Raw genomic sequence first — 144179 nt, forward strand, 5'->3', positions numbered from 1 at the left:
TGCCAGTGGGAAGAAGGAGCCCGGCCCCTGGGATGAGACTGTATGAACAGGAGGCCGATGGCCCGCCCAGGCCTGTCCAGCCACTTAGCTAGCGCCTGCGGGCTGAGTGATGGGTTTTATGCAGAAGGGCTTTATGCAGAAGGCACCGAGGTAGCTAAGGGAGAGCAAAGTAGAGCTCTTTTTCACTGGAACCAGTGCTATTGAGAAAACAATTTCACAAAAGGGCATTTATTTTACATCATGGCTGTGGGGTTCAAGGGCTTTTGCCATCAGACAGGCCTCAGCATAAAGGTAAAGTAGACAACCCCCCTGAGATTACCTTAGCTACACGACAACAGGCCAGATACTAAAGTCTTCCTTAAGCCACCTCTAGCTCAGCACTGGCCAGAAGGTGGCATCGCTGTCTCTTGATGTCCTTGGTGTCAGTGAGGCACAATTCTGAGGAAGCTGACAGCAATCTGACCAGCAAGTTAGAAGGTTCTGGAAACCGACACATCTTGCAAGCATCCCTTGCTAATTAACTTGCTGAAGAACAAAGGGGGCTTCCTGAGGCCATGGTTTTTTTTTTTTTTTTTTCCATCTTGGTGCCATTTCCCCAGTGTTCCAGCCTCCCTATCAGATCCACAGACCTAGTCTGCCTGGGACCAAAGGCCAGTCAAAAGGGGCATCTCATAGCCCACAGGTACACACAGAGAACGAGTGTTCAGGCTGCTTGGAGACATGACACCACCAGCCCTCCACCATGAATAGTCTTTAAAGAACAAACACATTCACGGCATGCATTAGACAGCACAAGGTTTCAGTGGTTTCTTAAGGTGGGTGTTCCTTATCCCAGCTCAGCGGATGTAAAGGAGCCAATTCACAGTCTGTGGAATATATGGGGCCATCATGTCGTCCAGAGGAACTGTGAGTTTTGTAAGTAGGATCTTGCTTTCCCAGTGACACACACTGTTTTCTGAAGTGCTTTTTGACAGGACAAACTATTAGTTCACATTAAATTAGCTTAGCTTTCAATTGCAGGGTTCACTGCAGAGCTCACAGAAGCCAAGAGCCAAAAGTCAAAGGAACAATCCAGGAAGTAGCCAGCTCTGGCCCCAACTAGGTGGTAGCAGGCATCTCTGGGCCTGGTGAAGCCCTAGTTCTTGGTTTCCTGTTATTTATCACAGTGAACATGGCCAGAGCCCTCTTCACTATAGCAATGAGGACAAGCTACAGGACTACAAAGGCAGCAGTGACATTCCACTCGGCTAAACCAGCTTCCCTCCCCCCCTCCCCCGTCCCCATTTGCTCCTAGTAAAGCAGCAACCATGCTCCTGGTTTCCATGTTCATTCTCAGGCTCTGTAACTCTTGCTACCGAAATAAGATAATGTACAAGGCAGGGGTGAGCACCTACCCCAACCTGGTAGAAAACGCGTTTCCAATGCAGAAGTTACCAGGCCAGCCAGAGACCCTTATGGAATCAAATGGGAATCAAGCCGGCAAGTCACAGCTCCCACGTTCTCCAGATTCCTAAACTCAGGGTGAGGTGACTGTGAGATGCATGCTTGCACTAAAATAACTAAAGAGCTCGTGCCCCACCTGGACAAGCTCTCTGGAAGCTGAGCAATAGGAACCCGAAGTTGTGGAGAGAACAACAAAATGTTTTTAAACGCCTAGGTGTGTGTGTGTGTGTGTGTGTGTGTGTGTGTGTGTGTGTGTGTGTGTGTGTGTGTGTGTGCACTTGGTGCTGGCCGATCTGCTTCTTGCAGAGGCTCCACTTGTACCAGACGCTAGCTGAGCAACCTGCTCACAGCTTTTAGTGGCCAGTGTCCCAGCAAGGCCTCCGGCATTCTAGATGAAGAGTCTCATAGGACCTAGGGATTGCTTACGCAGAAATGTTCTCCTTCAGCACTGTCTCCACCATCCTCTGGGACACCCTCACCTTGGTCTCCCTCCTTCTTCCCATGCTAAGGCTGGAACAGGCTGTCTCTTTGACCCAGCAACTTGTAATGCTCGTGATCTGCTCAAGGCAGGTCTTAGGTCTCAGCACCAAGTCTCTTCGGAGTCACCATACTCTGCAGGACAGGGCACAGAAACGACACTCACAAACACCTAAGGTTTGTTTGTACAGAAAATTCAGTACAATAAGAAGCCAGTGGCATGAGAAGAAACTTGAGGAAAAGGTCAGCAAATGAAATCTGGAGCTGGGTCCCAAGCGGTGGCACCCTTCCTGTGCACCTGCCACTGAACAGGGCCTCAGATCCGGGGTGCCTCAGGTGGTGGAGGCTCTGCAGACTGTGTTTCTTGTTTGGAGTATGTCACTGGGAAGAGAAGACATGTGTTAGGGGAGTTTGCGACCTCTGCTCTACCCAAGTCCCGTTAGCAGTTGAATTCTGTGCTGCATGGGCAGGTCAGCACCGCCGAGGCCTGCTCACCGAGCCCTGTAGGGACTGCCATGAGTCCTGGATGCAAAGTTCAGGTTGGGTCAAGGGGAGTAAAGGCAGATGCCTGTCAGGCTGCACAAAGAGCCCTGCCTCCATTTCCTCATCTAGAAAATGGGCACGCTTCTGGATTAGTGGCTCTAAAGCATTCATCACAGCCCTTGGGTGTTCATCAGGGTTGGTGGAAGAATTACAGCTGCGACAGAATCCACACCTCTGCACTGCACCCAGGCCATTTCCATATCTGTGGTGCTGCACTACCAAAAAACTTGCAGAAGCAGTGGCCTGGGGACCTCACTCTCCATTACAGACCAGGTAGAGCCTCATCCCTCCTCAGCACCAGCCTCCATAGCTGCCATCCTGTAGCTCTGCTCTTTTTGTCTCCTTGTCAGTGCCAGCACAGGCTCAGCTTTGGGAGAGCAGGCTACCTCACTGCCTCATGAAACCATGCCTCCCCAGGAGCAATCTCGGGCCACAGGAATGGTCCTCTCCCTCTCCTTTGGCCTTACCATATGTAGCCTCTAATTACTGGTAGCCACTGAACCCCAAAAGTGCTCAATAACCCCACAGAGGATAACAGAACTGGCTTTGAACTATGTGTCTCCTTGTCATTAGCCATTTTCTAACTGAAAGCTCTAGAGACCATTACAGGTGAACATACACCTGCAATCCCAGCACTCAGGAGGTAGAAGCAGAGAATCAGAAATTCAAGGCTACTCCTAGCTACAAAGTGAATTTGAGGCTATCTTGCCTACCTGAGATTCTGTCACAAGAATCAGAAATTCAAGGCTACTCCTAGCTACAAAGTGAATTTGAGGCTATCTTGCCTACCTGAGATTCTGTCACAAACATACAAAAGTTGAAAACAGAGTAGAGGTCTAGATGCAAACCTTTCCCATGGATAAGCATGCCCAGGCCATATGTGTGTGTTGGCAAAGAGGTAAGGTGTCCTGGGCTCACATTCAGATGATTCCACAGTTTGGGCTGAGCAGCAAAAGTACCTAGAAGTCATCACCATGGTGCCAGTGTCCCAATTCTTAAGAAACAGGGAGGCCAGCTGACCAGTCACAGGATACAGGCAGACCTGGGCCCCTGAAGGTTTTGTAATGAGCAGACATTCCAGAAGCAGATTCTTATGGGCCTCCCTAACCCAGGTGTCTTCAGTGTTGGAGCCACTGAATTTGGAAAGCCTTCAGAGGGGGGCACTGATGGAGAAGTCCTCACCTTGGGGTTCCTCACACACAACGGCTTCCAGGTTTTCCCCCTTCACGTAGTCTGCATTGAGGCCCTCTGCAAAGAGCAAGAGCAAAGTCAAGGAGGGAACAAAGGAGCCCTCATGACTGAGAACTCCTGACTGTGTCTGCTATGACAGTAACCCTGCCAGAATCAGCCCCGTCCCTGAATCCCAGCACATCATCTTTGAATCAAAGACTGGCCACCAAGGAGCACATTGCCCAGGACCATCACCATCCTCGCAAACAGCATCATGCATCAAATACCCAACAATCCCCCTGCCCCTTTCCATAAAGGACCACTGCCACCATGTCAAGGCAAAGAAGGTACCAGATGACCGGGCTCCAGACCATCCATAAAACCATATGAGGCCCAGAGTCCAGGGAGGTAAAGAGGGAGCCAAGAGTTAAAGGGAATGATTGATGGATGCAGGGTAAGGAGGGGCAGATATAGATGCACAGAAGCTCTCTCTGGAAACGCCAGCATGTGACCTTCCCAGCGACTGCATGCACAAGGAAGCCACCAGGAATGACTATTGTCCTTCCTCATACTTGGAGGACCCAGGGTGTACGAGCAGCTGTTCCAGTCTAGTTGGTAATCAGTGTCTCCCCCCCCACACACACATTATCCTCAAGGACAATGAAGCAACTCAACAAAGCATCCTCTTCACTCGGTCAAAGGTCACCCATCACTCAAGGACTTGGAGCAGCGCTATACCCCTATTTGTATAAGTGCCAGAGTCTTCTGTGTCTTCTCTCTTAACTGAGGGCCTGCAGGGAAAATGGGTTCTGATTCTAACTGACCAACTCACTGGACACAAGTCATTTTCCTGGATTTTACTGGACATAATAGCTGTTGGGTTCAAAGGGAAAGTCAGATGGGCCTGTGAAAAATGTAGGTAGTATTCTCCAGCAGGGGTGGTTAACTATCATGCAAAGCCAGGCAGGCGATGGCCCCAGTGCCAATGAGCAGGAGCTGGAAGACGTGCCCTGGGCTTCCAGTCCACTGCCCGTACTCCCATTTGGCAAGCAGGAGATAGCCTTTTTCCTCCAGTGGCTTCTGGGGTATGTTCACCCATGGGTATGAGTGCCCCCCACCCCATGGACATGCCTGACTCCAGTTATCTTGGGCCTGGGAATAGATGAGGTGGCAGATGGCAGCCTTACAACATGTCAGGAAAGGCTACAGATGGTATGGTCACAGGCAAATTAGTGAATGCCGGGGAGAGAGGCTAGGTAGAGAGCAGGGAGAAGGGAATAGTGAGGCTTCCAGGGCCAAAGCACAAGAAACATGAGAAGTCAAAACGCATGGTTACCTTGCCCTTCTGCTGCATCCAAAGGCAAGACACGAAGCTTAGAACTCTGGAGTAAGAACTCAGCTCCGGGCAACAAACCCTTCAGGTATTTACATGAGATTCAACTGATACTTGGCCCTGAGGGTGGGCAGGGGAACTGAGTGTTCCCAAAATGGGAACCGCTTTGGTAGCAACAGAGGTTGGAGGCCAAAGAGGTAGGGGCAGGTCCTCCTGACATCCATCTCCCTGGGGCTTTCCAATCACTGGAGGCCACGCTTGACTCTAATCAGCAATCCAGTCAGACAGTGGAGATCAGAAGCACACACCTGTTTCTTACAAAGCTAACCCCCCACACAAGCACCCTTGGAATACTTCCTGATTGTGCACTATCACAGCGGCAGTGACATTGCCTCACACAGCTCCAGAATGGACAGTCAAGAGAGGTGCAAGCTGAGTCTAGTCAGACATGGAAATTGCAGCCTAATCCAGGCTCGAACAAGGTCAGCAGGGGGCGCTGTGGCAGCACAATGCAGCATGGCTGCTGCAGTCCCAGACTGGCCAGAGAGAAGGCTCCTTGGGAGAGGCCACCCCATGCCACAGTAAGAGCAGAAAGGAGGGATGCAGAGGGGAAACGACAAAGGCTGGGAGAGGACACCCCAGGCTGGAACAGTAAGGCTGTATCCTGGAGAAGGCGAAGCACATAGAAAGGGGAAATGGCTATGGAGAAGGAAGACTTCCTGGGGACAAGGAGAAGCCAAATAGCCAGGACTTTAAATGTCAGGTTCAGTTCAGGGTCTGGGCTGTGACTTGTAATCAATCATCAGGGAACGTGGGGAAGTCCAGTATATTTCAACGGTTCTCCCTGAAGAAGGCGAGGTGCAAGGCAGACAGTCAAAGAGGAACGGACGGGCAACCAGAAAAGGGAAACATGTGGGGCTTGTCAAGAGTAGGCACCGCAGGACGGCAGACTTCCAGCTTGGGAGGACAGACGCAGGAGCGGGAGAGACAATGAAGTCTAAGGTCCCAGCCCCATGTAAGCAAGTCAGCCTGCCTAGCCTGCTTGTTTAGCTTGGGAGCGCTCCTAACCGCCATCTCCTTAACAGAGCAAGTGGGACAGATGAGGGCTGGACCCAGACCCTCGCAGTCTCCCTCCCTTTGTGCCTCTCTGGCCTCACTGAAACCTGTCCACCTCATGAAGCTATGCTAGGCCTCTCCCATCAGTCCCTGTGACCCCACTGTTAAGCCTGTAAATGTTACCTTATCTGGGATAGGGATCTTGCCAACACAAGTAAGGATCTCAGAATGCCTGCATTCAGGATTTAAGTTGGAGACAGCATTAAAGTAATGTAGTCACAAGCCAAGGAGCACCTGGATCGCCTGGAAAGCTAAAAGATGTGGTGCAGCATCTTCTCCAAGGTCTCTGCAAGGAGTGTGGTCCTATGGGTACCTGATTTGAGACAATGCCTTACACTATAGACCAGGCTAGACTGAAACTCACTTTGTCGCACAGATTGCTATAGAATCCCAATCCCCCTGCCTCAGTCTTACTAATGCTGGGTTTATGGGCATGGCCATCACATACAGTTGTTTGCAATCACAACAGTTCTCGGTCCTAGAAACCACAAGAAGCTAAGAATGCTGAGTAAGGAAGAATTGCTCACTAGTGAACTGCTCTGGTATGCCCTGATGGCTCCCACATCGGGGCAGGGAAAGAGGCTTTGGGTTTGAAGGACTTGCAACCTCTTCATTGCTAAAGCTGAATCCTGGACTGGCTTCCCTAACCACATAGGAGGAGAAATGATGAGAAAACCATGGCACAAATGGACCTGCTACAGTGCCTCCAACAGAATTAGATGTTCGGCAGTTGTGAAGACAGATCCAGGCCTCCAGCTGGTCCCAGGCCTACCCATCACTGTCTAAGAGCATCACTGAGCAGGAGACTGGCTAGAAATTAATAAAAAACTATTTGCTAAATGATATTAATGACTTTGATCAGTCACACAGAATAGCATGTTTCCCTCAGTTAATTCCTAACTTTGCCACAGCTCAGGTTCAAAGCGTTATCTTTTTACCTCTTCACAAGGCCATCTTGAGAATGCTTAGGTAGGAAAAATCTAGTCTTCATCCCCAAATATTTCCGTGTTCCTACCCACCCTAGCACCAAGCATGTAGCATCCCAGACAAAAATGCTCTATGAGAGCTAAAGGAATAGGCAATATTGTGGTCAGATGATAAAACAGTCATCAGGCCCACACACAAAGAATCCCAGAAGCCAGGTTAATTTCCTGAGAATCTCTGGTCCAGGGACCACCAAAAGCAGAAGCCCATGCCAAGGACATTTAGAGACCAAAGGAAATGGCCCTAAGCTTCCCAGAAATTAAAAAAAAATCTGAGAAAGACAAGGAAAGGGAGAAAGTATGGCCGAGTCATGCACCCTCCCCTGAAGTAAACCTTGCCAGCCCGAAACTGGAGACATTCTACTTGACATAGTGATGCTGTGGTACTAAAACCAACAAATCTGGTCCTTCTGTTCTCCCTCAACAGCATCCTCAGAGGCTCCACGCCATGGTGTAAAAATAGCCTAAGAGCCTCCGTAACTATGTGATTCAGCCACAGGTGCCATACTTGTGGCTACAGCCTACAACAAAAGCAATCTGGCCTCCACAATTCCAACTCATAGAAAGTCAAAATCACTCGATGAGAGATCTTCCATTACTACTCCTCAAACAACTTAGGAGTTCATAAATTTTTAAATGATCTGACTTGAAGAGGAGCAGAGGGCATCCGAGTGGTGACATATCAAGAAATCAAGAGCAGAAAGGGTACCTCCAGAATCACAAAAGGCCTGGAGATGTCCACTGACATGTCAAAGAGACTCGAGGACACTATACTATTCTGATTGTCAGTACAGGGGCTATGACCCTGGGCCTCTAAAGGCCACACATGCCCTAGGAGAGATCTGAGGTCATAAGGATCTCTCATTTCTGGCTCCATGCACTCTTCCAGACAAGGATAACCTTCAGCTTGGCCTGATTTTGCCTCTAAGAATGTACAAGATGTGCCTGCTAGGAAGCCTGCTGCTATTGAGCAGGTGGGGGAAAGGGTGAGAACCTGCCTGACCCCTTTTCCCTGCTTGGATCCATACTTACGCTGAATGCTAAAGCAAAACTTCTTCTGCTGGTAGGAGATATAGCTGGATACAGCTCCAATCAGGGCCATGGCCAGGGCACTGGCCACACCCGCAATGCTGCCAGTTTCTGTCGACATGCCTGGACATGGAAGAAGGGAGAGAACTGAGTAGACAAGACCCCAACTCCAAGTGCCAAAAGTTCATTCAGGATTCTGCTGCTCTGAGAGTCCCTAGTTATGCTGACTCAGATGTCCATAATTTCCAAGTGCAGGCAGAAGAGCTATGCCACAGATACCCATGGCATAGCAATGACATGGTGCCCCTTGGATTTGCCAAGTGCTTCTGGTCTTCCATAAAGACTTTCATCTTGAGAAACACGAGAGGCAGATTGCAGTCCTCTCTTACAGAGACATACCCAATTATCTCTGTTTCATTAGGTTTCCACTGGGCCACCTATGCCAGGGCTTAGCTCTTCATGTTACGTCCACTGAGTGGGTGCTCTTCTCTGCTATTTGCCTCCTGATTCTATTGATAACTGGTGATTGAGATGTGAACTATCCCTCCACAGGATCATGAGGTGAAGGCTTCCTTTATGCAGAATGAGGAACAATACTAGCTTTGAAAAGTAACTGGATCATGAGGTTCCACCCTCAATAAGGGATGGAGTTGCAGTGGAATGGATTTCAGAGCTTTGTTATAACAGCCAGCTATGTATTGCTAAGAACCCATGAGGTGGGCTGAGTACCTTCTCCACCATGGGTATTAGCCATGATAGTTCACTTGCCCACAGGTCCAAAGGCATCCGGGTCAAGAGACCATGCACTAGCACCTCGAAAGCCACGAGCAGCATATGCTTTATCTTCTTTAATTTCTCATGGTGATGGAAAGCTGACTAACGGAAACATTTGGGGAAGGCCAGGAAAGAGAATCTCTAAGACCAGAGTGGGCCAGTCTTATTTTTCCTTGTGGTTCCAAGAGAAACTTTGGGCCATAGATACCCACCAGATCCAGGGTCATCAGTGCTGCCATAACCGCCACCACCTGGGGAAAGGACAAAGGCATTTAGCATCTGCTTTAACCCCTAAGGCCCCAAGATGAGTAGGTTCAGGCCTCCAGAAGGCCTAGTGAAATGATTATTTCTATACACTGAGCTCTTGTTACATACAATACTCCCTAGGCTCTGGCTTCAAGCTTAGTTCTTCATTATCCAATAGGGACAGTTCACTTAGCATCCCCATCTTACAAGGGACAGAGCAAAGGCTTGCAGGCAGATGAAGGATGACCAAAAAGCAATTAGACCTGACTGCAAATTACAACACCAAGTAGTATCTGCTGCACATCTAGACCAAAATAGTTGAAGCATAAACACATACAAAGACATAAGGCCACATATAATATTTTCATATCCAAAAAGTTCTCAAATATTATAGAGATGCAGAACAGATTAGCACTGATGCTAATTTAGGTTAGGGAGAATGACGGAAGGACATAGGAGAGAGTTCCTTGTGATAGAATGATTTCTCTGATTATGGTGATATATTATCATCACATGATAAAACTGTTAGGCTAACACATGCACACTTCCCCAGAGAGAGACCCCCCATTCCTGCTGAACAACTCCTTGACAAGCAACAGGTTGCCATGTCAACTTGTCTTGAGTTCATCCTAGGGCCTCATGCTCACTGACAGAAGATGATGTTCTCAGGAAATTGGTGGAAATTGGGGGAGGACTATTTTAGGAGAGACTCTTTTAGGACATGGAGACAACAAGCTCTTCTATGACGGTGGAAGTGACAAGCACTGACATTTCCCTCACCAGTCAAAGGGTCTCGGTTTCTAAGTGTTAAAACACTCCGCTGGAGTAAAGGAAGGTTATGGGGTGAGCAGGTGGGATGCGGGAACTCTGTACCTTCCACTTGGTTTGCTATGAGCTTAAAACTACTGTAAAAACAAGTCTTGGGAGGGAAAATGAAGTTTGTTATGTTACTACGTGGAGCTGAATCTTCTAGTTAAAGGCATTTTATAAACATCTCTGATTGCCTACTTACTAAAAGAGGGGTTTAAGAGAACCAGATGCTCTTGGAGAGAACCTGAGTCAATTTTCAGCACCCACAAGGTGGCTTACAACCATGGATAACTCGGGTTCCAGGGGATCTAGCACTCTCTTCTGGCCTCCTTAGGCATCAGGCATGCAACGGTACATAGACACAAAGGCAGACAAAATACCCAAACACATAAAACATTAAATAGTTAAATAAAATATGAAAACAGCACCAGCATTGTTGTTCTGTTCTGTTTTTGAGGCAGGGTATATAGCCCAGGCCAACCCGAAACTCCAGATCTTCCTGCCTTACCCTGGAACCTTCCTAATGCTGCGACCCTTTATTACAGTTCCTCATGTTGTGGGGACCCCAACAATAACATTATTTTTGTTGCTGCTTCATGACTGTAATTTTTCTACTGTCATGAATTTTAGTGTAAATATCCAATATGCAAGATATATGATATGCAACCCCAGGGGGTCATGAGCCAAAAGCTGAAAGCCAGTGCTCTAGACAGACTTGCAGGCACGCATCATCACCCCACACGCAGCTAAGCACCGACATGACAGCATCACTGGTGCAGGAGAAAGCAGAGAGGCTAGAGGACAGACCCACGAGCACTGAGATTCCAGCAGCCAGTGCTCAGAGGCCAAGGGTGCTGGCCTGTCAGTCCCCTCTGCTGTCCTACAAGTGCTCACTGCCAAGGGTAAAAGTTAAGCATCCACACAGGCGCCCTTTGTGAATGTGTTCACGTCACTAGCTTCCTGGAGTTTGGACTTAGTGATTCGACTTTTTCTTCCTTTCATCTCAAGACAGAGTATGGAGAGCAAGCCTAGCCAAATCGCTGAACTTCTGGCTCAGTGAAGAGACCCTGTTTCAAAAACTAGGGTAGAAAGTAATTAAGAAAGACATTCAACATTGACATCTAGCTTCCATGTTATGTGCAAAATATGCACACAGACACACACATGCACACATACATTGAGTGGCTTAATGCCAGGTGAATCTGTCACTTGCCCTAATACTATCTTTTACACACTGCATTTTGTAGAGCAGCTTGGGTCAGCCTATGCTTGGAGAAAATGGGTGGAGCTCAGAGACCAAAGAGGGAGGGAGGGTGTGTGTGTGTGTCTCAGTTTAAATCTTTCTGTCATATGAACATGAACCAAAGTGAGCCACCTTGGCCTATCACTGGAATTGCTCAGGCCAAAGTCATGGTCTTCATCCCTCTTTGGTCTCTGAGGTAAACTCATTTTCTTGGAGCATAGGCTGACCCAAGCTGCTCTCTACAAAATGCAGTGTATAAAGATAATATAAGGGCAAGTGACAAATCCAACTGGCATTAAACAACTCAATATAGTCCATGAAAATAAATTTCTAACAGAAATAAAGTGGATAAAATTATAAGACCACAAAACATTTTAGGACAGCATTTATACCACCTTAGGAACAAAGGGTAGCATTTAAACATGATCATAAAGTCCGAAATACAAAATAGAAAAGATTCTATGAAAAGTAAGAGCTTCAGTAGTCATCGTATAAGCAAAATTGAGCAAGTGAATGTGAGCAGACGAGAAAGTCAGAGAAAGATAGGCAGAGACACTTGTGCCTCAAAAGCATTATAAATAAGAGCAATAAATTGCTTGTGGTAGCACACACTTAAAGCCCTGCACAAGGAGTCTAATACAGAAGGATTATGTACTCAAGGGCAGCTTGGGCTATAGGATGCCACAGTCTCAGAGACCAAACAAAAGAGTGAGGTGGGGAGAAAAGGGAGAGAGAAACCTGGGGTACCTATGAAGGGAAATCACATGCCTGTAATTTCTACATTTAGCAGACTGAAGTAGAGGAACTGGGAGCAGAGGCCCTTCTCAAAACAAATTAACAAATATTCAAACAAAAAAGTCAAATGATAACTCCCCCAGTACTGACAAATGCGTATCAGAGAAGGAAACTTAATTAGCAGAAAAATGCAAATGAATCTCAGCATGCCATAACATCCCCACACTTTAGGAGGGGAGGAAATGAAAAGGAGGATGTGGAGAAACTCGAAGCCTCATACATTGCCAGTAAGGGTAAGAAATTGCCCAGCTTCCGTGGAAACACTTAGCAGCTCCTGGAAACATGGAAGAAAGTTATGGCATGCACTAACAATATCACTTCCACGGTTTGAATATGTTCCTAGAATTCCTGATGCCAAAAGCTTGATCTTTAGGGTCATATGTTAATGGTATTTGAAAGGAAAGCCTTTGGGAAACAATTACGATTAAACGAGGTCATGAGGGTGGAGCTCTCAGGTTGACCTCTGGGGCTTTATCAAAAAAGGATGAGAGACACAAGGCAGCATGTTTGCTCTGTCTTCCAGGCGACCCTTCACATCATGTCTGCACCCAGCACAGAGGCTCCAGCAGATGCTGAGCACATGCCCATGCCCAGGCATCCTCGAGACAGTTGAAAATTGTGCCCATGTCAAAACTTCTATGTACTTGTATACAGATGTTCACAGCAACATACTTCGTTCATTATGACCTTTGGTACAGTGGTTCATCAACTGTCAAGTAACTAAATAAAATGTTTGGTAATATATGAAAAAGGGCTCTATAATATAAAATAAATTGTTACAAAACAATGAGAAAAAATGGGCCAAGGACATGAAGAGGAGATCACAAAATATATTGAGTTTCTAATAACACACAGACTCAAGGAAATGAAAAATATGACTAGGACAAATGCTTTGTTCTGATTGAATTCACAAAGATTACAAAACCATAATGCTTGGTGGATTGAGGTTAGTATTGGAGAAAATGGATACCTGCTTACTTCCTAGCAGGGCAATTGGAGGTTGGTGCCACCTTAATGGGAAATCATTTGGTAATGTCATTTAGAGTAACATTTTTTTAAATGTATGCATCTTATGACCCAGCAATGTTAGTGTCAGGAATTGGTCTGACAGAAACAACTGCGGCCTTTCAGTTGGCCCCACAGCATTCAACACTGTGGAGAGCTGAAAAGCCGAGGAGCCGGTACACAAGCTAGGCTACAGCATAAATAAATGATGGTGGAATACAGTACTGAGTAGTCACTGACAGGATTTCAAAGTCATCTCCAGAACAGAGAAAAACACACTGAGTTTATTGAATAGACACTGGTTTTAAAAGGAGCATGCGCTGGGTATAGGAACACATACCTGTAATCCCAGCACACAGTCAAACTTCCTGGGAGGCTGGGGCAAAAGGACTGCCCTGAGTGTGAGGACAGCCCAAGATCCCCTTCTACGGTATACATTCTACTAAAATTTGTTTTCAGGATACATATCTATTCACACAGATAGTTGGAGAGAATAGCTATCTCCAGGGACCCTAAATGTAACTACAGTGACTAGCATTGCTGCCGAGATCACCGCTGCAATGGTAACCACTGCTACAGCAGGTCCCATAGAGATAGGAACCACATAGGTAGAGCAAGCACCATCACTTGGATGGACCCTGCAGAATAAGAGGCATTACGTCAGCAAGGAAGTTGTGTGCAGTGGTTTGAATAAATCTTGTTCCCATGGAAACCGTGGGGAAAGCTGATTGCCACTGCAGCAGTGTACGGCTTTTGTCCTCGGGCTGGGTTAGTTACCACAAGATTGGGTTTTTACAAAGAGAGCCTGCCCTTGTGTTTTGTCTCATGGGTCTGCACTCATTCGCCCTTTTGCTTCCCTGCCATGTTAGGGTACGACATGAGATTAAGCAGATAGCCACCACTCTTGGCCTTCCAGCTCCCAGAACTGTGAGGTAAATAAACTTCTTTCCTTTATTAATTACTCTGCTTCGGGCATTCTATTAGAGCAAAAGAGAATGGAGTAAGATGCTGCGAAAAAAGCTCTGCTGTGCACAGAGAAGTCTCAGATACAAATACAACAATGCACAGATGGATGTCAGCCTTGAATCCTACAGAGCCACTTACCAGGAGAGACAGGGACACAAGACATGTGCTTGCCCCTCTCTGACGGCAGCCCAGCTCATGGCTCACACGGAGTGCCTGATGCATCCGGTTGTCAAGGACACACAGAACCGTGGAACAGTAGAGTGATAATGTCTACAACTGTTGGGGAGGTATTCAAGTGTTTAAGGACATTGTGAGTGTCCCAGACTTCCAATAAGACACAGCTAGAGCTTTTAGATATTTTTTAATGTGCTTTTATTGTCTCAAAAAGAGAAGTATAATGTTTTAAATTAATGAATAATGCTGTGAATGGTGGTGCCTCCCTTGAACCTAGCATCTAGAAGGCTAACGCAGGAAATTCATGATGTCCAGGCAAGCTGGGGCTACAAAATAAGACCCTGCCAGGAAAAAAAAAAGAATAAACAAAAAAGGGGAAAGACATTGCTGCAAAGACTTTCAGTTAACAAATAAAATCGAATGAAAAAACCATGTCAAAACATACTGACTGGCTGGGCTAACCACCAGGAAAGGTACCCTCACTGCCGCAGAAACTCCCCCAGTCATCCATTCCCTGGCGTTCTCTTGCCCCGATCTGATAGGGGACAGTAAAACACCCAGTTCACATATTGAGGGGAGTTCCTCAGAATTCCCCTCCGTTCATGCCACACTCCCCGCATGTGGTGGGCCCGGCAGTGTCTGCCCCATCTCTACACTGTAGAGCAGCAGACGCTCTAGCCTATTTCCTCAGGCTACAGCTGGAAAGATTGCGGAAACAAGTCCAAAGAGACCTTTCTGGAACCTCTTCCATCCATGCTAGAAAAAGGAGGAGGCTGTTGGCAAACAAGGACAACAATCTGAGTTCAGGAAGGGCAAGAAAGAAGTGGGGGGTTTACAAGCGACTCACTTTAATAGATGCAAGAGGACCCCGCAACAAACACATTTTGAGCCAGACACAGTCTGCCATAATGCTATCTTGAGGAAACCACACAAGAGATAATATATTACTTCAGAGATCCACTCAAGAACAACAACTGAAGCTATGTCTTGAAGACTCAAGTCTGGGAAGTGCACTAATTGAGTTTATAATTTATGTAAATGTGATGCTTTCCCTTCACCCCCCTTCGAGATCTTGTTTTGGTGTAAGGAACGGTGTCTGTGAATCTCATCCATGTCCCTGACACCTATGATGACAGAGGCAATAACTGAAGCCAACAATTGATTATTCTTTACAAGACAAGCTCCAATAGGAGCCTAATTAAAGAATTTCCTAACACTTCTTCCTTGCTAAAAGAAGTACTTTTAATGAAGAAAAGCCCCTGGCATGTCACTCAGACTTTCAATCCTGTGCAAGCTAACACGCAACCACTGCTCTCGTCTCCCCATCTGGAAATAGCAATTGTCACCCAGGAGTAATTGGCTCATTTGCTGGGTTTGCCCTTTAAATGCTCCATGTTCTCCTGACACCTGGAAGTTTCATTTAGAGGTTTTGAGGGCTTTTTCCTAGAGATGACACCATCTGGAAAGGCGTTGCTGGGGACAAATGTGACTACCGTACACTTTAAGCAAAAGAGAACACTGTTCCCCTAAGAAAGGCACAGTGCTTGCAAGAAAGAAGCAAATGTTACTACTTCAGCCAGGACTTGCGGAGGGACCCTTAAAGTGTTCGATCCAGATACACTCACAACTTGCAGCCTTCAGACACTGCCACGATTTCCCATCACAGCAGGGACTAATAAGGAAAGGGTTTCAAACACCACACCTTATCATTCTAACATCTTATCACAGCCGACGGTAGTCAAGAGGTCGCAGCTGTCGCGTTCCACACCTACAGGTTCCAACATCAACACACCACAAGTCTGCTCACACCTCACACCCCATGCTTAAGACACAATTTGACTTATGCAATGATGAAAGCTCTCAATTATTACTACCTGGAGGAACTGCAAACATGTGACTCTGGAAAGAACGTGGCTATTCGGGGGCAGCATGAAGAAGAGGACTTATTATGTCTCCCCAGCTGTGGCGATGGCTACTGAAATCTACATGTGTGATTAAATTTTACACACACACACACACACACACACACATACACACACATGCCAGTGCATGTAAGATGAGATCTGACAAAAATCCCCAGAAGGTAAGTGGGTGACTTTATTGTACAGATGTCAGCTGCCTATTTTAAATAATCTACGACTGTGGACCTGCAGTCAAAGATCCTTGGGAGAAACTGGGTAAGGAGAATGCAGGAGCCTTTTGGAACCATTTGAAAACTTTTACCAGTGCTAAACGAGTTTTAATGCAAAGGTACTACTAAACAGTATGATTTGCTAGGTGCTTCTTTAAAATAATTCTCATGTGACGCTTGCACCCTCCCACTGCACAGAAAACTGGATCTCCAAGTAGGGCAGGCTGTCTTGTTAATGCCATGAAGCCTCTGACTGTCCTACCACAGGCTTTTGGTGCTGTCCCATAAATATGCTTCTGTCATGGTGGGGACACTACCTCAGGCAGTGCCTTGGCTTAAAAATCCAGAAGGAAAAAGGCAGCTTCTCCAGGATGGCTTACAAATGGGCCCCCAACCCCAAGAGTGACAAGCCACCCCAAGTAACAAGTGGAAATGTCTAAGGCTTATTTTCCAGAGGCTGAGTAAGAATGGCAGGCTTTACTTGGTCAGTATTTGAATGGGAATTAGGTGTGTAAGGTTGGATGAAGAAATCTTCCTACCTTTATTCTTATCAGGTTTGTATCCTCCACCTCCCAGTATGTCCTCAAGATCCCTGTCTGAAAAACCTAGAAAAAAAAAGACATTTCAGTGACCAAACTATTTCAGAATCAAGAAATCGGATTAATAAATGTTGCCAATGACACTTGGATGTTCTTTGTGGTACTGGAAGTATGGCTCTGTGATACAGCACCTAAGGCCCTGAGAACCATGCCTGGTGCCAAAACTCAAGAGAGATGGGGGAGAAGAAGGAAGAAAAGGAAGATGAGAGAGAAGAAAGAGAATGGATATGATAGGCTAAGTTCCAGGAGGCCCTAAGATTGCCACTGCCGATGCAAGTACTCTATAGAACCTCCAGTCACCTCGAGTATTTGTGTGACCACAAGGAAAATGAACATAATCCTAGTGATTAAGTTGCATCATATGCCAAAGATGAGATTTTTGTCAAATTAATTAAGAGCCTGACTTAACAAAGGGATCTCTTTCCAAGCTTGTTTTGGGCTTCCCTGAGCTCAGAAACGGGAAGCTGAAATCTGTCCTCTTTCTCCTACTGATCTTAAAGGGGCCACTATCTCTATGGCTGAAGGGAAATACACTCCATCAACAAACTACATGACCTTGTTATGAAGAAAACCTTAGCCCAGATGAGATCCCATCCCAGTAGCTGGACTGCAGCTATCTGAGACTCTACATAGGAAACTCAGCTTCTTAACCAAACAAAGGAAATCATAACTAATTTCTTTTTTTAAAAAAAGTCTAACTTTCTTATAATTTGTGACACAATCATAGCTATCTAACACAAGAAGCAGAATTGTTATTTATAGTCAACTATTAAGTGCACATCTTCCTGAATGTCCTATCGCTGAAATGCAAAGTGTGCTTAAAGCCTTTCTGCTGTATTCTAAAGTACTAGAGGTGATTCACAAAAGTCACTTGTCTGATTGTTTCAGTTCTAATTGTTTTTATCTGCTTTGTGTCATAAGAGACCACTCTTGTTGCAGAATGAATGCTGTACCAACTTGATTATTTGGGAAGCATTTCTTAAAACTGAATGAAATGGGTTTATCAGTTCAGGCCAGACACTGATGGTACTTGTCAATGAGGTTCTAAGTGAGGCCCTTATCAGCTACTGCGAGTCTAATAGCATCCCACGACATGAAGACTCTCCAGTGACACTGGTGGTATTAGTAGTAGATGTGGCTTTTGGGTTTTCATAATAAAGTGTGGCATTACACTGAAGTTTGAGAAACCTCAAGACAACAAGATTTTCCAAACTAACCTGCAATGTTTCAAAACAACAAATGGGCACAAGTCCATTGAATGGGTGCTGCAGTTCAAATGGGAAATGACCATATAGGCTCATGTGTTGGGACACTTGACCCTCAGCTTTTGGAAATATTTCACTGGGAAGTGACCTTTGAGTTTCACTAGCCCACTTCCTGTCTCTTTCTCTTTGCATGTTGAGTGTGGATCCAACGTGACCAGTTGAGTTTTGTTAGGACCCAATCAATTCTGAAACCTTAAGCCAGCCGAATGAATGAATGAATGAACTCCTCTGTTTGCTGTCAGGTATTTGGTCAGGGCAGCTAGAAAATTAACTAAAGGGTGACTGGGTGAGGAAGAGTTACTAAAACACTTTTATTTGTTGTTCTTTTACATATTTGTTTTAAAATCCCTTTAAATTTAGTTGCATTTATTATTTGTGTGTCTATATATGTATGCATGCACACCTAAACGTGCATGCACAAGCATGCATGTACCACAGGACACATGTGCAGATCAGAAGACAGCTTTCAAAGTGCATATCTGAATATAAGAATCCAGGTATCTCCTAGAAAGATGAGCATTCTAGAAATTTCTAAGAAATGTAAACTAATGCCACTCTTCTCACTAAACTGCTTTTTATCATGCCATGCATAGTAATTTCTCATAAACTGTGCTATTTATGTTAATATGTGTGGCTTTAGTATTAATCATTTTAGACCGATAATACTGTTCTTCTAAGTTTTAAATATATGGATGATAAACACTGAGGGATATGACCTATATAGACAAAGTTATTGAGAGTCCCCATAATTTGGGAAATCCTTAAATCAAAAAGTTTCAGCATGACTACTGTAGGGTTCTGCAATTTGCAGTGGCCTGATCTACAGTTCTCTAGATGGCATGAATTCTATTACAGACAACAAAGCAGACCCTCCCAGGAACTGTGGCATTGGTCCGTAAATTCGAGCAGCTAGGTCTTACCTCCTCCTTCTCCTACACTTGGTTTTTTGCGGTCATCAAGATCATTTTGATCATCCAAGGCATCCTCCAAGTTAAAACCATCTGGTTCTGGGGACCACAAAACAAAACAAGCAAATAAAACAATCACTCACTGTCCTGGTGGGTTTTTCTGTCAGCTGGATACAAGCTAGAGTCATCTGAGAGGAGAAACCCCTTTTAGGAAATTGTCTCCATAAGATCAAGGTGTAGGCAAGCCTGTAGGGCATTTTCTTAATTAGTGAGTGGTGAGGGAGGGCCCAGCCCATTGTGGGCGGTGCCATCCCTGGGCTGGTGGTCCTCGGTTCTCTAGGAAAGCAGGCTGAGCAAGCCATGGGGAGAAAGCCAGTAAGCAGCTCCTCTCCATGGCATCTGCATCAGCTTCTGCCTTCAGGATTGAGTTCCTGCCCTGACTTCCTTCAGTGATGAACAATGATGTGGAAGTGTAAGCAAAATAAACCCTTTCCTCCCCAACTTGGTTTTGGTCATAGTGTTCCATCACAGCAATAGAAACCCTGACTAAAACACTCACTTAAACAAGCAGATGATGAGAAAATCCTTCCTTACTTCTCTCCTCAGAGAGCTTGTCTTACCCATGGGATTTGATGGTGCTCTAGTTGTTCCTGGCCTTCTAGTTGTGGTAGTGGTGACATGGTCCCATCTCTCTGAAAACGGGAGGGAAGACAGCAAGAGTCATACATTTAATAACAAAATGTATACTCACATCGTAGTTTTAAGAAGTCACACCATGAAAATAGCGTATTCTTGTCTCAGGGCTTGAAGCCCTGTATGACCTCATAACCACTTGGGAAAAGCTGCAAAACAGATAGAAAAGGTTTTAAATGAGATTCTGACCACTCTTCTTCATAGGATGGGGACTGAGAGAAGAATGCAACTCCACATCTCACCCCTTGACTAGCAGAGCTAGAACATGATCCCAGATATTCTGAGCACATGGGCTAGGGAGTTCTAGAGCATAAGCATGAACCCCAAGAGTTTCAACCATGGTTTCCTCCACTATTAATCCAGAAACTGAACTACAGAAAATGCCTGGAGATGAGTGAACTGGCACTTTCTATGATGTATAGAGAATACTCTTACAAACTCAAAGAGGTTAAGATACAGACACAGACACACCTAGCAGATTGTTTTAGAAATATGGCTTCCTTTCACAGCAGTTACATGGCACTCATGAAGATTTCAATAGTTTCTTGAAGCGCAATTAATCAAAACTCCGAGAGAGAAATTGGGGTTCAACCTGAAGGTTAGAAAAGCAAAAGAGGCTGAGCGGTGGTGGTGCATGCCTTTAATCCCAGAACTTGGGAGGCAGAGGCAGGCGGATCTCTGTGAGTTCGAGGCCAGCCTGCTCTACAAGAGCTAGTTCCAGGACATGCTCCAAAGCTACACAGAGAAACCCTGTCTTGAAAAACCAAGAAAAAAAAAGAAAAGAAAAGAAAAATAGCCAGTCACGGGCTCTTACCTCTACCTCAGTCCAAAAATGGTGATCCTGCCTCCAGGAATCTCAGAATGAGACTGTGGCTGAGAGCTATTTCCTCCTGCCTTATATTCCTCTCTAGGGCTGGGATTAAAGTTGTGCACCACTGGGATTAAAGGCATGCACTGCCCGGTTTCTATGACAAACTAGTGTGACTACTGGGATTAAATGTGTGTGTTACCACTGCCTGGTCTGTAAGGTTGACCAGTGGGGCTGTTTTACTCTCTGATCTTCAGGCAAGCTTTATTTATTAAAATACAATTGAAATGCCACTACAGTTTCTTCTATTAAACTTTAGAATTGTCCATGATTATTTCTCTAACTGAAGACATTCAAAGGGAAAGGTAATGACAATGCTACAGCCAATACACAGAAATAAACAGCATAACCATAGAAGCAAAGGAGCAAAGCTGCCCGTCATGTTATACCATATATAAAAATCAGCCACAAATAGATCAGAGATCTAAAGATAAAGGCTATTTTCAAACAGTTTGGTAAACATTTGTGACACTATATTTGATGATATTTCGTGGAGAGGAAAGCATAAGTGTCAAAAGAAATAATGGACATGAGCTCGAGAGATGGCTCCATGGTTAAGAGCACTGGAGACTTTGGTCCAGGTTCAATTCCCAGCACCCAAATGTCTGCTCACAGTTGTCTGTAACTCCAGTCCATGGAATCTGACACCTTCTTCTGTCCTCCTTAGGCACAAGACATTCACAAGATGCACAGAAGAAAACAAACAAATAAAAAAGAGGAGGTAAGAGGTAAGAGAGAGGTGGGAAATCAAAACAAAGTATAGTGAGATATATATATATATATATATATATATATATATATATATATATATATATATATATGATGTCACAATGAATGACAGGCAAGACAGACAGCTTGGGGTTTCAATAACTGTTTAGACCATGGAAATGTGAGACTTCAGCTATATAAGACCTGAAAATAAATCAATGCACCACCTAGAGAGGAAACATCATATAGGCATATCACTGACATGAAAACATCTAGGACATTTTATGAAAAAGGCCTTCTGCACCAATTTAGAAATAAAGGAGAAGTCCCTGGGTTTTTCAGACTAACTTCTCTTCCTGTAAGATCAGGAGCAAAGCAAGCTCACTGTCACACAGCGCTACAAGTTCTACAACTAAAAGCAGAGAAAACATGCAGATTGTAAAAGAAGGAATCACTCTGTCCATATTTGCAGATGACTGGATCATCTTCACAGAAAACCACAAAGAATGTAAACAGGGGAACTAGTGAGAGAACTCAGCAGCATTGGGAATGGAATCACTGACAGCAACATGTAATAGCGATGAACATATGGAATCCAAAACCCATCATTCATAAAGTAAAAGAAAACAAAATAATGAAATATATACCTTTAAAACAGTGTGAAAACTACTATACTCAGATAAAGTAAACCTGTAGGTAGAAAGTTATAAATAAAGAGAATCTAAACAGAGATACATACTGATTTCATGGAATGGAGAACTCAACAGAGAGAAATGTCAGCTCCCACATTGATCTCTCTCTCTCTCTCTCTCTCTCTCTCTCTCTCTCTCTCTCTCTCTCTCTCTCTCTCTTTCTCTCTCTCTCTCTCACACACACACACACACACATTCAGCGAAAGCCTATAAAAGTCCTACTGATTTCTTTTTCTAGAAATAGTCAAATTTGATTTAAAATTTTTCTGGAAAGGCAGAAACCTTAGGTTAGCTTTTCAAAACCTTGAAAAGGATAAAGTGGGATGAATCACTCTACCTAGTATTAAGGCTCATTTTATAGTTACAGTTGTCAAGATGTGGCAGATAGATAGATAGATAGATACACAGGGCAACAGAGTAGAATGAAGAGCTCAAAAGACCTCAGATCTGCTTTGGCATTTGTATACATATGCAAAGCAACTCAACAGAGGAACGAATCTTTTCAGCAAAAGGTGTTGGAATAATTAGACTTCCAAAATAAAAAGCAATGGGTTTCACTTTATATAAAATTAAATGCTAATGGATGGATTACATTTGCTTAAATATAAAATCATAAAAAATTCAGAGGGAAGCATTTCAGAACTGAATGCTTGGTAAAGAGTTCACACGTTTGACAACAGAACCATGACCCATAAGAGAAAAAAACTGTTAAAAAGCTGGAAAGCCCAGGTAAAATGGTACATGCCCAGCACTCAGGAAGCTTGCATTAGAGACCGGCCAGGATTACTTACTAAGAGAGTAAGACCCAGTCTCTAAAGAGGGAAGACGAGGAAGAAGAGGCACAGAAGGAGCAGGAGAATATGGAGAAAGCAAGAAGGACAAAGGATTATAGAAAAGAAAAGCCATAGAAAGCTTTAATGGAGTTCAAGTTCGGTGAGCTGGAGTTGCAGTTCAGAGGTAAGCATACATTTATTTACAATGATGTCTTAGATTTGTTCCACAAAACAAAAGGAGACAAAGAAATGGGTAGAAGAAGGGAAGGAAAGCTGGAGTTGGCTTTTTAAAAAAAGTAAAAAAAAATTTAAAAATCTTTATTTTCACTATAATCATTCAAAATTATAAATAAGAGAGGAGATGTTGCAACTAATACTAAATAAATACAATGGACAATATATTCCAACAAATTGGACAGAGTTCTGGAAGCACACAAACACTTAAGACTTGATTATGAAAACTAAAAATATAAACAGATGAATAATCATTTAAAATTTGAATAATCAAAGACCTCCCAACAAAGAAATATCTGGGAAACAGATGGCTATAAATATGAATTCTTTGAAGAACTCAAAGAAAAATTAAAGCTAATCCTTCTCAAATTCTTGCAGATTTGAAGAGGAGGGAATAATTCCAAATTTACTTCATGAAACCAACATGACCCTCATGCCAAAGCCAGACAAGAATGCCACAAACAAGCAAAACTGCATGAACAGAGACAAAAACCATCAGGAAAGCATTAGCAGAATTAACTGTATTGAATTAACTGAATTCAACAGCACACTTAGAAGATTACACACCATGATCAAAACTGGATTTATGCCTGGGATACAAGGATTGTTCAGCAGAACTTACATCAATAAACATTAAAAGTATGAAGAATAGAAATCATGTAATCATCTCAGTAGGCAAAGAAGAGACTTTGATAAAACTGAACAGCTTTTTGATGAAAATTCTCAACATATTAGCTATAGAAGTTATGGTGTGGTTAATCTCAGTTGTTAACTTGAGAAGTTCTAGAACCATCTTGGAGGCAGGCCTCTACCTATGTGGTAAGGGATTGTCTTGACTAGGCTAATTGTCTTGAAAAGATCCACCCACAGTGGATGGCACCTTCTGGACTGTACAAAAAGCATGAAGTGAGCTCAGCACAAGCTGTCATATCTCTCTCTCTCTCTCTCTCTCTCTCTCTCTCTCTCTCTCTCTCTCTCTCTCTCTCTGCTTCTTGACTATGGATGCAATGTGACCAACTCATGCTGCTGATGCTGTGTCTTCTCCACCATGATGGGCTGTACACTCTCAAACTGAACAAAAACAACCCTCCCTTAAGCTGCTTTTCTCAGAGTATTTCCTCACAACACCTAGAAAAGTAACTTTGGCAAAGTAGTGCCATTGAATCAAATGAAGGCCACATAGGATAAGGGAACAGGTATCATCACAGTGAAGGGTCAAACACTGAAAGCTTTTCTTCTAACATGAGGAACAAGACAAAGATGCCCACTCTACCAGTTCTATTCAATAGAGTACCAGCTGTACCAGCAAGAACAAGAAAAGACATCCAAATGTGAAGGATGCTCAACTGTGTGTGGAAGTAACAGGACTGTAAGCAAAGAAGATCCTAAAAAGCCAGTGTGGTGGGGCACACCTACAATCCCAACACTTGAGAGGCAGACTCAGGAGCATCCAGGAGTTCACGGGCAGCCTGAACTATATAAGGAGTTTTAAAACTAGCCTGGGCTACAAACAAATACACAAAAACAGACAAACTGGAAAAAAAGAAAACTCTAACATGTTCATGTTTTTAAAGATGGAAGAAGTAGCCATAAGCCAAAGAATGTAGGTGACAAAAAGTGAAGAAACAAATTTCCCCATACAGTCTCCAAAAGGAATGCAGCCCTGCTAGGATGCTTACTGAAGCCTATCATATTCCTTCTGCATTTCCCCTCAGTGGTTATAAGATGCATGCCTGTTGTTTAAGCAACAAGGTATGTGGTCATTCATCCCTACAAGGGCAGCAAAAGGAAGCTCACAGAACCTCAGATTTCAAATGATACCCTGGCACCAAGTGACATCTGGATTGCTGCTTTGTAGGAGACACTGAGATCAGAATGTGGCTAAATAGGACCTATGATGCTTTATCCTGATGGTCAACTTCAGGGGATCAGGAAATACCTAGGAAATTAGTAAATCATACTTATAGCATTACTTTTATGCCAAAACCTGACAAAAATACAGACTTATATCTATTATAAATATGTATGCAAAGCCGGGTGATGGTGGCACACGCCTTTAATCCCAGCACTCGGGAGGCAGAGGCAGGCAGATCTCTGTGAGTTCGAGACCAGCCTGGTCTACAGAGCTAGTTCCAGGACAGGCTCCAAAGCCACAGAGAAACCCTGTCTCGAAAAAACCAAAAAAAAAAAAAAAATATGTATGCAAGATCCTCAATAAAACACAAAAGGTCTAGAAGGTTTATAATCCCAGCCCTGGAGATGCTGAAACAGTAGATCCACAGTAGATTCCTGTGATTCTGAGGCCAAACTGGGTACCAGGCCAGACAGAGCTACACAGCAAGACCCTGTGTCAAAACACACTAAACAAACAAAAATTGATTTTTTTTTCAGAGTTTCTAAAGCAACTCAATAGAAAGGTAGCCTTATGCACAAAGGAGCAATTTTGAGCAAGTTGATGTTTACAGTAAATAAAAAGACTTTTAAGGAAAAAAGATAGGAAAATCTATGGGGCCCAGGAATACAGAGTTTCTAGCTCTCAGACCTTGCAGAAGAAGCATAATCAATCAAACTTAAAACTGTTCACTCCAGAGAAGACTTTGTTAAAGTCTCTTTAACAAAGAACAAAAATGTAAGATATAGAATAGACATATCTAAGAGTTAATGTCTAGAATATGTAAAGACTTCTTAAAACTCAACAGTAAGAAAGTCTAAAGTATGTATGATAATATGCATTTTGGGGACAGGGTCCCACTATGTAACCCATCTGTTCTGGAACTCACTATGTACACCAGGCTGGTCTCAAACTCAGAGATCCACCTGCCTCTGTTTCCCAAGTGCTGGGATTAAAGGTGTGTGCACCACCACAGCCAGCATGTGCACGTCTTTAATGCTAAGTTTCAATTGATTAGTGAAGTCTTTTCCATTTTAAGTTCTTACATAATAAACATCAATAGATAAAATACACACAAAATCTTTTGAGATCCTCAATAACTAGGGAAATATGAAGATCAAAATGCTTAAATGCCTCTGTCTGAGGGTTCTCCTGTGGTACACAGGGCTGTTAAAGTCAATAAGACAGATTCAGGGCTGGAGAGGTGATTCCATGGTTAAGGAGTATTGATTTCTCTTCCAGGGGCCTGGATTTGATTCCCAGCAGCCACATGATGGCTCAAAACCATCTGTAACTGCTATTCCAGAAGATTCAATGACTTCTTCTGGCCTCTACATGCACTGCATGCATGTAGTGCACAGACATGCATGCAGGCAAAAATATCTATGTACATGAAAAATAAATACCCCCAAATATAACCAGACCAATAAAATAAAAGTGAACAGAGCCAGCAGAGAGTGCTAGGGCTAGCCTGTAGTTCAGCCAGTAATGACTCACCTCTTCCTCCTGTACCTGGTTTTCGGCGCCCATCATCTCCATCAGCTAATGCATCAGTCAAGTCAAAATTACTTCCTTCAGAGGGCCCCAAAACACAAAGGAAACAGCAATCTGATTAATAACTGGGCAGAAGATGAAAGGACAAGCCAGACATAATTTATTTTTGAAATAGGCTCTTACTGCATCCTGAAACTCACTCAGTAGACCAGACTATCCTCCAAATCACAGAGATCCACCTTCCTCTGCCTCACCAGTGCTGGGATTAAAGGTAGTGTCAGCAGTCCCAGGTCAAAAACAAGTTGGAACAACAATCATGTTTCATTTTTTTTTCATTTTAGATGATGAGTTAAGGTGAATTAAAAACTGGAATATGCATAAACAAACATTCCACTTACAAGAAATACACTGGACAAATAAGCATGTGGATCACAGGTTAAAGCTCCGATACAATGGTTAGGATGTCAAATAGCGAAAACTCCCAAGGGGTTGAGGAGGCTGCTTGTTCGTTTCCCAGCCACCCAGACTCCCAAAATAATCACACAGAAATCTGTATTAATTGCAATACTGCTTAGCCAATAGTTTAAGCGTATTTCTGGCTAACTCTTATATCTTAAATCAACCCATTTCTATTAATCTGTGTATCACCACGTGGCTGTGGCTTACTGGCAAGGTCCTGGTGCATCTGTCTCCTGCGGGCAGCTACATGGCTGCTCTCTGATTTCGCCTACTCTCTCTATATATACCTCTTCCAGACTGGCTATATTCTGTTAAGCCATTTGTCGAAAGCAGCCTCTTTATTAACCAGTAGCAATAAAACATATTCACAGCAATACATAACCTTCTACACAAAGGTGGCTAAATTGTAGAAAAACTGGATCCCTCACAGAATGCTAGAGGGAATGAAGACTAATATAACCTTCCTTGAAGAATCAACCACTTCTTGTTTTTTTTTTTTTTTTAAAGTATGAGAATACCACCTGGTCTAGCCATCACACTCTTGGGCATTATTCCTGGAGAAAGGAAAGCTTACATTTACAAATGCAGCCACACAAGAAATTCCACAGCAACTTTACTCATAGAAGTAGTCCCAAACTAGACACAACTCAGAACTCCTTCCACACAGAAAGCACTATGCCAACTTTGGTACCTCCATACTATGAAAACTCTTCCCCAATAAAAATAAACTATTGATACACGCAACAAGTTGGATGCACCCCAACTGAATTAAGCTACACAAAAAAAGCCAACTCCTAAAGGTTGTCTACTTTTGCATCACATTTACATAACCTTCTTGAAATGACATTTTATAAATGGAAAACAGATTAGTGGCAGCTGGGAATTAGGGGAGAGGGGAAAGGAGGATGGAAGCGAAGGACAGGTGTGATTGTCCAGGGAGTCACAGGGTGCTTCAGTGACAGAACTATCCACATCTGACTAGAACGGCAGATACGCAAACCAAGCCTGGATGAAGAAAACATGGGGCTTACTCTAAGATGACGTACAAATAAAAAAAAAAATAAACAGTAGCCTTGGCTACATTGTCAGACTATAAAAAAGGAAATAAGTAAATTTTTCTCCAATCCAAAGCCAAATCAAAATAAAATTTCAAACACTTTTAAAAACACTTAGTAAAGACAAATGTGAGAGTCATCACAGGTAAACTTAGAAAAAAATTAAATGTTTTAAACTGCTAAGTTTATTTAAGGGTCCTGTGTTTAACTTGCCGAGGGCTTTTTTCAGTGAGGTGGGTGGCAATGCTAATCAGTGGGACTTTGAAATACAACAGAGTGAAATATGGGCACATGCATTCGTCAGCGCACCAGTGTTTCCAAGTGACCAGTGCATGGTGTTAGTAAACAATGAATGGGCAGAAGACCAGTTCCAAGAACAGGAGAGTCCAATGGGGCTCAATGGAGCTGAGTTACACGTCACACATTTAATCTGGGATAAAACAAAACGAAATAAAACAAAAACAAAAAAAAAACACTGTTTGGGCTTTGGTGTTCTATCTGAGGAGGATGTCTCAACTAGTCTCAAAGTCACCTTAAGTTCTCTTTCCTTTTTCTGCCGGATATAAGAATCCAGGAGGAGCCTGGTGAGGTGGCGCACATCTCTGGTCCCCATTCTTCTATCTGCTGCTATCCTGAGCTGCTGAAAGCTCCTGAGGTCCAGTGTAATACAGGAAGAAAACCCAGGCTTGTGTCTGGGGATGGGGTGTGGGATCAGAGGCAAGCAGATAGATCTCTGTGAGTTTGAGGCCAGCCTGGTCTACCTAGTGAGTTCTGATCTATCTAGTGAGTCCCAGGCCATCCTGGGCTACATAGTAAGATCCTGTCTCAAAGCACCACACACACACACACAAACACACATGCGTGCGCTCGTGTGCACACACACACAGACTCCAGGTGTATCCTATCAAGCCAGAAATTACTCTGTACTCTAAATTGTGTTTTCATCTTATAAGCAATGTTATTTCTCATAGAAATCTGCCACATATGTCGATGCATATGTTAATTTATTTTCTTTAGATTAATAACAGTTTTTCATTTTTAAGTTCTCAGATGAGAAATATTTATAGATGTGGCCCACATAAACAAATTCTCTTGAGATCGTCAAAAATTTAGAGAATTTAGAGAAAATGTTTGAGCATCTCCATTCAAGAGTTCTGTGGTTTGAGGCTGTCCCCCTCTGCCAGACCAAGAATAGCTCATATTTATACTGTAGTTAGTAAGAACGGACCCTACCAGGAAACTAAATGGCTAGCCTGTGGCTTCAGTCAGATGTGATTCTCCTCCTTTCGTACCTGGTTTCTGGCAGCCTACATCTCAATCACCCAAAGCATCAATGAAGTAAATTTACTATCTTAACATAAGGCATAATAATCAAGCAGACAGTATTCTGCTGAAATAAGTCTAATATTCAGATGGATGCCTTTGATGGCTTTCATATATGTGTAAAACCTCTGTACAGCTCATTCGGATACTGCCCAAGATGCCTCACTTCCCTTCTCAGCAGAACCTTGACTTGCTCAAGTCCCATTTAGGCAAGTCTTGCTGCCTGCTAGAGAGATGGTTCAGCAGTTAAGAGCACTGCCTGCACCTCCAAAGGTCTTCCCAGCAACCACATGGTGGCTCACAACCATCTGTAAAGAGATCCGGTGTCCTCTTGAGGAAGAGACCTGGTTAGTCGTCTTCATCAACTTAGACCATGAAACCTAATATGGACAAGTTCAACAGAACGGCCAGATATGGGCTGCCCATGCATGCTTCAGCATTGCCAGGGCATAAAGTTCATTCATTTTCACTTCATTATTACCTGCTGGATTTGCTGGGGCTCTGGTCGTTCCCGGCCTTCTAGTTGTGATGCTGAAGTGGTCCCATCTCTCTGAAGGGAGGAGGGAGAACAAGAAGAGGAGCAAATTAAGTAATATATGTATTGTATATATATGTGTGTGCATGCGCATGTGTGTGCATGCACATGTGTGCGTACCCGTGCATGTGTGTGTGTGCCACTTCATGGCTTGCAGAAATCATATCAGGAGGAGACTAGCCTTGGTATCATTTCCTGAGGTCACTGTACACAGGTGAGGGCCTCCAAGGAATCCCACTAAGAGGAATGATAAAATGGCATGGCTTCTGGAGCTGGAAGTACCGCTCAGTGCTTAAGAGTCACTGTTGCTGCTGCAGGGGACCCAAGTTTGCTTCCCAGAATCCCTGTCAGGCAGCTCCCAAGCACCTGTAACTCCAGCTGCACAGTATCTGGGCTCTTATCACACCTCCCTCATGTACACGTAAGCACTTAAAATGAAATAAAAATAAACAAGAAAATAACTTTTCAGATGATGTAGGTTCAAGCTGTTGTGGTGCATGCCTTTAAACCCAGCACTTAGGAGACAGAGGCAGGTGGATCTCTGTGAGTTCAAAGATGACTTGGTCTGCACAGTAAATTTCAGGACAGCCAGAGAGAGATCCTGTTTCAAACAAAAAAAAAGTGAGAACACTGAAACAGGTCAAAGTTCTCTTTTTGTAGAGCATGGAAAAAGCTAAGATGGGCATACACATCCTCTCATGCACGCAATATACATTAAATAATAAAGTATGGTGACATATGTATGTCTCTATGACAAAAGCCCTGAACGTGTAATAGAAAACAGATGGAAAAGATGTAGCTAATTTTCTTGAATGTGCCTGCTTCCCTAAAGGGAAAATGGTGAGTGCAGTCCTCGGTGATCACTGGTAGCTGCTTTTCATGATTGTTTGCTTGACTCACGCTTTACTGAGGAAGTTTCTTTCAGTGCATCCTCCAGATTAAAATCATCCAAGTCTCCATATCCTACAAATAAAAAATAATAATTTTAAATTTAGGTGGTTTTTAAAGTAAAACAGTAATACTGAATTTTGGGGGAGGGGAGTTCAAGACAGGGTTTCTTTGTAGCTTTGGAGCCTGTCCTGGAACTAGCTCTTGTAGACCAGGCTGGCCTCAAACTCACAGAGATCCACCTGCCTCTGCCTCCCAAGTGCTGGGATTAAAGGCATGCACCATCCCTTACTGTCTCTTTAAAGACTTCTTTTCACCACTGCCTGGCCTGAAATATTTTCTTTGTTCTTACTATTATTATTTGTGTCTCTCAGAACTGAATCCAGAACCTAGAATGTACTGAGCATGCATTCTACCATTGAGGTGCACTCTGAAATATACTCTTAATATGATCTATGCCATTTAAAAAATAAGGGATGGAAATGCAAAGGAAAACAAAGGAAAACTAGAGTATCTATACTTACATCAGAAAAAAATAAAACGGAAGTCAAGCACTCCAACATGGTCCAAAGAAACAGATCATTAAATAATGCAAAGTGGCTAATTCATCAAGAAGTCAAAATGCTGGCCACTAAATCTAAACAGTGAGAGAAAGCTAGAGGATCTCACAAACATGTACAAATTAGACATCACTCTTCTTGATAATCAGTAAGTCAAAGAAAAAAAAATCAGGAGGGAAAGCAAACAGTAACTGGAGACAAAGGGAAATGGAGGCATGATACACTCCAACCGAAAGTAGTCCTGATAGGAAATCTCCATCCAAACGGGGAAAGTCTCACATGCTCACATCGTACTCCTCAGACAGCTAGAAAGTAAGACAAAGGAAAAGCCAAACACAGCAAAGGGGAAAAGAAAATAAGTTCCGAATGGAAAGAAAGAAAACAGAATGCAGAAAATCAGGCTGGCTGGGAAGACAGCTCAGTGGACGAAGTGCCTGCTGTGTAGCTCCAGCCTTGGGGACATGGGTAAGACCAGCTGACCCGATAGGTTCCACAGTCTCAAGGAGTCCAGACTGGCCTCCAATTTCCTGTAGCTGAGGCTGGACTTCAACTCCTTATTCACCTGGGCTTTTTTTGTTTTGTTTTGTTTTCATTGTCATTTTATCTTTACATAAGTTTTCAGCTACAATAACAAATAAAAATGAGAGAAGACCCAAACACACTCAGAAATAAAAGAGAAGGCATCGCAACTGGTATCGCAGAAACACAAATGATCTTAAAGGCCTGCTATGAACAGCTAATCATTAGCAAGGTGGGTAATCTAGAAGAAATGACTGACATTTGTTTGCATGTATGTCTGTGCACTGTGTGCATGCAGTGCCTGCGGAGGCCAGCAAAGGGTGTCAGATCCCCTGGAACTGGACTTATGAATGAATGTGATCTGCCATGTGGGTACTGGGATTCAAACCCATATCCTCTAGAGACGTAGTGTTCTTAACTGCTGCACCGTCTCTCCAGCCCCACAGAAGAAATACCTGAATTCACAAACACATGTAACCTTCCAAGACCAACTGAGGGAGAAATAAATATGAATAGATCAAAAAAATAACTAAAGAGAGTAAGTCAGCAATAAAAAGTCTCCCAGACTACACTATTAGGGAATTCTATCCACAACTGAAAAGATAACAAATCTTTCCACAGACCCCACCCCCGGGTAGGGGGAACTGTTTCTAAACTCATTTTTTCTTGTTTCAAAGAGAGACAAGAACACTACAGGAAAACCACAGGACAATATTAATACAAAGACAGAATTCCTCCTCAACCAAATACTATCAAATAAGATCAAGTGACACATTAAAAACACCTTTCACCACTGTCAAATAGGATTCATTGCAGAGATAAAAGAATCATCCTAAACTGGGCAGTGGTGGCGCATGCCTTTAATCCCAGCACTTGGGAGGCAGAGGCAGATGGATCTCTGTGAGTTTGAGGCCAGTCTGGCCTACAAGAGCTAGTTCCAGGACAGGCCCCAAAGCTATAGAGAAATGCAGTCTCGAAACAACAACAACAACAAAAATCATCCTAAATCAATATGTGGAATACATACGATATGTAGAATACTAACAAAAAATCCATGATTATCATAATAGATGCACTAATGCATTTGACAAAATTCAATATCTGTTCATGCTCATATCACAGTGAAGAGGCCGCAGCTAACATCACAGATGATGTGCTTTTACAGCGCGAGTGAATACAGCCAGTTTTAGAATCAACCTGGATATCCATCAGTGGATAAATGGATTTTTCAAATGTGGTACATGTACACAACTGAATACTATTCAGTTACATGAAGAATGAAGTCATATAGTTTGCAAGAAAATAGACGAAACTCAAGACTATAACATTAAATGTAAAAAGCTTACTTCAGAAAGACGAATGTCACATACTTTGTCTCAAATGGAGATTCTAGATTTTACTTTTCATTTGTTCTTAATTCTTAAAAATTAAGATGGGCGGTGGTGGCACACACCTTTAATCCCAGCACTTAGGAGGCAGAGGCAGATGGATCTCTGAATTCAAGGCCAGTCTGGGCTACAGAGTGAGTCCCAGGACAGGACAGTCAGGACTGTTACACAGGGAAACGCTATCTCAAAAAAAAAAAAATGTATGCATGTATGCTCTTGGGGGTCAGAAGTTGGTGTCAGATCCCCTGGAGATAGATGGGTTACAGCTGGCTGCTAGCTGCCCACCATGGATGCGGGGAACCAATTCTTAATGACTGAGCCATTTCCCCATGTGTGAGTCTCGATTTAAACAAACACCTGAAGAACAGAAAACAATCACAAGTCACAGATCCCAGGACACAGTTGAAAGTAAGAGAAAGGCATGTGAGGGAGGCCAGTATGAAAAGTGAGAGGGCCAGACATTGACAACATAAAAGCATCAGGCCCCTGACCTCAAACCACAGTTGGGTAAGTCTAATATAAAATCAGAAATCCAAAATGATCTAAAAGCTGTGTAAGGTATACTCAATCTGTATGCTACAAAGCTGTCAGAAAGAAAAGTAGAACATAGTAGCATAAAATAGACAACCTAGATATAAGCCCAGGTGTAACCCTAACAGACAGTTGCTTTTTGAGAATGTACATGGCATTAAAGGTAATGTCTTCAGGAACTGCTGGTGGGAAAACACAGAAGACCAGAATTAGAACTCTATTCCCAGCACCACAAAAACCAATGCAAGAGAGTAAACTAGTTAAAACTGGATAAGGGACATTCCCCCAAAGAAATCATATTTTCGGTCAACAGATGAATAAAAAGATAATGTACAGCACTCTAGTCTTTGGGGAAACACAAGTTAAAGGAGCAACAAAGCCAGGCATGGTGGTATACAACATGAAGATCACACTCTTGAGGTTGCCCATGCTACCTAGCAAGACTGCCCACAAAAAGGAAAGGAAGGGCTTGTGTATGGCAAACATGGCTCTACTACTAAGTTACTCCCCCAGGTAAACTTTATTCTAATTGACAACAGTTGGCAGAGAGATGACTGACAGCATATATTGGAGAGGGTATGGAGAAAAGGGAATCTGGGCATATGGTTGGGAGGAATCTAAGCAACTACAGCCTGAAACTGAAGCCAGCATGTCAGAGGCATCTGCATGCTCACATTCCTAAGAGAAGCTGTCCTCCGACATGGACCACACATCCATCTCTGTGTCCTGATGAGTCTGATAGTTACTTAGGCCTAGTACTAATTGTGGATAATTATGGATACTTATACAGAACTTCCTGCCTATGCTTCCTAAGTGCTGGGCCTAAAACGGTGTGTGCCACCATACCTGCTATGGTGAGACCATCTTTAAAAGCAACTAAACCATCAGAAATAAAACAGTGCTTTACTTCTAATGGTCTTCTCACACTCACATATCCTCATATTCTCGGTATAAATATAAGAAAACAACAGACAGCCGGGCGGTGATGGCGCACGCCTTTAATCCCAGCACCCGGGAGGCAGAGACAGGCGGATCTCTGTGAGTTCGAGGCCAGCCTGGTCTACAGAGCTATTTCCGGGACAGGCACCAAAGCTACAGAGAAACCCTGTCTCGAAAAACCAAAAAAAAAAAAAAAAAAAAAAAGAAAAAGAAAAAGAAAGAAAACAACAGACAAACCCCAATTCAGGGATATTGTGCAAAACATCCAACTGGGCCCCCTTCTCAACTGTTAAGAATCCTGGCGATCAGGGAGAGGCTGAGAAAGCAGCCCTGCCTGTGGAGCCTATGTGGACAATGACTTCAGATAAACAGTATGAGCTCTGGGCTCCTAGACAGAAACTAGAAAAAGCTGATGCCATATGGATATTGGCTAATAACAGAGGATTAGCACGGGTTCTAATGTAAATGGTAATGACAGAGGAATATAGGAATTCTCTGCTGCTTTTTAATTTTTTTCAAATCTAATTTTCCAAAAATAAATTTTATCTAAAAGATCATTTTCCTACAGCAAAAATTGAGTAATTATTGAATAAAAATACATAACCTCAAAATAGTTAAAGAAAAATTAAAAACAGCATAAACAATGAAACTCAATCAAACTCATAAAAGATACCAGAGGGGAAAGAAAGGGCAGTGAACATGTTAAGAAAATTGTGAACTTTAGGGATGCAATCAGTGAAAAGCATCCATAAAAATAGATAAAATCCCCAAAACAAGTGCTCTTGGCGCTAAACAAGTAGTCGGAGATTTACATCCTGAGGTTAGAGAAATGATAATGCTAAATCCAATACTCCTTGATTGGATCCTAACCTGCAAAGGGCATTATTGGATCAATCAGAGAAAGTGAATGAGGTCTGTGGACCAGATGGGAATGCTGGTTCTCATCCAACTGCCTGATCTTAATGGAAATCCTCTTGTTATCAGAAAGAGGATGTCCTTGTTTATAGCAGATACATGTTGATGTATGAAGAGATCATAGGTACAATATCTGAAACTGATCCAGAAATAGGCCAGGAAACATATCTGGAGAAACACATATGTATGAGAGTAAAACACACAGAAATTGTTATAGAACTTAGGATGAATGATATATGCTAACGTTTACACTAGACATTATTTGAGTAGCTACAGAAACTTGAATGGGGGTCTATTAGACAGTAGTAATGTGACCACGCTTGGGCTGGTTTCCTTACCTAGATGCCAGCTAATGCATCGGGCAACCAATGTACACTGAAGAGATTTGAGTTGGGGGACCAAACTCTACATATCATACTTGCGAATTTTCTGAACGTCTGTAGTTATTTCAACATCTAAGTATTTTTTATATGTGCATTTTCCAATTTAATAATGCCACTTCTAAGTGTGTATTAGGGAAAAATACTTGTAACATGGACATAAATAAGGGTGTTCAAAAAGACACCCATTGTTGCTCTGCTTACAACAGCAAAAAGAAATGCAAACAAAATAGTGGTCAGCAGAGATGAACAGCTGTGCGAAGGCAGCTCTTCCACACAATGAGTTACCGCATTGCTGTGTTAGGAAAGCATGGGGAATGCCTGTATACTAACATGAGATACATTCCGAAATACATCAAGAGACAGAGAAATCTTCTTCCATTTGTGTGTTCATATCTAAATCCACAACCATAAAAATGTTCTCTAAGTTCATACAGGGAATCTGCTAATACAGGTTATGTCTAAGGAACTGAGAACAGAGGTCAAGGAGAAGGAAGAATTTCCTATCTACTTTCTGCCTCCTTGCTTTAAAAAAAACAATTAAAATATGTATATGTATTTTTCTTATACTAATTCAAGGTCTCCTGAACCATAAGATTATTATTCCACTGGGTCTTCTTTCAATACTCTTCCCCTCCTTCCCCACATTACAACAAAAGGACACACTCTACAATAGCATAATGAGCTACTAACATGCAGACCGGGCCATTCCCCTGTTTGTTCCTGACATATCTGGTCATGTGTCATTAGGTAAGGGGTTAAGAGCAATATGACGGTATTGCAGTATTTACTAATTAATCCCCTATTGACTTTGGACTCAACAGACCCAACCAATCTATGGACAAAACACTCACCCTCAAGCTCAATCCTAAGCTATTAAGACTTCTTCAAAACCTACACAACTAGGGTCAGAGTGTAGTCCAATAGTAAGGCCCTTGAGGAATACACATGAAGTACTACAAGGCAACATCTACAATCCAGCACAACTAAAAACCAAACAGGCACAGATATCCTCACAATAGACCACCCATTGCAAAGGGAGTCATACAGGTGCTGCTCTGCCATGTTCTAACTTAAGTCTGTTTGGGATGCTGGCAGGTATCCCAAAGGTTCTTCCTCTGGCACCAGCACACTTTAGAAAGCAGCTGATTCATCTTAGGCCCAGTTCACAACTCCTAAGCCCTGGAATCTGACTAGCCAGTGTTCCAGCATTCAATCCTAATCTGCAGTAGAAGGCCACTAAGAATTTTAATGGGGAAACGATGCTGTGAGCTGATGACACATGTCGGCAGTGTCTTCTTTGATACAGAAGAATTTTGGAAATGTTCTCTATGAATTTGTGTTTGTCCTTGAGAGGATCTACAGAATACAGTGTTGGCTCTATCCAAATACATCTGGATAGCAGGGTCTGTCCTCTCCCATGGTTTCCTTTGGGGATGGGACACAAACTTGACCTGCATTGCAACCTGACTTACCAGTGGTATGGGAAGCCAAGGCTGCATCTTAATGAAGGTTGTAAAACAAAGCAAAGTAGGACCTTGTTAGTCAGTGATGTCATGCGCTGGCTGGATACCAGCACCTGCCAAAGACGTGATGGAAATATGTGATCCCAGAGAGACTGCTGATGGGCCCTTAAGGAGCCTTACATATGGGTTTGATTAATTAATCACTCCTGCTTCAGTTGTTTCTGCCCACTTCACTTTGTTCATCCTGAGCACCCTCTTCCAGGTAAGGGCTTAAGAGCATCTTCTACAGGCAGGTCCTATTCAACATGGCAGCCACCCACTACATAAAATAAGGTGAAAATTAAACCAATGTTTCAGGTGAGTGTTTTCTCCAATTTCAGTCTGCCCTCTCCCCAATTACCAGTACACAGTGATTTGGTGACAGTCCATTTGAGGTTTAGACCAAAGGCAAATTCACCTCCAGGTTGTGTCTCCTACCTGCTGGTTGGTTAAGAACTTCAGAGGCTCCTGGACTGCCTCCAAGCCAAAGATTTCAGAGGTAATGTTGAGACTTAATCAGAGATGAGCTTCTCTCTAGTGGCCAGTGACAGCCGACCCCTTGCTCTCTAAGGATGACTTCTCTTCTACCTCTTTGTTTTGTACATGTATGCAGTGTCTAGGTTTTCTAAAAGGCAGACAGTAGAAAGCCTAGCTGAATAAATATCCGAACTGCTTCTGTTTCAACACTTTGAAATCATGACCATTTTCTGTAAATGTGAAGGAGAAAGAACACAGAGACATCTCAGTCTGGTAAAGCAACTTTTCCATTTGTCTGCCTTAATGGAGGTTCCATAAAACCTACTCTGGACTTATCTGTGTCCGTGAAGGCCATGATGACACTCACTTGCCTCTCATCTGGGCTAGAATCTGTGTCTACATGACTCCAAGAGCACTGTGCTATGTATCAAAACAAACAGACTTGATCAATCTTTATACAATCAAGTGCAAGGAAAGCTCACTATCAGAATCAGACCTCAGTGACCAAATCATATGCCAGCCGTTTTGCCTATGGTTAGTTTCTTGATCACTTAGGCTCAAGAAATAAGAACAGATTTGGAGAGCCAGGAAACTGGCTCAGTCAACAAAGTGTTCGCTATGCAAGCATGAAAAGCTGAGCTTAACTTTCCAGATCGCACAGTGAAAATAATTCACTGCCCTTAGTGCAAACAAGTAAGTCTCCTATCCAGACCCCATGCTTCAGAAGGCCAGAACAAACCAAAAATACTAGTATCCAGTCTACCTGAAATGTCTGCAGCATTTTAACTCAAGTTACTCAATCCAGACTTGAACACGTTGTCTTGATAAATGTATGTTTCTCCACCTCAGAGCAAGCTGAGCAATTAATATCCTCTGGGTTAGTTAGGCACAGCAGCGTTGCAAAGGAATGGGAAAATAGCTTGCCTCTTATTCTGATTACTAAATGCATTTCACCATTGCCACCTGAGCTCCAACTAGTTTCATGAATAAATTTAAGCCTCTGTCAGAGAGGACAATAATGACAAGAAGGCAGTGCTTCACTAGAAGACAGGAGTCAGCACCCGAAAGCCCAAGCACAGTGGCCACTGAGGACTGGAGCTGCCAGCTGATTTCAAGCACCCTTCAATTGCAGGCTCCAGGGCCTGCCAGGGAAGGGGAACACTTGATAAACATGGCATCCTTCAATTGCAGGCTCCAGGGCTCAAAGTCTTTTTGTATATTGCCAGGAAGCATCTAAGTATCCTATATAGCAAGCTGTTTGACTTCCAGTGTCAGGGTAGGATTTGTACAAATTGTAAAAGTCACTACACTGATGGGTGTGTAATTAAAAGGAGAGTCTTTCTTCTTTCTACACAAAAAACAATGTCTATGGTGGATGTTCACCAAGGAAACCACAAATGTGCACTGAATGTCCCCAGAGAGAACCTCCTGTGCAGAAGTAGAGCTGAGAGTGAATGGGTGCCTGGGGCTGGAGGCGAAGGGACTAGACTGCTAATGGGCATGGGGTTCCACTTTAGGGTGGCAGAAATTTTCTGGCACCAGATGGATGCATGCACAGCATAGTGAGTCTACTGAAAAAGCTGAAGTAGAGATATTGAAATGGTGGGTTTTATGTTTTGTAATTTACATCTCAACAAAGACTGGATGGGTAGCTGGCTCCAGATACTGTCCCAGGGTCTCAGAGACCATACTCCCTGAGAGCCCACTGGCCACAGTGGTTAGTGATTAGGCAGCATGGGAACTGGAGAGAAGATTCAGCAGCTAAAAGCTGCTCTTGCAGACAACCTAGGTTCGGTTCTCAGCACCCACATGATAGCTCACTGCAATCTGTAACTCCAGTTCCTAGGTCCTCATCTGGCCTCCACGGGCACCAGCCATAAATGTGGTATACTTATATAAGTCAAAATACTGTTACACATAAAATAAATAAATTTAAAAAATAATAATTATATAGCAGAAGTAGAAATGGCTCCTGAGTTCATGAGGTTTTCTAGCTCATTGCCTAGGTGTCCACAAGAAACCACTTGATCCCACATAGGTGACCTGTTCCCTGCATATCAAACGATGGTGTCCCTGCCAGTGCCCACCAGAAGTTTTCCGGTCCTCATGGTGATGCACAGATTACTGGAAATTGATTCACCTTACTAGACATGGATGGAGGGGGGTGGTCCTTGGACTTCCCACAAGGCAGGGAACCCTGATTGCTCTTCGGGCTGATGAGGGAAGGGGACTTGATTGGGAGAGGGGGAGGAAAATGGGAGGCGGTGGCGGGGAGGAGGCAGAAATCATAAATAAATAAATAAATAAATAAATAAAAAGATATAAGAGCTAGCTAGAAATACACTTAAGCTTTTGGCTAAACACTATTGCAAATAATATAGTTTCTGTGTGGTCTGAACGAATGAGCAGCCTCTGGCAACAAGGCTCCGCCATGAGATGTCAGGACACTTAAGGTGTTGCCACAGTCCTATGGTGTGAGGTATGCTGCTCTTGGGGCTGGAGTGCGAACTCCAGGTGCCTTGCTGAAGGTGAAGCCACTGCTGAGACAGGGAGACAAGGCTGTTCTGGGGCAATACCTGAACTTACTGGTACTGATGACCTGCTTCAGAGCCAAATGGTCCAGATGCAGATCTAGCTCTCCTCCACCACCATGGAGAGTTGTGGATCATGAGGACCTGAGTTCAGCATCCAGAAAAAGCCACACATGGCAGCAAGCACCTGGAATCCCAGAGATGGGGAGCTGAAGAAAGAAAGATCCCTGGGGTTTGCTGGCCATCCAGACTAGCCAATCAGCAAACTCCCTTCAGTGAGAGACTCTAGAGAACTAGTGAGCAAGACACCAACACCAACCTCTGATCTACACACTCACACACACATGCTCACACATACATGCACATATACACAAACACACATATGCACCCACAAAAAATACTAATAAAAGATCTAAGGGCTCAAGGCCTCATCTTTCTCATCTTTAAAATGGATCTGACAACAGAGAACCTACTTTTGGTAGGGGATATGAGGACTAACTGGTCAGTGTACATAAAGAATTTGTTAAAACACACTTTCTGACACACAGGAATCCCGGATATGAACTACCTTTATTATCATATCTGGTATTAAGTAGAGTCAACTAAACTGACGAATAAATGGTAGCCCATGGACATAGGTGAGTAACTAACTTACAGGAGGGTCGTGCTCAACTGTTCAAAAGCCTAGTGCAGCCGGGCGGTGGTGGCGCACGCCTTTAATCCCAGCACTTGGGAGGCAGAGGCAGGCGGATCTCTGTGAGTTCGAGACCAGCCTGGTCTACAAGAGATAGTTCCAGGACAGGCTCCAAAGCCACAGAGAAACCCTGTCTCAAAAAAAAAAAAAAAAAAAAAAAAAAAAAAAAAAAAAAGCCTAGTGCAGTCTAACAAAGCTATGTTCTCATCTAAACTCCTTCCTGCCCGATGAACATTTAGAGCCTGCTGTTCTAACATAAGCCAGCATTTCAGACAAGGCCATCTTCAAGCTCTCCTAAACCACAGCCTTTAAACTACTAACAACGCGCGTGGCATTTCCTTCGCCTGCAGCTGGCATAAACAGCAGTGGGAAGTTGTGTCTCGTCTGTGCTTCTTAAATGAACACTGACAGAGCAAACAGAAACCTTGGAGATCACTAAGTCCAGGCTGCAGCTGGGAAGATGGCTCAGTCAGTAGCAAGAACAAGGGGATGGGGACATTTCTGGGGCTCAGTGTCCAACCTGTCTACCATGTGGATGAACTTCAGGCCAGCTAGAGACCATGGCTGAAAAGAGCAGTGTGGACAATTCCTGAAAGATGAAAGTCAAGGTTGACCACTGGCCTTCACATACATGGGCATTTCACATGCATGTGCATTGTCCCCTACACATACAAACATTGTCCCACATACTAAATAAATGAATACATAAATAAGGTGGGTTTTCTTCATTGTGCCTCACACTAGTAGCAGGAGACTCTCACTGTAAGACAGCTCATTAAGCTCACACGAAGTCTGGGTTACATTCTGGCCACCATGAGACAGCCTGAACAGAACTCAATGCAGTCCACACAGACAGAGAGCCCACTGGAACCCACACAGCCTCAGAGGCAAGAAAACACAAAGTAATCACTTCACGAAGTCCAGTGTGAGCCACAGGCATCCCTTCTGTGTTCATAAGCAGGCCTGCATGGAGAATCCCAGTCTGCATTCGTCACACACCATCAACATGTCCATCTGGCCAAACCCTGCTGAGAAAGAAAGGCAATGACAGAGTCCCAGCCTATCCGTGGCCCACCCCTTTGTCCAGAATCCTAAACCTGCACATTCTACTCCTACCCAAGGGGATTCTGTCCTCATTACTGTTATAGTAAGTTTTGAAACTGGGAACTTGGAACCCACTAACTTGTCTCTTGTTTAGCAAGTCTGCATGGCTATTTTGGGTTTCTTGAGTTTCCATGTGAATTTTAAGAGCATCCTGCCCATTTCCACAAAATAAGGCTGCTGAGATTTTAATAGGATTGAGTGGAATCTGCAGATCGATTTGGGAAGTATCACATCTATTTTAACATCTTCCACTTTTAAACTAGAAATCCCTCTTTTGACTTCAGTTCTCCACCTCAGCCCTGCTGCTATGGCTCCCTCCTCCTCATGACCAAACTCATCAAATGGGTGTCTCAGCTCTGCTCCCTCCTCTTCGAGTCACTCCCCAAGTCTCATAGCCAAATTCCAGACCTGGAGTCCACATCAGTTTCATTGACTGGCAGCTGCCCACACTATCCATTATTCAGATCCAAATCCTCCAAACCACTTTGGATCTCTCTCTCTCTCTCTCTCTCTCTCTCTCTCTCTCTCTCTCTCTCTCTCTCTCTCTCTCTCTCTCTCATGTTCTAAGTCACACCATCACCAAGAACTGTAAAGTCATTTCTAAACCATGCCTAAGAACCACCTGCTCCTCTGAACCTAGCTCAGGCACACAACATCTTCCCCACTACACATGGCATTTCCTGGGACTTTGTAGTAGAAAGTAGACTCCCAGACATTCTCCAGACCACGGGAATGTAGACACTCTTCTTCCTCTCTAAATAGATTCTGGAGCATCACCTTCCCCACTCAGAATATCAGAGATGTTTTCATTACACTGACTAAAAATCCCACAAGTCTAAATATGGCCTTCAAAGACATCTGGCCTGATGTGGCCCTATCTTAAAGGCCTCTCAATGTTTCATCTACATTTTAAGACTATTTTCAAGTTGTGCATGCTAGCTGTGTAAGTTTTAGAAAATATAAGAAAAGATTAAAAATAAAATGACAGCAAGAAGGTTGAAGGTTTAAGACAGTGCTGTGTATTAGTAGCCATGAGATCCATGTTTCAAACTCTAGCTATGAATCAGTCAATCAACAAATGGTTATACATGGATGAGCCTTTAAAAAGTATGCTAAATGAATTAAGCCTGTCATAAAAATACATACATACTTTATGAGAGCACTTACTCAAGGTCCCTGGAGTAGCAACATTTTTAAAGACAGAAAACAGAATAGGACTTACTTGTCAGGGACTAAGGGCAAAAATATAGGAGGCTGCTTAATAGGAAAAAGTTTTTAATTCTACAACATGTTAAAAGTGATCTAGAAACTAATTGTGTAAAAATGTAGATATAAGAATTAGGGAAGGCTGGGGAGATGGCACAGTGGTTAAGAGCACTCACTGCTCTTCCGGTAGACTTCGCAGCACTAACGTCAAACAGTTCATGACTGTCTCTAACTCCAGATCCAAGGGATCTGACAGCAGACACCCATATGCTTACGACATACACACACAGACACACATGCTTCCATATAAATAAAACTAACATCTAAAAGCAAAAAGAATTGGGGAGACGGGTAACTGGATGAAGTGTTAACACAAGCACAAAGACCTCAGTTCACACCTTCAGAACTCATGCAAAGCCATACATGGTAGTGTGAGTCTGTAAATCCCAGTGTTCCTCAGTGAGATGAGAGGCAGAGGCAGAAGAATCCCTGGGAGCTCAAGGGCTAGTCTCGTATACATAAAGGTGAACAAAAGAAAATCCTACCTCAAACAAGATGGAAGGCAACACTTGAGGTTGTCCTGTGATTTCCACACACAAGCCATTTCATATATGCACTTAAACAAAACATATATATTCATGCACATAAACACACATATCACACAAAAAGATAAAAACACAGGCAGCTGCATCACCCAAAGCACAAAAGAATCATCTTCCTGAGCCTTGTGTACTTTGTGAGTTTAAGCTTGCTATGTCTTCTAAGTTTTAAGACCTTCCTGAGCCTTGTAAATTTCATGACCTTCCTGAGCCTTTTAACTTTTCTTAGCCTCCTGAGAGGCCATGTTTGTTTCAACTAGAAAAGAGTGGCTAAGCACCACTCCCTTAGGACAAGAGAAAATTCTTGGAGAAACTTGGTGATTTTGGTCAGGTGACGTTTTCTCTGGACCTAACTGCTGATCAAAGAATGAGGTTCATGTAGGAAAAGGAAAGGAGTAGATGTTCATCCGGATCAGACTTCTGCTGTCATCCAAGCATGATCTGTGGTGCTCAGAGTGTAGGCTGTTTGGGCAAGGACTGGGTACACAAAAGGAATCCATTTACTTAGCTACACCCCTATTGAGGAGCAAGTTCTCCCAGAAATCATTGTTACTGGTGGCAAAGTAGTAGACACCCAAGTCAATTTCTCACATTGTTCAGGTATTTTGATGTTTAACTTGTCCAGCAAACAGTATTCATCAAGACCCCATGAAAGCCATAATGAAATTCCACCTTTAAGCGCAGATGGCTTCACACAGCTCACCATATCAGTGCCAAGAGAGCACAAAATTCTGGCATGAATGCATTTAAAAGCACTAACTATACAGTTAACATGGCCAAAGAGTCAGACATGGTGAATGGCATCTCTAATGTCAGCACTTGGGACGCTAATGCCTGAGGATGGCCATGAATTTGAGGCCAATCAGAGTACTGAAAGTTGCAGGGCAGCGTGGGTAACAGAGTGAGTTCTTAACTCAAGAAAAAAAGTCAAAAAGGAAGACAAAGTGGCGGGGGGAGAGACAAAGTAGGGGGGGATGAAATGATTAAAGACAGTAAAATTGGCCAGGTATGGCAGCTCCTGCCTTGTTGACATCAGGCTGTGCCCATTCTAAGTTACTCCACACTAGGTTTTCAGGTTGTGCTCTGTCCATTATGAGGATGGAGGTTAAGTGTGTACCAGGGTGGGCAGATCATGGGCACCATTTGCCCAGAATCACCCACACAGTACAGACTAATAAATGACTTACTACTGGGAGTAGAATGGGATGTCACCCCATAAATTTATCAGGGTTCATTGCAACTAGTAAAATCATATAAGAGAAAACCAGGCCCGCAAACTCATGAAAGCACAGCAAGAGTAGAGTACAACTCTCTCACCTCCACCCATGAAGAGGTGGACGCCGAGCAATCTGTGGCTGATGACAGTCCCACTGACCACCTGGAGGCAGAGATTCCTGACTGTGCCAAGAGGCTTCCGCTCACCTCCATTGATAGAGCCTTCTTGCCCTGTCCATCACCCTCCTGTTTGCCAACCTGGATCTGCTGTGGATCTGATGCCCACTGATCCTGTACCTTCGTGAACTGTGACTGAATCTCTGATCCTGAACCCACACCCTTGGAGAGCAGTCAAGAGACCCAGTGCCTCTCCAAAAAGCTCTAGCTAGTTCATCATCTCACTCACACAGAGAGAGACTACTTTGCATTTCTGTCAATTTCCCAGCTCTGAAACTCTACCTCTTTAAATCTTCACAATCATTCTCTCCCTCTCCCTCTCTCTCTCTCTGTCTCTCTCTCTCTCTGTCTCTCTCTGTCTCTCTCTCTCTCTTTCTGTATGTGTGTGTGCAAGGAGAAAGGCACACAGAGAGACTGTCACTATATAATGTGTGATTTGAAATTAAGACCGGAATAAAAGAACCCACATGGCCCGAGTCAGGCCTATCAGGGTAAGTAGGAGAATGTGGCAAATTCTGCAATGAAACTACCATATTTTGTCTATTTATTGTTGATCAGGAAATTCTGACACGGTGGAGAGACACACGTGCTTCCCTCTTTAGAGTGGCACACTCAAACATGCCCACAGCCCCAGCACTCAGGAGGCTGAGGCAAGATGATTGGCGAAAGTTGAAGGCCAACTTAAGCTCCATAGAAAATAGCAGACCAGTGTCACCTCCAGAGTGACACTCTATCTCAGAGAAAGAAATGTAAGTGAAGGGAAAAGGATTGGAGAGGAAAGGATGGTCAGATACAGCAAGCTTGTGTAGGCATTGTGCCGTACACCTGCTATCTCTAACACTCAAGGGGCTGAAGCAGAGTTCGAATCAAGCTACATGACTCAGATTCCTTCACACACACACGCACACGCACACACACACACACACACACACACACACACACAGAGAGAGAGAGAGAGAGACAGAGAGAGAGAGAGAGAGAGAGAGAGAGAGAGAGAGAGAGAGAGAGAAGTTTTTCCATTAACCCATCCTACAAGCCTCTATCACATGCTTTTGAAGTTCAATAATCGGAAGAGTTAAGGTTTCAGAACTTTGTGCTCGTGTGTGTCAACTCCAGAACTACTTGAATCTGTCCCTATGGTCTGTGTTCATCTTTTAGATACTGTGTTAAGGGTCACTACCTGTTACCACTCAAAGACATAACCCCACCATATCCCACAGTTCTTCAGTTCCTTTCTCAGTTCAACTTCAGCTTTCATCCATGAACAGTATCATGGCTATCATACTGCCAGGAAGTGACTTGTTCAAATCCCTTTGCCAGCACATTCAATGACAGACTGGGGTTCTGCTGCAGCCACTCAAATTCAATATTTGTGGACACAGTGAGGAGGCGAAGACCTTACAGCCTTGGGTGCTGCTGTGGTACTCTACAAAGAGACTAAAGCAGTCTAAGAACCAGGATTAATGACATAAAGAGCCAGTCCTTGGCCATAAATACATGCTCCACTTTTAACCTCCTTCTGTGACTGGTGTGTCATCTGGCCAGCTGTAGCCTGGCTGCTTTCACAATGCAAATCCTTAAAAGGAGGAAAACACCATGTTATGCTTCTGCAGAAAATGGGAGATTTCTGTCTTGGGCTACAAGGAGTAGTACCAGGTCTGGACCTGCTTGACTTTGCCAACTAAATCTCTAAATCAGCAGGTTCAGAAATGAAAGTGCAGCTCTTCACCAAGCCTTTTCCCCTTATTACCACCCTGTACTTGGTTCTCAACATACAACACAATTCTTGGATTGTATGGTGATGCTAACTAAGTATATACGTGATTTGAGAGTACAATGCAAGAAAAATCCACTAAAAATGGTGGATCTAGATTGTGGACCATGCTTAATCAGTGGGGAGGAAGGGGAAAGAGCCCACAGAAAGTTTCCTTAGGCTACAGAGTTGGCAGAGAGCTTGTCTAGTTTGCACAACGCCCTGGGTTTAAACCATAACACCGCAGATACCTGTGTTAGTTGTTAGGATACTAGTACACAACAATAATCTCAGTCTTTTGAAGGTGGAAATTGCCTTTAGTAGCTGGCTAGGTCATTCTTGGCCTTATAGAGAGATTCTGGCTGTCCTGCAGTACACAAGACTCTGTCTCAAAAAAAAAATCCATTTGTTATGTTTTAAAGTAGAATTGTAGAATCTCACTTGTCACCTTCCTATGCCTCTTTTCAGCTCAACTGTGTCCCTTGAGACAGGAACCAAGCCAGATTCAAGTAACAGGTACCGCATCATTAAGGCCAGCTCATGAAATATTATGCTTATCTCTATGCACACAGCACTCAAATGCATAGACAGAGAGCTCACGATTTCTATTCTCCAACTAGCACCTTCATTAATAGAATGCAGAAATCCATACAGACACAGACAGTACTCACACTGTGATCTCATAGTCCTGGAAGCCCCAAGTCTGACATGATGTAAAATCTGGGCACCAGCAAGTTACATACAGTCTTCCTAGGAGCTCCTTTGAAGAACAGTTCATTTTCTTGCCTCTTCCAAGTTTTGAAGGCTACCTGCATCCCTTGGCTTATGGTCTTTACCCTCAGCGTGAATCACTCTGCCCTCTGCTCCTATCATTGCATGCCTTCGCAGACCGATCATTCCCTAGTGACGCCACTGACATGCCTGGAAAATTCAGGAAATGTTTTCATTTCAAGCCTATAAATTAAGTTTGTCTGAAAGATCCTTTAACCATGCAGGGTAAAAGACTCCAGGTTGCAGAAATCTCAATGTGGCCATCCTGGCTGGGGACTGCAGCAATCAATAAGCACCAGCTAGTTTCCCATTTCAACCATTTAACGGTTCACTCCTACTTGGATGGAAGCGCTCCTCCTCACATCATTTTCTCTAGCATTACAGGCCTCCACTGGGGGGTGAGGAACCTTCTGTCAGTCTGTCAGCGAGGTCAGCTTCCACTCTAACAGGTCAACTCTGCATACTGAGTCAAGGAAGCACATTTGACAAAAGTGACACTTTGCAAAGAACCCCTCTGCAGTGTGTAGAACTGTCTGCGGGAGGCCAGTTGCAGAGCTGCGGCTGCTAGCCACACTTGAAATGACTGTATCTCGGTATGGGATTACAAGACTCTAGCTTGCCCAAGACTTGTGGAATTCATTTAGTCAGTGGTCCTCAGAGGGCTCTTCCTCTATTCAGGGCGCTCACACGTTCCTCTACCTAAAAACACTTTCACTGCTGAAAGGGGCCTCCTCCAAGTATCTTCTCATCCGTGATTTCTTTAATAATATGCAATAAGGACAATGGAATGGCTTCAGGCTTTTTACTTACTGTTGTATATTTTTCAATTTCAATTTTCAAGTTTATTTTATTTTATTTTTTTCTTGCATGTGACACTGGGCACAGGACCTCACATATGTCAGACAATTGTTCTAGCACTGATTTCTACCGTAAGCCCTGAATGAGACTATTACTTTGAGATTATAATTACATTTCCCCCTCCCTTTCCTCCCTCTAAACCCTTCCATACATCCCCCGAGCATCATTGCCATTCCCCGTAATTGGAACAGTTCAGTGTACCATACTCAACCTGCCCAAAGCAACCAAGTAATGTGGGCCCTGTCCACAACCTGGGAATTCTGCTCGTGCCAAACTTGCAAACATCCATGAAGAGTCCATGAGCCACAGCCTAATAGGCAAGGTGCACTTCCTTTTCAATGCCCTTATGTACCTCTCCCAAACCCCTGAAGACGGGACTCAGAATTAGCAATCTGAACTCTAGCAGTCTTCCTCCCATAGTGATTCAGGGGCAATCAAGGTCCCCTTTGGGGGTCCTAGTTGCATTAATAAAAGAATTTATTATAAAATAATTTTAAGAATAGACTCGAATAGAAGCACAAGGACAATTATATTAGCATTCAAAAGAAAAAAATCATAGGACTGGCAAGCTACAAAACCCTAGCAGCTCCCCAGAAGAAAAGGAAAGTCGTGATCTTTAAGCTGGCATATGGCCAGCACGCAGCCACATATGGGGGTTGGAGGGTGGAGGTTTTAGAAAAAGAGTAAGGAAAGCACACTTAGAAAAGATATTTTAAAAAGTGAAGGAAAATTTATGCTTTTCTGAGTAATTCTGAAAAGCAGGCACACTTATGACCTTTACATGGCTGCGGTCCATAGCTTCTGAACTGTGGGGTAGGGATTCTGGGAAGGAAAAGTATAGTGTCTCATTTTCAAAAACCAATCATTCTGCCTATCTCTTTAGTAAAGTTTAAGGTGAGCCAATCCTCCTAGGGGTGGTCCCTTAGCCAAAGTGATTGACCCAGTCTCCACTCAGGCTAGAGATTCCGTCTTCTTGATCCTCATCAACAATAGCAGGACTTTGGGAAGGTAGCCAACTCCCTCTCTAGCCCTGAGCCCAAGGTAGAGCCCAAGAGCCACACACCTGAATGCCTGACCAACTCATAGAACAGGCAGCCCATTAAGCAGCTTTCCCATGAGATGCCACTCTGGAAATAATGTGAAATTACTTTGCCTGTTTTATCACTCCACCCCCCCTTGTCACATTCTGGCTCATCTAATTATTGCTACTCATAACAAGATGCACTACTAGTGGGAATTCCCAGTGTGTGAGCTGGATGCAGCTAATATGAAAGAGGAAACCTTTCTTCAGCAAAGGCAAAGAGTAACACTCTATACCTATGGTATAGGATGAACTGTACTCCTCCTCTAGTTCATATGGTGCGGTGTCATCCCTCAGAATGGGTCTCTATTTGGACAAAAAAGCTTTAATATATTTTCTATTTATTTATTTATTTACTTACTTATTTAATTAGTGTATAATTGCCCATGATGTGCATGCAGGAACCCCTGAAGATCAGACGAGGGCATCAGATTCCCCGGAACTGGAGTTACAGGCATTTGTGAACCATCATGGAGATGCTGGGAACTGAACCCAGGTCCTCTGCAGGAGCAAAAGTGCTTACTACTGAGCCCTCTCATGAGAAAGGATTTTAGGAGTAACGGAGTTTAAATGAGCTCAGCAGTGTGCTCCTAATCTAATGGCATCCTTATAAGATGAGAGAGCCAACTCAGTGGCACCCCTCTGCAATACCAGCAACAACTGGGAGTCGACAGCAGGAGTTCAGCACAAGTTCAAGGCGGGCTTGCCATACACAGTGATTTCAAGGACAGCATGGACGACACGTCAGGTTCTAGCCAGCCAGCACTACATATTGAAACCCCATCTCAGAAAAGCAGGAGGAAGATACATAATGCAAGAGGACTTGGAAAGATGGCCGTGGACTGAAGTGAGGCAGCACCAGCCAAGGAATGGCAAGGGTTTTTGTTTTTGTTCCAGTCTAGCTCCAACCTGCCACTTCTACACCCTGCCCTGTGCACTGCACACTGTACTCTTTCCACTTCTTGGGCCGAATGCACTACTCTGCATTAAGCTAGTTGTTAGTATTCAGGCATGTGCACTGGCCTGACCTTGGGGTACACGTCCTCAGCTGTAGCCACTGAGAGCACCTCCTGTGAACATTCACTACATTCTCCTTTAAAAGGGCCCTGGCCACCTCCCATCTCCCTTTCTCTCTGTCTTCATCTGTCTGTCTATCTGCCCCCTCCTCTTCTGCTACTGTGCCCACGGGCCATTCTCCTCTCTCCCCTCCCCCTCTTTCCCATTCATTTTCCCCATATACAGACCCCCTTCACCTGAGCTCTGCTGCATGGCATCTTTCCCACACATGTGCCACTTTTTCTAAATTACAACACTGGCGACTCCTAACCCCTTCCTGGGTTGAGAAAGGAGGTTCACAAGACTCAGGAAGCTCATGAGACTTAACAAAATGCTTCGGGTCCCTCTGCAGGGTCACAGTCTTCCATAGATCTGCCTGCAAATTGTGCAGAGAGCTCTACTGAGAGTTTTGGTGAGTCACCACCCATGCCGGGTGGAAGTTCAAAAGAAGTCTTTGGAGATGTATGTGCAGATGCGTCTGTGCATGTTGGTTTGTGCAGGTACATATGCACCTTTCTGCGTTCTTGGAGGCCAGAAGTCAACCTTCAGTTGTTGTTCCTCAGGGCAGTGCACCTTAGTTTTCAAGATAGTGTCTTTCATAGATACCCATGCCAATTAAGGTAAGTCAGCCTGCCGGTGGGCTCCAGGGATCTGCTTGTCTTCCTTCCCCGACGCTGAGATCACAAGCATGTGCCACTACCGCTGGCTTTGTACACGAGTGCTCAGTATTGAGCTGAATCCTGAGCTGGTGCAGCAAGCACTTTACAGACTGAGCCATCTCCCCAGCCCCTGTGACAGACTGTTGGTGATGCAGCTGCCTGTGAATAACCCATGTCCCTGTAAGTCACTAACCCCTAATAAATTCATTGATTCCCAAGCTAGACTTGGGGTGAAGGGATGTTCATTCACAACTCCCCAGGAAAAGTGACAGAACACAAGGACAAGAAAAAAAATTGCCCAACCAGAGGATCAGGGAGTTTGCTGTGAGGCTGTGTCTCTTAGGAATGTCAGAAGATACACCCATTATGTCTCACCAATTACTGCCTGAACATGAGCTGAACAAGGACAATAACAATAGACATGCCAAAGTGGGGGGAACCCTCAAAGTTTCACCCTTACAAAAAGAACTATAGGCACCTAAGGAATACTGAGAGTGGGAGAAATAGTCTTCCCTGGGAAAAGAACACGCCAACTGGTTATTCAATACCAAATGATCAGCTCTAAAAACATAAGCATACAAGCAACATTACATAAAATGAGTAGGTTATATCTATGTGTGTAGGAAATATGTGTGTGTGTGTGTGTGTGTGTGGGTGTGTGTATACTCATGTAACAATAGTTAATTAAAAGAGAAGTCATCGATTTGAAAGAAAATGAGAAGGGGTATATGGGAGTCATTTTTAAAGTTTGATTTTATTTTCGTCATGTGTATGTGTGTGAGAGAATGCCTGAGGAGGCCAGAGGCAGGAGCACCTGTGGAGCTAGAGTTCCAGACTATCTGACATGGGTGCTAGGAATCAAACTCAGGTCTTCTGGAAGAGTAAAATATATTTCCAACCACTGAGCCATCCCTCCAACCTATATGGAAGGCTTTGGCGTTAAGACATGGGAGAAATGTAATTATATTATAATCTCACAAAATAATTTTAGAAACTTGCTTAAGCATCATGTTGCTCAGGAAGCCCCCTAACCCTTAGCCAGAAGACCATTTTGCTCCAGCTATCATCCCAAATCCCTATGGAGGACACTGGGAGAAAGAGTTCCAACTTTTCTGCACAAAGGAGACCCAAGAGGCCTGAAGTCAGACACCTGTAGTATGGCCACTGAGACACAAGCCCTACACTCAATGTGTTTGTCACAGGAAGTCACCTAACCCAGCATTTTGAATACCCATTTTCCATCTGGGGGGAAAGCAAACAAATCAATGACACATGCCATAATATGGAATACCAGAAGACTTATGCAGAAGAGCAGAGACCAGACAATAGAAGAAAAGTGCTTTTGGTGTGCTGTGTAATCCCATTTTTAGAAAACAGGCAATGGAAAAAAAACAAATATGTTGCTATATGCTCAGGGAGAAGAGGAGAGAAAGTGACAACAAAATTGTGAAGAATCTTTGGGGTTGATGTTCACAGTGACAGTTACATGGGTTACCAGACTGTCCATTTTAAAACATAAGTAGCTTATTGTATACTCATTAACCATCACTTAGGGGAAGAAAAAAGTTAAACACTTGCCACAGAAGTCTGTGTCACAACAGGTGACCCCTCACTTTACCCACATATTTTAGGATTTTATTTTTGTTGGAGATGGTAGTGGCTTCTCAAGACAGGTTTCTCTGTGTGACAGACCGGCTGTCCCAGAACTTGCTCTGTAGACCAGGATGCCCTTGAACTCACAGAGATCAACCTGTCTCTGCCTCCTGAGTGATGGAATTAAATGTGTGAACCACACTGCCCAGCTATATTTTAGGATTTTCATTTCTGTTTTTCATAAAATCTTAACTAATATTTATCAAAACATATATGATAGTTGTCTAGATAGGATATCTTTTTCTAGGGAACTATTATGTGGTGCGAGACAATTGTCTATATTCTGCCAATTATGTTTTAAATAAATGCTGATTGTCCAGTAGTCAGGCAGGAAATATAGGCAGGACAACCAGACAGGAAGTAGAGGTGGGTCAATGAGAACAGGAGAATTCTGGGAAGGAGGAAACCCAGTCCTGTCCCAAACACAGAAGAAGGAAGATGTGATTGCCCCACTAAAAAAGGTACCAAGCCATGTGGCTAACATAGATAAGAAGAATGAGTTAATATAAATTATTAGAGTTGATAAGAAGCCTGAGCTAATGGGCCAATCAGTTTATCATTAATATAGGCCTCTGTGTGATTTCTTTGGGGCTAAACAGCTGTAGAACCTGGTGGGAGGACAGAAACCAGGCAGGACAGAAACCCCATCAACAATTATGCTTATATGTAAAATAAAAATTATGTTTTAAAAGCACTGTGACATCATGATACAACAGTACAGACACAATACCCAATGCCCCTGTGGTACGTGGAATCATTTCTAGTGTTACTTTATGTGGCAGAAATCACTATAAAATGTGATTAAGCTACGGTCTAGGATCTTTGAGCTAGAGTAATTATCCTACATTTCCTGGGTGGGCTCAAAACAAAGGCAAGGGTCACTATAAGGAAAGAAGAGTGATGGCCAAACTGCATGTCATCAGTGGCTCAGTGGAAGGGACCAGGAGCCATGCCATGAAGACATATTTCAAAAAACTGGAGAATGCAAAGAAACTGATACATCACTAGAGCCTTAAAAAGACCACAACCTTGCTTAACCTGAACTTCAGTCTAGTGAGGCTCCTTCAGCCATCCAATACCCCAGATGTAAAGGATGGATTTGTGTTGATTTAGGTATCTAAAATTCATGGTAATCACTTATAGCAGAAATAGGAGATGATTTTACCCTTTCTCCTATGTATGTAACAATCCAGACACCATCCCAGGCCCGGAGTATAGTAAGAACATTGCATTCTTTGCCCCAGGGAAGTTTCCAAAGCAGGTGACATCTGTTTGAAATAAGCCAAGGGCTCACCTTTGTTCATTTAGAAATCTTTACAGATCCTATTCTGCTAACTCTTTAATGTCACACTTTCAACAAGCAATTATTCATTTTTTTAAAATGGAGTCCTACTTACAATTATGTATATTCTAATTGGACAATATGACTGGCAAAGGCCTTAATTACGGTCCATAATTCACACCTAGTGTGTTATTAGGCCTTTGCTACACATTGGCATTTGTGAACATTGTACCATGCCCCTGTCATTTGCACAGCTTCTTCCAATTATTGTGCTTAGAGAGGACTTGTGAAAGGTAAGGTGACAAATGATGACATTCCACCCGCCCGAGGGAAACATCTTTTGGTCATACTAACCTAAAAGCCAGAGCAGGAACTTCCAAGAGCTCACATCTATTCACAAGGAACTAGTTAGATGATTTAGGGATGGAGAGCAGCAAGTCAAGGAAGGAGACCACAATGGGCTCCTGGCCGGCTTTTCCATGTGAATCTCGCAGCACTGAGTCATAATTACGCAGCTGTGTTCTTTGGTGGGTTGCTGGGGGATTCAGGACAGTTTTATATGCTTCATTTATCAGAGTGAAATTTGCACCCTCCAAAACTCATGTGCAATCAGAACCTAAAGAGGTGACCATATTTGGAAAAAGAGTCCTTGGGGATTAAGCTCAAGTTAAGATGCAATCACTCTGGATTACTGTGATACATACATACAAAACCTAGCATTCAGTACACTAAGATATGCTGATCAGGGGCTCAAGGCCAGCCTGGGCTATACAAGATCTTGTCTTAAAAAAAATGTGTATCCTAATCTAATGTGTTCTTCCACAAAGAGAGAAATTTGGACAGATTCAGAGGAGGACTCCACGTGAAGATATGGCTGCACACTAAGGTGTGGTCAATGACTGATGATCACTACTAAAACTAGAAAGAGGCAGAGAAGGATTCCATCTAGAAGCCAAGAGAGCAAGGGAGCATGGCTCTGCTGATGTCTTGAGCTCTGGAGAATTCGACTTTTCAGATTTGTGCAAAAATTGTTTCCTTTCAAATATTAAGTTGTCCAGTTTGTGATACAAGTATCCCCTGCTTAATAAAACAGGAAAAGCTGGAGACATGGCTCAATGGGTAAAGCAGAGGCTATGAAAGCCTGACAATATGAGTTTGATCCCTGGAATATACATAAAGGTAGAAGGAGATAACCAACTCCATGGTTTTCCTCCAACTTCCATACATGTGCCATGGTACATATCACACACACACACATGCACGCGCGCGCGTGTGCACGCACACACACGCGCGCACGCGCGCACACACACACACACACACACACACACACACACACACACACACACACAAACTGATGAAAAATAAATGCCTGAATGTAGAAGGAGGGCTGCTTGGTTGTTCCCGGTTGCTCAGCCCCAAAATAATCACACAGATACCATATTATTTGCAATATTGTTTGGCCAATAGCCTAAGCATATTTCTGGCTAACTCATATCCTAAACTAACCCATCTCCATTAATCTGTGTATTGCCATGTGGCTGTGGCTTACCAGCTAAAACTTCCGGTGTCCACCTCCGGCATTCTGTTTAGCTTTCCCCACCTACCTCTATTCCCCTATACCAGTTCTTTATTCATTAATGGTAATCACAGCATACAGAGGGAAATCCCACATAACCTGAAACTAAAACCAGCATTAATTGGCCTGGCTAGGTGGCTCAGTCGGTAAAGGTACCTGCTGCCAAGCCTTACAGCATGAGTTCAAACCCTGGGGTACAAAGGATGGAAGGAGAGAGCCATTTCCTGAAAGTACTCCTCTGACTTCCACACATGTGTTGTGGCATACATGTACATGCACACACACACAAATAAATAAATTCAAATGCAAAAGCCCTGTTAAAGGGAACTGACAAGTTCTGTTACTACCATGCCTTTATGCTCTTTTTGCAGTGCTCTAAATACATTTGTTTTCTTTCCGGCCTGAAAATACAGAAAAATCAAATCAGGGGATGGCTCTGAGGAATATGTTGTTGGGCAATTTTGTCACTGTGACATCACAAGGTGTACTTACACAAATCTAGATGGTTCTCCCTACTCTATACCTATCTCTACAGTATATACTGTGTGGTGGCTTAAATGTGAATGCCCCCACAGGCTCACATGCTTGCATACTTGATCCCTGCTGTGAGAGAATGGTCTGTATTCTGTCAATTATATTTTAAATAAACACTGATTGGCCAGTAGCCAGGCAGGAAGTATAGGTGGGACAACCAGACAGGAAGTAGAGGTGGGTCAATAAGAACAGGAGAATTCTGGGAAGGAGGAAGCCCATTCCTCTGCAGTTGTGACCCTGCCACAGAAGAAGCAGGATGTGACCTGCCTCGCTGAAAAAGGTACCAAGCCATGTGGCTAACATATACTAGAATAATGGGCTAATGTAAGTTATAAGAGTTAATAAAAAGTCTGAGCTAATGGGCCAAAGAGTTTATAACAAATGTAGACCTCTGTGTGATTTTTTTGGGAGTTAACAACTGCAGGAACTGAGCACGACAGAAGCCCTCGCCAACAGATCCCCAGTTGGCAGAACTCTCTGGAAAGGACTAGGAGGTGTATCCTTGTTAGAAGAGGTGGTCACTGGGAGCTTTGAGGTTTCCCAATGAGTCTCTCTGCCTCCTGCTTATAGATCAAAATGTAAGCTCTCAACTGTTCCTGCCACCGGTTCTTTACTATGCCATCATGGACTCTAATCTTCTCCCTATTAAACATTTTTTAAAAATTTGCCTTGGTCATGTTGTCTTATTACAGCAGTAGAAAAATAGCTAGCACATACCATCATATATACAGTCTGTTAGTGAGCAAATGTTGCTGTGTACTTTAGCTACCCTTTGTTACAGTAGCCCTAGGAAAGGAATCCAAAACATGTTGCCTGTAGTGTCCAAACATAACCATGCATAAGAAACAGCAAGGGTTAATCTGGCAAGACTTCCTGGAAACTGTGTACATTGGAAACGTTTTCTAAAAGCAAAAAGAATAGAGGTTGGCAAGGAAAAAAGACAAGGGACAAATGGCATCTATATTTGGTCAGAGTGCTGAATCTCTCTTGAGCTAGGAGATAATGAAGACATTCTCTCTTTACACCTATCCTGGGAGCAGAAATCATGCAGATGAACAAGGAAATAACACAGAAATGCACAGGTTCTAATGGTGGGACATGGAGACAGTCCCACTCCTGGGTACCACTGTGTTAATCATCTTTCCATAAACTTAAGAAGGAAAACAATGTTACTAAGCCATGGTCACTTGGTTTCATCACCCTGATGATGTGGGAGTGTCATATATCAATCTGTTGATTTCATTGGTTAAGTAATAAAGAAACTGCTAGGCCCATTTGATAGGCCCACCCTTAGGTAGGTGGAGTAAACAGAACAGATGGCTGGGAGAAAGAAGCTGAGTCAGTGAGTCGCCATGATTCTCACACTCCAGACAGACACAGGTTAAGATCATTCCTGGTAAGCCAGCTCGTGGGCTATAGCAGATTATTAGAAATGGGCTAGTCCAGGTGCGAGAGCTAGCCTAGAAGAGGCTATATAGAAATGGGCCAAGCGGTGTTTAAAAGAATACAGTTTCTGTGTAATTATTTCGAGTAAAGCTAGCCGTGGGGGTGGCCGGGTGCCGGGGACGCAGCCCACCGCTCCTTATTTCAACAGAGTGGCGCCCAGACGTGATGGGCTAAATCCACTTAAAAAACCTGAGAAGGCTTAAAAATAAGGGAGAGAGAGTTTAACACAGATTTTTGCTGTTTGTTGGTGGCGTGCTGTAGAGAGATTTCCTGATTCGGCAACAGCAGCAGAAAAAAAGCTGCGTCATTTTAAAGCGCAGCTTCTTGGGGCTATGCTGCCAGTGCAAACTCTGGCTTTAAAGCATTTCAATGGATTTTTTTGGGACTGGATGTTTCTGTTCCCGCTTGGGATCGGAAGGAGAGTGCTCTGAGACCATGCTGATGGCTCTCAGCGCTCCAGGCCTGCACCTGGGCAGAGGGCTGAATCAGGCAGAAGAGCATGGCGGATTCCTGCCGACATATAGAGAGATGTTTTCAGACTGCGCACTGCTCTGTGTGTCAGATTTGGCTGTAACTTGGATGAAAAGAGTTTCTGTGCTGCATGCTCAGTCTCAGAGTTAAACTGCTGACTGCGGCGCCAATGTGGACTTGCTGTGTGCCTGGAACTGTGCTCAGCTCAGGGGCACCAATGGATCTGAGGCAGGAGGGGCTGCTCCGTGCTGAACTGTGCTGACCTCAGGCAGGAACTGCCGTAATTACCATAATCATAGCGCAGTTAAGGTTTAGACTTGGCAGTAAACAGGCCATACCGTATTACCCCTACATGGTGCAACTTAAGTTTTTAAGAACTGCTTAACATTTTAAAAAATGCTCCTGGATAGTAAAAAAATGTTACAGATTCACAATAAAACAGATTCAGACATAAAAGACCACACTGTTGGATGAATGTACGTAGGCTTGAGAGAGAGAAGAAAAAGAATATAGAAAATAAAGTTAATGGTTTAAAAAAAAAATAAAGTCTTTAAAGAGACAGAGTACAGATAGTTAAGAGATTAAAAGAAATAAAGAAAAATAAGCCACGTAAAAATGGAAAATTCACAGAGAGTCTGGATTCTTTGTATTATTGTGTTTTCTTTAAAATTTTTGACTGTGAAGGAGCTAAGTACAGAGAGACATTTCATTACATGGGTTGCCAAGCTAAACCAGAATGGATATAAGGGTATTACGATTTCAAAATTTTGGTCTAAGGATATGATGCATTGGAGCAGGTCTTCTTTTGTTTTCACAGAGAACCAGACCTTGTGGATTTCTTCTATTCCAATTTGGTATGATAGACCACGACCTCCCGAAAAGTTCCTGTGAACACCCTCAAAAAATTACTTCACTCAACTGCCAACTGAGATAAACCTGGCACACAGGTTACACCCTAAATGATCTGAATAACAGCGCCCCCATTCAGCAGGAAGCAGTTTGGAGAGAAAAAACTGTGCCCATGTTCCCAAAATATTGTTTATAAATGTTCTTTTATATTTAAAGGGGGAAATGATATAGGTATGAATAATTTGCATTGGTATGGATTTTAAGGTCAATTTTGTTGTATGTATATGTATTTCTTGATCTTAATTGGGGTATTGTGATTGTGTAGTTCATTTAAAAATGTAATGTATAATTAGGAAATATAGGTTGCTAATGGATAATTATTGATAATAGTAAAGCTTGTAGTCATGTTAGTTAGATTTTCTAGATATATAGAGATACATTTCAGTTAGATAGGCATTCTTCATATCTCTCAAAGGCTGCAGAATATGGTATTTAAAATATTTTAATAACTTAGGACTTTTCATGACAATGAGACATGTCTGCTCCTGGCGGCACCAATCTACTTCAAGAGGAAGATGGGCATCGAAGAGGATCCTTATGGAGTTTGATAGCCATTTGGGCAAGAAACTGCTCTTGCCTGGACTGTTGCATAAAATGGACAAGAGAACCCGCAGAGAGAGGACTGCTGAACTTGCCTAAAGGTAAGATGGTCTTTCGGGGTTCCTGACTCATGAAAGAGTCTGCGAGACATTCTGCAGGACACAGCAGAAAGTGACTGAACTGTCTTTGGAATTTCCTGCTTGATGAAAATGTCTGCTGGATACTTTGGGCTTGAAGGCTGAAGATGGATGCCCCAACGGTACAAAAGAACTTTGGGTGACTGTCCAGGCAGCAAGATGTCTCTGTCATTTCTAGAGTTTTCTTATTTCTTGTTTACTTAGGTAGTATTATATCCTTCTGGAGTCTTTGATGGAGTTGAAGAATGAATAGATAGTTATAGTTTTCCTTAGTTATGATAAAAAATAAAATAGATATAAATATTGTAACTGTAATTCTTGCTTGATAACTGTTTTGCTATATGTAATTTTGCTATGTTAAAGTTAAAGCCTTCCTTTTTTTGTTTAAACAGAAAAAGGGGAAGTGATGTGGGAGTGTCATATATCAATCTGTTGATTTCATTGGTTAAGCAATAAAGAAACTGCTAGGCCCATTTGATAGGCCCACCCTTAGGTAGGTGGAGTAAACAGAACAGAAGGCTGGGAGAAAGAAGCTGAGTCAGTGAGTCGCCATGATTCTCACACTCCAGACAGACACAGGTTAAGATCATTCCTGGTAAGCCAGCTCGTGGGCTATAGCAGATTATTAGAAATGGGCTAGTCCAGGTGCGAGAGCTAGCCTAGAAGAAGCTATATAGAAATGGGCCAAGCGGTGTTTATAAGAATACAGTTTCTGTGTAATTATTTCGAGTAAAGCTAGCCGTGGGGGTGGCCGGGTGCCGGGGACGTAGCCCGCCACTCCTATTTCAACACCCTGAGCTTGTGGTAAGGCAAACAAACATGGTATGAAAGCTAGTAGAGGAAATCTTCTCATCTTATGGTAGCCAGGAAGCAAAGAGGGAGCCAAGGATCAGACATGAATGTATCCTTCGAAGGCATGGTGCTAGGAGACACTTCACTGATAGAGTGGCTGTCCAGCATGCATAAAGTCCTGGTTCCAAGCCTCAGGACTCAAAGAATAGAAGGGAGGGACGGAGGGAGGGAGGGAGTCAGTCATTTGGAACACATCACAAGATAAATTTAGAGAATGTGGAATTTCCAGCATCTTTTTCTCCCTCAGTGACCTGCCCCTACCCCACACTGTAGTACTAAGGAACACTTATGAACAGAACACAAGCGCACAAGCACACATGCCAAACCATGCTTTGAGGACAAAGCAAGCGATATGTCTGCCTTCTGAACACACCACCTCCAACTAGTCCTCACTTCCAACCAGGATTCACCTCTCAGAGTAGCTACCACTTCCCAGCAATACCATAGGCTGAAGCCGAAACATGAGCCCATAGGGGGCAGTGCAGTTTAAAATTCTAACACTCATGCATGCAACTCCGGCCATGGGTGGGAAACTACAGATTGTTGGGAAGAAACCAAGAGAAATATGAATAAAGTATGGATTTTAATAGCAATCTATCAATAGGGCTCTTGTGACAATGTCAATAACAGGAATAGTGAGGGGATTATAGAACTCTGCCATATCCATGTCTCTATGAATCAAAAACGTTTAAGGATAAGTGAGCATCTCTGCAGCCTTGAGAACAAACTTGTTCTGAAGTGTCCTGGTTGTGTAGTTGGCCCTTGTAGTATGGTAGGTGGTGGTTTCCAGCCTAAGCCACTATTGATGACACCTCCTGCCTACCACCAACCACTCCCAACCAGTCACACCTACAGCCGCCACTCTGGGCCTCGACCTAAGCATTATGGACTTCCTCACTCTCTAGTTCATTTCCTTTTGGTTCTTATCTCATATCTGTCTGTAATTTTAATGTCCTCCCTGTAGGAGTGGCTTGTCTTCTTCAGCAGGTTTCTTTTGGATCTTCCCAGCATGCTCTGCTGCCCTAACAGAGTGCCTGGAATATCTGACAGTCCATAGTCAGCCTGTCGGGAGAGGGGGTGTGCTCCCAGCACTGCTGTCAGTCTCTGTCTGTCTGTCTGTCTGTCTGTCTGTCTCTCTCTCTCTCTCTCTCTCTCTCTCTCTCTCTGCCTTCCTCAAAAACTATTTTACAGCCTTCACACTTAAGAGAGTGAAAATGGACTCCCTCTTTGAAGTGTTTCTTTAAAAATGGCTATCTGTAAAAGCAAATAGACCTTAAAATCCTTTCAAATGCATTTGTATCTTTGGCCTTTTGGAGGGAGGGAAGGGAAGGAAGAAAAAGGACTGCTGACTGAGAAGGTTGTTCTCATTCCCACTGCTGGTGAGGCGTTTGATTTCCTAAGTATTAATCAAAATCACTCTTGATTATAGCAAAAACAACCTTTGCTATAATTTTAATGCAATTAACGAGAATATATGGTAATTCTGAGCAATCTTGCTCTTGAGATTAAAGAACAGCCTGCCAGGAAACATACGAATAAAGCGTTAAGATCAAAATTTGCATAATTAGGTTTCTTCCCTATTCTGCCCACCCCCACCCCCACCCCCATCTCCAGCTTCTCTGGCTATGATAAGTTCTACTGAAAAAGATGTTTAAACTCAAGTCGGCAAGCCTCCAGCCCAGGCTTCCTCCTGAGCTGGAACATCCTTTTCCAATAACATTTTCATGTTTTTACAACTCATGCCTGCCAGCCTAACAGATAGCCAATGATGGCTGACCGAATTACAGAGAACAGAGGTTTGATCCCTACTCTTCCATGTAGGAGCTAAAAAAGCAGCAGGACCATCCATATACTTTATGAAACTGCTTCCTGACACTTTGGCACCACACCAATCTGTGTATCCTGCTCTATGGAAATATCATATCTAGTCTTGAAAAGACAGCCTAAGCAACACATTAAAGTCCCAAATGACAAGCTTTGTTTATGAATACCAGACAGAAAGGCTCTTCCTATGTCCTTCCTTCAGCCGGGGCTGTGACAGCCAGAGCCACCGCCTCATCCCAGTCTACCACATTCTCACTCTCCCACGAAAGCCCCGGCCCTTTGAGGTAGGGTTTGTGTTGGTCCAAGAGTGCAGACAAAGCAGCAGCTAGTGATTTCCTGGGGATACAAGAACCAGGACAGTGCGAACACTACAGGTGCCATTCCCCCAGGAAGAAAGAACAATGCAAAGGTGATGATGTTACTGCACCCACACAGCTGAGCACTGGAGAACCAGCCAAACAATTCAAACCTCCTGCCTCCCACCCTGTGGCTCAAATAGATGTTTAACATTTCCCGACCTGGAAAATATCAACAGGCCCATTTATTTCCCCTTCAGTGAGCTGGTCTTGGTTATGTGGTAAGGCTAAGGCTAAAAGGTTCACAGTCTTGGATCAGAGGCTTGGAGGGAAGAGAAACCATCATTTTTGCTATCTGTTTCTTTGGCAAGAAAGCGAAGAAGAGGAAGACATCAGAGAATGTCAAGCTGGACTCCACACTGTATATTTAAAACATTATGTCCTCAACATGCATATCTGTATCCTCGGTCTCTCCAAACCCCTGGGAAACAAAAGAAAAAGAGCACACGCGTGTCCATAAGGACCCCGGACATAAGAGGGGATCCAAAGAAAAAGAGCACATGCGTGTCCATAAAGACCCCGGACATAAGAGGGGATCCAAAGAAAAAGAGCACATGCGTGTCCATAAAGACCCCGGACATAAGAGGGGATCCAAAGAAAAAGAGCACACGCGTGTCCATAAAGACCCCGGACATAAGAGGGGATCCAAAGAAAAAGAGCACATGTGTGTCCATAAAGACCCCGGACATAAGAGGGGATCCAAAGAAAAAGAGCACACGCGTGTCCATAAAGACCCCGGACATAAGAGGGGATCCAAAGAAAAAGAGCACACGCGTGTCCATAAAGACCCCGGACATAAGAGGGGATCCAAAGAAACAGAGCACACGCGTGTCCATAAAGACCCCGTACATAAGAGGGGATCCAAAGAAAAAGAGCACACGCGTGTCCATAAAGACCCCGGACATAAGAGGGGATCCAAAGCGCTTCTACCATGTCATGCTCTCAGCAGCAGTGCATGAAAACTCCCACTCTTTGTACATCCTTCAGCAGTTAGTGGTTTACAGTTCCTCTGAACGAGAGTTGTTTGTTATTCTGATTTTAGCCCCTTTAGTTTTTCTGGAAGTTTATCTTCACCTTAGGAAGAATGGGGTTTGCCATGCACTGCCGCTGAGAGTATAAAATGGTAGAAACGCTTTAGAAATCCCGAGAACTTTCTTAAGACATTAAACATATGTATGCTCCAGAAGTCAGGAATGCCCCTCCTTGATTTCTCAGATATTTCATTTGGAATACTAATAAAAAGAGAACAGCCCGAACATCCAGGAGAAACACGTGGCAGTAGCCTCACAATGGGAAGTTCCCCAACAGCAACAAAGAAGTATGCTGCCCAATCATATGCCGACATGCTTCACGTGTGACACTACAGAACAGAGACAACCCAACCCAAACATCCAGCTTCCAGCATGAGACGCAGAAGCAATAGCATCATTGGTACAAGTTTAGTCTGTTGAAAGGAAGACAAAAAGAAACAAGGAAAAAAGAGGAGGAGGAGAGAAGAGAGAGGAGAACCGCGAGAGATGGAGAAAAGGACACAGGAAAGAGAAGAGAGGAGCAGAGTGGAGGGGCTAGAAGGGAGGGGAAAGAAGAGGAGAAGAGATCTCACAAAGAGCTAGTAGCCTGAACAGACCTGGTGTCTAGAAGAGGTGCTGTTCACCGGTTACCCACAGCCCCAGCTTATAGCCATCTTCCTTCTATCACACTCACTCTCGCCTTCCCACCCTTTAGCCCACCTCCCAGATGACTCCCCATTGGGAAATGACACTTAAAATCACCAGCCACTGGAAAACAAGCAACCTGCTCTTATTCATTTAACAACTGCTGTCAATACACATGACTACTGTGCAGCTTTCGTCTCAGCCCTGAGAAACATCCTCAACAAGGTGACTCCAGCTTTTCTGTATGGAGCAGAATGCTAGAGAAGTGGTCCAGCCACACAATGAGCTAGCACTAAGCTGGGAAAAGGAATGAAGTACTTACTGACCCGTGCTACAGCTGGAATGCATCTAAGTAAAATGATGCAAGTGGAATCCCTATGCCTGAGTTTTATGTGATGCTAGGGGTAAAACAGGAGGCTTTCATCAAGTACCTCAAACACGGTGGAGGGTAAGGGCTGACATGTGATGTTGTCCTCTGACATGCATGCTATGGTGCATGCTCACTTGCACATGCTCTCCTCTCTCTCTCTCTCTCTCTCTCTCTCTCTCTCTCTCTCTCTCTCTCTCTCTCTCTCTTTCTCCCCCCTCCCTCCCTCTCTTCCTCCCTCCCCTTCCCTCCCCCTGTTGAATTTAGCCTGATGTGGTAGTGTGTGCCTATAATTCCAGCATTCAAGTGGTCAAAGTTTAAGACCAGCCTGGCCTACATAGGGAATTCCAGACAAGTCTTGGCTATAGCATGAGACACTATATCAAAAAAAAAAAAAAAAAAAAAAAAGAACGTATGGAGGAAGGAAGGAAAAGAAGAACGTTCAAAACCAAAACAAACAAATCAAGTTGAATATATTAAAAGAGCTATCAATTCGTTTGGGCAGAATCTCATTTATACTAGTCTGGTCTCAAGCTCACTATAGAGCTGAGGGTGACTTTTAATTTCTGATCTTTCTACTCCCATCCCCTAGGTGTAATCTCCATGGCTGTCTTTTATGTAATGTTAGGAGGAAAGAGAGGCCTTCTTGCCAATACTGTACCAAATCAGCTCCACCCCAGTCCCATCTCTCCATTTGTATGAGCCATTTTTAATTTATATTCCCATATCTGTGACAAATGCCTGACAAGCAACTTTAGGTAGGAAGGCCTTATACCGACTCAGAGTCTTAAGAATGCAGTGTATCATGGTTGGGGAAGCATAAGAGTGGCTGGGTCCACAGACAACAGGAGCTTGCAGAAGCCATGCCTCACACCTTGGTGGCTCAGGAAGCAGAGAGTTCAGACCAGAACCAGAAGCGGTTATCACCTCACTGTCTGCCCACTTCTGCTAGCTGGTTCACATGGCCTAAGGGTGCCACAATATCCTACAGCAGCAGTACCAGTTTGAAATCAAATGTTCTAACTCAAAAACCTGATGGACATTACAGATCAAACCATACCACCGTACTAACGAGAGGAAAATTGCAGCACTGGAGAGACAGCTCAGTGCTGAAGAGTAGTACTAGCTACTCTTGCAAAGGACCTGGGTTTGGCTACCAAAATCCACATAGTAGCTCATGAGTATCTGTAATTCCCATTCCAGAGGACTGGACTCCCTCTTCTGGCTTCTAAGGGCACCAGGCACACATGTGGTGCACAGACATATATGCAGGCAAAACACCCACCCACATAAAAATAAAATAGTTTTAACTGCATGTCAAGATCCTACACTCACAAGAAAGGTAATGTAAAAAATATTCTAGTCGGGGAACGAAGGAAAAGTTTGCAGCTCGCATCTGAATCAGTGTTGAGAAGAGGATGAAAAATAGCCAAGTGCTCAGAGTGAGACGGAAGAGGGGCAGGTCATATGTCTTATGAACCATAAATATACCTGGCTCCCAACCAAAGCCTCAGCCTGACTGCCCAAACATGAAACTAAGCGTGCTTCCAACTGCGAGCACATAAGCAAGAGACCTGGCTCCGATGCTATGATTCCAATGGCAGAAAAGCCTATTCTATTTAAAACAGTCAAACGGGTTGGGGAGACGGCTCAGTCAGTAAAGTTCCAGTCAGTAAAGTTCCGGCGGAACAAGCATGAGGACCGGAGTTCAGATCAGCAGCACTCATGTAAAAGCTGGGTGCAGAGGCACACATCTGTAAACCCAGCACTGGATAAGCATATATGGAGAACAGTGGTCCCTGGAACTCATTAGTCACTCCACCCTAGTCAATTGGTAAATTGGCAGGGAATAGAGAGATGGCTCAGTGCATAAGAGCACTTGCTGCTCTTTCAGAAGACCCAGTTCCCAGAATAGGTGGCTTACAACCACCTGTAACTCCAGTGCCAGAACTGGTGCCCTCTTCTATTTTGTGCAGGCACTGCACTCATGTGATGCAGTTAGATGCAGTTACACATATACAGACAAAGTAGACATAAAAGGTAAACAGAATTGTAAAAACTAAGGTAGAGAGCAACTGAAGACCATGATGCTGACCTCTAGCCATGGCATGTGTACAAACGTACACGAATCACACAAACATATACATCACACACACACAAATAATCTAAGGAGCTTTTGCTTAACAGAAAATCTGTGGTTAATGCCCTTCACAGGATTTTTGAGCCAGAATATCAGCATGGGATGAATTAGACACCAAACCCTGATGGCCTAACAGGTACCAAGGAGAAAGAGGATTAGAAAATGAGAGTTTGGTAGAGACAATGGAACCAAGGAGGCCATCCTCTGCCTTGCACGCAAAGGAACAGAAAAGAAGGTCTGCAGGCAGAGAAAAGGTCCTAAGTCAGGCCTGAGTCACATGGCCTCCAAGGAGCCTATGGAGACAGTGTGGCAGGGATTGGCCAGAAAAGAAAGAGGAAGGCAGAGGAGGAAGGCCGTATTGGGGAGGGGTGGGAGGATCTGTGTGAGGGATGTAGGGTGACAGCATGATAAGGATGAGCCTTGGCATTTTGGACTAAATGATGACACCGTCCACTGAGCCAGGAACATCACAGAAGCTGGCTTTATCCTCCTGACCCTTTAGTGAATTTGAGGCCACTGAACGAGATTCTCTCTGTCCTGTGTCTCCTCCTGTCTGCTTCTTATCCTGTGTCACTTATCACCACTTCAGGGACCTTCATGGATATGACTACCTTGTCAGTGTAGGTGTGCCTCCCAAAGTGACTCCCCCTGCCTCTATGATTTCAGCTAATGTTCTTATGTCCCTCCAAATCTACGTCATCACACTCACAGAGGCTTCCGAGTTCTGCACTGGGGGTGGCACTGGGTGGGGGGGAACCAGGGGGCTTCCTGCCAGGCATCTCTCTCTATCCAATAGATCTTCCTGAGAACTGTTTAAATACCAGAGTTCATAGCCAACTCTTTCCTCCCTTTCCCTTGGCGCCTCCTTTCTAGACACACTGTTTTTGAACTGCCTCTTGCTTTATATATCAAGTAGATGTCTCCAGAAATCCTGAATGACACGATCTCAAAATTCACCTAGTTAACCAGGACTCACCGAATTGTAAGAAGTAACATAAAGAGGTTTCTTGTGCTTTGCTCAGTTTCCTTCAAAGGTCATATTATGCCAAAATATACTATATTCTTATTTAAAAGATACTGAAGTCCATACAACCATACATTGGATTCAGACTTTCCCTATTTTATCTCCATTCCATTTGAAAGTGTTTGTTTATCTCCATACAATTTTATCCCATGTGTAGAGTTATGTGATTATCACCACAGCCCAGAAAAAGAACAGTTCCATCACCATAATGATCCCTTCTCCTCACCTTTAACAACACATGCCCTTGTCTCCACCTCTCCTATGCCTCCATCCTGCACCCATCCTAAACCCCAGATAATCACTAATTTGTTCTTCACCTTCTGAGTGACATAATTCCAAGAAAATCATATACACAGAATCATGCTGTTTATAGGGTTCCGCACCGCCTTCTTCCACGCACTACAACACAATAAACCAAGCACAGTGGCACGGGCCTGCACTTCTAGTGCTTAGGAAGGTGGGCAGAAGGGTGGAAGGATGGCTGCAACTACCAGTTCAGGCTCCACGGTGAAAAAATAGATGAGCCTGGGATGGAACTCAGTCAGTAAAATGTTCTCTCTCTCACACTCTGTGCGCATGTGTGTGTGTGGAGGCCTGAAGCTATAGGTTATCCCTAGAAACTGTCTACATTATGCATGCACACACAAAATAGAAAATAGAAGATAAAGTGTATTGCTACTAATATCAGATATATAAGAAATCATCAGAAAAATGGAGGAGAGGGGAAAGATCCTATATATAACAGAAATGTATACTATAAAATGCTTGGCAATGTAAGGAATGAAGATAAATAAATTTATGAAAACAAACACAAAGATAAAAGAACTACATAGACCAAGTTTGAATGAGAAATCTCAGTAATGCAAAAAACTGTGGTGCACGCCTTTAATCCCAGCACTCAGGAGGCAGAGGCAGGCGGATCTCTGTGAGTTCGAGGCCAGCCTGGTCTACAAGAGCTAGTTCCAGAACAGGCTCCAGGCTCCAAAGCTACAGAGAAACGCTGTCTCAAAAAAACAAAAAAACAAAAAAAAAAACAAAAACAAAAAAAAAAAAACACCAAAAGCTCAAAATCCAAAAAAACAACAAAAAAGAAACTTTTATGATTCTTTTAATTATGTTACTGGAGACTGGGGGTTATGCATATGTATTAGTGTAGCGCCTACAAAGAGAGCATCAGCTCCTCTGGAGCTGGAGTTACCTGACCTGGGGGCTGAGAACCAAACTGGGGTCCTCTGCAAGGGCATTAAATGCCCATAAGAGGCCTGCCCCTTTCTGAATGGAGACGGGAAGGGGAGTAGATGAAAGTCTGGGGGAAAGAAGGGGAGGAGAGGAAGGAGGGAAAACTATGATCAGTATGTAAAATAAATGAAAAAATGTTAATAAAATTTAAAAAGATAAAATCGCAGTGGAGGGTTGGAGAGTTCGCTCAGCAGTTAAGAGCATTTGTTGTTCTTGCAGAGGACCTGGGTTTGGTTTCCAACTTCTACATGGCTGTTTACAGTTATCTATAATACTAGTGCTGGGGATCCAACACCTTCCTGACTTGTGAGGGCACGAGGCATGCATGTGGTGCACATACGTTTATGCAAGCAACATATTTATACACATAAAAATAATAAAAATAATGAACCTAAAAAATTTTAAGCCAAGTGGAGACCAGACATGCCTCTCGTCCTGCATTGGAGATGTTGAGGCATAAGGATCAAGCACCCACATTAGGCAGCTTAGGTTTGCTTATAACTCCTAGGAATCTGATATGTTCCTAAAAACAAACAAAAACACTAAATGGCCAGGCAGTGGTGGCACACACCTTTAATCCCAGCACTCGGGAGACAGATACAGACCAGTCTCTGTGTGTTCCAGACCAGCCTGGACTACAGAGTGAGTTCCAGGTCAGGTTCCAAAGCTACAGAGAAACCCTGTCTCAAAAAAAAAACACCACCTAAATGTTGTGTTTAAATATTTAGTTATCTCTCTCTCTCTCTCTCTCTCTCTCTCTCTCTCTCTCTCTCTCTCTGTGTGTGTGTGTGTGTGTGTGTGTGTGTGCGTGTGTGTGTGTGTGCGTGTGTGTGTGTGTGTGCGTGTGTAGAGAGAGAGAGAGAGATTTGACAAGTGAAGAAATAAAGACCATAAATTTGAGCAAGAAAGGGGGTGAGTTGGAAAACAATACAGTTGTATTTTAATTTCAAAGTATAAAAAATACATTAAAAATACTAATAGTCAGACATGGGGCACACACCTTTAATCCCAGCACTCTGGAGGCAGAGGCCAGTGGATCTCTGTGAGTTTGAAGCCAGTCTGGTCTACAGAGCAAGTTCCAGAACAGGCTCCAAACCTACAAAGAAACCCTATTTTAAAACAATAAACAAACAAATAAGTAAATTATGAAAATAAAAAAATATTAACAGTCAAGATCTGTTGTGGTAATTTAAACTGAGCAATAATAATATCTTGAGTGAATCATTGAAATAACAATATGAACCAGCAGCTGTAGTAGGGAGTTGCGGGTTGCATTTCGCCACCCAGCTCCCGCCACCGCCCGCTAGCTTATGCCCCGAAATAACAACACACAAACTGTATTCTTTTAAACACTGCCTGGCCCATTAGTTTCAGCCTCTTAACCCATTTCTAATAATCTATGTAGCACCACGAGGTGCGCTTACCAGGAATTCAGCATGTCTGACCTGGTGGCTGGCTGCATCGTCTGCCTCAGAGAGCAGAGCTATCGCGTCTGTCCGGGAGAGGGGAGCATGGCGTCTCTGAGCTCACTTCCTCTTCCTCCCAGCATTCTGTTCTGTTTACTCCACCCACCTATGTTCTAACCAATAAAATGGGCCAAGGCAGTTTCTTTACTTTTTTAACCAATGACCTTCCTCCATCAAGCAGCAATAACATCAAAAGAAAAGTAAAACTAAGCCAAGTATGATGGCACACTCCTATAATCAGGAGGCAGAGGCAGGTGGAGCTCTGTAAGTTCAAGGCCAGCCTGGTCTACAGAGTGACCAGTCAGGGCTACACAGTCAGACTTCAGATTTTCAGATTTTGGAGTATGTACAAACTTTGAAAATTAAGCATCCCTTATCCAAAAACCTGAAATCCAAATTTCAGAGCATCCCAAATCTCAGGATTCTGGAGTGGGGAATGCATGTACCCTGTACAGGACAAGTAAAAGAAGTCACATTCCAGCTTGAGAAACTAAAGGGTGACTCAAAGAAGGCTAGAGCTGGAATAGTAGAGGGCAGGGGAGAGAGGATGAAAGAAAACGTGAACATCACAGGTGAATGAGAAGAATCAAGGAAGGAGAGAGTGAATGAAAACAGGGCAGAAGCAGGTCTAATTAGTCCCTGATGATGAGTGTGCCAGAAGAAAAACACAGCCAAGAACACAGGAAAATAAAGCATTATGAGTGGGAACCAGGAGAAAATAATAATCAAGGAACCGCACCAAAGGCTTGACCAGGCAATTCATTAAAGAAGAAATCAACTTGAACAAGCCACGCAGTAACAGGAGACACGTAAATTAAAGCAGAGTAATATAAACATGCAAATCCCGTAGACCTATATCATGATAACACTGACAAGGCCAAGCGCTGGCAAGGCTATTACACAATGGCTATTTTAATGTGCTGCTAGTAGCCAGAACCAGCACAGCTGCTTTGGGAGACAGCTGGGCACCACTTCGTAACAATGAAGTGACAAGGACTGTGAACCCCAGAAACTCCACTCTTGGGTATTAATTTTGCAAATAGGAAGCATCAGCCTTTTTGGTCTTTTACAACTCTAGATACTAGAAGGGTTTGAATTCAAGTGCTTTTCATTATATGGGTTCTAGCTGATATTTATCAGATTATAAGGCATAAGACACAGCAAACAGTGTATTAGCCATCAAAGTGTATTTTTTATTTATTAAAACTTTTGTTATAAAGGACTTGCAAATTAAAAACAACATACATGGAGCCAGGCAGTGGTGGTACACACCTTTAATCCCATACTGGAGGCAGTGGTAGGTGGATCTCTGTGAGTTTGAGGTCAGCCTGGTCTACAGAGCAAGTTCCAGGACACACAGAAACCCTGTCTCACAAAACCCCCAAAAAAGAAGGAAGGAAGAGAAAAGAAATGAAGAGAGAAAAAAAATTATCAGGCAGTGAGATTGACCAGACCCAAAGTCTATCCATCTCAATGAATTCCTATACAGTTAGAATAGCCATTCCAAAGGTGTGGCTCCCCACACTGAATTTTACAGTTTAACTATTTTACACATTTATCCACCACTACAAAAAAAATCCATGACAGAATTCAAACTAAAAACTAGCTAGCTTCATATCTTTTCTTATAAATCATGTCCATCTATATTTAATGCAGCACTATTCACAACAGCCAAGAAACATGAGCAGCCTACTGAGTTGATAAAGAAAAGATGGTAGATAAACACAACAGAATTCCATTCTACCACAAGGAAAAATAAAATCATAATGTTTTCACAAAAATGGGAATGTAGTAGGAGCTGCAGGCTGCGTTCCTGCCGCCCAGCTCCCAGCCACCGGCTATTTTTACCAGAAATAACAACAGACAAACTGTATTCATATAAACACTGCTTGGCCCATTTCTATTAATGTGTGTAGCACCACGAGGTGATGACTAATCTTGCCTAACCCATATCTTATCTTGTCTAACCCATATTTAGTAATCTGTGTAGCACCAGTCTTACCGGGAAAGATTCAGCATGTCTGACCTGGCAGCTTGCTTCATCACGTCTGCCCTGGAGAGGGGAGGTATGGCGTCTGCCTCACTTCTTCTTCCTCCCAGCATTCTGTTATGTTTACTCCACCCACCTATGTTCTAACCTATCAGGCCAAGCAGTTTCTTTATTAATTAACCAATGAAAGCAACAGATTGATATGACACTCCCACATCATGGGAACAATTGCAGATCATTAGATTAAACAAAATAAGCCAGATTCAAAAACATCATGTTGTCATCTACCACACACATAACCTAGATTTTAATTTTTACATATATGTATTTACATGTGAGGGTACAAATCTTGGGAGCTTTTCAGGCAGGGAAAACAAAAGAGGGTAGGAAAACCCATGGGACATGAAAGCAGAATCAGCATGCTGTGGGAGGGAAAGGACCAATGTGTAGGATAGGGCTGGAGAAAGGGTCATCAAAACAAATAGAAAAGGCCATAATGGAACGCACTGCTTTTTAGACTATTCTGGCTTGCTTCCTGTTGCTCTGGTAAACACCATGACCAAAAGCAATTTGAGGAGGGAAGGGTTTACTTCAGCTTACACTTCCAACAGTCCATCACTGAGGGAAGTCAGGACAGCAAATCAAGACAAGAACCTGGAGACAGGAACTAATGCAGAGGCCATAGAGGAACACTGGCTGGTTTACCCTGGCTTGCTCAGCTATCTTTTTTATACAGTCCAGGCTCACCTACTCAGAGATAGTACTGCCCAGAGTGGGCAATTCGGCAAGGAAGGCTGTCCCTCGTTGATGGGGTTTGTGCTTTCTCTACACTTTCACACATTATCCAAGTTTATACAAAGACCACCGATTATTGCTGTAACCAAGTAAGTACTGTCTGAGCAAGTCTCTGGCTCATTTCCTGTTTATCATTTTTCATTGGTTCCCCCAAATAAAATGTATTAAGAAGGATCTGTTCCCACCTTTTAACATGAAAGATATTAGTTCTCTTTGGCTATCTAAGCAAAAAATAAAATAAAATAAAAATAAATAAATAAAAAGTAAAAATAATCCACCTAAAGAGTTTAGTAACCACTGACGTAACCAGCAGGAGCTCAAAGCTCACCGAAGACTCCAGAATGGATTCTGACATCAGCAGAGTTGATGCCAACCCCCAAAGATGACCTGTGATCTCATTTCTTCCAACATATCTATCCTGAGGCAGTGATAAGACCGAAACCTTTGGTGACTCATGAGTATACTGAAGTCAGAAAGGGGAACTCCAAAGTATATATCTGAAAGTCGTGTATGCTGCCTCAAACCCTAGTCTCAGCATTTGGGAGAAGAAGCAGGAGAAGTGTGTAAGATCAAGGCCAGCCCGAGCTACATATAGAGACCCTGTCTCAAAAGAAAAAGAGTTGTCAAGGGCTGGCGTGTGACTTGGCAGTGGGGCATTTGAGTAGCATGTACAAGGCTCTCGTTTCCACCCCTAGCACCAAACACATACAGAGCCATCTTGGAAGGCACAAGATATACATCTGTGCCAAGATCAGTGGTGCTCTACCAGTGGAGATTCTGCCCTCCAGCACCCTGGGCACTCAGCAATTATCTTCATGTGGAAAGACAGGTGAGCAGGCTGCAACCTGTATCTGCTGGTTAAAGACAAGAGATGGTGCCAAACACCTTACAGAGCACAAAACAGCACCCACTTTCCCCCAACAAACTATCCATTGCCAATGAACCAACTTTTCTTTTTCTGTTATTGCCCAACCCCATTTCATGGAACCAAGAACCTCAAATATGCTAGACAAGTTTCCTAACAATAAGCAATCCTCCCCCCCCAACTTCCAGGCATAATTTCAAAGGCATATATGGGTAAGGACCTGCCCTGTGGTCTACATATAGGAAGAGTTAAACCTCAGTAACTGTTTTGATGTAGAAAAGGGTCCCAGGCTGCCCCAGCTCAAGAGCTACTCTAGACTCCTGAAGACCCATGCTCTGCCAATTCCAAGGAAACTGCCCTGCTGGGCATTATGCTCTCTATAGGAAGCCTTCCCACAGAGAAAATCCTAGAAAAACTTTCAGAGCCAACCAGCTCAGCCCCCTCACTAGAGAGAAAATGTGACAACTGACTGCACAGCATGGCATCATTCAAAGGGGTAGAAAAAAAGAGATGGTCATGACACCAAATGCATGGAATGATCCTTGCTACTTAAGTAACCAAAGAAACTAGCCTCATATTTACCTTACAGTTACTGCAACTAGGAGAACTGGGGAAAGCCTCAGAACTGGGGAAGCAGCATTTTAGCTGCGCCATGACAGCTCAGTGAGTTTGTGCCACAGTTTTGAAATTGTGGCTAAAGATCATTGGACACTCCTCCATTTGCAAAGCAGAATTTGTACTGTTACCTAGAATCTCAACTATCCTACGTGAGTCGTAGCACATAGAGAGCAATGAAAGCAACACTTTGGAACTTCCAAGGCTAGCTGATTAAAGTCATACTCAGGGCATATACCCAGAAGTGCTGGAGAGTGGTGTTAGGGTTTCATATAACTCAGGCTGGCCTCAAATTGGCTGTGTAGCCGAGGCTAGCCTTGAACTCCTGATTCTCCTGTCTCCACTTCCTGCATGCTGGGATTACAGATCATCCAATGGTGATCAAATCACCACTCACTGAACCTCTCAGCAAGCTTCTGGAAGGGCTGAGTCTAGATTAGGTTCAAGAGTCTCTGAGCCAGGCTTCCCAGGCATCCAAGAGCAGCAGAGGAATGACATGCAAAATGTCCAAAGTAACAGTGGATACAAAGCTGGAAAAGCAAAACCATCAGGTAGGAGACACCACTGGAAAAGGAAAGTCAGTGAATATAGAAAGTATATTCCCTGACCTCAATGAAGCTCCTGATCTTAGGCCCCTCTGGGCAGCCAAAACAAGCCTTTTCATTGTCATCTCACTACAGCAACGCCAGGCCCTTCCCTGGTACCCACAAATGCCCATTCAAATGGCTTCTGTGCATTCGTTACAGTTGCCCGTTATCTACCTCGTGAGGAGGGATGAAGACATGGCCTATAACATCAAGAAAAGAGTTGAAAACTTATCAGAGCTCTGAAGACTGAAATGTTATTTTTAACAAAATCTCAATCGTTTGCTTTTACCAATAAAGACTCAGGAGCCAGATACTGGGGTGAAAGGCTGCTAGTTCCAAGAGGCAGAAAAAGCACCCACCTGACCTTCCTCCTCCACCAATGTTCCAGAAGCCTCCTTCTACGCTGTCTCCAAACACCCTCCTCAAACTGAATGGCCCTCCCTTCTACTTCCTGTGCATCTCTCTATCCATATTCCTGACTCCCTTTCACTCTCTAAGGTTTTTCCTTAATTATCCTATGTTCACTTCCTATCAATGGTTGCTTGTTCTGCCTCTTGACCTATAGCTGACTTTATTTGTTCCTCTTTACAATATTCAAGCAGAAAGGTCTTGGATTAAAGGTGTATGCTAGGGTTGAGCCACACCACAACTAGAAACAGTCTTTTCCAGTAAATCATGCAATCTCTGGGTTCACAGTGTGATCAAATATCCTGCAACACTGAAAGAGTCTCCAGATCCTGTAGAAGACTAACTGCATAATGTTGATCCCAGAAACATTAAAGGAAAGAAAATTCTCTCTGTCCTCATGATGCCCAAGTCCCAGGACTGAGACAGGCAGGGCTAAGTAGCTTGAAGTCAATCCTGCATACTTTCTGGGGCACATCTATCAAACCTGATACCCTGAGTCAGTCCACAGGTTCTTGCTAGGATCCCAGCCTGGCCACTCAGCTTTGCAGCACCTGGGGCCACTGTGGTCATGCCCAACTGTTGACAACCAGTCCTAACACACAATTGTGTGCACCTACTTGTTGAAGGAGTCTGCTTATGTGCTCCCAGCTGCCCAGATTCCTGAAATAACCACACAGAAACCATATTATTTGCAATACTGTTTGGCCAATAGCTTAAGCGTATTTCTGTCTAACTCTTATATCTTAAACTAGCCCATATCCATTAATCTGTGTATCGCCATGTGGCATCTGTCTCCAGCGGAGCTATATTGCTTCTCTCTGACTCCGCCTTCTTTCTCTCAGCATTTAGGTTAGTTTCCCCCCCCCCCCTCCAGCTCTACTCTGCCCTATAAGGCCAAGCCAGTTTTTTTATTCGTTAACCAATAAAAGCAACACATAGACAGAAGGACCTCCCACATCACCTACTTCTGGTTTTTTGTTTGCTGAGGCAGAAGGCTAGCCCCAAACTCAAGATCCTCCTTCCTCAGTTTCTGGAACACTGAGATTAATAGGCATTAATAGGCATGTGCCACCACACCTGGCATAGTTAGGAGATCATTCAGTGCTTTTTTTTTATTTTTATTTTTGGTGTGGTGTGGTGTGGTGTTTTGGCTTGCATTGCTTTACTTTGGTTGGTTATAATCCAAGGCTAGCCAGGAACCTGTCAGGTAGTCCAGACTGTTGTAATTTTTAAAAGGTGTAGACTGCTCTCAAACTCACAGCAATCCTCCTACTTCATTCTCCCAAATGCTGCTGGTATTACAGTCATGGGCTGCCACAGCCATTTTACTTCTTAAATTTATTTATCCATTCTTTTTGAGGTACTGGAGATGGAACCCAGGGCCTTGCACATGTCAAACACATGTTCTACCAATGAAAGCTCCAGCCTTGTTAATTGTTTTAAACAAATATATAATTTATATACCATGCAGTCACCCTTTCACTATGTATAATTCAATGGTTGTTGAAGTACTTTAAGATTGTGCAAGCATCACCTTTCTTTATTTCCAGAACATGTTCATCACTCTGCAAAGCCTTTATCCTTTAAGCAGTCACTTCCTATCCCCTTCCCCTAATCCTTAGCAACCACTAATCTATTTTTTTGTTTTTATAAATATGCAATCTCTGAAATTTTCATGTAAACAATGCTGTCAAGATTTGCAAAGTGTATATCTTAAATGTGGCCTGGAACATATAGATGTAGGATTAATATGTGCTAACCTGAAAGGGATTCACTGGAAGACAGGTCCTGTGCTGAGCATTTCAGACACTCACACTTATTTAATCCTAATAACTGCCACATCAGGAGGATTATCCCCATGGTTAATTGAAGAAACTTGCCAGAAGGTTCCTAAACCCTTTAGAGCTACACGTTTTCCATGTAGGAAGTAAGGTATTGCACACTACTTTTATTTCATTGTTTAAATTAACATACAAAGTAATGGGCTTCACTATGGCATTTTCATCCATATACTGTTATACTTCACTCATGTTCACCCTCCCTATTGCCCATTACCATCTCCTAGTCTTCCTTCTGCTTCCTTCTTGCCTTTAGGTGATGTGGGAGTCCCCTCTGTATGCTGTGAATGATGGGGAACTTCAGCCAATCACATTCCGTTTAGGGTGTGTCCCCCTGGGGCCACACAAAACAAATAAAAACATCCAGGTGCACTTGCCTCTTCCTCTTTGCCCTCTGTGTTCCTGGATAGCTGGAACCCTGATTTGTAAGTTTTCTTTCTTCTGTTTATTAAAGCTGAATATTATTTTAAGTTGGTCTGGTTAATTACAATATTCCGATCGACCATGCCTATCATGTGAATACCATTGGTGAATAAAGAAACTGCCTTGGCCTGTTGATAGGGCAGAATTTAGGTAGATGGGGAAAACTAAACTGAATGCTGGGAGGAAGGAGGCAGAGTCAGGGAGAAGCCATGTAATCCTGACAGAGACAGGTGCTGGAAAATTTACCCAGTAAGCCACAGCCACATGGCAATACACAGATTACTAGAAATGGGTTAAATTAAGATGTAAGAGTTAGCCAATAAAAAGCTAGAGCTAATGGGTCAAGCAGTGATTTAAATAATATAGTATCTGTGTGATTATTTGGGGGCTGAGCGTCGTCCTTCAACATTTAGGTCATATATGTATATGTATATGTATATATGTCATATCTGAGAAAAAAAGTTATCTTTTCCCCATTACCTTCTCTTTTTCTTGCCACATTACTACTCCCCTACCTCTCCCCAACAGTCTTGGTTTATCTTCATGTCGCATAAATGTAAATATATGCATGCATACATATATAGACTCAGCATCTGAGAGAAAACCTCTGGGTATTTGTCTTTCTGAGTTATTGTGCTTAACATGATGACCTCGAGTTCTACCCACTTTCCAGCAAGAAATATATTTTTTTCTTGTTCAAAGATGAATAAAACTCCATTATGGGGTGGGTAAGATGGTTCAGTGGGTAGAAGTACCTGCCATCAAGCCTGTTGACCTGAGTTTGATCTCTTTGACCTACATGATGGGAAAAGAGGATCAACTAAAGGAAGCTGTCCTCTGACCACCACATGTGCCCCGTGGCATGTATGTGCCCCCAATAATAATTATTATTATGTAATAAAATTGTTTTAAATTATTTCAAAACTCCATTGTGTAAACGTACCACATATTCATTAGCCATTTGTCAGTTGATGGGCATCTAGACTGGTTCCATATCATGGCTATTGGGAACAGTATAGTAACAAAGATGGTATGCAGGTATCTGTGTAGTCTGTTAACTTAAGGGCTTTTGGTTACATACACAAGCATGGTAGAGCTAAATCATATGTGAGTTCTATTTGCAGATTTTGAGGAGTCTCATACTGCTGTCCACAATGGGTGCACCTGTGCACAGTCTCATCAATGGTGACTAAGGCCCTCCCACACCATCATCAGCACCATTCTAACCTCAAGCAATTTTAATTTGCATTTCCCTGAAGACTAAGGATGTCAAATACTTCCTCAAATATTTCTTAGCCATTTGTATTTCTTTCTTTCAGAGCTGTCTATTTACTGGTTGGATGGTCCTTACTGTCCTGGAACTAGCTCTGTAGACCAGACTGGCCTCGAACTCACAAGATCTGCCTGCCTCTGCCTCCTGAGTGCTGGGATTAAAGGCTGCGCCACCATGGCCCAGCTCCATTGTTTTTCAAGACTGCAACACATCATTATGTATGTCAAAAGGCAGAGCAGGTCACAGTGTCAACCTTCCTGGTTTGGCTAATGAATGTGTGTGACGCACTAAGAGTCTGGCTCCTGGAAGGCCTTCCTAAGGAACAGCCCCTGTTAAGACTCTTACATACACAGCTGAGGTCCTTCTCCCTGGTGCTCAGAAGAACAACTTCCACACTCTGGATACCTTCAGATGACAAACCTGTCCTCAGAAGATACTTCAGAAGAAGTAAGATACATATTGAAGTTAACTCCCCTTTGTCTTTAGAGAGTGACTTTGAGAGGATTGGGTTTTTCCGAGATAGAATTTCTCTCTGTAATAGCCCTGGCTGTCCTGGAACTCACTCTGTAGACCATGCTAACCTTGAACCCAGAGACCTGCCTCCCTCTGCCTCCCTAGTCCTGGAAATGAAGGTGTGTGAATGAGTTCTTAACCATCCTTTCAACTTTAGCTAAAACCTGAGTCTACTTCCTAGAACCTGGAGGAACTTACACCTTATTCCCAGATGTGTTTCTGAGACTTCTGTATGCCTGCAGAGGTTGCTGAGGCACAATCCATTACTGAGGACTAGGAACAAGAATAAAGGAACACTGGCAGAGCTCTGCAGACCCCAATACAGAAAAATTGGGTCCCTACCTTCAAAAGAAAACTACATCTGGCTCAGTGTTCTTAGATCAAGAAAATATCACAGGGTGGCACTTTTATCTGTGTTGAACCCTGGTTATTTCTTCTAATATGTGACCACAGTCTCCTTACTTGGAGCAAGGATAATAGCTAACCTTAAGAATTATTGTGGCGATTCAAAACAAGATAATGCTAGGTGTGGTGGCATACAAGTATCAGCCCAGGTCTCAGGAAGCAGAGGCAGGAGGATCAGAAGTTCAAGGACAACATTGGATACATAGCAAATTTGAGGCTACCAAATTGGGTTATATGAGACCCCATTTAAAAAAATAAAAGGAAGGAAAGAAGGAAGATATATTTTATACTTGGCACACAGAAAGCACCCAGGAAATGGTAGCTGATCAATGAAGAACACATTCCTGGGTCAAGGACACCTTTGTGATTGTTAGTCATTATATGGACTGATTGAACAGGTTTAGAGAACTCATTTACAGGAAGCCACTGAAGGTTAGCAGTGGGGCAGCCTCCAGGTCTAAATTATACCCAGTGGTTTAAGATGGCTACTGTGGAGTCACAGAAGCCTGGGAGCAAACCCTAGCTGCCAATTAATCACTTATGACATCAGCTCTACCCGCTTCCTCAGTCTCTCTGAACTCAAAGCTTGGCCATTTACAAGTCTACTTTCAAAACCCCCATGCCATAAGATGCAATTATCTAGCATGCACAGGGTTTCATGTTCCAATTCCAGTAAAGGAAAATAAAAGCTCATTTGTAGTCTTAGGAATCTCCTACAGTGTTTGGAACACAGCTCTCAAGGATAAGGTGGCCTATCAGATGGATACTTTTCTCTACAAAAGCTCATTTGTTAATAAAAGTTTAACCCCAAAGAGAAACTGAAAAAAAATCAGCAGCTCTTTATCCTTGAGATTGCTTCCTTCTCTCCACAGCAGTCTATCCTGTAGATCTGCTGTCTGAGCTAATTTTCCCCCTCTACCAAGTTGTCGTTGCAGAGACTGAAGACTTGGCTTTCTTTACCCTCTGCATCATCAGTTCCTAGAACCCAGACTGGCCATACCTTTGTAGCTCGCTAAAAGGTTCTTGTAGCAATTCCAGCAGGGTTGTCCTTAACTATTTCTGTATCTTTTGTATAACTTCCTGGGCTAGGTGTTCTCCTCTTTACCAGTGTTCCTTATATGTGACATATATCTTACTAGAAGGCAGTGCTAGGACCAAGTTTTGTCTTCCTAAGCTTGTGTTTTTCATGGATAAATTTGCCTTCATTTTCAGAAAGCTCAAAGCACAATTCTTGCTCAGTTACAATTACACGGTTTTCTTGAAGCTGTTTTGGAGTTTTGTTTTGCTTTGTTTTTTTCCGTGATGTGGAGACGGGACATAAATAAATGTAAGAAGACTCTGCTGGTACTTGTTTACGATACTATTTCCAAACACAGACTGTATTTATCATAAGAATATGCTACTCAGACTTGAATGTTTCTGCAAATTACTCTAAATAAAACACTGAATCTGATTCAGGTCAGGATCAGGGTGCAAGATATCGCATTTCTGAGAAAATCCCAGGTGATGCCCAGGTGGCTGGGCCTGGTGCACAAATTGTGTTGCACAAGGTGGAAGAAACTTGTTTCTTTGATTCAGCACAATTTCTGTGTCCATCTCCTCCAAAAAATATGGCCAAAGTCTCTAGAAGTGTAGGGACAAACACCAATAGCATGTAGAGAACTAATTAATATAAGACCCACAAGTTGCCCCCTCCCGCCCCATTTCCACTTTGTCCCCACTCTAAGCCCACCGAGATCTAGCCAGGAAGTCACATCTCCAGATGTTTTTGCTGCAGGTGGCCTCATAGCCAATTTTCAAAATGACTGCTTTTTCCAAGGTTTTCCCAAGATACACTCCTGGGAACAGCTGTTGTCACCAATGGTGGCATCTGCTTGGCCAGCATTTTAACATTCTAGTGTTTTAAAATCAGTAAGAAGGGTCCCATCACTCATCTTCGACTATATAATTCACAGTGCGCTCAGTCCCTGAAGCCTCAGACCCTCACCCCTAGGCCAAGAATGGCCAAATCGCCCAAAGCCCCCACTTCAGGCCGGTCAGATGGGGGCAGGGCCGCTCATGCGCAGAGCGACCCCCAGGCCACAGGGCGGGGTCCCTGGTTGCCCCAACCCCCTTCCACCTTACCTCTCTGGACCAGGGTGGCCAAGGAGAAAACGAAGCAAATGAGGAAAGCAGTACGCCAGGCCACCATGGCTGGGAGCAGGCGCAGGGGCCTGAAGGAGCACGGTTAGCGCAGGAGGGCCCGAGGGGGCGGGGATGGGAGGAGCTGGGGAGGAGGAGCCCGTCACAACCGCAGGGCCCCGCCCAAAGCTGGCACCCGTCGCTGCGGTCAGGAAGGACAGAGGAGAGGCGCGCCTTAATACCCGTGCTGGGGGGGGGGGGGGGGGGGGGACTCCTCAGGGCCCAAGGCAGGAGACTGGGCGACACTGCCGTCTCGGGGACTCCGCCGCAGTCTGGAGGCGGGGCATAGGGCGAGGGCGGGGCTCGCAGACACTCGTTCTGTTGCGCGATCTGGATTGGGTGGCTTGCCTACTCACTGCTGCAGACCCCTTCCCACCCTATCGTCGCTAGGGGAATGTCAGAAGAGGCCTGCAAGCCCCTGTAGGGCGCCACCAGAGGCCAGGGTGTGGGAAGCAGCAGTGGAGACGGTGCTCAGGAAAGGCCACTCCGAGGCCACTACACACCGTGGCACAGAGCTGGGGTGCAGCCAGCCAGCGACCTTGGACCGCACCTTCCTCCTCTAGTGCAGGTCCCCCAGCTGAGAGGTTTCTCCGACGCCTTGGCCTCATTCGCTGCCGCCTGCTGAAAGCTGCAGCAAATTCCCTGCCTCAAACTAAAGAACTGGGCTATTTGGGTAGCTGCTGGGACCAGCAGAGACACCACAGCAGGCAATAAGGAGGGTGGGCTCAGTCCAGAGCCAAAGCACTGAGGAATAGTTGCTGAGACTTGGGTTAGAGACAGGGTTACTACTACAAAAGTTCACAGCCGCTCAATCGATCAGAAAAAAAATACGCCCCATGACTAACAAACGCGCTTCAGTCTTTTCCCATGAATCTCGGCAAATAGAGTCCACCTCCCTGGCGGCGGGAACGCAGATCCCCTCACTAGTGCCACAACCAAAAGCCTACTGCAGCGGGGCCTGCTGCTGCAGAGTAGCAAAAGCTCCCAAGAGGAGCACGGCTACAACCAGCTCTCAGGACAAAGAAATCAAGGCTGTTCACTGTGGCAGCATGGAGCCTGTCCACGCCTCTGTCTTTGGTCACTTCTAATGATGGATCCTACTGCCATTCCCAGTGTTCCTGGTCACAAACAACACATATGCACACACATGAATATCACACATACACACACACACCCCGTCTCTCAGCTCTTTCTCCCTCTCCCTTTCTCTATTTTTATTCTATCCATTGCTCTAAATATGGGACTGGGAAACAAACACACAAAGTGCTAGGAGTAGACCTTCCCATGGGCAAAGCTGGCAGGAACTGGAGCTGAAGAGCAGAGATAACTGATTTCTTCTGAGGGAGTTTTGAGACAGGGTTTCTCTGTGTAACAGTCCTGGCTGTCCTGGAACTCACTCTGTAAACTAGGCTGGCCTCAAACTCACAGACATGCGCCTACCTCTGCCTCCTGAGTGTTGGGATTACATGTGCCACCACCACTCAGAGGTCTTAATTTCTTGTAACAGCCTTATGTGTGACCTCAATAATCAAGGAAGGAAAATGAGTGAATGGGAGCACCTTGACTTTGAGAAAGTAACCAGGGGATCCTGCAGTCAAAGGGGCCAGGAGAATACTGGCAGGCCTCCTGCAGAGTGGCCAAGAGCAGAGGCTTTCAGAACCCAGGAGCAGAGCCTGTGAAACAAAGGAAGTGGTGAGATGGAGTGTGGTGAGGACTGGATGAAACTGAGCTGTCATGTGGTGGCAACAGCAGATAATGAGGCGGGACCGAAAATGTAGGCTTCTCTGCAACACAAGATCATCTAGATGCAGGAGCAAGAACCAAGAGAAAAGAATGCTGTTATAATATAGCACATGACACCAAATAAACAACCTTCTCAATTGAAATGCCTGAATAAGGCTATGAGATAACTCTCCCTTTGTAAGATGATATATCTGGGGCCCAGTGTGTCTCTCAGTCTCTTATAAGTGGAGTTAATGTGAGTCTGAGAGAACTGGTGAATCTTTCCGTTGGCAAGAAGTGCCCACCTAGAACTGGGTGAGGGTGAGAGATTCAGTCCAATCATTGTAACCCTATTGACTTGCAACTGAACATGAAGCTGGTTTACATACAGGAAGTCCAACACTTAGAAGCTATGACCCTTGCTTACCCTGTCCGCTATACACAACATCCTTATTACCAGTGCATCTGAATTCTGGAACCAATGCCTGACCAAGTATTTTGCCAACACACTACTCCTTTCTCCTCACCTGTGCACCTAGATCTTCCCTGAACTTCTCATGTCCCCGATATTGAAAAAAGCATTTAGGCCTTCAAGCTCCACTCTTCAAATGCCAACCTTTTTCACAAGCAAGAAAATGTCCACAAAATGTTCATTATCCACAAGAGCCAGCAGGCCATCCTTGGAGCATAGCAGTTGTCCTGAGTGATCTGAGAACACTACTAGTGACCCCAGTGGCTTCCCAGTGGGAGAAATATGTGAACAGAAAAACCATGATGTCTTGGGGGCCCTGGGGTTCAGCAGCTTGTCAAGACTATGAAGTTCTGTTGCTACCCAAATAAACATCTACAAAACCCCTCTCACAAAATATCCACCCTCAATTCTATATACCAGCCACTTTTTCAAGAAAGCCTCTGTAATGGGAAAAAGTAAAAGCTGTGCAGTTCCAAGGGCCAGTGGACCATGAGGGATGGTGGGTCCCAGGCGGGGAGTTGCAGGCAGTCCTCGGCCCTTGGCAGGTGAGAGACCTCGGCGGTTCAGCCAGTGCCAAGAGGAGCCATGACAGGTGAGACACAGAGACGGATAGGCACGCCATGCACAGAAACTGGCTATTTATTTAGTGGGTTATGGAAGGGAAAGGAAAGGGGAGAAGGGGGAAGAAAAGAAAGAGGCACAGAGAGAGAGGGAGGGGGAAGAGACAGAGGGAGAGAGGGAGAGAGAGAGAGAGAGCAGAAGTTACCTCTTTAGGAGAGAGGAATAGAAAGAAAGGAGCTCAGGCTGGAAGCAGAAGGATGAGCCTCTTGCCTCTGCAGACAGGGAGGGAGTGGGCAGGGCTTGTCTCTTAAAGGGACAGGACAGACCATTATAGCCTCCTTCACCCATTGATATGGGATTCCCCTCTCTATGCTATGAATATGTTTTATTACCATTGGTTAATGAAGAAGCTACTTTGGCCTGTGGCAGGGCAGAATAGAGCTAGGTGGGAAAATGGAACTGAATGCAGGGCGAAAGAAGGCAGAGTCAGGGAGATGCCATGTAGCTGCTGAAAGGAGAAAGACCTCAAAACCTTACCAGTAGGCCACATCCTCATGGTGATACATAGATTAATAGAAATGGATTAATTTAAGTTGTAAGAGCTAGCTAGCAATATGCCTGAGCCATCAACCAAACAGTGTTGTAATATAGTTTCTGTGTGATTATTCACATCTGGGTGGCCGGGAAACTAAAGTGCAGTCTCTATTTACAGCCCGTGGCCAAAAACAGCCCTAATAGGTGGTATCCACCAAGAAGACCCTGACACTGCTGAAGATATCCATCAGGAGAGCACTGCTGCCCACGTTGAAATTGTTCTTTCCTGCTGGTTGTGGTGCTTCATCCTTTCAATTCCAGCACTCAGGAGACTGAGGCAGGAGAATTGCCACAATATCAAAGCCAGCTGGGGCTATACAGAAAACCTTCTAGCAAAGTAAAGCAAGACAAGCAACACACCAACAAAACCCTTTCCTTCCCTGATGTTTCACCTCTGCCACCAGTAACACATAGGAACTGACAGAAAGAAAGCAAAGATGAAGGCCTACCCTTTATCTCTGCAATACAAAGGGACCCAGCCAGTGTTCAAGGCTTTAGTTGCCTCCCTTAGCCTTAGGCCCTAATGCCTGTACGGCTCTTCCTGGACAGACACCCCCCCCCCCACACACACACACACAGCTGCATGAAGAGTGAGCTTAGGAAACAAAGATCTGTCCATCGACCTAACTCCCCACTGAGTTCCCTCCTCCACAACTAACCTCACACTCAATGTTCTGGCCAGTTCTGTGCAGAGAAGGGAAAAGAAGCCCAGAGTACTGACCTTTATTCTGAAATTGTGAACTTTGTTGCTGTACAAAAGTCCTTTATTTCATGGGACATAGTAGTGATTTGTTAAAAGTGCTCGTTGCACAAAATTAAATATTCGAAAGCCTACTACTCTCCAAATTGAAAAAGAAATAGAAAACAAAAACTAACAGGCAAAATTGACATATATTTGAGCCTTTAGTCCACGAGGACCCAGCTACAAGGCAGCTGGCAGAGTGTACCTCATAAGTGAACAGAAACTATGGAAATGGAACCTGCCCCTCTCCCTATGTTTGACTTGCAAGCAAATTATCCTCCAAGTCTCCACAACACTTTTCATCTCTCCTCTTCTCATATGGCAAGGACTGGCCAGGCCTTGAATGCCATGACAATTGCAAAGGTTTTGATCTGAGAACAAAGGGACGCCATTGAAGGGTGGTAAGGAATCTGCAGCATGACATTTCCTATGGTTCATGGAAGATTGACCAGCATCACATAGGAGGAAAAGGTAGGAATTCTCCATGGCCACATAATGGGATTGAAGGAGTTGTCCGAGCCTGGTTACAGGGCAAGGGAAATGAGGAAATTCAAGGACACAGGGAATTGAGCCAGGAGATGGAGGCAATTAGAGCGAAGGGCCTCTGTAGAGAGTGGAACAACCTCACCTAGAGAGGATTGTTCTGTAGAATTGATTAAAGGCAAAGTGAGAGTACACCCAGCCAAGAAGAAATAGTTCCCAGAGAAAGGCTGAGAATGAAGTAAGGACCAGAGATGAAAAGGAACACAAGGAACAGGAGTTGCCAGAATTACCTCATACAAGGCTTGGGAACCAGGTGACGTTGGCACTCTCCTAAAGCACAGAAAGCCTGAAAATGGTTTAGAATGTATGAGATACTACTGCAAAGGGGGCAAGATCAGATTACTGGTGTTTTATAAATCAGTTTCTACAAGGAACCTCAGAACCCTACTGTATAGAAGCTAGAATTTGCCTTAGAAACCCCTGTTATACTAGTGTGAGAGAGGCCCCTGTTGGATCCTAGCAAACGAAAAGGGGGGTAGGGAAAAGGAAGGAGGAAAGAGGGAGTTAAGGGAAGGAAGGGAGAGGACAGAGGGAAAGAGGGAAGAGGGAGAGAAGAGGAGGGTTTGAGGCTAGAGTCTCACAAAATGCTAGGCATGTACGCAACCAGAGAGCTACATGGCCTCCCCTTGGAGCTAAGGGGCTTTCTTAACACCCCAAGATCCACACAGTGGTGAAGACAAGGACAGTACTAGTCATGTGGTAGTTGTCCAGAAGGAAAATAAGGTGCAAAAGGCCACCTGCTCCTCACTCCTTCTCAAGGCTCATTGCGATGAGAAGGAGCCCTCCTCTTTGTCTATCTACATGCAGAGTAGCCAGCAGTTTCAGGAATCCTGCATGTTAAGTCAGGCTGGGCCGAACCTTCCACCTGCATGTTTTCCTAATGTGAGAGGGCCCTCTGCACTGTTCTTTTTAAGACCCAGTTGAGTTAGTGTGGAATTTGCCTAAGCACTTGGCAAGAAATAACTAATATGTCCATAATATTTCCAATGCAGCATCTTCCACTCTGAATCCTGACCTCAGTCGGAACAAGAATTAGTATTTGTTGGATTTTATTTAACATGGCTGGTGAAATATCTCCTTGCAAGCACTTGAGAGATACAAATCACAGAATCAGCATCTGGGCTCTTTCTGCTGTCTTTTCCTGTCAGCGAAGCCAACCAAGAAACCTTACAGGGAAGCCATAAGACACAAATGCCAACAGAGCTCTAATTAGGAGCTATGCCATTTTGTTCAACTAGGGCGTCCTAGAGATATCACAACATCTGAAACATGTGTCCACCTATGTCACCACAATCACTGCTCCTCTTCTGTCAAGTATTTTTCTAGCTCAGCAAATGGCGTCACTGGTGTCCCAATTGCTGGGGTCCCAGATCCTAAAGGCAGCCGTGAGCTTCACCTGGTCACCTGTATCCATCCCTCTGGACACAACAGACTCCTTTAGAGCATTCTGTACCCAGCAGCTAGAGGGAACCTCAAAGGTAGCCGCTCCAACAGCAGCCCTGCAGCCTTCTGTTAAAGGCTCCTCATCTCACCAGGAGTAAATCTAAACTCCCGTCCCTGGCCAACAAATCCCTCCAAGCCCCATGAGATCTGCTTCAGCTCCTACCTTCCCACAAAAATTATCAGCTTATGAGCCACTTGCAGCCATTCTCCATTTCCCCTGTCTGTGGTGACATTTTGTTTGTGCTTTAGCAAATTAAGCTTGCCTGAAGATCAAAGGTGTGTGCCACCACTGCCTGGCCTCTAAGTTAACTAGTGGCTAGCTCCACCTGCTGATCTTAATGCACAAACAAAATATCACCATAACTGTCCCCAGCCCCTGGAAACTACTAATTTCATTTCTGTCTCACAACTTTTCTTACTCTAAATTTTTCATATGAAGGAATTCACATACTATGTAATCTCGGTGTCTGCCTTTTTCCATGGAACATGTTCCCGAGGCTCACTCACACCACACCACATAGTAGTCCATGTCTATAGCTATAATGCAATATTGAGGCTGGGAAATATATAAAGAGAAGAGGTTTAGTCCAGGTGGTAGTGACACACACTTTCTGCCTAGGCAGAGGCAGGGAGATCACTGAGTTCGAGGCTAGCCTGGTCTGCATAGTGGGTTCCAGGACAGCCAGGACTTCATAGAGAAACCTTGCCTCAGAAATGAAATAAAGGAAGGAAAGGAAAAGGAAAGAAAGAGAAAAAAAAGAGGTTTATTTGGCTTACAGTTTTGGAGGCTGAAATCTTCAAGAACTGTAGACATGAGAGGAAGGGGTCACAAGGGAAGGCAGGTTTTTTAAGACTTCAGGGTCAGTCTTGCTTTTGAGCTTTTTTACATAGTAATCAAGGCTGTTCTTAAACTCCTGGTCTTCTGGTCTCTACCTACCAAGTGCCAGGATTGCAGACATGGAATACCATACCCAGTGTATTAATTAGTTTTCTTGTTGCTCTGACAAAGTATATGGGCAATTTCAAGAAGGAAGGCTTTATTTGGCTCACAGTTCACAATGGCAGGGAAGACATGGTGGTGGTACTGTCGCACGGCTGCTCACATTGCTCACAGTTCACAATGGCGGGGAAGGCATGGTGGGGGTACTGTCGCACGGCTGCTCACATTGCATCTGTGCTTAGAAAGCCAGCAGAGATAAACACTGGTGCTCGGTTCACTTTCTCATTCCATAAAGCCCAGGACCGCAGCCCATGGGATGCTGCTGAGCACATTCAGGGCTACTTTCCTCTCCTCAGTCAAATCTCCCCGAAAACTCCCTCAGAGACACAACTGGAGTTCCACAGGAGCCAAGTCTGACTCTTCTGAGAGCAGCGTCCTATGCTAAATTCCACACTGAAGGTCGTCACCCAAGACTCTTTTGAGAAAGAGATTTATTTGGAAAGGAGGAGTCCAGGAGAGTGGCTACCTCAGCTCTTAACTGAAGGGGTCTATATAGGGCTTCTTAGGGGCGGAGTTTTCGCACAGAGAAGGGGGACAGGTTAATTTAGTGGCTGCCCACAGAAACAGCTGACTTGAGTTAGTGGAAGCTCACTGACTCTGAACAGCAGGGAAACCTGCATTGTCCAAGACTAGGTCCTCTGAATGTGGGTGATAGCTGTGTGGCTCAGGCTGTCTGTGAGGGCACTGGCAGTGGAACCAGGATTTATCCCTAGTGCTTGAACAGGCTCTTTGGAGCCCATTCTCTTTGGAGAGGTACTTTTCTCAGCCTAGATATAGTGGGGAGGACCTTGCTCCTGCCTTAATGTGATGTGTCAGACTTTCCCCTTGGGAAGCCTTACCCTTTCTGAGGAGTGGATGGGGGAGGAATGGGTAGAAGATGGAGGGAGTGGGAGGAGGGGAGGGAGAGGGAACTGGGATTGGTATGTAAAATGAGAAAAGATTGTTTTAAAAAAAATTTAAAAGTTAATGTGAAAAAAAGGAACATTTGTTGTTCTTGCAGAGGACCCAGCCTCAAATTCCAGCATCCACATGGTGGTACACAACCATAAATAACTCAAGTTCCAGGGGTAGCAAGCAAGAAACATTCACACTTAAATTAAATCTTTCAAAAATTTAAACATACAACTCACATTGAAACTCTCTCCACTGAACACAGACTCCATGATACCCTCTAAGTCCAAAACAATTCCTTCTTCACTGTATGTCTTTGTGGGTTAACTTCTCTGAGCCCTCCTAAACGCTGGTTTATTCAGTATGTTCTTTTCTGCCTCGCCAATTTAACTGAGCATCGAGTCACCTACGCTGTAGTGTGTCTTAGAATTAAAGGCTACATCTTTCTTATGTGAGCTTTATCTCAATTTTTTTTAAAAAAAATGCTTTCTAATGCATTACATTTGTGATTTCACCTTTTCATTAGCATTGGCTTCGGGGAATGAGAACCAATCAAGCTCCTAGAATCTGTCAGCTAGAGGTGGCTATCCAAACACACATACCTCTGGCTCCCCTCTGCAGGCTGGTAACACAGTATGCACACAACCCAGTCTCCATCTTAAAGTGGATTCTAATGACATGGCTCACACAGGCCTTCAAAGTGATTGGAAGATACTTAAATATACAAAAGAGCAAAATAATTGCATTTTGAGGGAGAATTATTCTAGATGAAATGTTCCATTGCAAGTTCCATAGAAGTGCACATGTGTTCTGAAGCCTGGGGAACCTTGAGTTCACAGCCTGCTTTGGTATTAGTTTTGTATGACTTACAAAAAATTGCCCAAAACCCAAAAGCTGAAAATGCACACATTTATTCTGTTACTCAGTGGTTAAAAACACTGGCTGCTCTTTCAGAGGACCCAGGCTTGATACTCAGGAACCACTTGGTGGCTCACAAAGAGGTTTAAACTATGGTGTCTGGATAGTCTAGAAGAGAAACTGTTTCCTTGCCTTCTTCAGCCACAGGAAACTCGTGGATGTCTTGCCCTACAGATGGCCCTTATGTTATGTCAAGCACTATTCCACCACTGTCTCTTTCTTTTTCTATTATCTAATCCCTCTTTGCTTCCTTTTCATAAGGACATTGGGGTTTGACCTAGCTAATCCAGGATAACCTTCCATCTCACTACCCTTAACATAATCACATCTGACGATCATGTTCCTATATAGACAATATTCACAGGTTCCTCGAACTAGGACATGGATATTTGGGGGTGGATAGATACCATTTCGCTAGACATATATGTCATTACCTGTTAATGTAATGACCTTGGTGACCCTGAGCAACCCCCTTGTTACTGATGGCATTCCAGATGAGTTCCACCATGCCCAGCATCTGTATGTGAGTTCTGGAGATTGAGCCTAGATTCTTATGCTCGCCTGATACATGTTTTAAGGCACTAAGTTTTAGAGAACTGAATGAAGTTTGGTAGAGCAACCTTAAGACACCATTACAACTTTCCTAGTGTGAGATAGGGACTTGAGAATTGGTGTCCAATGACTTCTTGCCAAAGAGTGTGTATTGATATGAGTTCTGTAAAAGACAATTTCCTAAATATTCTTTAATTAGTAGCTTATTCCATGGACTAACTAACAGGAGACATAAGAGGGCCACAGTCTTCCAACCTGTCTTGCCAATTTGCTCAGGACACAGAATTCTGCCTGTTTTGCCTGGATTTATAGGCAGAATTTGTGTTAACTCATCTATGCTCAGACATCGGACATTCCATCTGTTCTTCATGGCAGAGCAGAGTGTGGTAAAAAGGAGGATTCATTTATTGTTTGAGATAGTCTCACTATATAGCTGAGTTTCTTCACGAGCCTCCTGAGTTCTCTGACATTACATGTGTTCAATGCCATACAAGATTAAAGGTACATTCTTTCACTGTCTAAATATCCCAGCTCTGAGCTGTGTGTGGTGATGCAAGCCTATAACCCCACTCCTCAACAGGTTGATATAGAAGGCTCATGATTTCAAGGCTAGCCCAGATACATAGTAAGACTCTGTCTGTGCTAAGACATACTGTATCTCTCTCAGCCTCTCTCTCTCACTCACTCACATGCACCCACACACACGCATGCACTTGTGCTCACACACGCGCGTGCACACACACACACGCGCGCGCACACACACACACACACACACACACACTTGTCATCTCTTCACGATCTACTCCCAAAAATAATGAGCACTCGTTATCCACTGATTTGATTCTCATGTTTCTCTTTTCTTTTGTTTCTTCCACATAAGGTAATTTGTACTGTTTAGAAAATCCTCAGAGCCTTGGATGAAATTTAGTGAGATGTCAGTGAAAGCCGAATTATATGAAATGAAAAGATTACAAAAGGACCCCCTTAGTTCTGGCTTCCCTCTGATCTGGACTATTCTGTAGCCTCCAGAGGGTCATTACTAGATTGAAAAGGAAGAATGAAAGGAACAAGGGCCTGTGGACCTTAGAAATCTTGCCTCACGGCCTGGCAACACATACTCTTTCCCAGGCTTTTTTGTTGATTGACCTTGGCAGGCGCCATACTGGCTCTTCCCCAAGTACCTCTTGGCTTGTTCAGCGGTCATCATGGCTGTGAGGGCTTCCCTTCATTGCTTTCCTTCAACTGTGCTTGGCTTAAGATATGAGCCAAATTTTCTTATTCACTCACCAAACATTCGTCAGGAGCCATTCTTCCCATGAATTCTCTAGGGAAGTTTCTGTCCCAAAGTTCTCTACTAGGCTATCGTAACTGGCAGCAATTCTTGGTGTCCCTTGACTCACCGATGAATCACTCCATTATCCACTGTCGTACATATATACCCTTCTCCTTAAGGGTTCTGTGCCCCTATATCATTCTATATTTTATTTTATTTTTTTAATTAAAAATTTCCACTTCCTCCCATTCCCCTCCTCCTCCCTTCTCTCCCTCCCTCTCCAGTCCAAAGAGCAGTCAGGGTTCCCTGCCCTGTGGGAAGTCCAAGGTCCTCCCCCCTCCATCCAGGTCTAGGAAGGTGAGCATCCAAACAGACTAGGCTTCCACAAAACCAGTACATGCAGTAGAATCAAAACCCAGTGCCATTGTCCTTGGCTTTTCACATTCTTATAAGGACAGCAATAATTGTATTTATGCTCCCGACTCTGGTATCACCTTATCTTAACCTGATTCCACCTTCAAAGATCCCATTTTTCAATGGGAGCACATTCCCAGGTACCATAGACTTGGATCTCAGTGTGTCTTTTTTGGAGACATGATTCAATCTCACAGCATCACAAAATGAAATGTCTTGACAATATCTTACTGCTTTGAGGTAAAGCTGACAGTTCTTTCCATCCAGAGTCTACTATTTCTTGCCCTCTGCTTTCTTGGACATTAAGATGTGAAATAGTCATCTCTAGAGTAAGAGTATTGGATCATTAGACAACATTTGAACAGGGCTGCAGACATGCCTATCACAAATTTGAACTCACCTTTTAAACATTGTTAACATTCAGTGAATTTCCATGTAATGAACACCTTGTCCTCCAGAGTACCCAGAAACTGAAATTGTAAACATTTTAGAACATGATAACTTTTGTCAATATTAATCATGATTTCTGACTACAAAATGACATTTTGCTATTCACTGATATATTAAAATACCTCACACAAGCAACTTATGGAAAGATAGTGTACCCTGGCTCAAGACTTAAATGGTTAGAATCCACTACAGTAAGGATACATGGTGGCTCAGCTTATGGCACATGACCACATTATGGTATCAGGCTGGAAGCAAGTAACTAGACAGAATGCAGGGCCTGCCTATAACTCTCAAGACCCCCACCCTGTTCATATCCACCAGCTAGATCCCATAGCCAAGAGTTTGCACAGTCTCCAAGAACAGCACCACCAGCAGGAGACCAAGTGTTCAAGCACATAAGCCTTTGTTTGGCACTCCACATTCAAGCCATAACACACATAATTACAAACTCTCTTAAAGTTGAAAGCTATAAAAACAGACTGTTGCTGAGAAAACTTCAGAACACGCAGAAATCCTAGGAAGCTCCAAATAAATCAATTTTGTTTGTTCTCTACTATGTTGATTTGGTTCTCAGTTGACAGACAGTATGAAGGTATAAACAACCCAATGTCCATATTGATGAGTGGATGATAAGCAAACTGTGCTGCACATGTACAATGAAGTATATTAGTCCATGATATGGAATGGCATAGTTCTCCATGCAAAAACATGGACAATCCATTTTCAACTTTCTACTCCAAATGTGAAAAACTGCTGATTGTCAGATTCCATTTATCTGCAAGTCCAGAGCAGAGAACTCTACAGAGACTGAGAGAAGATTAGTGGTTGCTTAGGACCAGGTGAGAGGCTGGACTAGTGGTTATGGGGGAAGATGACTGCTAATTGGTATGGTTTAGAATTCAATGTATGAAAATGTTCTAAGACTAACTGTCATGGGAAAGGGGACATATCTCAGTCTTTACCACTGAAAAATAAGATCACAAAAAGATCAAACAAACCCAAGGCAATGAAAATTCACTATCATGATGCTTGCATGTCTCTGGATACATTAGGCATTACTGAATTAATGAGTGAGTTGTTCAGAAAATGAAGTACATCTTCGGAAAGCTTTTCTCTGAATCTGGGGTGAAGCTCCATTGGGAAATTGCTTAACTGGCCCTATAGTCCATACCCAGAAGCACAGAAACCAGGTATGAGAACACATGCGGTAATGCAGCACTCTGGGATATATGAGACTTTCTGCCTCAAAATGAAGAAAACATAGAAAAGAAGGAAAGAAGGAAGGAGGGAGGGAGGGAGGGAGGGAGAGGAGGGGAGGGAAGGGAAGGGCAGGGCATGGAAGGGGAGGGGAGGGGAGGGGAGGGAAGGGAAGGGCCTGTGATATGGCTCTGCTGATAAAGGTCCTTGTCTTCAAGATTGATGTCCCGAGTTCAGGTCCCAAAACTCATAGTGGAAGGAGAGACTTGACACCTGAAAGTTGTCCTCTGACCTCTATAAGTACAGCATGGTATATGTATTACACACACACATACACACACACACACACACACACACACACACAAATAATGATAACAGAATTAATTAAACTTTTATCGTTTATTTTATGTGTATGTGTGGTTTACCTGCATTATGTCTGCTCACCACTTGAATGTCTGGTGCCCATGGAGGCCCAAAGATGGTGTCAGAGCTCCTGAGACTGGAGTTACTGATAGCTTTGGGCTACCATGAGTGCTAGAAATCAAATCTGAGCTGTCTGCATGATGGAGGAGGGTCATTTGTCTATTGTTACTTTCATTGGTTAATAAAGAAACTGCCTTGGCTTTTGATAGGACAACAGCTTAGATAGGCGGAGTAGACAGAACAGAATGCTGGGAGAAAGAAGGCAGTGAAGCAGCTGCCATGGAGCCAGCCACCAGGTCAGACATGCTGAATCTTTCCCGGTAAGCCACTACCTCGTGGTGCTATACAGATTATTAGAAATGGGTTAATCAAGAGTTAGCCAGTAAGAGGCTAGAGATAATGAGCCAAGCAATGTTTAGAAGAATACAATTTGTGTGTTGTTATTTTGGGTGTAAAGTTAACCATGCGGGAGCTGGGCGACAGGAAGCGGCCCGCAGCTCTCACTACATCTGTAGGTAGAGCCAGTGCTCTTAATCTATGAGCCATCTCTCTAGCTCCAAGTTAATTTTGTTTTTAAACAGTCTGAGGAAATGACTCTGCCATTAGGAGCACTAACTGCTTTTCCAGAGGACCTTGTGTCTGAGTCCCAGGACCCACCAGCTGGCTTTCAACATGCACAACTCCAGTTCCAAGGGCCTCTGACAGTGCTGCATATACATGATACGCATACATACAGAAGCCAAAACACTCATACAAAAAAGAAGTAAATCTTAAAAACGAGCAATTTTAAGGAGAGAGAGAGAGAGAGAGAGAGAGAGAGAGAGAGAGAGAGAGAGAGAGAGAGAATTGCTATCTTCCTTCTTCAAAACCAAGTGTGATTTCTTCAAGTATCTTTCTCTAGCCAGATGGTGATGGCACATGCCTTTAATCTCAGCACTCAGGAGGCAGAGGCAAGTGGTTTCTGAGTTTGAGGCCAGCTTGGTCTACAGAGTGAGTTTCAGGACAGCCAGGACTGCTACACAGAGAAACCTTCTCTCAAAAAACAAGGGGGAAAAAGTCTTTCTCTGACCGTAACTTTCTTTCAAAGATTCATGTGATGAAAGGAGCCCTACATGAAAATTCCAAAATTATCTTCCAACTGTGTATAATCACATCTACAAAGACCCTTGACCACCCTTGGAAGGGTGCATCTTGTGGCTTTCTTATCTGGCCCAGTATATAGTGTTCCTTTTTCCATAGTATTTCAAAGGCTGCAGTGAGATTTACAAAGTGAAGGAGGAACCTTCCCAGCCTCATGACTTAAAGTATCTTCTGTAGAGGAGCCTCCCACTTGAACGTGCCATGTGGTAAAAGTCTCCTGCTTCCCTGTGTGCATCTCCACCACTGGCAACTAGAGGGAGTGATTCCTTTAGCTCCAGAGGCAGTGTTTTGCACAACTTGTGTGTTCATAACCAGCAGCCTAAGGCTGGCTAGTCCCTAGCCTGCAAAAAGAAGAATGAAGGTCAATGTAAAGGAATCCCTATGCTTGGACACTTTCAAAGTCATCACTAAGGAATCTTTTTAATTAACATCTCATCCACCCCCAACCCTTGTTTGGAGCTAATTTAAATCTCTTCTTCCATGACTGAAGCCTATTTCATGTGCTCTTGTTTGGTTCTCAGGGCAAGCGTGCAAAGAGCTTCTGAACAGCAGATCTGCAGCTTGAAAAAGCACAATTAATTTACTTTTGGACCTTTTGGGCAGGTTAAATCCTCTCAGTTTCTTTTCAATTTCCTTCCATGTCTCCCCCACCCCCATCTCAGGGAGTTACCCACATAGTGACAAGTCTAGTTCTGTTTTTCTAAAAGACACATAAATTTCTCCTGTGGTCAGCCAGTCCCTTACTGCAGACAGATGCTAACCATCCATCCCCTAGCTGATGTTTGTTTGTTTGTTTGTTTGCTTGCTTGCTTGCTGGTTTTGAAACAGGATCTCAGGCAAACTCATAAGGTAGCAAGGATTCAGCTTCCCCCAAAGCTGAGATTACAGGCATAGAGAGACTTGCCTACTTCTGAATTCTTTTCAGAGATTGATTTGTTTGCTTATTTATTCATTTGTTGTATCTATATGTTCCTGCATGAATATATGTGCACTGTGCAGGCAGGTGCCTGCGGAAGACAGAGGACATTTGGTCACCTGGAACCAGAGTTAAAAGAACTTGTAAATTGCCTAATGTGGGAGCTGGGAACCAAACCCAGGTCTTCCGCAAGAGCAGAAAGCACCCTTAACCACTTAGACATCTCTCCAGACCCTACTACTGAATTCCTAATTCAATTTAATTGATCTTTAGATTTATCATTATACCAGAATCATGCATTTTGTTATTTATCTTTATTTTTGAGATGGGGTCTAACTGTGTAGGCCCTAAGAAGTATCAGTCCCAGACCAGGCTGTCCTTCTACTTGCAGTAATCCTTTAGAGTGCTGGGATCTGCAATTCTTGTTTCACTGTAGGTGGCCTTCATGAGAAAATAAGACCCTGAGATTAGAATGAGAAAACACAGTCATTCAGCTGTGTACCTGCTGGCAATGAGGGCTGTAGCCAGACACCTCCCCTGCAGGATCTCTTTGAAAGGGCTTGGGCTTTGGCTGGTGTGGGAGTCTTTAAAAAAATCTGTGTGCAGCCCCTTCTAACCAAACCTGTGGATGTGGGAGACTTAGGCTTCTCAGGCTCTGCGGGTGGAATCCTGCTTTTCTCCATGTTCTTGATCAACTGGTAGCAAGATGAACACTGATTGAACTTCATTTTCAGACACTCAAAATGAAACAACAGCCTTAGGGAATGAGACTTTTAGCACAACAGAATGTAAATCAAAGCGGCTATTCTTGCCATTAACTAAAAATGGATCAAAGACTTAAATATGAGAGCTATAACCAGACAATTATAAAAGCCTTGCAAGAAAACTTAGGAGTAAATCTTTTTGATAGTAGCAATGATTATCTTCTTATGATTAAAAAAGTATGAGTAATAGAGGAGAAATAATTTTAACTTAAAAATTCAAACTATTTATAGCTATGTTGGCACACGCCTGTACTCGCAGCCACTCTAGAGGCCAAGGCAGGTGATAATGTAAACCTAGGAGTCTGAGACTAGCATCCACAATACAGGTGATAATTTAAACCTAGGAGTCTGAGACTAGCATCCACAATATAGTGAAAACCCCAGGCTCAAAAGAAAAGAAGTCTGCTTCAAAGAATTTGTCCTTAAAGGGTTAGTTTCTTGCTGTCCTATCTTTGCATTTACCTAAAAATGCAAAGGGAACTGACTGAAGTGTCTCACATCCGTAATCCCAATACTCAGGAAACAGAGGCAGAGGATCACTAAAAGTTTGAGACAAGCCTGGTCTACATAGTAAGATTCAGGTCATCTGGGGCTACATAACGAAACCTTAGCTCAATGAATAAAGAATCAAGCTAATGAAATGAAGCGTTCTCAAAAGAAGAAGCACAAATGCCCTGTGTGTATGCAAATTAAAAGCAAATTAAACTTTGAGATTCCATCTCAACCTAGTCAGAACAGCTATAATCAAGAAAACAAATGATAACAAATGCTGGAGAGGATGTGGGGGAAGAGGAGCCCTCATGCAATGCTGGTGGGAGCATAAACTGGTGTAGCTACTGTGGAAATCCCTGCGGAGGTTTCTCACAAAACTAAAAATAGATACCATACAACTTAGCAATGTCATCCCTTGGCATATACCCAAAGGACATATACCCAAAGGACACTAGCATATCCATGTTTGTTGCTTCTGTGTTCACAATACCAAGGAAATAGAATCAACCTAGATGTTCATCAGCTGATGAATGGATAGTGAAAATGTGGTATGTGTAATGGTCTGTCCTGTCCCTTTAAGAGACAAACCCCACCCATTCCCTCCCCCATCCTATCCATGAGGCAAGTGGATCTTCCTTCTGCTTCCAGCCTGAGGTCCTTAATTATTTTCCACATCTATTCCAAAGAGGCAGCGTCTGCCTCTCTTCCTTCTCCCCCTTCCTCCCTCTCTCTCTCTGTTTCCCTCTCTCTCTGTTTCCCTTTCTCTCTCTCTCTCTCTCTCTCTCTCTCTCTCTCTCTCTCTCTCTCTCTCTCTCTCTCTACCTCTCTCTCCTCGTCCCCCTTCTCTCTCCCTCTCCCCATCCCCTTTCCTTCCATAACTCACTTAATAAATACCCGCTTTCTCTGCATGGTGTGCCTATCCGTCTCTGTCTCTCACCTGCCAAGGCTCCTCGTGGGACCTGCCTGAAACCCACCGCCCCTCGTGACCCGCTGCCCCTCATGGCCCGCTGCCCCTTGTGACCCGCTGCCTGCTGCTGCCACTCAGGAACTGCGCTATTTTATTTCTACCATTACAGTATGTATACACAATGGAATTTTACCCAGCTGTAAAGAAAACTGAAAAATTCAGGAAACTGGATGATTTTGGAAAATATATTAAGTCAAGTCAAACACAGAAAGAAAAAAACTCTCATATGGATCCTAACTTATAATGGTTATATAATGTATACTTCTGAATTAGTTATTTTTCATTGCTGCAATAAAGTACCATGACCAAAAGCAATTTAAGGAGTAAGAGTTTATTTTAGCTTACGGTTCCAGAGGGAGAGTGTATAATGGTAGGAGAAGCATGACAAAAGTGGCAGCTAAAGCTGGAAGCTGAAAAATCATATATTCAACCACAAACAAGAGATCATATCTTCATCTTCAAACATAAAGCTGAAAGGGAACCTGAACTTCAGCAAGGCTATAAACTCGGAAAGCCCACCCCCAGTGACACAGTCCCTCTAGCAAAGCTGCACTCTCTAAAGAGCCCACATTAGTGACACTATGCATCCACTGCCACTCACACAGTTTACTGCTCAGTGGCTTATTCCAGGGAGTAGAAAGTGCCATTCTATAAGTTTATTGAGGTGAGCTGAGACTGTCAGGGATACATACACTTATTAAAATCTTATCAAGGATACCTGGTTCAAGAATGACAGAGGAAACAGTATAATAACTCCCTTACCTATATCCAGTTTTTAAAAAGTGGGTACCTAGCACTGACAGCTCCCAACACATCTGTCTGCCATTGGACTACCTAGCGTATTCATAAAGGGACCGCCAGACAGCTCTTGGCTTTCCTTGGGGCTATAGCAGCTCTGGGTCCAGTGTGGATGCAGGCTGCTGAATTGCTGTCCTCTGAGCCCCTGTTCACCCTTCTGAACCCGCCATCCATTTACCTGTATAGCCTTGTCTGGACTCAGTCCTGTCCTTTTGCATCTTTAACTGGACTCACCAGTGAAGCTCCACTTCCAAGCCTTTGGGAGCACCTCCTACCCCAGCCTCTTCTGTACAGCCTGGCTGGTTTGCACTTCATCTTATCAATATAGACTGTATTTGCATTTCTCTCAGTCCACTTCTATCAAGTCATGCCCTCTGCCATGGCCCCTTGGCCCTATCAGCCATTTGTAACTTACATATATAGATATGTGGAGATATATTACTGTGTGCTGTGTGCGCTGAGAATTAATATTACTAATTTAGATCGGAATAAAAGAATTTGTGTTAGCCTTTCCAAGGTTATCAAAGAAAGCAATGCTATCTGGCAAATTTCTGGCGTTGAAACTGCTACACCTTGTGAACTTCCTGTTATTCAACAAACCTTGACATTGTGGAAAGTCTCAAACATGTTGGTCTAAGCTTCTGACACAGCACATCCATGACATCCTGGCTCACACCAATAATGACGAAAAAGATAATTAAGTATCCAGGTGTTGTGGCTTATGCAGTAATCCTGTCATTTGGGAGGCTGAGTTGAAGCATTGTCTCAATGCCAGTCTGAATTACATAGTAAATTTCAGGCCAGCCTGGGCTACTAGAATGCTACTCTTTTTCATACCCTCCATGTCCTAGCTGACTTTAATTATACAACCTAACATCATTTGAGAGTAAAGTCGCTATTGAAGAATTGACGAGGTCCGATTGGCCTGTAGGCATGTCTTTGAAGGCGCTGTCTTGATTATTAATTGATGAAGGAAGCATACTATCCTGAGGCAGGTGGTCTTGAGTAGGTAAGAAAACTAGCTAAATCTGAGCCTGTGAGTGAGCCAGAGAGTGAGTGAGCAGCCTTCCTCCATGGTTTCTGTTTCCTGCTCCTGCTCCACTTCCTGTCCTGACTTTCCTCAATGATGGACTGAGGCCTGGAGGTATAAGCCCAATCATCTCTTTCCTTTCCTAAGTTATTTTTTAGAGTGTTTTCTTGCTTATCACAGCAACACAAAGGAAGTTAGAGCACACTCCCCCCCCCCCAAATTTAAAAGTAAATCTTCATATTTATCATTGACTGTGTACAAGCGAACCACAATAATTCAAATGCCTTTTTGTGTTTGTTTGTTTGTTTGTTTGTTTGAGACAGAGTTTCTTTGTGTAGCCCTGCTTGTCCTAGAACTCTCTCCCTCTGTATACAGGCTGGCCTCAAACTCACAGATCTGCCTGCCTTTGCCTCCTGAGTGCTGGGATTAAAGGCATGTGCCACTATGCCTGGCTCTAATGTCTTTTCAACAAATAATTGGATATGCGCATATAAAAAGAATATCTTTGGAGTTCCTTCTTCATACAAACATCACAAACATCAATGCAAAGTAAATGAAAAGCGCAAAGTAAATGAGAAGCGTAAACATTTTAAGAACTGAAAGATGAAGGAAAGGTATCTTCCTTCTCCCTGTGCCTGAGCTAAAACATGCCTTCTACTACAGGTAGGAGAGATTTTTGCTCCAGGAACCAGGGCCTGTGGATGATGTCAGACACACAGCAATCAAAAACTTCTCAGCATCCAGAACTGCAGGAACCAATTCCTGTTAGATAGGGGATGGATAGATAGATAGATAGATAGATAGATAGATAGATAGATAGATAGATAGATAGATGGTGGGTAGATAGATACATATGAAGAGACGGGTGATAGAGACATAGAACAAGCGCGTTCTAATGTAGACAGTGATAATATAATCCTACGTAGGGTTTGTTTGTTATTTTTAGCCAAATAGCACTCAAGGTGAAGTAACATTGGTCCTCGAATTTCTTCGGGACTGCCAAAGAGAGACATTTTCCTTGAGGTCTGGGCAGCAGCAAAACTCGGAGGCCCAGCAGTGTGCGGTAGGAACGAGGATTCTTCACTAGGTAAGGACAGTGCTCCCTGTAGCCCCCTCTCACTGCAGAGAATGAGGCCCTGGGCTGTGCTATGCAAATGCTTTACCTCTGAGCTACAGCTCCCAGAGCAGTCAGGGGATTAGGAGGGGCGGAGGGGCAGGGTGTTGCTGGACAATCAATGCTTGAAAGAGTCCTTGGAGGAGTTGTTCTGGGCTGATTGGCTGCCCATTTGTATTTAGGCCAGATAACCTCTAAATCTTCAACCTTGAAAGGTTCTGCTTTTTTCTGGGTTGCACAGAGAGTCCAGTTATGCCTCTGTGGGGAGACTGCTACCATTGTCCATAAGTCTCCCACAGATGGGAGGAAACCCAGCTCACTTCAAGAAGACAAGGAGGCCGACAGGAGGCAGTGGACACCATTCCAAACTGGACTCTGTGTACTGGAGGAACAGCTCTTCAGAAAGCAGTCCACCTACGATCCAAGGCAGCTGTGGACTTCTCATGGTCCCACAAACAGGCAAAACTCTCTCTAGCATCTTCTTGCGAAGGAAACAGGGAGCAGCCCCTTTCTAATCCTTTGGGGACAATAGTCCAGGGCAGGTCTCCCAGGGCACAAGACCCTCTGGCTTCAGGGCGCATGGGACTGCTTCTTTTCAGAAGCCCCTTGTTCAGCAGTTCCTTTTCTGGCCACCCTCCTCTGAATATGGAGGGACCTGACAACAGGCTCCAGCTGCCTGGTAGTTTTCCTTTAGGGGTGCTGACCAATAAAGTCTAGCATATGGTCCCATTCAAGCGACATTCATACTCAAGGACTCTGTAGACTAATAGATCAGCAGCTGCCAGAGGCCAGGAGAAGGGCCAGCAGGAGAACAACAGCTTGAAGTGTACCTGGCTTCTTTTAGGGGGACAAAAATGTTCCACAATTGAGTGGTGAGGATGGCATGTACCTGGGAATATACTTTTTAAAAAACAGTGAATATTATACCTCAAATGAGTGATCTATATAGTACATGAAATAGATGTCCGTAAGGCTGCTTTTCAAAAAAGGGAAGCTAGTCATTGTGGGCCCTATTGTAGCTGACCTGTGTCTTCTGATTGCTAAAGGTCTGTGGGCCATGAGGCAGTCTGGCCTGCTCCAGCACCATCTGAGAGACTAGTACTGCTGGCACTTGGTGCCCCTGCATTGAGCTAGGCACCTCATTATGATTACAGATGGCTGGCCAAATACACCGTGTGTATGCAGCAATGAGAACTATCTGGAAGGCATTTAATATAGTGACTCACAGGGTCATGCTTGAAAAATTAATTCAAATTGCCTTGGCATCAAGCCAAGGAAAACTGTCTGAAGAGGCTGTAAACAGAAGGTAATGGATTGAGCTGAAGGAAGGCTAGACAGAGGTGGCAGGGGGAGGTCCAGCCACAGGGCTGCTGAGCAGCTGGGGGCAGGGGCTCCCATGGTGGCTGGCACTGAGTGCTCAGCTGGGTGTATTTCCTATCTGCACAATGGAGTCCCTGGGGCCTGTTCCATTTCTTCTGTTAGTCCCTGATATTCTTGTCTTTCCAGATGTTTACGTTGCTACCATATCTCCCTACTGTGAGTGCCTTTAGAGCAGAGGGACATAGCAATAGACAAATACAGTTAGCTGTGTGCTTCTAGAACAGTCTCTGCTCCTAGGGAGTCCTTGGTGGGCTAATACTGGCCTTGCCTTTGAAAAACCTGTATCTCATTGGACCAAATAATAATTTGTACAGGGCTAGGTATGGAGCCCTGGACCTTGTGCATGCTAAGTAAGTGTCCTACTGCTGAGCTACCCCCCAGCCCTAGACAAAAACACTAATGCAAACTTTATTTCTAGTAGTTTTTGCTGGGTAAATGCAAGTTTCCCAAGAGTTGTTATAATGCCTTTTGTTCCGATTTACTGAAGGGTAATGCATAAATTATAGCCATACATAACAATGGGTGGATTTTGGAGTTGGGCAAATACTACCATAATCACAACAGCATTCAGAACACTTCCATTACTACGTAGGCTGTTTCAAGCATGCCTTGCACCACTTTCTGATATTCTCAACGATGTCAGATGTCCCCTTGCTTCCTACTTCTCCTACTGGGGAACAGCTGGGAGTTCAGCCACCTGTATTCTCATTCCAGCTCTATCAGGTAGATTTTCGGAACCTCTTTGGGACCTTCTCTTCCCTCTTAGGAAATAGAGAGGTTGGGACTAAAGCAGGGGCTCTTATCCTGGAGGCTTTTCTGTCCAGGCATTGTGTGAATTTCCTTGCCTTCCAAGGAGGGAAAGAGAAAGACTATGGCAGATCATCTCTGGGACCCTGCAGGTCTAGGGTCCAACATCTGGGCCTCAGTGGTGCAGGCATTGGTAGGAGTCAGGAGAGCAGGCTGAGAATGCTTTTTGGCTGAACAGAGCTTCACCTGGGATTCCTTTCCTGTGTAGGACTCTGACCCATAGCAAAGGATTCGGGAGGACCACAGTTGTTATACCCTTCGGCCCTCGGTAAAACCCCCTCTGGATGAACAAATTTCAACAAATGTGTCCTGAATACAAGAAGTCAGGTGACTATTCTCTTCAAGGTATAAGGGAACAAGATGTGAAAAAGACATAAATCAGGCCACACATTCTCCACAGTAAGGGAAATAAGGTATATACTGACTTCCCGTTGACTTGCAAAAAATTATCTAAATTGTTATGGTCTTAGCACAACACAAACTGACTCTCTCACCTAGGGGTCATATGTCCCAAATGGGTCTCACAAGAGACTCAGTTTCCTTGCCTCTCCCATCTCCTAGAGACTGATGACAACTGCGGGCCTGCACCTATGACCCTCACCTCTGGTTTGTTGTATTGTCCAGCTCTTACCTTCCTGTCAGCCTTAAGAGGATCTGCGCTGAACCCACAGAGATAAAGCAGCATTGTAGTTCCATTCCAAGGTCCTTTTCCACATCACACCTCCAAAGTCTCTCCTGCCATGAGTGTGTGCTTTGGGGACTAGGCCATAGATAACCTTAGGGGAGTCAGGAAGAACTGGGACAAATTGCTGAGCAGCTAAACAGAATTTACTATCTTTTGTAGCAAAAAACAATCAAAAATAAAAAATCTTTGTCATCAAGATTTTATATATTGCATGTGTGTGTTGTGATACACGAACATGTTCACACATGTCTGAAGAAGGGCAGAGGGCAACCTTGGCTATTATTCCTCAGGAGCCATCCACATTGTTTTATTAATACAGGGCCTCACACTGGGACCTGGGGTCACCAATTAGGCTAGGCTGCTCAGCTAGTGAGCCCCAGGGATCGATCCACTGGTCTCCTTCTGTCTCCCCAGTACTGGGGATATTACACTATGGTTGTCCTTTCACATGGATGCTGGGACTCAAATTCAGGTCATCATGCTTTCAGGCAAGTATCTTACTAACAGTAATATTCTCAGTCCAAGCTTTCTTTCTTTCTTTCTTTCTTTCTTTCTTTCTTTCTTTCTTTCTTTCTTTCTTTCTTTCTTCTTCAAAAACATTGGTTTTCAGTGCTTGGGACAGAATACCAATGGTATGAACGTAAAGAAATGCCCATTCACCCTAGACAAGAGGGGCATTTTAGGGGCTGGAGAGATGGTTCAGAGCTTAAGAGCTCCAGCAGCTCTTCCAAAAGTCCTCAGTTCGATTCCCAGCAACCACATGGTGACTCACAACCATCTGTCAAGAGATCTGGTGCCCTCTTCTGACATGGAGGTGTACATGCAGGAGAAGTTTTGTATGCATAATAAATATATAAATCTCTTTTTTTTTTTAAAAAAAAAAAGGGCATTATAAAGGAAAGAATCAATACAAACCCAGCTTTGTGAATAGAGTTTATTAGGGTTACATACAAGAACATCAGTGAATCAAAGGCAGCTATAACACCAGGAACTTCCCGTGAGCAGCTAAAAGCTAAAAGCCCCACTGCAGCAATGGCTTACACCACTTACTTTACCTCGGGGCAAAGAGGACATGGGGGGGGGGGATCCTCTGTGAGATTCCATGTGTCTGAGGAGCATCTTCTCCTCCCACAGGGGAAAGTTAATAGGCCTGTCCTCCTGAGATCACAGCCACTCTAGAGAAAGATGGCAATGGTCATGCCCAACCTTGAGAAAACAGCTAACCTACATGAGGGCCTCATGCCAGAGCTAGGGAAGTGCTCTACCACTGATCAGTACCTAGCCCACTGTGGTAGATGACTGAAAAAAATGCCCTTCATAGACTTGTGTGTTTGAACACTGGGTTCCCAGTTGGTGGTCCTGTTTGGGAGATTAAAGAACCTTCAGGAAGTTCAACCTCTCTGGAGGAATTTCGTCACTGGATGTGGGCTTGGAAGGTTTATAGTCTAACCTTGTTGGGTGCTTATGCTCTCCTCTCTTCTCTCTCTCTGCTTTCTCTGGGCAGATGAAATGTAACCAGCTTCCTGCTCCTGCCACCTGGTGCCACGCATTCCCTGCAATTATGGCCTTCTCCTCTGCAACTGTATGCCAAAACAAACGCTTCTATTAAGTAGCTTTTGGTCATGATATTCATCACATCAATCAAAAAGCTAACTAATACATTGTGGTAGTTTGAATAAGAGTGGTCCACATAGGCTTATAGATTTGAATGTTTGGTCATTAGGGAGTAGCACTATTTGAAAGGATTAGAGGGCATGGCTTTGTTGGAGTGGACAAGGCTTTGCTGGAGGAGATGTGTCACTAGGGAGTGGGCTTTGAGGTCTCAGAAGCTCCAGCCACTCCCAGTGTGAAATTCTTTTCCTGCTGTGTACTGATCTAGATATAGAACTCTCAGCTCCTTCTCTAGCACCATGTCTATCTGAATGCCACCATGTTTCTTGCCATGAGGATAATGGACTAAACCTCAGAAACTGTAAGCCAGCCCCAATTAGATGTTTTCCTTTATAAGACTTGCCTTGGTCATGGTGTCTCTTCACAGCAATAGAAACCATATACAATGGTGATCTGTGTCTTTAATTCCAGTAGTATGCTTTTTATGAAATTGGGCACACCAGAATTTGGTGTATATATGCATAGGATAGTAGTATCTTCTTAACTGTTCCTCAGATAGAATGAAGTATTCTTCTTTATTAGTTTATTTTCCCATTTCCTTTTCTTTTTCTGACTCCAATCTTAGACCATATGGTGCATGCAGTTGTTACTCAACCTGAAATAGTTTCTCAGTCTCTCTTTGTTTCGCATGACCTATAGTTAGTTTTCTTGCTGCTTGATTTTGAGACATGGTCTCACTATGCGTCCGAGGCTGGAATTCTCAATCCTTCTTTCTCAGTTTCCTGAGTGTTTGTATCACAGGTGGCACAACTGTCACTAGGTTGGATCTTGGTATTTTGGAAGAGTATAGTCTAGTTATTTTGTAAAAACATCTTCAATTTTGTGTTCAATATCTCCTCAGGAACATCTAAGGTGTGATTTCTAGAAGAAAGGCTCACTTTCTGATACACATTGAAGCCAACACTATAGCACTGTGTTTTTTTTCCCAGTCAGAGAGTGGTTAGTTGAAAAGAGGGAGAAGGCACTCTCAGATCTATCTCACCCTCAGGGATGGTTAGAAAAGAACCTAAGTAGCCCAGGTTATTGGGAAACAGAAGGCTCACCACAGTAAAGAGATAGCTTCGAGATGATTAGATATGAGTATGGAACTCTTACAAATGGGATTAGTGGCTTTAGTTCCAGAAAGTGCCATTGTTCCTTATTTGTGAGCGCAGCAAAGAAACAGGCAACTCTCTAAAGCCAGGGACTCAGAGCAGTTCCTCCTGGGTGGATGCAGAGTTTCTTGCATTGCACCTTTCCACACGCATCCATTTGCCTTTTCCCACCGTGAGAAACCTGGCTCATCTAATCCTCCTTGTGCTTACTTTTTCATTCAATTCCCAAGTATGGTTCTAATCTCCTGACCACAAAGGCTGACTCAGCTATGAACCTGCTGAACCTGCCAGCTATACCTGCTGAAGCATCCTCCCCTGGCACTACTGAACGCTGGCTGTGCCAGCCAGCTTGCCTTAACCTGACACCAGCCCAACACAAACCTGGGAGATCTGGGCAAGCTCCCTTTGTCTACCCTGAAAAGGAGTGGCTGGGGGAAAGTTTGTCTCTTCTGTGCCCATGTACAAAGCTGTGTGTGTGTGTGACTAGAGCTAAAGATGAAAGTGGTAGCAATCGGTATACCCAATGGACAGGAACTCTTGCTTCCTCTCCCAGCACAGGCTGAGGAGTCAGTGCCTCTTTACTGTTTTGTGGCAGGGTTCCCAGTAGATCAGTTTGGCCTAAAGCCTTCTAAATAGGCAAACTCCTGATCTTCTTGCCACCATCTCTTACATACAAGTGCTATAGGGCACACCACAACAGCCATCTGCATTGAAGTTTCTTGAAGTGAATTCCACAGAGACCTAGGGGATGCTGCCGACAGTAGAGAGGGCAGATCTTAGCGATGTAGAATAAGTATAAGGTCAGTCCTTGAAGTAATTAGAACTCTGAAGGATGGGAGTTGAAGATAAAAAGTCACATTTTCCTTTTTGACTGAGACAAGGTCTCATGCCCACCTATGTAGTCAAGAATGGCTTTTAACTTCTTAAAGTGCTGGAATTACTGGTATTTGCCACTATAGCTGGTTAATATGTTACTGGGAATGGAAACCAGGGCTTCCTGCTTGCATGTTAGGCAAATACTCCACCAACTCAGCTACATCAAACCACCTGACAGTGGTGGTTTTACTGAGACGTCCTCCAAAAGTTTCAGGCATTTGAATATTTGGTTCCCAGTTGGTGGCAATACCTGGGTGGATTTAGGAGGTGTGGCCTTCCTGAAGAAAGTGCATCACTGGGGTGGGCTTTGAGGTTTCAAAATCACTACTTAATCCCCAGTTTATTTTCTCTGCTTCCTGCTTGAGGTTTGCAACGTGGGCTCTCAGCTATGCCTGCTGCCACAAGTCCCTGCCATTGAAGACTTTCACCCCTCTACAACTGTAAGCCAATAAGTCTCTCCATCCATAAGTTGCCTTGGTCATGGTATTGTATTACAGGAATACAAAAGTAACTAAAACACGGATGTCTGCATTTTTGATGTGCATGGGTTTCTTGACTGCCTGTGTGTCTGTGTCCTGCCTGCATGCTTGATACCCACAGAAGCCAGAGGAGGACCTAGGATTTCTTAACCTCTGAGAATCTCTCCAATCCCCATTTGCATTTTCATTAGAGGCTCTGGCAGCTGAGTGACAGTTTAAGTGGGATGCAGGAGGGATAATGGTAAAGGCTGAATCTAATTAGCAGGCTGTTGCCAGAGGCCAGAGTGGGGATCCAGTATAGGTGGAGTGGACAGCCTCGGGGATGGCCAAAGTCACAAAATACTTGCAAAGAGAGTTATAGGTAGAAAATCCCGGTGTTTTCCAGAATGGTGACACCTTGGACATATAAAGACTGGGGCTGGGGTTCAAGAGGGAGAGGGAAGAGAGGAAAACCAAGGGTTTTTTTGATCTAGAGTTAAATGAGATCTCAGGGAGATGGGGATGTAGAATACAGGAAAGACAGTCTATAGGGGAAAGCCATCAAGGTCACAGGAAGGAGAGCTCTTCAAAGGCCAGAAGAGAATGTGACCCCCAAGGCCAAGACCTGAGGACTGGGCAGTTGGGATAGTGGACGGATATGGCAGAAACAGAAGATCCAGGGAAGTGGGGAGAACAGAGGAGGGAGGGATGCAAGAGTCCAGACTTCCTGGACAGTGTTTCCTTACTCTAGCTGAGTGGGCTCCTTTGCAGAGGTCTGGCCTGTGACCCTCTAAGCAGGAGCCCAACTGTATCCTTTTGAATCTCCAGAGTAATGCTTGTACTTAAACTCCAAAGAATATTTGAGCTACCTGGAAGGTTGACCAGTCCCATGTGGTTGTTGGCTTATCCATATAGGCTATACTGAAGCCACTGGATTCTGCATCATTAAATGCCCTTTCCTCCAGGCAGATGATCGAGATTGGCAGGAGCCTTTGAGGAATCCAGTGTGCCTGACTGGTCACATGTCAATCAAATCTCAAACCTTACTTCTGCATCACACAGCCCATGGGAAATGTCCCTATTTTCCCAAATGGGCACCGTAAAATACCATGGAATTAGTAAGTACTGATGGTGCTTGTATTAGTCAGAATTCTCCTGAGAAACAGGACTGACAGTGAGTGTACCTTCCAAAAGGAATTGATTATGTAAGATAATGATTATGTATGATAAGACTGGCTTATGTGACACAGGATGTACTACTACACAGGTTGTACAACAGAGGCAGTCTTCATACTGGAGAGACCGAGAACCTGCTTGCTGCTCAGTAAATGAGCAGTTCCCATCTGAAGACTCGGAGGAATCTTTTTTTTTTTTACTTTTTTATTTATTTATTTTTTATTGAAAAAAAAATTTCTGCCTCTTCTCAGCCTCCCATTTCCCTTTCCCTCCTCCCACCCCTCTTCCCCTCCCCCACTCCTCTCCCCCTCCCTCTCCAGTCCAAAAAGCAGTCAGGGTTCCCTTTCCCTGCCCTGTGGAAAGTCCAAGGTCCTCCCCCCTCCATCCATGTCTTGGAAGGTGAACATACAAACTGGCTAGGCTCCCACAAAGCCAGAACATGAAGTAGGATCAAACCCCTGTGCCATTGTCCTTGGCTTCTCATCAGCCCTCATTGTCCGCCATGTTCAGAGGGTCCAGTTTTATCCCATGCTTTTTCAGTCACAGTCCAGCTGGCCTTGGTGAGCTCCAAATAGATCAGCCCCACTGTCTCAGTGGGTGGGTGCACCCCTCATGGTCCTGACTTCCTTGCTCATGTTCTCCCTCCTTCTGCTCCTCATTGGGACCTTGGGAGCTCAGTCCGGTGCTCCAGTGTGGGTCTCTGTCTCTATCTCCTTCCATCGCCAGATGAAGGTTCTATGGTGATATGCAAGCTATTCGTCAGTATTGCTATAGGATAGGGTCATTTCAGGTTCCCTATCCTCAGCTGCCCAAGGAACTAACTTGGGACATCGCCCTGGGCACCTGGGAGCCTCTCTAGGTTCAAGTCTCTTGACAACCCTAAGGTGGCTCCCTTAACTAAGATATGTGCTTCCAAACTTGTGCAACCACTTTGGAAATCAGTGTGGCGGTTTCTCAGGAAATTCGGGATCAACCTACCCCTGGACCCAGCAATACCACTCTTGGGAATATACCCAAGAGATGCCCTATCATATGACAAAAGCATTTGTTCAACCATGTTCATAGCAGCATTATTTGTAATAGCCAGAACCTGGAAACAACCTAGATGTCCTTCAATGGAAGAATGGATGAAGAAAGTGTGGAATATATGTACATTAGAGTACTACTCTGAGGTAAAAAACAATGACTTCTCAAATTTGCATGCAAATGGATGGAAATAGAAAACACTATCCTGAGTGAGGTAACCCAGACCCAAAAAGATGAACATGGGATGTACTCACTCATAATTGGTTTCTAGCCATAAATAAAGGTCACTGAGTCTATAATTTGTGATCCTAAAGAAGCTAAATAAGAAGCTGAACCCAAGGAAAAACATATAGTTATCCTTCTGGCTATGGGAAGTAGACAAGATTGCCGGGCAAAAATTGTGATCTTGGGGGTGGGGTGGGATGGGGTAAGGGGAGATGGGGAGAGAAATGGGAGAAGGGGAGGATGGGGGGAACTTGGGGAAACGGGATGATTGGGACTCGGAGGAATCTTAGAAAGCCACTAGTCTTCAGTCCGTGTTGAAAGGCTGAAGAAACTGGGCTCCCATGTTAGCAAAGGAGGGCGGTAGCAGAGTAGTAGAGTGCATGCACTTACCAGACAGGAAAGCAAAAGTAGCCCTGCTTTTCCCACAGACATCTCAAGATCTGGGCCGCCTCTGCAAGGTGCTGCCCGCTCTGAGGAGGATGCAAACATCCTCATGTATCTACCTAGATGATCCCATGTCAATCAAGTTGACAGCCATGGTTAATCAAGACAGGGCCCCTTGAAAGACTGCTGATCAGAAGTATCCAGAGCTCTGCCTCTGTCTCAAGCTAGGCCATCTGGTGGAAAGGAGAGCTCTTGCCAAGACAGAGCCCACAGGACAGCCTCTTCAGCATCAAGACACCTTAGCTGAATCCAGCTTTTTAGTGAGTGTAGGCTTTACTGGCTGCAGCCACCAACTGTTGGCTGCTGCCTCTGAAAGCCATATCATAACACACTTAGCTGACTCGGGACAGTGAATTCATCAATCTGAAGACAGACAAGCTCTCAAGCCGATGCTGAGCCATGAGAACAGCCAGGGCTGGCCTGGTTGGCAAGACAAATTCACACTGTGCCTCCTTGAGGCCAGAAGTCATAACTGGCAATTCAATTTCACCTACATTGCCTGGCAGGCCTCCAATGAGAGTCTCTGGGCAGGTATCACCGGGATACAAGGTGAAGTAGCAGCTCCAGCCCCATGCTCAGCTGCTTTGTTCTTCCAACCTAGAGACATTAAGCCTATGGGCTCATCATTTTGTCCATGGCTAGGAACAGTCTCCTCCCTGAGTCAGATGCTAAACAGCCCGTCCCTATGCATTCCTTTCTTCAGCACAGGGACATCTCACATGCAACTCTGACACCACACTCTCATGATCCCACAAGCTCATGTGCCTCCACGGGGATACATGTGCTCTCCCTCTCATAACTGCCTCCATATGTGCATACACACATACAGAAGCCCTCACATGCACAGGGTTCATATCTACTGTTGTTCACATGTATGCATCTGCTCACACACAAACTCACATATACCCATACAGACTAATCCATGTATGCATGCACATCCACTCTATGGAAACACCCCCAACACCTTCCATCCACTTCTTCCAGCTACCAGAGTCTCCATGAGCAGCCGTCCAGGACATCAGTATGTGGTCATCCCCCTAAACTGAGGAACCTGACAGATCCCCAGGTCCAGGTGGAGGCTAATTTTCCTAAAGCCATAGGGAGAGAGAGAGAGATGGTCTTTAGGTTGAAAGAACAGGAGGAATCTTTTCTGCTACACAGAGAGTGTTCTAAAAACATGCATACCTTTGACCAAGTCTCCAGTTCCCATTGCCGAGTGGCAGGAAATGTGCTTTGCTCTCAGACAGAAGGAGCCGTGTTCATCCAGTTAGTCACTTACATGTCTGTTGTGGAATTGATCAATTTTGTGTACTAGCAACTCCTCCAGGGCAGAGTCTGGGCCTTGTTCTTGCAGCTGCTGTAGCAAATTACCACAAGCTTAGTGTCTTTAATGACAAAAAGGTATTCTCTCTCAGTTCTGAGACCAACAGTTCCAAATCAAGATATTAAAGAACATATCCTTTGGCTGTGCAGGACACACCCCTTCCTTACCCTCCAGGCTGCCTTTATCTTCACACAGCCTCCTCTTCTGTGTCTGAGTTGAGAAATCTCCCTTTTATGAAGGTACATGTGATGCATCTACAGCCCACCTGGATACCAGGACAGTGTCACAGCTATGAACTTAACCCCATCTGCAAAATTGTCTTTCTTATGTAAAGTACATTCCTAACAGGAAGCAGGGATTTAGACCTGTAGATCTCAGGGAGCCTTTATCAACCTCCCACATCCCTCAAGTACCCACCCTGGGGCCAGGCTCAGTTTGTGGGCTGCCTGAAAGAACTGGAGTTTCAACTCTAAGCTCTAAACCCAGTAGCTTCCCTGTGGGGGTTAGAATCTCAAACGGACATTTATTTTAGAGCTGCTTACTTGTCCCTAAAGAAAAACAGCATTAAAAATTGGTTATAGACTGTAAGGATAGGCAGATGAATCCGATGTCAAAGAGTACTGGGGTGGTTGGGCTTTTAGAGCACTTTTCGGACCTTAATTTCTGCAGTGATTAAATCAGATTCGTGATCCTTGCCCTGCTCATCTCCAAGCACTGGTGCAATTACTATGTGAGGGAGAATACCTAATGCTATACAGATGGCCAGCATTGTTGGAAACGCTCTTGCATACCTGAGGGAAAAAGAAAAGAGGGTAGCACCCAGTTCAAAGGACTGTATCTAATGACGGAGTTCAGATCTGTGCCAGGCCTACAGAATCTGGACTACCCAGTGGGCTCCTCTGGCTGCCATTCAAGCGGCCTTGGCATTTCAATCTCATCCCTTCAAAGCACTTGCGCTGCCCTGGGTATGGCATAGCGAGCCAGAGGCCACCCTGTACACCCCCAGTAGCTCTGGTCTCATCTGCTGACCTGCCTTCCGCCTCCACTGACCATGTAAAGTGTTTACTGTTTACCACCCGAAGCCAGGCCACTCCCTTCTGGTGCAGAGATGAGAAAGGCCTTTCTGCAGAGCCTAGACCCCCAATTCCTAGACCAAGGCTTCTTTCTCTGGGGCTGGCACACAAACTGTAATAGGAGAAATATGGCAGTGAACTTTCAGGTAGGTTTACAAAATGGTAGACAAACTTGTTCTTGGCATCTCAAGAAATGTGTCTTTCTTCATTGTCCCATTCTATGGCAGGGTGACTGACTCCTCTACTCCAAGATTGAACTTTGGCCTTTGGTCCTTTCTTCCTGGGCCTGCTTGCTTTCAGGCCCTGCCAGTACCATCACCAAGAACAGCACTGTTGTGATCCAGCTGCCCTCACTCTCCCTGACTGACAGCAGAACTTCCTTGTTTGTGTTCTTTCTGGCTGGTGGGTCTCCACAGAAGGAGTAGAGGTATAAAAGGTTGCTGGGCAAACTAAAGCTTGCTGTTCTTCCACCTGAAAAGAAGCCTCCGTCTGTCAATCCCGGCACCACTCCCCTCCCCCCCCCACCCGCACCCCGACAGTCTTGGATATCCAGGCTGCGCTGGCTGCAGCACAGCACCCCACTTCCACCACTCATTACTCCTACCCTGGCAAACTAGTGAGAAAATTGCCCAAAAGTGTATCTATTCCTACTTGAGCTGTTGGAACGTTGCAAAGCACAGGCAAGGTTCGGATGCTGTCATCTTCCCAGTGCCAGTGGAACAGCATGCTCTGCCAGGGCCCTTCCTTGGCTGCCTTTGGCCCTGCAACTTTCTCTGTGCGTGTAATCATTAGGAATAAATCTTCATAGCTGGGCAATGGTGGTGACACAAGCCTTTAATCCCAGCCCTCAGAAGGCAGAGGCAGGCAGATCTCTGTGAGTTCGAGGCCATCCTCATTTACAGAGCGAGTTCCAGGACAGGCTTCAAAGCTACACAGAGAAAAGGAAGGGAGGCAGGGAGGGAGGAAGGAAGGAAGGAAGGAAGTAAAGAAAGAAGAGGTCTATGTCTCCTGTGGGCAGGCAGAGCACAGATTCCAAGATTTCCTGCCATGATGCCCACTGGCCATCTGGAGCAGCCCTGACAGGAGATGAGACGCCATGAGGTGAGGCTTGCTGTTGGCCTTCTCTCTCCATCTCACACCCCGGCAGTGGGAGAGGCAAACAGACCTCTGTTTACCTCAGACCTGGCTGTGAAGACAGACCAAAGATTATCACACTCAAATCTAGCTTGAATTAGTGGAGTTACTTATAATAACATGGGTGAGGGGTTACTTAGAAGAGTATGAGTGACTCACAGGCAGCTACGTGACTGAAAATACCACCCCAGCATCAGTGACAGCTCACGGTATCTGTATCCCTGAAGCTCCCTGAAGATTCTCCAGAAGCTCCATGGCTCTGGCTCTCCTCCCCAATTATTTACTTTCCTTGTAGCCTCCAGGGCATGCTTTCCTAGGAGTAGCTTTCTTGGACTTCCTGAGACTTCTAAGTCCCCCTAGCATCCTGAGTGTTTTGTCAAGCCAGAAACAATGCAGCAATTAGGAGAAGACAGGAAACAACCTTACAAGAGATTCCATTCACTTGGCCAAGGATGCCTTAGGTAGTTGCGCTGCTGCAGACCCATGCCATATGATGGGATGTAAAAAGGAAACAGTGAGCAGCTGTGGCTTGGTGGGAGCCTATTTGCCTGGCAGACTTTAGGCCTAGGCCGGGAGCGCCATTCCCTGCACCAAAGAAAAAGGAAGAAAACATAGGCAGCCATGAACCTAAAGAGCATATGGGGGTCAGCGGGTTCTGGGGAAAGGGAACTGGCATGGCAGACGGGAGAGGCAGCACTAAGACATTATGGCAGAGCTGAACTTTGAGGGCAGAGTGAGAAAAGAATCAACTCCAAAGGGGATGTGGATATTTGTCTTGCTTAGTGATAAAATATACACAACACGAACATTGATATTTTAGCCATTTTAAAGTGTGTAATTCAGTGATATTTATTCTATCCATAGTGTGGGCCACCATCACCTATGCCCAGTTGCAGAATTTGCCCATCGGCCCCATAGAAACCTGTCCCTCATGATGTAGTTGCTCCTCAGTGTAACCTTCCCCAGCTCTGGCAACTCTCTGCAGGTTCTCCATCTCTATAAATGTGCCTCTTCTAGATATTTCATCAAAATAGAATCCTGCAACATGTGGCCTCTTGGGTCTGGTTTCTACTTACTATCATGTTTTCAACGCTCATCCAAGTCATAGCATTAATATGGATGAATATAATCCACTGTGAATAGATCACAGATTGCTTCTCCGCTCGGCTGATAAACAAGAAGTTTTTTATGGAATTGGGGCTTTGGTTTTGTTTTCTTTTGTTTTGAGACAGGGTCTCTTAGAGCTCAGGTTGGTCTCAAATGTGCTGTATGGGCAAGACTGACCTTAATCTTCTGATTCGCCCATCTCTGTCTCCCTGGTTCTGGGATTCTGTGCAGGTACTTCCACACCCAACTGATGTACAGGCTGTTATATCTATTTTCTTCTATTCGTGTTTGTTTGTTTGTTCATTTGTTTGTTTTTAGACAGAGGTTCTTCACGTAACAGCTCTGGCTGTCCTGGAACTCACTCTGTAAACCAGGCTGGCCTTGAACTCTCAGATCTGCTTGTCTCAGCCTTCCGAGTACTGAGATTAAAGGTGTGTGCCACCACCCAGCTCTTATGTCTATTTTATATTACATGTATTTATTTGTTTTCTGTGTAGGGGTACATATGTGTGTGCCACAGTTAGTTTTTTCTTTGTGTTATCCATGTGCCATAATTACAATTTGGCTGGCCTGCCCTGTCACCTGGGTACCCTGTTCCTTTAAGAGACAATCTCCCCGTTCCCACTGAGGCAAGCAGACCTCAAGCCTTCTCTCCTCTTTCTCTCTCTGTTGGTCCTTCTTCTGAAGAGGCAGCCTCTGTTTCTCCCTTTCCTCTCTTTCTTCTTCCTCTCTTTCTCTATTTCTCTCTCCCCTTACCCTTATACCATATACCATTCCCAATACCCACTAAATAAACTCTATACCCAAGCTCTCTCTGCATGGGGTATCTTGTTGGGGGCTATCGACCCAGACCCTAAATTTTCTGTAAACAACTTGTTATGCTTGCAGCTGCTCTGAGCAAAACAACTTGTTTTCTTGTGTTTGCAGCTACTCTGAGCATGAGACCCTGGGGAGTTCCTGATGGCAGGGGAGTGGTTTCTGGTGGGTTTGGCTGGGGTGTGGCTATCAGTTAAGGATCCCTATATAGCAGCTCTGGCACACAATAAAGGGGGCATTCTTGTTTCAAGGATGACCCGTGTCACTGTCTGTGTGTCTTTGTGTGTTTAAATCTCTAGGCCCTTGCCCAGCTTGCGAATGGTGCTATAGTGCAGGCTCTGTAGTACACATAGTAATACAGACGGTACAGTATCTGTCTGGTTCCCAGCCACCTCAGTCTCCCACCTGGACTTGTCATAGTCACCTACCGTAAATCATAAATCATAACAGTGAGTCTTAGAGATCAAACTCCGATTGCCAAGTGTGGTAGTAGAAGTCTCTACCCACTGACCCATCTTACCAACTCCATTGTTTTACAAACAGGGTCTCAAGCTAGTCTTGGCTAGCCGGGAATTCACTAGCAGGTTGGCCTCAAAGACATAACAATCCTCCTGTCTCAGGTTTCCCTAGTTCTGGAATTTCAGGTAAGCAGCATGGCATCTGTTGTTTTTACTTGGTGCTGCAGTATTGTTTCTAAACGATGCTGCAATGAAGGTAATGGCACCCTTTGTTTGGGTGTGCGATCCGGAGTCTCGGCATTGCCGTTGGGGCTTTACTTAGCTGCACTGTTACTAGGGAAGTCTATGGTGAAGTTTCAGAGGACCAGGAAGTTTTCCCAAGATCACGTATGAGGTTCAAGTTTCCCCTTGCTCTCTAACACTTGTAAGTAGCAGAGCATAGCGGATGTGATGGAGAGAAACCCGGAGGAGAATCCAAAAAAGGAGGAGGAAACCTGAACTCCAGGAGGTAGCATGTGCCCCAGGAGGAGGGACTGGCTAGCAGCCTCATTGAGTACTGTCAGCAAAGGCAGCTGTTTCTGGAGTGGCCACCAAGGCAAAGGTGGCCCCAGCGCTTGAGGCATGGTGGGGAGATAGGAAATTGGAGAGGAAAGAGAACCAGTGTATGGAAAATGGTGGTGGGAGGGAATTGTACAAAGTATACAGAAGACCTGCATGCTAGAATCTGAGTCACTCCCTACACTGGCAGAAGGGGAAAGGACTCTCCCTTATTGCTGGGGGTTCTGAAACCTCTACTGAAGGCCCAAGGCACTGATGGCCTGATTGTCATTTGAGAGAGAGAGTATCTGGACCCAGCCCCAAGCAAAACTGAACAAGTGAACTGGGAAGGAGAGAAAAGAGGGATTAGGGAAAACTGGCAAAGTGGGAACATTGAGATGAGTGTGCTCCCATCTACCTCTGTGGCAGACTATCAGGTTTCTGTAGAAAAGCACCCTAAAAGCCTTTGCCCAGCTCAGTGCCAAGCCAGATGCATGAGACCTTGTAAGCTCAGTAGAGGGTGATGGTGGCAGCTAGAAGACGCTAGACAGCCAGGGAAGCCTAGGAAACCAGAAGGTAGCAGGCCAAGTGGTTTAATGGTCACTCTGGGCCATGTCCTTCTGCCCCTTCTTGGCCTGCCTTCCACTATGTGATGCAAGGTCCTCAGAAGGATCCAGAGCAAGGGCAAAGTCTCAAAGCAGCCCCTGGGTAGTGGACTGGGCTGGCAGGGCCTATGCCTCCATTCTGTGGCTCTACCAGCAGCAGGATTTGGTAGGCACATGTTCGTGGTCACTAGTAGTAGTAGAAGGGTGGCTTGGCATGGTGGGAGCAACCCAGGTAGTAAATCTCCGAGTGCCCTGTCAATTTTGTCAGTCTGGCTGCTGTTTCACTGGCAACTGGGAAGATGGGGTTTCTGGAGTCCAAAGTAAGGCTTAGAGGACAGAGGCACAGGCCCATGAGAACTTCAGAGGAGCAGGCCAGGAGGGAGGTTCAGTTCTTTCCCAGCAAGCTTATCACCCTTTCCAAAGCCTTTGGCACCTACTCTTCCTCTCATCCGCTCCTGCCCTCATTTAAATAAAGCACCAAAGGCCCCCAGCCCTGCTCCTCACATTGGAAACATTCTGGGAGAGCCACTTGTAGCACAGAGGAGGCTGTTCTTGGTTCCCTCCCCTCTACTGCTGTCCTCTCCTTTTACTGTACCCTCATTTCCTCTCCCTTGCCCTGCCCCTGCCAGCATCCCTCCCACCTCTATCTTCCCCACTACTGTGCTTCATTGAATCTGGAGCAGATGAGGACAGAACACAATGAGCTAAATCCTCCTGGAGCTTCTTCTCTCCCTCCCCTCCTCTCCTCCCTCCCTCCCTCCCCTCCTCTCCTCCCTCCCTCCCTCCCCTCCTCCCTCCCTCCCTCCCCTCCTCCTTCCCTCTCTCCACTCCTCCTTCCTTTCCTCCCCCTTCCCCCCTTCCCCAGCTAGCAGCATCCTTTTCTTAAAGTACCTTTTCTGCTTTCCTTCTCTCACTCTGCTCTGCATGTCCTCTAGCTGATGCAGGGCATCACCTTTTTTACTCAGTGCCACAGGCCAGGAGACATTCTTTCCCCTTGTCAAGTGAAGGAGCAATATGGAAATGTGAGGACAACTGTCCACAGCTTTCTCAACAGAAAATCAAAGGACAGAAACTGATAAAGGGAAATGTGTTGATTTATAATTTGCATCACAAATGAAGAGAAAAAGAATGTTCTTCTCTCCACCTTTCCTATAGCCATGCTATAATTCTATAGAAAATATAAAGAGCACACAAGGAAATACGCAAATGTTTATGTAGCTGAGATGGGGGTCCCAGAATTTCAAGATCTGCTGGGCATGGTGGCATACATCTTTAATTCAGCAGAGGCAGGCAGATCAATGTGAGTTCGAGGCCAATAAGGTTCACATATGAAGTTCTAGGCCAGCCAGGGTTACACTGTGAGACCCTGTCCCACATACACAAATTATTTTTGTTTAAGAGATCTGAGACTTCTCCTTCAAGAAAGGAAGCCCCTACTGGTGCCAAGGCTTGGATTATTCTGATGCCCAGTAGGAATTATCTGGAGTTTTCATTCTTTAGCAATCTTTTCAGGTCTGTGTTTTTCTTTTACTGGATAAGACAGAAGACCCTGAGCAGAGTCAGCTAACAAGAAAGGGAGGCTCCTATCTTGGTTACAGGGCAGGGGCTATCAGAGTTGATACCCTGCCCATTCTTCCCCTTCCTGCACGCACCCAGCAGCCTCTTGCTGCTCTAGAGGAATCATGTGGCAGTTGCACTGCTGCATTGCTTGTCCTCTAGCTAGTACTTGGCTTTCAGCAGGACAAGCCACAAAATGGTCAGAGTGTCAGGAAAGATGACTGTGAAGAAGAACCTGTGACCATTCCAAAGCACATATCCCACAGGACAATAGGAGTGGCAGGTATTAAGAGGGAAGAATAGTCACAAAGCAATCTACACTTGGCCACTATCTAATGGTATGATCCACCCCCAACTTGGGCTTCATTTTTCTCCTCTGTCAAATATCTTGTCTGTACTAGGTCCTTGTTCAGGGATATCAGCCACAGCACCACCTAGAGCTTATCAGGAAGTGTCCCAGATGTACTGGTGCCAAAATTCTAAGTGTGACACTGTTGTTACCTGGATAGAGGTGGGCAGTCCTTGGGCTTCCCACAGGTCAGGGAACCCTGATTGCTCTTCCAGCAGATGAGGGAGGGGGACTTGATCGGGGGAGGGGGAGGGAAATGGGAAGCGGTTGTGGGGACGAGGCAGAAATCCTTAATAAATAAATAAATTTAAAAAATAAAATTAAAAAAAAAGTAAAAAAAAATTAAAAATAAATAAATAAATAAATAAATAAATAAACAAACAAACAAAAAAAAAAAAACATTCCATCCTGCAGGAAGCTCCTTAAGCAGGAAGGTAAGCAACTCAAAATAGCTTCAGTAAGTCCCTGAAACTGACCAGATTGACTAGGTTCCCTCCCTGCCTGCCAGTGTAAACAATAAAAAGCTGAGAGTTCTCCTCAGATAGAAAAGAACCAAGCTTCAAAGACTCTGAGAACAAACCAGCTGCCTGGAAAAGGCAGAAACCAGCTGAGCTATCCAGAAGGGATTCAGAGCAACTGAGTTAGTTGGAAAGGACACTCTCCAATCTGTTGATCAGCCTGCAGGGTATACAATGTGATCCAGGTTCCTAGTTTTGTGAGCTGTCATTCATGCTGGGGTGAGCTTTGATGATGCAGCTGTCTTTGAGTATTTCTGCTCGTGCAGGTAATTCCTCACCCATATTCCTGTAAGTAACCCCAATAAAACACATTGTTCGCCAACTTGGGTGAGTAGATGTGTGTTATGTCACCCCAGGAAAAGCTTTGTCACACAACAAGTACCAGGAATTTGTTTTTCTAGCTTGTTTGTTTGTTGAGACTGAATCTCATGTATCCCAGGCTGTCTTCAAAATCACTATGTAGCCTGGTTCTCCTGTCTTCACATCCAGAATGATGAGAGTCAAACCCAGGGCCTGTGCATGCTAGGCAAGCATTCTCTCAACTGAGCTACATTTCACAAGCTCTCCCCTCAGGGTGATTTTAGTGCACAATGAAGTCTAAATGCTTTGGTACTGAACCGCTTGTATCAGCGGGAGAACAGAGGAGCAGTGTAGACAGGGGCTCAAGGTGAGATGGGCACTCAGTAAGCAGTACACGCTCTTGCAGAGCTGACTGCACATAAGTACAGTTTGCGCATACAGTTCCCTTCACAGGTACAGCAGCCCTCATGCTGCCTTTCCAAAGACCCTGCCCAGCCCACCTCTCCACTGGCAGCTTTGAATTAGGTAGATTTGATAGCTACAAAATTAAGGATTTCCTTCCATTAAGGACATCACAGATAGAGTCGAGACAGATGACAGATGGAGAGAAGATATTTGCTGTTTAAAACCAACAGGGGATTAATGGAGGGAAAATATACAAGGAAATTCTGCAAACCAACAAGAAAGACACCCATGAGGAAAATGAGCAAAGCATGTGACTAGGCAATTACCAGAAGGAGACACCCAAAAGGCTATCGAGTGAATACGGAGGAGAGGCTCACATTCCAGATTCTTGAGGAATCGGAGATGCAAATGAAAACAAAGAGATGGGATTTACACATGTCAGATTGGCAATAATCAGCTGCCTCATGCCAAGCCTTGGCTGGCATAAAAAGAAAGAGGAACTACTGTCTGGGACTGGTGGCAGCTGTTGTGGAAAGTCACCTGGTGGCATTTAAGTAGCCCACACTGCCCTGGCTGGTCCAGTTCTGGGTATACTCTGACATAGTCTCCCATGGGCCCACAAAAGGGTTACTGGAACAACTGCCTCCTGCTTTGTGGCTTCAAACAACATGAATTAACTGGATGGGATGATAGACACCTGTGTTCTTAGCATTTGGGCTGAGGTATGAGGATCATGAGCTTGAGGCCTGCCTGGGCTACAACATTAATAATAACGACAGCAGTAATAAAAAAGAAAAACCAAATAGAAACGTTTTATCTCAAACTTCTGGACTGGAAGGTAGAAGTCCAAAATCAGGATCCCTGAGCTGAAACTAAGATGGCACAGGATCTGCCTCCTCCAGGAGGCTCCAGGGGACAATGAATTTCTTGTCTCTGCCAGCCTCTAGTGACTGACAATGGTTTGTGGGCTGTATCACCCTTATCTTCAAGGCCAGGATCTTCAACTACTACTCTGCTCTGCCCTCCAGAATTTACATTCACACAGAACCCAAGAAAAGGAGCGGTCTTTGCAGATGTCAGTAGTTAAGCATTAAGAGGTATCTGATCCCAGCACTGGCAGTTTTGTGAACAGGAAAGTCCACACAGAGACACAGAGGAAGCCATGTGAAAAGAGAAGCACTTGGCCTGGCATGTGCATGGCACTGGGTTTGATCCCCAGCACCACAAAAGCAAAAGTGTTGAAAGAGGAAGAGTTTGGAGCTATTTTGCTACAAATTAAGGCACATCTAGGCCCCCTCAAATATGGAAGTAGTAGGGAAGTATCTGCCCCCAGACTCTGGAAAGGGAGCATAGCCCTGCTTATACCTTGATGTCACACTTCCAGCCTCTGGAGCTGCAGGGTTAGGCTGCTGTTTTTTTATGTTGTCATATATGAGGCGCACACAGTTATATCAGTCATAAGCCACTAAGTAAACATGGGACTGCAGTTGTTACTCATCCCGACAATCAAGGATAATTTGCCCAAGCTTACAATCCTTATCTTAATCATACTTGAATGAAAGGTAACACTCTCAGGTTCCAGGGATATGATGACTTGAAGCAGCAGCATCCAGCCTGTTATGAGGCTCTAGTCAGGGAGCTGATCAAACAGTACTTGCACTAACAGAGGCCACCCAAGTGCTGGCCACTAGGAAAAAGAAGTCATTGAGTGGTTAAAGGCATCCAGTTCAGGAACACACATAGCCCCGGGGAGTAGAAAAATGTTCAGTAAGAAACTGAACACCTTCTCCATCACAGTCCTGAAGATGCTCATTGAACAGTGAACGTACAGCCTAGGTGTCATGACACTGGTCCTTGCCTAGCATGCACAAGGCCCTGGATTCCAGCCCTCCCATGGCATAAGACAAGCATGGTGGTCACTGTAAGTTCAAGGTTACCTGACTTGCATAACAAGGTCTAGGCCAGCCAGTGCTACATACCAAGACTGGAGACACACACAATTCAGAAAGAGAGGGAGGGAGGGAGGGAGGAAGAGAAAGAGAGAGAAACAAATGATGGGCATCCTAAACCAAGACAACTGTCAGGTTACAGCAAGTGGCATTAGTGTGTGACTTCTTTGTTCCTTAGTGCTGCTAAAGAAGGCATGCCCCCTCAGTCTGCAGCCCACAAAGCTCTTCTGAAGCTGAACAGGACTGTGAAGCTCACTGGCTGCCACCAAAGGCTGCAGCTAATGGAGCAGTGTTGTGGCATGCTTGGGAAGGACACTTGCACACTTCACTCTTGTTTATTTTGGTGAAAAGAAAGTAACAAACACGCCTTTGTTCACACACCCCATCTTTGGTATCCCTTTCTAGCTGAATCTATCTAGTTCTTGTAGTCATTCTTTTCTACTCTAACTTTGTTTCCCGTAGTGGTAGTCACTTGAGTGAGCTCAAACAAAATGTGTAGCTGTGTGTGTGCTTTCATACCGCATTCTTTTTTCTGTTTTGTTTTGTTTAGTTTCATGTAGCCCAGGGTGATCTCAAACTCACTAAGTAGTTGAGGATGACCTTGAACTCCTGGCCCTCCTGTTTCTGTTTCCCAAATGCTGGGATTACAGGAGTGAGCCACCAAGTTCTTTCTCAAAATATACTCTCACTCCATCTCTAGAAACAAGCTTCTTAGACACTCTCTCTTTGTGCTCTCTCTCTCTCTCTCTCTGTGTGTGTGTGTGTGTGTGTGTGTGTGTGTGTGTCTTCCTCCTTTCCTCCCTCCTTTCTTTCCTCCTCTTTCTTCCCTCCCTTATTTTTGGTTCTGAGAGATAGTCTCTCTCTGTAGCCCATGATTGCCATGATTTTCATGTGTCAGTCAGGATGGTTTTCAACCTGTAGAGATCCTCTTGTCTCAACTTCTTGAGAGCTGTGATGACCAGCCTGAGCCACTATACCCATCTTGCCATACATCTTTTTATTTTATTTATCTTTTTAAAAAAGCATTTTACATACCAATTCCCCTCTTCTTCTTTCATTCCCTCCACCTTCCCTCCCATCCACTCCTCAGAGAGGGTAAGGCACATTGCTGCGAGGAAGGACCAAGGCCCTCCCCACTATATCTAGGCTGATCAAGGTATTCATCCAAAGAGAATGGGTTCCAAAAAGCCAGAACAAGTAGTAGGCCCATATCACACTAAACGTGCCTGATCTTGGAAACTAAGCAGGGTCAGACCTGGTTAGTACTGGAATGGGAGGCCATATTTCTTTTAATGGCCGTTGACAAAGTTGCAGGGAAAGTAGCAGAGATACAAAATACAAAGTAACAGAGATACAAAATACAAAGAAGTCAGTGGTCCTGAAAATAGTCATACATATTGCCCTGAATGCAGAATCAGTTTGGAAAATGGTCCACCTCTCTGACCTTGGGGAGAAGGCTTTGATCTTGTTTGTTTAATTTCCCAGGAGTTCCTCGGGATTCCTTGTTGAAAATGCCATCCTCTGTTGAGGATGCTTGGGTGAAGTAATAGGGGCGGCAGGGCTGCGTTCTCAGCACCCCCGGCCGCCTGCCCGGCTAGCTTATGCCCAAAATAATTACACGGACACTGTATTCTTTTAATCACTGCTTGGCCCTTTAGCCCTAGCCCTTACTGGCTAATTCTCACATCCCGATCAACCCATCTCTAATAATCTGTGAGAACCGGTCTTACCGGGAAGATTCTAGCCTAGTCCATCCTGGGTCGGAGCTTCATCCCGGGAGCAGGGCATGGCATCTCTCTCTGAGGCGTCTGCTCCCGAGCGGAGAGCAGTTGAGTCTCTGACCTCACTTCCTCTTCCTCCCAGCATTTTGTTCTGTTTACTCCACCCACAGGGCCAAGCAGTTTCTTTATTGGCCAATGACCTTCCTCCATCATTTCCCCTTTTTCGGTTTAAACAAAAAAAAGGCTTTAACTTTAACATAGCAAAATTACATATAACAAAACAGTTATCAAGTAAAAGTTACAATAATCTTTATCATAACTAAGGAAAACTATAACTATAACTAACTATTCTTAACTCCATCAAAGACTCCAGAAAGATATAATATTACCTAAGTAAACAAGAACTAAGAAACTTCAAACTCTAGAAATGACAGAGACATCTCGCTGCCTGGACAGTCACCCAAAGTTCCTCTGTACTGTTGGGGCATCCATCTTCAGCCTTCAGGCCCATGGTATCCAGCAGACATTTCCATAAAGCAGGAAAATTTAAAGTCAGTTCAGTCACTATCTGTTTTGTCCTGCAGAATGTCTCGCAGACTCTTTCAAAATGAATCAGGAACCCCGAAAGATCATCTCACCTTAGGCAAGTTCAGTAGTCCTCTCTCTGCAGGTTCTCTGTGTCCAGTTTATGCAATAGTCCAGGCAAGAGCAGTTTCTTGCCCAAATGGCTATCAAACTCCATAAGGTGCCTCTTCGATGCCCATCTTCCTCTTGAAGTACATTGGTGCTGCCAGGAGCAGAGTGTCTCATTGTCATGAAAAGTCCTCAGTTATTAAAACATTAAATGTCCTATTCTGTAATCTTTGAAAGACATGAAGAATGTCTATCTAAAATATATCTCTATATATCTAGAAAATCTAACTAACATGACTACAAGCTTTACTATTATCAATGATTATCCATTAACAACCTATATTTCTTAATTATACAGTACATATTTAAATGAACTACACAATCACAATACCTTAATCAAAATCAGAAACACTTATACATATAACAAAATTGACCTTAAATCTCTATCAATAAAGCAAAATCTATACTAATGCAAATTATTCATACCTATATCATATCCCCTTTTAAATGTAAAAGAACATTTATAAACATTTTTTGGGAATATGGGCGCAGTTATTTCTCTCCAAACTGCTTCCTGCTGAATGGGGGCGTCGTTAATTAGGTCTTTCATGGTATAACCTGTGTGCTAGTTCCATCTCAGTTGGCAGTTGAGCGAAGCAATTTTTTGAAGGCGTTCACACCAACCCTTCAGGAGGGCGTGGTCCATCATACCAAATCGGAATAGAAGAAATGAACAGTGTCTCATCCTCTGTGAAAACAAAATAAGAAACTCCTTTCCAAAGTATCATATCCTTAGATCCAAATTGAAAATATCTATGTTGGATTAGTTCAGCAGTATTTATAAATAAATATCTTTTAGCAGCTGTTGCTCCTTCCTCAGCATTCAAATAATTCAAAGAGAGCATAATAGCATACAGTATCAAGATTCTCTGTGTATTTTCCATCTTTGTTCGTTTTATTTTAACCTCTATTTTATTTTTACTTTCAACTCTTTGCTTTTTGAGACAGGTTCTCTGTATCTTTGACCTGAAGTAACTCTGTAGACCAGGCTGTCTTTGAACTCTCAGAGATCCGCCTGTCTCTGCCTCCCAGGCATTTGGGATTAAAGGTGTACACTACTACACCTTGAACTCACAGAGATCTGTTTGTCTCTGCCTTCTAGGCAGTGGGATTAAAGGCGTGTGCTACCACACACAACAACTCTCTTCCTTTTTTTTTTGTTACTTTAAGAACTTTAAATTTTAGTCTGCATATATTTTTAACACACTTCAAACCATTCAGAAATTTTCTCTGTCTTTGAATCTCTCTTTACTGTATATCTTTCTTTTTCTGACCACATGAGCCTTTAAATTACTGAGCAATATGGGTAGGATTAAAGGCGTGGCTTTGCCAGCTAGATCCAGTCCATTCCTTAGCTTTCCAGCCACATGGCTGAGGTACTGGCTGTAGCCACGTTTACTGTGACAACTCTATGGCATTTCAAGGTCCCTGCCAGCAAGCGAGCTTCAGCAGACAACACTCAAGTCCTCTCTCGGTAGCTGGCCCTCCTGCCTCAAACAGTCAGAGTTTGCCCTGGCAGGATGGCCCAGAAAGCCGGCATTTTTAAACGGCGCAGCTTTTTTCCTGCTACGGCTGAAAACCGAAAAGCATGCGTTCAGCTTTTCGTCAACACCTTTTAAGTGTTTCGTGGCAGGACCTCTTAATGAGCTGCAGGCTTTGCAGCTAAAGCTGAGTCAGGAAGCCTCTCTTAGATGAGGCGCTTTCTTGCCTCTAGCAGGCAAAGTAGAACCGAGAAATTGCTGCTACCAAGAAACCAGGCACAATGCTTTCATTTTGTTCTAGAATTATTTCCCAAGCTGTCTCAGGCTTTATGTGGAAGCAGTTGTCCACGTGGGCGCCATATGAAGTAATAAGGGCAGCGGGGCTGCGTTCTCAGCACCCCCGGCCGCCTGCCCGGCTAGCTTATGCCCAAAATAATTACACGGACACTGTATTCTTTTAATCACTGCTTGGCCCTTTAGCCCTAGCCCTTACTGGCTAATTCTCACATCCCGATCAACCCATCTCTAATAATCTGTGAGAACCGGTCTTACCGGGAAGATTCTAGCCTAGTCCATCCTGGGTCGGAGCTTCATCCCGGGAGCAGGGCATGGCATCTCTCTCTGAGGCGTCTGCTCCCGAGCGGAGAGCAGTTGAGTCTCTGACCTCACTTCCTCTTCCTCCCAGCATTTTGTTCTGTTTACTCCACCCACAGGGCCAAGCAGTTTCTTTATTGGCCAATGACCTTCCTCCATCACTTGGGGAGGAAAGAGAACCTGACTTTTAATGTTTTGTCTGTTAGTATCAAGGCCAGAGGGAAAAGGGGAGTAATATTTCATTGTAACCTTTGCTTTATCCACCACAAAGGCCTCTTGGTAGAACTGACCTTCAAAACTTTTAAATCTAACAACAACAAGGAAAAATCTGATTGTGGCATTCTGCTGTGTTCTTGTCTGGACTCTCCTCTATCCCCTTGAGGATGCATGTTTTTGGGTACACTGATGGCTGTTCATTCCTGACTACCCCCACTATTACGCTTCTATTCAGGAGACTAAGTGCCCAGATGCAGGTAATGATGAAGCAGTGTTGCCTTGTTTCCAAAGATGCGTTACCAGCCTGCCCAAGGTCTGTGCTCTCCATGAGCAAATAATTCATTTGGCTTTGCCACATCTGACATACTTGGCAGTCTTTGTTTGAAACAGAATTGGGTACTAAAAACAAAATTCATCTAGAGACAGCAATGTAATCTTAAGTGTTTGCTTGGGATCTGGGGATAGGGTTGAGTCAAACCTGCACTCAGGCAAGAGGACTTACGCTAAATGCCCCACCCCACCCAGTTCAAACTCTCATCTATACAGTGAGGTGGTTGTAACTAGATGTGTGTTTTTACACTGTGTTGGCAGAAGGTTCTGGAAGGTGCCTCAGTAGTCACCATGAAGATAGTTCCCAACAGGTGGGTATTTTGGTTTTCTTTCTCAGCCATCTTCCTTTATTTTCTTTACCTGTTGTCTATAGAGACGATGATTTAAGGGGGTGGATTCTGATGCTTGCAATGTATGGAAAGCATAGGACTAGATAGGCTCAGAGAATCTTGTGTTAATTTCCTGGAAATTGTCATGCCAAAGAAGTACAAACTGGAAAGAGCAGATAGTAGAAATTTAATCCCTCACTGTCTCTAGAGGTCAGAAGTCCAAAATAAATATCATTGGGGTGAAAACAAGGTGTTGGTAGGGCTCCACTTATTCCTGAAGCTCCAAGAACAAATCCATTACTTGTTTCTTCCAGCTTCTGGTGGCTGCCTGCATCCCTTGGTACCCCAGTTTTTAGGACTAGCATCTCCAAATCTTTCTGCCACACCTTTGCATTACATTTTTCTGTATGTATATCAATTATTCCTTTGTGTCCCTCATTCATATATACATGTGTTACACATGTATATGTATGCATATATGACTTCATTTGGGACCCATGCAGATAATCCAGGATAACTTCCCAGTCTTCAACTGTTTTATGTTGCTGTAACTAACTACTTTATAAAGAAAATTGTTTTATTGAGCTCATGATTCGGAAACTAGAAAGTGCTAACAGGTTGTCAATATCTGACTTTGTCCTAACATTGCACACAAGTGAAACAGAAACTTCCTTAAGCAGCAAAGGCTGAGAATGTGTGTTCTTTTGATTTGTAGCCTCCCATCCCGCCATACTCTTAACTAACTCAGTCCTACCAGAAAGAACCACATTAATCCCTTCCAAGGATGACTGTGACTTCATCACCTCTTGTGATATCTTGCCTCTTAAAATCCTACCACCGTTCAATACTGTCATACTGAAGATAAGGCCTCTATTATACTAAACCTTTTGTGGACAAACTTTCACCAAACCATAAAGGTCTCTATGACAGAATTTTAAACTCTTGTTCTTATTTCTGCAGACGTTAAATGGGAGTTGAGAGTTGCTTTTGCTTTGATTGGCTTTATCACCAGATGATAACGTGTGCCATGCATGCCCACAAGGAATGCAAAGACGAAGAGCAAGTGCTAGTCTCAGGATCAGGCTGGAATCACAGTTTGGGGTCATTCCTGTCAAGTGGGCTACTAGCAACACCTGTCCCTCTCCTGAGGATAGAAGAATACCTACCTAGAACAGTTTGGGACTATGTTGTTGCAAGGATAGTGTTCTTTCTCTCTCTCTGAAATACTTTATTTCTGGTCATGAAAGTAAGCCCTTCTTTGTGTATAATAGTGTGAGGAATTGGAATAAAATTTTACCTAAGACTCCAGCTTTCTGGAACAATTGCATTTGCTGACGGATCTTTGGGTGTCTAGGACTAAGCACACAGCCTAATTAGGCCTTTGCATGTCTCAGAATTGTACCTCCAGGTGAGGAGGTGAGCAATAGAAAGCAATTTTACTGATGAAGAAACAGGCATAGAGAGATTCAGTGAGCAGCCAGCCCAAGAGCGCTTGGCTGCAAAGGGACAGACCTATGATTTGAATACTCATCCCATTAACTTGAAAGCCCATGCTTTTGACTTCTGTGCTCACCACATGTGTTCTGAACATTTTGTGTTCCCGACTCTTGAGACAGCATGAAGCTAGGCTGCATGGCCACCATTACACAGCACCAGCAGGGCGCATCCTCAGCAGGACGCATGCGTACTGTCTTCCCAGGTCTCTTTGCTAAGTTGTGATACCATGGTGGTGGAGTGCAGCTTGTGGAGAGCTCGCACAGCTTTGAGTTCATTAAGAGCCTAAGGAACCTTAGCTCCCCACCTTCATCCATTTGGAAGGGTGGTATATTCCAAGAGAGCCAGGTCTCACACTTGGCACAACAGGGTGACAGCATCCCAATGTTGTAGCTTTACTGTCATGTAGGATGATGGGAGATGACAGGTACTATGTTCAGCCTGTACCTGGCTGGCTCACCATCTCTGTCTGTTTCCTTCATTATCCTCGGAAAATGATGTGTCTCCTTTGCCTGGGAAAAGTGCAGCATGGTCCCCATCTGTTTCCATAGCTTCAGCATCCTTCTAGTCCCCACTCTCTTGGACAGGCTTTTGGTGTGGTGCAATGGCCAGAGCCCTGGGAAATGAACCAGCATCCCTCCACAAATGCCTATGTGACCTTGACGCACCATTTGGCTCTCTCGGGGACCAAATTCTCCACACAGACAGCTAGGCAGGAAAAATTCACGCTAGACACTAATGGCTCTTCCACCTGGGAAGTTACAAGATTTATAGGGTGTCAACACTCTGGCATGCTAAGAAGTAATCTGAAAATCCACCATAAATATTTAAATTAGCCAGCAACATATGCTGGCTCATCACTTAATCAGGAGCCATGTTAGGGGAGCAGGATCAGAAGACAGGGTAAATGGCTGATTTGGTGTGCTCTTCCCTCCGTAGCCCCACTCCCCCCAATCAAGTGTTCCAGAAGCTGGGCTTCAGTGTGTGCCCTCATCATCATTATCATCACCTGGCTTTTAAGATGAAAGCCAAGACGCTATTGGGAAGCACTTCCAGGAGCCAGCTATGGCAAGAGGCAGTGACAGTGGCAGGCAGACAGTGGCAGCAGCAGCAGCAGCTGCTGCAGGAACAGCAGCAGCAGCAGCCCAGGGCCACTGAAAGTTTTCTTTTCCTTTCCTTATCTTCACCTCCACTCCCAGAAGGGACTTAGGATACTGCACCTACAATCAAACGCTGTGTGTCCTCGTCCTTAAACAACAAGCTAATTCACTTCCTTTCCAGTTTGACTCTTCTCTACTTTAGGACCAAATGGTTCATTTTGTACTGGGAATGAGCAAACAACTCCACACAAGCCCAGTTTAGTAAATTAGTGAGTTTATTTGGTGTAGTAGTGGCATTTCATTTGTATTTTAATAAATAAAGTTTGCCTGAAGTTCAGAGAGTAAAACAGCCACACTGGCCAACCTTACATACAGACCAGGCAATGGTAGCGCACATCTTTAATCCTAGTAGTCATACCAGTTGCCATAGAAACCGGGCAGTGCAAGCCTTTAATCCCAGTGCTGCACGCCTTTAATCCCAGCCCTAGAGAGGATTATAAAACGGGAGGAGACAGCTCTCAGGTTCAGTCTCATTCTGAGATTCCTGGAGGCAGGATCACCATTTCAGACTGAGGTCAAGGTAAGAGCCAGTGGCTGGCTGCTTTGCTTTCTGGATCCTCAGGTTGAACCCCAATTTCTCTCTCTGAGTTTTTATTAATTGTGCTTCAGTTGGGGTTACAGGAGTATGAGTGACTCAATGGGAATTGCATCAGGAATTGTCACCGGGTATATCAACCCCACTCCAGGGCAGGCCCCAAAACCGAGAGTAATTGACCAACACAAAAAGGACTCTGTGTCTTTTATGTACTTTCTGTTTTATTTTCTTTGGGTTTTTGTTTGTTTGATTTCCCATTGCTTATTTGTTCTTCTCTCCCGGGGGGGGGGGGTTGTCTGTTAAGCTGTGTGTGTTGAGTGGAAGGTGGACTTGGGTAGACCTGGAAGGAGGGAAAGCATATAATGAAAACATGTGACATTTTTTAATAATAAAAAAGAAAAAGGGGAACTGCCTCATTGAAAAGCCCATACCAGCTGCCCCCAGAGCCTATCAGGAGTCTCTCTTCCTCTTTTTCCATTTTCCACAGCAGCTGGACTGTCTCAAACACAGTTTTAAACACAGTTTTGAATGGGTGACACCTTGTTGCCTGCTGTAAATGCGGTATCTGTGTGTGACAACTGCTGCCATGAACAAGATTGGCCCGTCACACCCGTGCCCCACTTCTGTGCTCACAAAGTAGCTCTTCTTGTAAGCCTAAGCACATAACCTGAGCCTTTAGGTTCTCCACTTGATCTTAGGGTACTTTAACACTTATATTTAAGGGTTGTGTTTTTTCCAAAGCCTGTGGCAGTTTACATTTTATTGACTAGAGAAGCCTCACAAATACTCTGAGTCTGTACAGTCTTCGCAGACCCTCTTCCATCTATCTTTAGGGTGAAAACCTTCTTCCCCTATAATCCCAATACTTGGGAGGTGGAGGCAGGAAGGTTAGGAGCTCCAGTCAAGCCTGGGCTACATAGCTGTAGTCAGAGACTGTTTAATGTCTGCCCAGACGCGAAATAACCACACAGAAACTGTATTATTACAACACTGCTTGGCCTATTAGCTCATGCTTATTAGTTAGCTCTTGTATCTTAAATTAACACATTTCTATTATTTTATACTTTACCACGAGGCTCATGGTTTACTGTAATGACACACCAGTGTCTTTCTCCTCCATGGCTACATGGCATCTCCCTGACTCCGCATTTTTTTTCCTCCTGTATCTCTGCTTGGAGTTCCCACCTTGCTCTATTCTGCACTGTCATAGACTCAAAGTAGCTTGTTTATTAAGCACTGGTAATAACGTATATTTACAGCATACAGAGGGAAAGCCCACATTACATAGACAGTTTGAGGCCAGCCTGGGTTATATGAAACAGATTCCTTAAAAAAAAAAAAACAGGCTGGGTGGTGGTGGCACACACCTTTAATCCCAGCCCTTCCTTGGGAGGTAGAGGCAGGCAGATCTGTGATTTTGAGGTCAGTCTGATCTACAGAGTGAGTTCCAGGACAGCCAGAGCTGTTACACAGAGAAACCCTGTTTCAACCAACCAACCAAACAAACAAAAGCAAACAAACAAAAATTAAAAAAGAAAAGAAATCTGGGGGTGGGGGTGGGCTATATTTAATTTATGGTTCTGGCTATGAAGAAACCCCAGGACTTGTATTGCCTCGTGAACTCTCAAGCTCTCTACCACTGAGCCTTGCCTCCTGTTCTAGGAAGAGTATCTTTAGTTTGCATTCACTCGAAGTGGGGGATATTTTTTGGTACTAGAGTTCAGAGGTCAGAAGCCACTTCTAGTGCTCATCCTTGTGTACCTTCTGCATTTTGTTAAAGACAAGATTGCTTGTTAGCCTGGAACTTTGTCAGACCACTTGGTTGGTGAACTTCCAGGGACCCGCTTGCCATTCTTCCATTTTACTGTCTCTGGGGTACAGCCACATGCAAGGGTGGTGCCCCATGGTTTGATTCTGTTTAGGATTTTTTTTTGAGGCAGGGTTTCTCTGTGTTAGTAGTCCTGACTCTCCTGGAATTAACTCTGTAGACCAGGTTGGCCTTGAACTCGGAGATATGCCTGCCTTTGATTCCTGAGTGCTGGGATTAAAGGTGTGCATCGCACTGACTAGTTTAGCACCCTTTTTTTTTTTTTTTGGTTTTTCAAGACAGGGTTTCTATGTGGTTTTGGAGCCTGTCCTGGAACTCCCTCTGTAGACCAGGCTGGTCTACAGAGATCCGCCTGCCTCTGACTCCCAAGTGATGGGATTAAAGGCGAGCGCCACCACCGCCCGGCTTTAGCACGCATTTTTATGTGGGTTTTGGGATTAGAAATCAAGTCCTGAATCTTGCCAGGTACCGATTGAGTCATAGCCAAGAGCAGTTTTCGAACAGTAACTCTTGAGCAGGATGTGGTGGTGTGTGTTGTTCCCTTGCAACACTACAACTCCCAACATCCCTCTGGACGGCAAGCGTGGGACACATTTCCCAGAAGCCTTTGCAAGCCTTTTAAAGCAAGGACAAGCCACGAGTTCGCCCCTTCCCTCCCCTTCTTAACCCTTCCCTTTGTCCCTTCCTTTCACTTTTCCTAGTGTGTTTTCCCTTCCCATTAAAAAGTGTACCTACCACGTGGTACCGCCACGTGTCTGTGTCTTTTCCCTGCGTAATCGTCTTTACCCCATAGGACAAACAGAAATTAAGAACAACATTTTGGTGCCGTGACGGGAATTAAGAACAACATTTTGGTGCCGCCACATCGACTCGGAGACCTCTCCGTCTGGTGCCCGAGGCTTTGCCTCTGGGCTTCACCGACAAGGTCCAAAGAACCGACAGCCTTCGCTCACCACCACCTGTTTCCACGGCCATTTCAACAGCTTCATCCTGATCCGTGAGTTACCCTGAGTTGGCTTCCTTCCCCCTGGGGCGTTCAAAGACTGTCCGGCCGGCTTTCTTTGCACACCTCGGTCTAGGGCTAGGTTGCTAACCCGCCTCCCCCGTTTTTTTTTTTTGCCCTCGGCCGAAACGCTCAGTCCGCGCACCCGGAGTTCGGTGCTCCGGGCTTTTTTTTCTCCTTCTTTCTTCCTTTTTTTCTAACTTTTTCCTGTCCACTTTCGGGCCACTTTTTATGGCACCTCCGGGCCCTGTGCCCTAAAGAGCTTAATCGCCTCCTCCCAGCCGGGACTTTCTCTCCCGTACGGTTGCTGGGCTCGGGGCAGTTAAGTGTTAACACGCCCCAAATTCGCACGGACGCCTGCGTTTTTGGCTTGCCGTGTTCGCGGTACTCTGTTGGTACCTTTTGCGGCTGGGCTGCACTTTGGCCATGGGCTCAAAAAATTCTAAACCTGTCCCCCCATCTTCCCCGCTCGGACAGCTTCTGGAAGCTCTCCAACCCCACGCCCTCATTCCCTCCATAAAACTCTCTAAGTTAATACGGCTTTGTTCCAAGACTTGGCCTAAATACAATTTACAGGGCTCTATTCGCTGGCCTTCTCAGGGATCATTTGACCCTGACACTCTGCGGGAGCTGGCAAATTTTTGTCACCGGTCAGCCAAATGGAAGGAATTAATGTACGTGATGGCCTTCTTTTATATGGCTCTAAAAACTGACCCATCTACCTCATCACACTGTTCACCGGCTCACATGTTTTTGGCTCTACCCTCCCTCCAGGAACCCTCCGCTCCGACCATGGACCCCGATGACGACCCCCCGCCTCCCCGACCTCGTGACACCACTCCTTCCCGCCCTGCCCAATCGGGGGCCACCTCCTCTATCCCCCCTCCTTCAAAAGTTTCTTTTAGGTACAAAAAGGAGTCGCCTACACCTTCTCCCCACGCCTCTAAACGCTCCATTCCTAGGTCTCCAGGAGTTCCGCGTAAACATCCTTCTGGGTCGCCTTCCTGTTCCTCTGAATCCCCCAAAAAATCTCATTCCCCCCGTCTCATATATCCCAGCCTTTCCGATCCAGCTTCACCTAACTTCTCTCGCAGCAGGACTCGACTGCGAAGACAATTAACAATTTCTTCCCAGCACAGGAGGCCCAGTAGGCGGGCCGAATCGACTTCGGATTCTTCCGTCTCACCTCCCTGCCCCACCCCTCTGCCTCGGTCTTCCAAGACCCCCTCAGGCGCTAACCCCACCCGCCGCCTTGCGCCTAATTTCACCCCTCCCCTTACGCCCTAGCGAGCCGCTGCCGCAGCAGCAGACCCTGATCAACCCAAACCAGCTACCGTTCTGCCCTTACGAGAGGTAGCTGGGGTCGAGGGCCCACTTCGGGTACACATCCCCTTCGCCTTATCGGAACTTTCACATATTTCTAAGCTACTAGGGTCATATACGGCTAACCCCACTAATTTCACAAAAGAGTTTCAATATTTAACCCAATCTTACAGCCTAACTTATCATGATATTTATATGATTCTCTTTAACAACTTGCTTCCTGAGGAACGCCGACGGGTCTGGGAGCAGGCGAGACTGCATGCTGACGAAGTACACCAGACTCAGCCTTCTCACCCACCTGGTGCAGAGGCAGTGCCCGAACAGGAACCCCACTGGGATTACAACTCCCCCGGGGGCATTCTGTCCAGAGACCGATTCTTAACCTGCCTTCTGGTGGGATTAAGAAAGGCGGCTCTCAAACCAGTCAATTATTCTAAACTTGCAGAAATATTTCAGGATACAAACGAGAATCCTTCCACATTTCTTGACCGTCTCACCAAAGCTATGCTACAGTTCACAAACATGGACCCAGAATCCAATGAGGGCAGACAGCTCCTGATGTCCCACTTTGTCAACCAGTCCTACTCAGACATCAAGGCGAAACTCAGACGTTTGGAGAAGGGTCCCTTAACTCCACAGGCACAGATCCTGGAGATGGCCTTCAAGATCTACCACTCAAGGAATGACAAGGCCAGAAATCATTGCCACGTGATCACCGCACCCGCCAGGCCAGCCGAGCCCTCAGTCTCAGAACATCTTTGCCTTCACCTGGACAGATCCTGATAAGATGTCACAAGAACTCCACCTCGACTGGCTCAAGATAATCCTTCATACACGGTGACTCAAACCGGACCCTGTACTCTTAAGTTCCAAAGGACGCCGGATTCAGCCCCCCTACTACAGTCTAAGGACAACAATGGTCCCGATCCGTCACTGTGTTAACACACCCTCCCTTCTTTAAATTCATAAATAACCGTCTAGCTGTCGTTACAGGTACCCCCAACAAATGCAAAGACAAGTGGTAAGCAGATTCTCCTCTACAAAGCTCTTACGTAACAGGTCAGCCGCTGACTGCAGCAGCGGCTCCCTAAAATGTTAAGAGATGTATGGTTAGAATCTATTTCTTTTAAGACAGTTTCCTTAAGCTCCGGGATGCCAGCCCAACGGATCAAACACAAAGGAATAAGTATCACAAAGGAATAAGTATCACTTAATTTTTTTTTTATCATTTCTTATCCCCGGACATCCTAAGACCCTCTCCCCCCCCCCTCTTCACCCCAGCTCTCCAAAAATCCCCCCCCTCTTTTAATTTTTTCTTTTACTAATGCAACTTTTGCCTTCCAGCATCTTAATGATGACCCAGCTACTCAGGAAAAGCCACACAGATTTCTTCAATCAGCCGCCTCAGACGACAGCCAGGACTTCAAACATCAGCGACCGACTACACCAGCCAGCAACCCTGGACATGGACATCAGTGACCAACTGCACCAGCGACCGCAAACGCCAGTGGGACATTGCCAAGATAATCGGACATTCCCTGGACCCCTCAACGCCCAAAGTCAGCAGGAAGCAGCCATGAGAGACTGGACTACGCCCCCATTCCCTACCCTTTAAGGTCCCCCAATTTTTTTTTAATCAAACCAAAAGGGTGAAATGTTGTTCCCTTGCAACACTACAACTCCCAACATCCCTCTGGACGGCAAGCGCGGGACACATTTCCCAGAAGCCTTTGCATCCTCTGTTAAAAGCAAGGACAAGCCACGAGTTCGCCCCTTCCCTCCCCTTCTTAACCCTTCCCTTTGTCCCTTCCTTTCACTTTTCCTAGTGTGTTTTCCCTTCCCATTAAAAAGTGTACCTACCACGTGGTACCGCCGCGTGTCTGTGTCTTTTCCCTGCGTAATCGTCTTTACCCCATAGGACAAACAGAAATTAAGAACAACAGTGTGCACCTTTTGTCCTGACACTTGGGGGACAGGAGCAGGTGGGTCTCTGAGATTTTGTTACATTACACAGTGTAATCCTGACTCAAAAAAGCATCTCTTGCCCCCACGTGTTTCCTCTTCAGTGTCCTGCCCCCATCTTTGCCTCAGTGAAGAGTAATAGCTTTTCTCTTTTCTCAAGGAGCACAGTGAGGGCCAATTAGTTTCTTCCTCTGAGGATCAGAGCTAAATTCTATACATACCTTCAGGCACAGAAGGGCTACCACTTCAGCCTGTCCAAACTCCAGGGAATGTATCTGGAATTCCTGTGCTTGGGAAGCTGAGGCAGGAGGATGGCAGCAGCTTCAGGGACAGCCTGGACCACAGCAAGATCCAGTCTTGAAATGAAGATCAGAGCTATAGCTTGGTAGTAGAGTATGTATCTAGCATGCATGAGGTCTTGAACCTAATTCTTAGTACCACAAAACAAATAGGCTGAACACTTTTGACCCCAGCACTTAGGAGGCTAGGAGTTAAATCCTAGCACTTGGGAGGCAGAGGCAGGAGGATCACTGTGAGTTCAAAGCCAGCCTGATCTACATAGTTCCAAGATAGTCAGAGCTATGTTCCAAAATCCTATCTCAAAACAAACAAACAAACAAAAGTAGTAACAAAATTAAATGAAATAAAAAATACCCTTGGGGCAGCTGGCTCAGCTGCTGCCAAAGTGAGACTCCAGACAGGCGATGCAGGTCTGGGTGAGACACTCTCAACTCCATCAGCTAACAGCTTAGCAAAGCTGTCCAGGCCTAGCAAGATAGGGCTGTTCTGGGAATGACCTTTCCAGTAAAGGGACCCTGTGGTAGTGTCCCTTCTCTACTCTTCTCCCCTGGGCCTTAACTGTGGGAGAGCAAGGCCTTCTCCAGAAGCCTGTCCTTATCCTCCACGGCCTGCTATTAGCCCTCAAGCTTTTGTAGATTAGGACTGTGCCCCACCCACAAGGGTCTGGGTCTAGGGTCTGTCCTTACCTTCCCTGGCCTGCTATTAACACTTAAGCTTTTGTAGATTAGGACTGTGCCCCACCCACAAGGGTCTGGGTCTAGGGTCTGTCCCTACCTTCCCTGGCCTGCTATTAGCCCTCAAATTTTTGTAGATTAGGACTGTGCCCCACCCACAAGGGTCTGGGTTTAGGTAGTACGATGAGTGCTAGTTTCTCAGGTCGGCCCATTTCTAGTGGACTTTCAGTCAACATGAAAGCGGTCTTAGCAGGACTCTTGTGATCCCTGTGCTGCTCAAGAGGGCTGTGTCATGCATGGGAAATGACTGTGGCTTCAGGGTTCTTTTCCACTGGTCCCAGGAGAAGCAGTTTAGCCTGGCTGAGTAAGGGCAGTACTATAGCAAGGCACCGCTTCAGCCACCTTGGCTGAAGCAGTGAGATAAATTGCACACAGCCCCAGGGCTCAAGGCTTGGTTTGGTTCTAGGCCACTGACTCCCTGGAGGCTTCAATACTTCTACTGGGCAACAGGGCAGGAGAGGAGGCACAGTTTCACCCACCTACCTGACTCCTAGCAGACTTCTCTCTAGCTGCTGCACAGAACTGGGAACCCCTCTTTGAGGTGCTGCTCACCGAAGTCTGTTGAGCCTATGACCAAGCTTTTATTCGGATCCTTGCAGGGACGGGGTTGTTTGGTGTTCCAGAAAGCTGGACCCTGCAGTCTTTACAAGGTACACATGGTTTCTGATAGCTCTTGTGCTATCACCTCTGAAACCTCTGAAAACACCTTACCTCCTGGGGGGAAGCAAATAAAAAGGCAGGGGAGGAGGGCCAGGACTCTAGGTATAGGAGTGGGATATTTGAGAGCTGTTGTTGGTCACAGAAGGATGAGCAGGGTGGGTCAAGGACTGGAAGATCTGAAAGCTAGCTAGAACTGGGTTGATTTACAATGGCTGATAGTGAAGGTCTTGCTTCCTCAGAGGTCTTCAGAGCCTTGATAAACTTTAAATGATTGGACAACCCCAGCGTCCCAGCGTAACCCACACCTTCCTGTGGAATGGACACTCTGGCTTCATTTGCTCATCTCTGTTTTCTTTATATGAGCCCTAGAATGGAACCCAGAGCCTAACACACACACACACACACACACACACACACACACACACACACACACACACACACACACACACTGTACTAGTGAGCTACAACCCAAATCTTCCATTGATTCCACAGGTTCTCACTATCTAGACCAGGTTGCCCTAGAACTCACAGGTCTGTCTGTTCCAGCCTCCAGAATACTGAGATTAAGGGTGAGTGCTACCATGCCTAGCACCTGTGTTGGATTTTTCTGACAGGGTCTTGTTGTAAAGGCCTCTGGCCCTGAACTTCTGCTCCTCAGGTCTTAGTCGCCCTAATACTTGGATTCCCAGAATGTGCCACTACACGGGGCTTCTATTGATCTTAAAAGGAAACTGGCCTTCTTGGGCCTCTGGGGAGTCACATTTAATCCCTGGGTACCCAAGTAAAGAGTTTGGGGTCTGTGTGTAGGGGTGGGGATTGTGCCACGGACCCAGGAGCTCATTTTTGTTGAATGATGAAGATTCTGTTTAATCTTTTGGGGGCCTTCAACTGACAGAGATTGAAACCCTCTCTAAATAGCATTTGCCACACTTTATCCCCTTTCGTATTTACTTTTGATGTTTTCATAACTTCTCTTGGCAGCGAAGCAGCTTAAAGGATTCTGGTTAGTGGTTGTCTTTTGTGGCTAGGCCTTGCCTGGTTCTGAGCCTGGAAGTTGACTGACGGCTGATGGTCCCTGGAGGGCCATCTCTAAGGCCTGGAATGTTCTCCTGCTCCCTAGCCAGTTACTCACTTGTTCAGTTGCTCTGGGCACTTCTCCTGACAGTGCCAAGCCAGCAGATACCAGCTGCCATTTGCTACCCTCTGAAAGCACTACCTTCTAGTACCTGAGACCAGACTGGGCTGTGCCTCTGGGCACAGGGATGTGACACTGGTTTTCCTGTCTCTTTCTTCCAGCCCTACCACACCCCACCACTTCATCTCCTCTGCCATTTAGTAGGAGGCATGATTTTGAGACCAAGGTCTTACTGTGTAGCCAGTCCAGCTCTGGCCTCAAACTTGAAGTCCTCAATTCTCAGCCTTCTAAGTACTGATTATAAGTGTTCCACACTTCGCCTAGCCATTAGTAGGTATTTAACATACATACATGGCTTTAAAGTATGAGCGTTTTTGCGAGGTCGGAGCCCACTAGGACACAGCCTGTTCTCCGGCATGCTGTTGCAGAAGGAAATGAGGCAAGGAAGATCACCTACATAGGAGCCTAGGAGGAAGGTGTATATAGAACCATGGCAACCACCTTCAAGGCTGACAATTGCCTTTGTTTGTTCGTTTGAGACAGGATTTTTCTACGTAGTCCTGGCTGACCTAGAACTCCCCACGTAGACCAGGCTGATCTCAACCTCACAGAGATCTGCCTGCCTGTGTTTCCCAAGTGCTGGAATTAAAGGCTTGTACTACCATGCCTAGCAGTAATGACTGTCTCTTGAGCAGAGATGAATGACAAAAATAGACCCTTCCTCTTCTGGAGTATGTATACAGAAAGGGGGTTACCAGTGCAGTAGGGAATGAATAAGTCTGGAGGGGTAGGGGTGGGGAAGGAGGAGTCTGAGGGTTTGATGGAGACACGAGGGTCTGGCTATGCTGCTGTTTGGAGACACTCTTCTTTGGTCTGACCTTCTAGAAGGGTTGACTTCCCCGTGTGGCCAGAGCACTGTACAACAGAGAGGTCTAAGCTGTTGTCAGGCCTACAAATGCCTGGCAACCGTGAGAGGCTTGGGTGCTTTGGTGGAGAGGTCAGATTCCACAAAAACACTCTACTCGCTGGTGAATTACACAGAGATAGCATGGGTTGGAGGAAAGACAACCCTCCTTGAGTGGGTAGGGGGTGTTTAGGATCTGATTAGAGCTGAGACTGTCTACCTGGGGGAAACATCTACCTGACCATGAGCTTTATAAAAAGTGAGACTTTACTGTCTCCAGATTATGCTGACTTTGAAAATGTTTTTTGCACCCTACCTTTTTCTCCCAACATTTTCTGAAAGTTGTGGTAACTCAAGGATGCAAGGACCTGAAGCTATTTTTCAATACTTTTTAGCGGGGCATTATTGAAATCAACCACTCCCCTACACACACACACACACACACACACACACACACACACACACACACACACACACACACA

At 44.5% G+C, this 144179-nt stretch overlaps 1 protein-coding gene across 2 annotated transcripts; it reads right to left on the reverse strand.

Annotated features, from left to right (window-relative positions):
* Window positions 1-474: 474 nt before the first annotated feature.
* Window positions 475-83082, reverse strand: Cd99l2 (CD99 molecule like 2). 2 transcript variants are annotated; one of them, XM_041640994.1, is made up of 12 exons: window positions 82849-83082; window positions 30636-30698; window positions 29682-29750; window positions 26367-26441; window positions 19631-19702; window positions 19023-19109; window positions 16778-16843; window positions 9081-9119; window positions 8098-8217; window positions 4970-4981; window positions 3646-3711; window positions 475-2301 (listed from the first exon to the last, which is right to left on the reverse strand). In XM_041640994.1, the coding sequence occupies exons 1-12, from the start codon at window positions 82913-82915 to the stop codon at window positions 2237-2239; spliced, it is 801 nt and encodes a 266-aa protein (XP_041496928.1). In that variant the 5' UTR covers window positions 82916-83082; the 3' UTR covers window positions 475-2236. The 2 variants fall into 2 exon arrangements, with proteins under 2 accessions (XP_041496928.1, XP_041496929.1); XM_041640995.1 differs by lacking the exon at window positions 4970-4981 and having other exon boundaries at window positions 82849-83079.
* Window positions 83083-144179: the final 61097 nt, after the last annotated feature.

The sequence above is a fragment of the Microtus oregoni genome, unplaced genomic scaffold (genome assembly GCF_018167655.1).
Source record: "Microtus oregoni isolate MIOR12 unplaced genomic scaffold, Mior012 000067F_000, whole genome shotgun sequence".
NCBI classification, from domain to species: Eukaryota; Metazoa; Chordata; class Mammalia; order Rodentia; family Cricetidae; genus Microtus; species Microtus oregoni.

Bases quoted from the DNA above. Each gene is read 5' to 3' on its own strand.
- Cd99l2 (XM_041640994.1), bottom strand. From the start codon at position 82,915: ATGGTGGCCTGGCGTACTGCTTTCCTCATTTGCTTCGTTTTCTCCTTG. The intron at 30,699-82,848 runs GTAAGGTGGAAG...TTTTATTTGTAG, and splicing joins GGCCACCCTGGTCCAGAGAG to GATATGGAGACTTGGATGAT. The intron at 9,120-16,777 runs GTAGGAAGATTT...TCCTTTCCCCAG, and splicing joins CAAACCTGATAAGAATAAAG to GTGGTGGCGGTTATGGCAGC.